General features: G+C 38.0%; 1 protein-coding gene and 1 pseudogene across 3 annotated transcripts; one reads left to right on the plus strand and one right to left on the minus strand.

Annotated features, from left to right (window-relative positions):
- Nucleotides 1-9,014: 9,014 nt before the first annotated feature.
- On the minus strand, nucleotides 9,015-91,815 carry LOC139181710 (sodium/hydrogen exchanger 2-like). Of its 3 annotated transcripts, none has more exons than XM_070785351.1 (10): nucleotides 91,693-91,815; nucleotides 73,785-74,238; nucleotides 70,193-70,656; nucleotides 69,420-69,670; nucleotides 49,887-50,104; nucleotides 45,089-45,285; nucleotides 28,676-28,765; nucleotides 22,705-22,775; nucleotides 11,510-11,621; nucleotides 9,015-9,814 (listed from the first exon to the last, which is right to left on the minus strand). In XM_070785351.1, exons 2-10 carry the CDS (start codon nucleotides 74,038-74,040, stop codon nucleotides 9,680-9,682), a joined length of 1,794 nt encoding a protein of 597 aa, XP_070641452.1. In that variant the 5' UTR covers nucleotides 74,041-74,238; nucleotides 91,693-91,815; the 3' UTR covers nucleotides 9,015-9,679. The 3 variants fall into 3 exon arrangements, with proteins under 3 accessions (XP_070641452.1, XP_070641449.1, XP_070641450.1); XM_070785348.1 differs by having other exon boundaries at nucleotides 73,785-82,079; nucleotides 91,693-91,813; XM_070785349.1 differs by having other exon boundaries at nucleotides 73,785-75,733; nucleotides 91,693-91,807.
- A 22,356-nt stretch (nucleotides 91,816-114,171) lies between these two features.
- LOC139181534 (zinc finger and BTB domain-containing protein 14 pseudogene) lies at nucleotides 114,172-115,508 on the plus strand (annotated as a pseudogene).
- Nucleotides 115,509-144,179: the final 28,671 nt, after the last annotated feature.

A 144,179-nucleotide genomic window follows, 5' to 3' on the forward strand; every position in this document is an offset into this window, starting at 1 on the left:
AAGAGAAACTGAAGTGGACTTTGAACTTTGTTAATTTTGAGGGAAATGCCTCAGAGGCCCATTTCTGTTCATGCAGAACACTGGAGGATTTAGCACAGGTAGACTACGGAGAAGGCAATGGCACCCCACTCCAGTACTCTTGCCTGGAAAATTCATGGACGAAGAAGCCTGGTAGGCTGCAGTCCATGGGGTCGCTAAGAGTAGGATACAACTGAGCGACTTTACTTTCACTTTTAATTTTCATGCATTGGAGAAGGAAATGGCAACCCACTCCAGTGTTCTTGCCTGGAGAATCCTAGGGACGGAGAAGTCTGGTGGGCTGCTGTCTATGGGGTCGCACAGAGTCGGACACGTCTGAAGCGACTTAGCAGCAGCAGCAGACTACTTGGAGACACCTAGAAAAAAAGTAAAACAGGGCAGGGGAATCTCAGCAGGAAAAAAAATGCACATATCTGAAAAGTCATTCTGCAGTCTCTGACAGCTATATGGCAAGATGACAGCTGCTAACAGCCACCTCATCTAACCACAGAACAGTGCCACCCAGATCTGCCCAAAAGAAGTTTCCAGTAGCTTAGCCCAACAATCGAGTACCACCTGCAGCCTTATACAACATTGTCCCTATAGGCTGACCCATTAAACTGCAGTCAATCCAGTCTGCTGCACATAAATTTGGAACTAAGCCAACCACCCCTGCCTGACCATGGAACACTAAGTGTGGCATCAGCAAAGCCCAGAGCCTGCCAGTTGACCCAGTGCAACTCTAGAGCCCAACTAGCCCCTTTTGGGTACAGAGCCCAGTCAGTAGGCTCTGCCTATCCACAGTGCTTACCCATTCATGGAGCTCTGCCAGTGGCCACACCTGATCAGGCAACTCATCTAGCTAACTCACCTAACCTTGAAGTCCTGCCTTCAGCCCCTGACTGATGGTATAATCCTATCAACAACTCTGACATATCATGAAGTGCTGTTAGGAGTCAACATCTGAGCACAGATTCTAGCAACAGGCCCATCAGATCCACAGAAACTGACAGCAATTCTCAGCTACTAGCAGACCCCGAAAGAAGACATTGCCTGTTTATGGACATAGTCAGTTGACATTCCCAGAATCCAAGTCTCTACTGATTAATGACTGTGTTGTTCTCTTGAAGTCAGCCTGTAAACTAGACGAGGGGATCATATCTTCAAATGTACAAAAGGCAACTCAAGGATCACAAAGAATCAGGGAAACATGATATTACCAAAGGAAACTAATAAGGCTCCAACAAATAACCCTACAGAAATGGATGTCAATGAACTACCTGACAAAGTTCAGTGAACTAAAAGAACACAGGAAAAACAACACATGAACAGTTCTAAATGAAAATTTCTGTAAAGAAAAGAAACCATGGCAAGGTGAGAGAGTCATTTCCTAGGCAGGTTGATAAGAAGTCTAGGAGTCCCCAAGGAGAGAGGGGTCTGGACTTCTCAACAAGGAAGAAAGGACAAACTTTTTTTTTCTCTGTCTACTTTCCTTAGGATTATATAACAATAATGTATCCTGCTTGAGAACAGTCTTTGGGGAAAAAACCTTCTGGCTAATCCTGTTATCTTAAAATGTAAATTATGGGAGTAGGTCTACTGAGGTCTTTACAACCTCCAGACATTCTTTGGATTCACTGTAATAACTAATTAGACAGTATATAATTCCATTGCTAACACTAGCAAAGGGGTACTCTTTCTGCCCTCTTCTGATGCCTATGTCAGAAGCTTTCTCTATCTCCTTTATACTTTAATAAAACTTTATTCCACAAAAGCTCTGAGTGATCAAGCCTCGTCTCTGGCCCTGGATTGAATTCCTCTCCTCTGGGGGCCAAGAATCCCAGCATCTTTGCATGGTTCAACAACAACCTTTCATCTTGTGGGCTCATCCGGGATTCTTCAGGACAAGGTAAGGATGCTTGGAACTCTAATTCTTTGTTCTGCTTGCGAACACATTTTCTGCTGTACTTTAATAACTCTGTGGTGTGCTTGCATGAATGAATGAAATGCCCTGCACGAAGCAAGTGAGGAACCCTGCTCTGTAGTTCCGCGGTGACCTCATACAGCTTATGGAAGAAACCTGTCAGGGGTTTATACCGGCCTGTCAATGTCAAGAGACACATTAAGTCTCCTTTGGGGACCGACCAGAAATGGGCAAAGCATGTGGACCAAACTCTCCTTTCTCAGTCAAACTTTTCAGTTTCTTTTACCATTTCATAACTCCTTGGGAAATAGAAGTACTAACCTTATCTGTCAGATTAGTAGACTTGCAAGGGACTTGTGATTTATGCTGTTACTGTGTACTATGACTTAGGTCCCAAATTTGGATTGGTAATCAGGAAGCGCTTAGCCTCACTAGGCATAGAAAGTTTGGAAGACAGATTGAGCTCTAGCTCCAAGAGCATCTCTGAGGTTAAAGGTTACTCAGATTGGAACTACAATGATTTTTTCCCCCCTTTGGTAACACTGGCTCTTAGTGGACCAGAGGAGACTCTTATACTGGTGTGGTGATGCTTGGAAGGAACATCTCGGTTTTATGTTCATATTGATCTTATTGTGGTCAGGCATATACTTAGGGTTGTGCATTCAGGTGATGAAAATGTTTCCCCCAGCAGTCTTGTCTTGGGAGGCATTCCGGAAAGTTACTCTGATTGCACCCAGGGTGGCATCAGAGGCAAGCAAGGTTTTAATGGTGAGGAGCTGGACGTCAGTCAGGGATGCCATCAGGTCTACCCCTGGTGCATCCCCACCCCCTCTCAGTGGTAGTACCAGGAGGGACATGTATGTCGCCTGCGTCGGTAAGGGACAGACTAAGTCCGACCAGGAAAGAAAAGCTTTGGTGTAAAGTCTGTCTACACCCCCATCTAGAGCAGGGAGTGACACCTTCAGTAGAAAGAGGGCGCTGGTCACTTTTTTTCTCTCTTACAGATGGGAGCTAACAACTCCAGCCTCACTCCTTTGAACTGTATCCTGAAAAACTGGGATAGATTTGATCTCCAGAGCTTAAAGAAGACACGCTTGGTCTTCCTATGTGATACTACACTGCCGCGGGTGGCCGGTTGGTGGGTCTCTTAAGTATAACTGTTTTACAATTAGACTGGTTCTGTAGAAAACAAGGGAAATGGGTAGAAGTAGCATATGTGTTGTCCTTTTTCTCTCTGCGAAGTGTGCCAGACTTATGTCCTAAGGATATAGATTTGGGTGTGACTCCTTCAGCTCCCTCCTGTCCTCCTACTTTGCTAGATGAGATGAAGGACAGGAGACAGATAAAGAAAAGCAGGTTTCTCCAATCTATCCCTGGGGTCATATGCGCAGAGCAGCCAGAGAGACTGAGGAACAGCCACACAAGCTGTTGCCTCTTCATGAAGCACCCACAAGGAGAAATAATCAGTCTATGAGAATTAATAAGCCTTTTTCTTATCAAGAAATACAAAGAATCAAGGAGGATCTGAGAGACTATTTAGAGGACCAAGAAAAATATATTAGAGCTTATATTTAGAGCTCTAAATATTAGAGCTGGGTCCTCACCTCTAAAGGTGTTACTTTGCTTTATGACCTTACTTGGAAAGATGTGATCTATATCTTGGGACAAACACTGACTCCCAACTCAAAGACTCAAGTTCTGGGAAAAGTAGTTGCTTATGGAGATAAATGGCTTGGTAATGAATCAGTAGGGAAGAGGGAGGATAAGATAGCCACCCTCCCCACTGGGAATCAGGCAGTCCCAACTACAGAACCAAACTGGGACTACAGCACAGCTAAAGGAAGATGGGATCAGAGTCATTGTGCAGATGTATTCTTGAAGGACTCAGGCAAGTGTGTGCTAAGTCTTTAAACTATGGCAAATTGGCAGACATAGAACAGGAGGAGAAGGAAGTTCCTGATAAATTCCTAGATAGACTGAGAGAAGCCCTTCGCTGATTCACTGAGATTGATCCTGAAAGTGAAGAGGGAAAAGTGATCTTAAAGGTTAGATTTCTCACTCAGTTGGCTCCAGATATCCACCATAAGCTATTAAAATGGGCGTATGGACCAAATCAGTCTTTAGATAATCTGTTACAACTGGCTCAGACAGTCTATTGTGGTAGGGAATATGAGGAAAAGAAAGAAAGGCAGAAAAAGACAAAGGAACAGGCGGAAGCCCTTGCAAAGGCTATGAAAACCGTTCTTAAACAGCCTGAGAAAAATGCCCAGAGGGACTCAGGTGAAAAGGGATGGGCTTGCTATTACTGTGGAAAGGAGGGTCACCTCAAGTGAGATTGTCCTCAGGCATCCAAGCTTCCCCGGCTCCATGTCTGGTCTCCAAGGGACCACACTGGAGGAGACTGACCCCAGAGGCATAGGTTTCAGGGGTCGGACTCTCAAGACAATCAGGACTGAAGGTGCCTGGGCTTCCTAACACAAGCTCCCATCCCAATTACACCTGAGGAACCCTGCATATTAATAACTGTAGGGGGCCAATCTGTCGATTTCCTTTTAGACACTGGGGCAGCTTACTCCATCCTTACTGAAGCCCCTGGCCCACTTTCTTTCGGATCTGCTTATGTAATGGGACTGTCTGGACAAGCCAAGAGTTATTATTTCCGTTCTTCTGTAAGTTGTGACTTACTCTGTGCTATTTTAACATGAGTGTTTGATCGTGTCAGAGTCTTGTCACCCCTTTTGGGGAGAGATATACTGAGTAAGGTCCATGCCTCTGTTTTCATGAATATGGAGCCTTCCCTTTCTCTCTCTTTAATTGAACAAAATGTAAATCCTAGAGTGTGGGCTGATAGAAAAACTGTGGGTTGAGCAGAAAATGCTATTCCTGTAGTTGCCACACTCAAAGACACACACTTATTTCCACATAAGAAGCAGTATCCACTGAAACCTGAGGTTAAGGAAGGGTTAAAACCCAACATCGAAAATTTAAAGGAGCAGGGACTATTAATTCCCTATAACAGTCCATATAACACTTCTATTTTGGATATAAAAAATAATCAAATGTTAAATGGAGACTGGTCCAAGATTTACAAATAATAAATGAGGCTGTAGCTCCTTTACACCCTATGGTGCCTAATCCTTACACTCTATTGTCTGAAGTTCCTGAATGAGCCAAATATTTCTCAATAATTGATTTAAAAGATGCCTTCTATTCAGTGCCTTTGGTGGATGAAAGTCAGTTTCTATTTGCCTTTGAGGACCCTACACAGCCAGCTTCTCAGTAAACCTGGACACTTTTGCCCCAGGGATTTCGTGACAGTCCTCACTTATTTGGATAAAGTTTGTCATGGGATCTACAAAATTTCATAGCTCCAAAGCAGTGGTGTTACAATATGTAGATGATATTTTGCTCTGTGCTGAGACAGAGGAAGCTTGTTCATGAGCCTCAGAAGACTTCTTAAATTTTCTGGCAGGCTGCAGTTACAAGGCATCAAGAGAAAAGGCTCAGCTTTGTCAACAATCTGTTAGATATCTGGGCCTAATCATATCAGAAGGGAGTAGGGCCCCAGGCCCCAGAGAATTAAACCTATACTAAATCATCCCCTACCTATGACTTTAAGACAACTGAGAGGATTTTGGGGAATCATAGGTTACTGTTGCATTTGGATTCCGGGTTATGTGGAACTTGCCTGGCCTTTATATAAACTTATAGTTGAAACTTAGCAGGCCCAAACCGACAAACTGGTTTGGCCTCCAGATACTCAAAAGGATTTTAAGGTTCTTCAGACTGCTCCGCTGCGAGCTTCTGCTCTGAGCTGTCCACAGGGTCAGAATTTAATTTGTCACTGAAAGAAAAGGTGTGGCCTTGGGAGTTTTGACACAGCCCCGAGAGCCTCACCAGCAACCTATTGCTTATCTAAGCAGAGAATTGGATGCAATTTCACTTGGGTGGCCCCATTGTCTAAGAGTAATTGGGGAAGCAGTTTTATTAGCACCTGAAGCTTTAAAAATAATTAATGGATGAAACCTTACTGTACTGACTTCTCATGATGTGAGTGGAATCTTAAATTCTAAGGTTAATATTTGGATGACAGACAGTAGGCTTCTTAAATATCAGTCATTGTTGTTAGAAGGACGAGTAACTAAGCTTAAACTTTGTGGGAATTTAAATCCTGCCACTTTCCTTTCTGAGAAGGAAAATGAAACACCTGATCACGATTGTTCCCAATTCCTAACTTTAAACCATGCAGCTCGGGAAGATCTAATGGATACCCCATTAGACAATCCTGACATGAAAATATTTACAGATGACAGTTCTTTTGTTTGGGATGGAAAGCGTAAAGCAGGTTACATCGTGGTGACTGCTGAGCAGGTTTAAGAAGCAAAATCTCTCCCCAGGGAACCAGTGCTCAGTTAGCAGAGCTTGTGTCTCTGACCCAAGCTCTAGAGTTAAGCAAAGGGCAGTGGGTAAATATCTACACTGATTCTAAGTATGCTTATTTGACTTTACATGTTCATGCTGCAATATGGAAAGAAAGACAGTTTAAAACAACAACAGGAGAACCTATTAAACATTTCAGAGAGATCGAGAGACTTTTAACTGCTATATATTGTCCTAAAGAAATAGCTGTTATGCATTGCAAAGGACACAACTGAGATGGGAGTAAAGTAGCCAAAGGTAATCAGCTGGTTGACTGTCAAGCCAGAAAAGCAGCACTTTTCAAAACCCCTTCACTACAGACACCTTTGATCTGGACAGGTCCTGTGGAACAGGAAAAACCACAATATACTGACGGAGAATCAGAAAGATATGAGAAAAGAGGAGCAACGATGACTGATAAAGGATGGTTACAGTCCAAGGATGGATGATTAATAATTCCTGAAAATGCTCAATGGAAAATTCTTAAGGGTTTACACCAGAGTTTTCATTTGGGTGCAGTGAGTACTTACCAGATGGCTTCTCATTTGTTTGAAGGTAAAAATATAATAATACTTTAAAGAACATTATCAAAAAGTGTGAGGTTTGTCAGAAAAATAACCCAAGGACTGAAAAGCTAGCAAAATCTGGATTACAACAAAGTGGAAAATATCCTGAAGAGGACTGTGAAATTGATTTTACTCATATGCCAAAACCTAATGGATATTCTTGCTTACAAGTTTGGGTGGATACTTTTACTGGATGGATTGAGGCTTTTTCCCTGTAGTAGTGAACAGGCTAAGGAGGTTATAAAGATTTTAATCCATGAAGTTATCCCCAGGTTTGAGCTGCCACAGAGCCTTCAGAATGACAAAAGCTCTGCCTTTAAAGCTGGTCTAACTCAGGGGGTGTCTAAAGCTCTAGGAATAAAATATCACTTACCGTGTTCCTGGAGACCCCAATCCTCAAAAAAGATTGAAAAAGCTAATGACATTATCAAAAGACATCTGCACAAATTAATTAAATAGATGCAAGACATTTGGATTAAAGTCCTACCCATAGCTTTAATGAGGGCTCGAACTGTCCCCCTTTGAATGTATTTATGGAAGGCCATTCTTATGCATAAACATGGTTATAGACCCTGAAGCCTTGGAATTAACTAGTTATGTCACTCAGCTCTCAGCTTTACAACAGGCATTAACAGAACTCTGGGAGATGACTCCTGACCCAGCCTCTGAGTCACGCAAGCCTCTATTTGAGCAAGGAACCGAGTTCCTCATAAAATCATTGGGGTCTGGGGGCCTGTCGTTTGAGCCCCTCTGGGAAGGCCCTTAGCAGGTTATTCTTTCTTCTCCCACAGCTGTCAAAGTGCCAGGAATTGATTCTTGGGTACATCACACTCGAGTTAAGAGGTGGCACCCTGACCAGAACTAAGTAACTTCATTTTATGTCTTTACTTTCTGTGCTCTGACTTTGTACTTTTCAGATGGGCCTGATAATCTATGTGAGCCTACTTCTGCTGACTCCAAAAATCCTGAGTCTGCCATTTGATCCTTAAGAAAATGCCTTCTTGTCCTGGGCTCACTCCTACACTGCATTCCACAATCGGTCTAACTGCTGGGTCTGTGGAGCACTCCCCTCTTCATCAGTGGAAGGCTTCCTGTGGTGGACATCTCCACTTCAAGGAAAAGACTTTCTCCAAGTCTGCAAATATCTTCGACAACAATCACATGTGATGCCTTTTCTTAAACTGATGACATCTAACAACCTTAAGATGGACTGATGTAACTATGGACATAATGTGACTTTTCATTTTGATTTTAACTTGGTTTAATGACTATTTTGCCTTACATCTGTAACTGTATAATGGAGTTTTCTAACCGTCTAAAAACTTTTAAGTTACAAATGGTTGTCCAAGCTCCTATGAGTGCCACACCCTCCTCCAACTATTACTTGGGGCCCCTGGATGAGAGACCCTCAATATGAGGGTTAGGAGAATATGTTGCCTCACCAATTTAGGGACAATGCCCCTTATCAGCTCAGAAGCAGTTATGGAATGAGAATGACCCCCCTTTCCCTTGGCAACATAATTCTCCTAAAAGAGAAGGGAGTATGAGAGAGTTATTTCTTAGGTAGGTTGATAAGAAGTCTAGGGGTCCCCAAGGAGAGAGGGGTCTGGACTTCTCAACGAAGAAGAAAGGACAAACTTTTTTTTTTTCCCCTCTACATTCCTTAGGACTGTATAACAATAATGTATCCTGCTTGAGGACAGTCTCTGGAAAACAACCTTCTGGCTAATCCTGTTATCTTAAAATGTAAATTATGGGAGTAGAGAGTATATAATTCCATTGCTAACACTAGCAAGGGGTACTCTTTCTGCCCCCTTCTGATGCCTATGTCAGCTTTCTCTATCTCATTTATACTTTAATAAAACTTTCTTCCACAAAAGCTCTGAGCGATCAAGCCTCGTTTCTGGCCCTGGATTGAATTCCTCTCCTCCGGAAACCAAGAATACCAGCGTCTCTGCGTGGTTCAATAATAGCCTTCCGGGGGGGGGGGGGGGAGGGGGGGGTTGGATACAGAAATCCAAGAGCTGAATAATTACTGAAGAGAAAATTTCAATACCAAGCTTCATATATCAATTTCATTCAAGCAAAAAAAAAAAAAAAAAATCGTGAACTTGAACCCAATTCATTTCAAATTACATAATCAGAGGAACAAGAGGAAAAATAATGAAGAAAGCCTATGAGACTTTCAGAAACCATCAAGTAAATCAATATATGCACAATAGGAGTACCAGAAGTAAATAAGAAAAGGGATAAAAGCTTAATAAAATAAGCTATTGTAAGATAAAATAATGGCTGAAATATATAAATATTGAGAGATAATGGACATTCATATTCAGATGAACCCCCAAATATGTTAAACCTGAAAAGGTCTATATAAGAAACATTATTATTAAATTGTCAAAGACAAAGAGAGAATTTTTAAAATAACATGAGAAAAATGACACATCACAAATTTAGGAAAGCCACTAATAGTATATATACATTTTTCTCTGCAAAAATCTTGCAGGCCAGGAGAAAGTGGAATAATAAATCAAAGTATTGAAAGGAAAATAACCACAAAATACATATACTGTAAATGACAAAACTGTTCTTCAAAAAGAGGAGAGATAAATATCTTTCTAAAATAAACAAAAATTGGAGTTTGTCACCATCAGACCTGGTCTATAAGAAGTGCTAATGGGAGTCCTTCAAATGGAAATGAATGGTTCTTCAAACTGAAATGAGTACTTCAAAATGAAATGAACATCTGTAGTCAAATATTGACTCCTAGTAGTGCTCCACGGTATGTCAGAATTGACGACAGGATTCTGCTGTCAGTCAGGGAGTGAAGGTAGGACTTCAGCACTGAGTGAGTTAGCTGGATGAGTTGCCTGATCAGACGTGGGCACTGGAAGAAATTTTCATATTTAGCAAAATGAAAGGATATAAAGGTATAAATATACCATTGTAACAAAAATAATATAATACCTAGGAATAAGCCTATCTAAGGAGACAAAAGAGTTGCATATAGAAAACTATAAGATATTAATCAAAGAAATCAAAGACAACAAAACAGATGGAGGGATATTTCATGGTCCTGGGTTGGAAGGATCCATACTGTGAAAATGACTATACTACCAAATAAAATCTACAGATTCAATGCAATCCCTATCAAATTACCAATGGCATTTTTCACAGAACTAGAACAAAACAATTTCACAATTTGAATGGAAACACAAAAGACCTCGAATATCTTGAGAAAGAGGAATGGAGCTGGAGGAATCAACTTAGTTGATTTCAGACTATACTACAAAGAAACAGTCATCAAGACAGTATGGTACTGGCACAAAAACATAAGTATAGATCAATGGATCAAGATAGAAAACCCAGAGATAAATCCACACACCTATGGGAACTTTATCTTTGACAAAGGAGGCAATAATATACAAAGATAATGTGCCCGTAGGTGTATGGGTTTGTCTCTGTGTTTTCCATCTTGTTCCATTGGTCTATAATTCTGTTTTTGTGCCAGTGTCTTGATGACTGTAGCACTGTAGTGTTGTATGAAATCAGGTAAGTAATGGCAAACCACTCCAGTATTCTTTCCTGGAGAATTCCATGGATAGAGGAGCCTGGTGGACTACAGTTTGTGTGATCGCAAAGAGTCAGACACAAATGATCAACTAACACTTCTTTGCTTTCAATAAGTGGTGCTGGGAGAACCAGATAACTATGTGTAAACGACTGAAATTAGAACATTTTCTTACACCATACACAAGGATAAACTCAAAATGGATTAAATAACTAAATGTAAGACCAGAAACTATAAAACCCTTAGAAGAAAATATAGGCAGAACACTGTATGACATAAAGCATAGCAAGATCTTTTATGACACACCTCCTAGATAAATGGAAATAAAAACAAAAATAAACAAGTGGGACCTAATTAAATTTAAAAACTTTTGCACAGCAAAAGAAACTATAAACAAGGTGAAATGACAACCCTCAGAATGGGGGAAAATAATAGCAAATGAAACAACTGATGAAAGATTAATTTACAAAATACACACACAGCTCATACAACTGAATATGAGAAAAACAAACAACCCAATCAAGAAGTGGGCAAAAGACCTAAACAGATTTCTCCAAAAAAGACACACAGATGGCTAATAAACACATGAAGAGATGCTCAATATCACTCATTATTAGAGAAATGCAAATCAAAATTACAATGAGGTAACAGTTCACACTGGTCTGAATGGCCATCCTCAAAAAAATCCACAAACAACAAGTGCTGGAGTCAGTGTGGAGAAAAGGGAACCTTCTTGCACTGCTGATGGGACTGTAAGTTGATACAGCCACTATGGAAGAAGTATGGAGTTTCCTTAAAAAAACTGGCAATTAAATAGAAAATGTTACAGGACTTTCCTATGAGTAACAAGTTTGAGTGACTGAAACACTGATTTGTCATTTTATTTACCCTGCTAACATTTCTGTGACATATATGGGGGGAAAGTTCATTTGAAATTATAAAACAAAGTGTATATAGATTTATTCCGTTTCTGTGATGAATAAAGTAGTATATACCGAATAACAATCTTACCATTCTCCTGATCCTATAAAGGTTTGTAGCCAGTAGATCTTGAATATTGTCCATAATGTCTTGATCCTGAGGTGCTGGGGATGGGACTGACTTGGCTGTTCCATGACGGCGGCTGAAAAAAGATACCTGGATTCATTATAGGCAATCACCATATAAATACATTTTCATAAATGCATTCATAAAAGCTAAAATACCAATACATGCATTACAAAGATGGTCTGAAAGACTAATTGAGGCTGGGATGGAGAGGGAGACTCACTGAAAAGAAGAAATCTGAACTTTAAGGGTAGCAAATTCAGACATTCAGGGACTTTCTACTTCTAAGTCAGTTTATCTCAATATCAGGCTAAAAATATTTCAAAGGACAGTTCTGTTTGTGAGTACTAAAATTTTTATAATCCATACCCATGTTCACTCTATACACAACCAAACAAGTATGTATAAATTGCTGACAGTGATTCTTCAAAATGACTTTAATAAAGTGCTTATTCACTCATTATTCAAGGAAAACTGCAGATCAATTTAATTATGATAACTGAGGCTAGCCATTAGAATTATGCCGTTTCACAGTAGCATTTCAAATGGCTTTGAGGCTTTTTTTTAATTTCCATTTTAAGTAGTTCAGTAGCATTAAATATATTCACAGCTCTTACAACAATCACCACCATTTATCATTTGAACTTTTTCATCTTTCCCAGCTGACAGTCTGTACCCATTAAACAATAACTCCTGATTCCCACCTTTCTCTAGCTCTTGGAACCACCATTCTACTTTCTGTCTATGAATTTGCCTATTTTAGGTACCCATGATGGTGTAGAGGGATGTGCGCTCATCTTCTGTGAGAACTCCAGAATCACTACTGAATAATTATGGACAGGAGATTGTTGGACCACACCAAAAAAAGATACCCCATGTCCAAGAGCAAAGGAGAAGCCCCAACAAGACTGTAGAAGGGACAAAATTGCATTTAGAATAGAACCCCATATTTGCCAGAAACACTTGGAGGGCACAAACAAAACCTTGTGCACATCAGGAACTGTAGACCCCATAGAGACTGAGCCAGACCTGCCTTTGAGTGTGTCAGTGTCTCCTGCAGGGACATGGATCAGCAGTGGCCTGTCACAAGGGTGGAATCTCTGGCTGCAGCAGGCCTGGGAGGCATAGCATATGGAATAAGTCCTCTGGAGAAGGTCGCCATTAGCCTCACCATAGAACCATTGAGCAGATGGCCCACAAACTGGAAAACAATTATATCAAAGAAGCTCTCTCACTGTTATAAAAGTACTAGGACACACAACAGATTTCCCAACCTGGGGATCTGACAAAGGGATGAGAAGTCACAGGGAATTTGTCTTTGAAGGCCAGTGGGATTTGATACAGAACTTCTACAGCACTGGGGAAACAGACTCTTGGAGGACACAAACAAAACCTTGTTCACACCAGGGCCCAGGAGAAAGAAGCAGTGACCTCAGAGATTGAGTGTGGCTTGCCTATGAGTGTGCAGGAGTCTCCAGTGGTGGCATGGGTCAACAGAGGCCTGCCATGGGGTCAGGGGCACTGAATATAACAATGATGGCATAAGTTCTTTGAAGGATATCGCTATTACCCCTACCACAGTTTTGCCTCAGGCCAAACAATAGGAGGGAACACAGCCCTGTCCATCAACAGAAAATTGAATTAAAGATTTACTGAGCATGGTCTCGCCCATCAGAACAAGACCCAGATTTCCCCACATCAGTCCATCCCATCTGGAAGCTTCTACAAGCCTCTTATTCTTATCCATTCAGAGGACAGATAGAATGAAAATCACAATCACAAAAAAATAACCAAACTGATCACATGGATCACAGCCTTGTCTAACTCAATGAAATATGAGCCATATCGTGTAGAGCCACCCAAGACAGACAGGTCATGGTGGAGAATTCTTACAAAATGTGGTCCACTGGAGAAGGGAATGGCAAAGCACTTCGATATTCTTACCTTGGGAACCCCATGAACAGTATGAAAAGCCAAAAATATATGACACTAAAAGATGAACTCCCCAAGTGGGTAGGTGGCCAATTTACTACTGGAAAGCTATGGTTTGTCAAGTAGTCATGTATGGATGTGAGAGCTGGACTATAAAAAAAAGCTGAGTACTGAAAAATTGATGCTTTTGGACTGTGGTGTTGGAGAAGACTCTTGAGAGTCCCTTGGACTACAAGGAGATCAAACCAGTCAATCCTAAAGGAAATCAATCCTGAATATTCATTGGAAGCACTGATGCTGAGGCTGAAACTTCAGTACTTTGGATATCTGATGTGAAGAACTGACTCACTGGAAAAGATCCTGATACTGGGAAAGATTGAAGGGGGAGTGAAGGGGACAACAGAGGATGAAATGGGTGGATGGTATGACCGACTCGATGGACATGATTTTGAGCAAGCTCTGGGAGTTGGTAATGGACAAGGAAGCCTGACATGCTGCAGTCCATGGGGTTGCAAAGAGTGAGACACGACTGAATGAATGAACTGAACTGAAGAGTGGAGAAATAACTCCAGGAAGAATGAAAACATGGGACCAAAGCAAAAACCATCCCAGTTGTGAAGGTGACTGGTGATGGAAGTAAAGTTCTATGATGTAAAGAACAATATCGCATAGGAACCTGCAATGTTAGGTCATGAATAAAGATAAATTGGAAGTGGTCAAACAGGAGATGGCAAGACTGAACACTGATATTTTAGGAATCAGTGAATTACAGTGGACCAGAATGGGCAAATTTAATTCAGATGACCATTATATATACTATTGTGGGCAAGAATCCCTTAGAGGAAATGGAGTAGCCTTCATAGTCAACAAAAGATTCTGAGATGCAGTACTTGGTTGCAATCTCAAGAATGACAGAATGATCCCTGTTCATTTCCAGGCAAACCATTCAATATCACCATAATCCAAGACTATGCCCCAAACACTAATGTTAAAAAAGCTAACAGCCCTATGATGACCTACAAGACCTTCTAGAACCAACACCAAAAAAGGTGTCCTTTTCATCATAGTGGACTGGAATGCAAAAGTAGGATGTCAAGAGATACCTGGAGTAACAGGAAAGTTTGGCCTGGAATACAAAATGAAACAGGTCAAAGGCTAAAAGGATTTTGCCAAGAGAACACACTGGTCATAGAAAATACTCTCTTCCAACAACACAAGAGAAAACTTGGACATCACCAAATGGTTAATGCTGAAATCCTATTGATTATATTCTAACCTCAGATATGCAGATGACACCAACCTTATAGCAGAAATGAAGAAATATTAAGAACAGATGGCAAGAATACACAGAACTACACAAAAAAGTTCTTAATGACACAGATAACCACGATGGTGAAATCACTCACCTAGAGCCAGACATCCTGGAGCACAAAGTCAAGTGGGCCTCAGGAAGTGTCACTACGAACAAAGCTAGTGGAGGTGATGGAATTCCAGTTGAGCTATTTCAAATCCTAAAAGATGATGCTTTTAAACTGCTGCACTCAATATGCCAGCACATTTGGAAAACTCAGCAGTGGCCATAGGACTGGAAAAGGTCAGTTTTCACTTCAATCCCAAAGAAAGGCAATGTCAAAGTTTGTTCAAGCTACCACACAATTGTGCTCATCTCACACTCTAGCAAAATAATACTCAAAATTCTCCAAGCTAGTCTTCAACAGTACATGAACCAAAAACTTCCAGATGTTCAAGCTGGATTTAAGAAAGGCAGAGGAACCAGAGATCAAGTTGTCAACATCCAATGGATCATAGAAAAAGCAAGATAATTCCATAAAAACATCTATTTCTGCTTTATTTGACTATGCCAAATCCTTTCATTGTACTGATAAAAACAAACTGTGGAAAATTCTTAAATAGATGGGAATAGCAGACCACCTTACCTGCCTCATGAGAAATCTATATGGAGGTCAAGGATCAACTTTTATAACCGGACATGGGACAACAGACTGGTTCCAAATTGGGAAAGGAGTACATGAAGGCTCTATTGTCACCTTGCTTATTTAACTTACATGAAGAATATATCGTGTGAAATGCCAGGCTTGGATGAAGCACAAGCTGGAATCAAGATCACTGGGAGGAATATAAATAGCCTCAGATATGCAAATGACACCATTCTTAAGCCAGAAAGTGAAGAGGAACTTAAGAGACTCTTGAAGAAGGTGAAAGAGGAGAGTGAAAATGCTGGCATAAAACTTAACATTCAAAAAACTAAACTTATGGCATCCAGTCCCATCACTTCCTGGCAAATAGATGGGGAAACAATGGAAACAGTGACAGACTTTATTTTCTTGGGCTCCATAATTACTGCAGATTGTGACTGCAGTCACGAAACTAAAAAAGATTGCTGCTTGGAAGAAAATCTATGACAAACTTAGAGTATTAAAAAGCAGAGATGTTACCTTGCTGACAAAGGTTTGTCTAGTCAAAGCTGTTTTTTTTTCCAGTAGTCATGTATGGATGTGAGAGTTGGAACATATAGAGAGCTGAGCACTGAAGAATTGATGCTTTTGAACTGTGGTGTTGGAGAAGACTCTTGAGAGTCCCTTGGTCTGCAAGGATATCCAACTAGAAAATCCTAAAGGAAATCAGTCCTGAATATTCATTGGAAGGACTGAATGCTGAAGCTAAAGCTCCAATACTTTGGCCACCTGATGGGAAGAACTGACTTATTGGAAAAGACTCTGGTGCTGGGAAAGACTGAAGGCAGAAGGGGAAGGGATGGACAGAGGATGAGATGGTTGGATGGTGTCACTGACTCGATGCATATGAGTTTGAGTAAGCTCTGGGAATTGGTGATGGACAGGGAAGCCTGGCGTGCTGCAGTCCATGGGGTCACAGTGTCAGACACGACTGAGTGACTGAATTCAACTGAACTGAGCTGAAAATGGAGAAGCTCTTCATGTCAGCAAACCAAGACTGGGAGCTGACTGTGGCTCAGATCATTAACTATTGCCAAATTCAGACTGAAATTGTAGGAAGTAAGGAAAACCACTAGATCATTCAGGTAGGACCTAAATCAAATCCCTTATGATTATACAGTGGAAGTGACAAATAGATTCAAGAGATTAGATCTGATAGACAGAGTACCTGAAGAATTATGGACAGAGGTTAATGACATTGTACAGGAGGCAGTGATCAAAACCTTCCCCAAGACAAAGAAATGCAAAAAGACAAAATGGGTGTCTGAGGAGGCAAGCCCTACAAATAGCTGAGAAAAGAAGAGAAGCTAAAGGCAAAGGAGAAAAGAAAATATATACCCATCTGAATGCAGAGTTCCAAAGAATAGCAAGGAGAGATAAGAAAGCCTTCCTTAAGTGATCAATGTAAAGCAATAGAGGAAAACGATAGAATGGGTAAAACAGAGTTCTTTTTAAGAAAATTAGAGATACCAAGGTAATATTTCATGCAAAGATGGGCTCGATAAAGGACAGAAATGGTATGGACCTAACAGAAGCAGAAGATATTAAGAAGAGATGGTGAGAATATACAGAAGAACTATACAAAAAAGATCTGAATGACACAGATAACCATGATGGTGTGATCACTCACCTAGAGTCAGACATCCTGGAGTGCAAAGTCAAATGGCCCTTAGGACGTATTACTATGAACAAAACTAGTGAAGGTGATGGAATTATAGTTGAGCTAGTTCAAATACTAAAAGATGTGTGTGTGTGTGTGTGTATAATATATTTACCACAATTTGTGTATTCATTCATCAACGGCCACTTAGGTCACTTCCACATTCTGCCTATTGTAAGTAATGCTGTTATGAACAAAGGTGTACAAATATCTGTTCAAGTCTCTGCTTTCACTTCTTTTGGGTAAATACCCAGAAGTGGAATTGCTAGATCATATGGTAATTCTATGTTTAAATTTCTTGAAAGAATCACTGTATCATCTTCCACAGAGGCTGCACCCATTTATATCCCCAACAGGGTGCCAATCCCAGGACAATCTGGCCAACACATGTTGTTTTCTGTCCAATACTTGATATTTTCTGTTTTTTTTTTTTTTTTTTTTTAACAGCCATTCTAATGGGTATGAAGTGGCTTGAAATTTTAAAGTATGCTACCATCTAACAGTAACTGAGTTGACTTCTCCTATATAAACAAACATAATATTTTTATAACAATTATGCAATTGAAGCTTTAGTCTCCATTCAAATTCTGAAATATATTTATTAAAGACTTATAAATTACTAGTTTGCATACTTCTTATCCTAATATTAATGCCAGATTTATATTTCTATTTCAAAGGGAAATGTCAGTATTTCTGAGGTCATTTCAGACAATGATGTGAGTCTATTTGTGAGATTTACATAAAGTAGAATTCACACTTAGAGTCCTAAATTAATCAGAATTGCTATGTATACTATTCAAATACATCAAATTTATGTTTAGCTCTTAATTGTATTTTGGTTATTTGTACCTGGCTTAAAAGAAAAATGTTAATATTCCTAAATACGTCCAAAGCCTGATCTATTCAAGAGTTTATGGCATAAAAATTATTATCCATCTACCTTTCCCTCCCTGTAGCCAGCCACCTCTACTTAATATAGAAGATTCAGCTGAGACAATATCAGTAATACTTTATAGCAGAAAATACTTCAGTAGGTCATCTGGTGCTGTTCACTTCAAAAAGTCAAGTCATAAAGTCAACAATAAAAAAAATTGTTATATTCTAATTAATAATCTCTTAACACAAAAATTATTTTGTACTATATTTTGATATCCTATTCCAGTGTTTATTTGCTAACTTATTGTTGAGAAAAACATTGCTTAACTTTGGTCAACTGCTTGGAACCAAGAGGACTCCCATTCTTACACTGTGGAGTTTGGGATCTTTTTTTTTCCCTTAAGTTCTGTTTTGCTTTTGATTTTGTCTATTTCCTTTCCTCAATGGATTTAAGGTTTTTTTTCCCTAAAATTAATGTATGCATAACCAAAAATATACAACAATATAAAGAATAACACAAAAATTAAACAATTTCATTACTTAGGGAAAACTACAATTAACTCTTGGTGTACACATTTTTAGACTATTTATGCACACATACAGATACAGGTATATAAATTATATTTTCTATAAAAGTAATCATGCTACACTTTTATTTCTCAGTATTCTAATTCTAATCAATATTATGTCCTGGATATAGTTCCATGTCAGTACATACCATGTATATCTAAGGGCTATAATAGTGTTCTAGCCAATTACTATTAAACAATGGCTAAATATTGAGGCCTCAACTTCTGAATGTAAAATAGAGAAGTGAGCTATCCACTGATGAAATACATTCCTGTCAAATCTGCACTTGCTGATTATGAATGATGGGCCTTAGGGTAAGGTAGTTAATCCTTTTGTCTTAGACTAAATATACAACTACAGTTGCCTCATACCTGTTAAAACAAATTATTCTTGAAGGATCTTAAAGATCTATAAAAAATTAATAAAAGAACCTCCTCCATCCTCAAAATTTCATGATGCAGGAAAACATCAATTCCTATTCAAACACCAAATACAGTTAATAATTATTCATAGTAACATAGTTTTCTTTCCTTATTTCTTTTCCTATGTTTTATTTTCCCTTTTCAAGATCTATCTATTCTCTCCTAACAATTGCCTAAAGACCTACAGCAAATAAATCTCCAAATTATATTTTTCTCTATTTATTCTCTTCAGCAAAGTAAAAAAGAAAAATTAAATACCTTTTAACACTCAGTTCAGTCCTTAATCAACAAAAGCTAATGGTAAATTTTACCCAACATGAGTCTTTAAATGAAATAAAAATGCAAACATGTATTTCTTAAAGATAGACAACATTTCTAAACTCTTAGAAGCTGAAGTTTCATAGACAATTTATTCCATTAAGCTTTATTCACCACTGTTTGCTAAACAATGCAGCCTATGCTACTCAAACATCCTCAGTTTCATCTAAGTTCTTCTTCATATTTCCCAGGAAGTGATGCAAGGAAAGAAGATTGTACTTTAAAAGGATAGAACTTTAAATAATTCTGTAATTTTTGTGTGATATTTCACTAAACTAATGAAAACACAGACACCACATGCATAAATACAGGCATGCACTGCACACATGCATAAACACATGCATGCACTGCACACATGAACACACTTACAGCAAAGATGTACTAGATGGTGTGTGTACTAACTGGCCTGCTTCTGCTAGCTCAATGGCATGTTTTCTTTCAAGCTTTTCATAAAGAAGCACAATGCTTGATCTGGCCTGATCATATTCTCTGAGCAAAATCTTCTGCAGATACTTGCTGTTCAAATACTCCAATCTGTCCAAGAATTAAATAAAATAAAAATTCCAGGAAATTAGTGCCTTTTTTTTTTTCAGGAATTTTTATACTATAGTTAGAAGGTCCCAGAACTGGTTGACCCCCCTGCCTATTTCATATGTAACTTGTTTAAATGGAAAAACCATTCTATGATGTAAAGAGAAGACCAAAAAAAAAAAAAAAAAAACTTATAAGAAATTCTAATTTCAAATGTCTTTATTAGTAAATTGCAGCTTTAGATTTATCCCACTAACATCAATCAAGCCAAGGGAAATATAGACTTATGATGAAAAAATATTTACACCAAAGACAGAAGTATTGGCAACATAGGGTCTATATTTCAGAGAAGGCGGCTGAAATACAGTTTATTTCAATGAATGGGAAAAGGAATTGAACACCAGAGTTAAATATTTGCTTAAGGAACCTGAATTTAAACTCACAAAATGAAAAATAAACCATGTTAGACTACAGTTTCACAACACCTGAGTGAAAATACCAGCTAAATATAGATTTATAGGCAATAAGTTCATATTAAAAAAAAAAATTCACTGCAATCTTGAATACTTTTCTGAGGTCTACTTTTTTAATTTTATTTTTTAATTTTTTATTATTATTATTATTTTCTACTTCTTTTTTAAAATGTTTACATACGTTAAAGTCACTTTCTGATGCTCCAGGAATTTAAAGCCACCTTGACTCTAGGCTCAAGCCATCAACACGAAATTTGCTCAGGGAGACAGTAGATGGCAATATCAGAAAAACAAAACTTTAGAATGTTAAATAGCAATTTTTGCCAATGAAAAAATTGGACCCAGAAATTTATGGTGCATGGTAGAGATTCTACTTTAGAGGAGGAGGATATTTATGTACAACAGGTGAAAGCAAAGGGAGAAGGAAAGGAGATGACCCCAATTATAAAGTCTTCGAAGTGTGTGTGTAGCTCTTCTGCCAACAAAAGTCACTGTATAAAACCACACGGAACATAATTAAACAGAGAGCCAGGTAATTAGCTCTAACTGTTTATTGTAAAAAAAAAAAAATGTTCTAGGCTGTTTGAATTATTAGAAAGGGCAAGACAGTAAGTGTAGGGGCTTCCCTGGTGGCTCATATGGTAAAGAATCTACCTCCAGTGCGGGAGATCCAGATTTGATCCCTGGGTCAGGAAGATCCCCTGGAAAAGGGAACAGCAATCCACTTCAGTATTCTTGCCTGGAGAATTCCCATGAACAGAGGAGCCTGGTGGGCTACAGTCCATGGGGTCGCAAGGAGACAGACATGACTGAGGGACTAACACACACAAACAAGTCCCAGTCATGGTTTATCATGGTTTACATCCTTTCTCTATGATCAAAAACATTCATCCAAATCAAACATGGAAAAAATGATTTTTGTTAGATCCGTTGCATTTATAAGAAGGGTAAATTAATATTTCCTTATCAGTTTAAAATGACTTTCTTTGAGGATGAACACTAGCAAAATTTCTCTTGGTTCTCTGATCTTAACTTCACTATAGAAACCATCTCTCCTGTAATGTGGCATAAAAGGATATCGACAAAGTATTGACCCTACTGCTTGTGTCAAGTGTTGGCTGCTAAAACTGTATTTCGTTTTTTAACACAGCTCCTGCAAGAAATCTAAGCTGAATCAGCAAATTTTAATATGTGTTGCTACCAGGGTATTACGAATAGGTCTTAATTTAGAATAGTTTAAACATTTGGATTTAAAATCTCAGACTAGATTTAATATCAGCATTAAAAGTATCCCTTTTATAATTCACTCAGTCATTCACTTCTTTATTTTAAAATATTTATCTGGTACCTATTATGCAGTGTTTCCCAGGTGGCACTAGAAGTAAAGAACCTGCCTGCCAATGCAGGAAACATAAGAGATATGGGTTTGACCCCATGGGTCAGGAAGATACCCTGGCGGAGGGCACAACAGCCCACTCCAGTATTCTTTCCTGAAGAATCCCATGGACAGAGGAGCCTGGCGGGCTACAGTCCATAGGGTCGCAAAGAGTTGGACAGGACTGAAGCGACTTAACATGCACACATGCACACCTATTATGTAGAAGGAACTTTTTTAAGTGCTGCAGTTACAGAACTTAACAATGCAAACAAGGTCTCTGTCCTGTTGCCACTTATATTTTAGTTTGAGAGAAACATATAAGAATGATATATTTTATATGAATTATATTTTTAAGATTAAAATAAAATATTTAATAAAGGAAAAAACATTAAAATATCAGATAATTATGATATAATAGAGAATGAATATTAAGGGAATAACTCTTTGAGGAAATGAAATTTTAGCCAAGGCTTAAATGACAGGAAGTTACTAGGCATGCAAAGATCAAGTAGAAGAGAATTTCAGGCAACAGGAACATTACACAAAGGCTTTAAGGTAACAATATACTGAACTTACTGTGTTAGTAAAGACATGACTACAGTATGATATATGGCAGAGAGAATAGAATGAGATGTGGAAGGAAGCTAACAGTAGTTATAATTGTAAACTGAGGTAAAAAATTTGGATAAGTTTCAAGTGACAAGATATTAGAGACTTTATTTAGGATAGTAACATGATTTGATGTAAAATCACTTTCTCTGGAACTGTGCATAATACCCCCCCACCCCAGGAAGGTCTAAGAATTTTATGGCACACTATTTAGTTTTAGGGTCTGAACTTAGGGTTGGTCATATCCTTCATGATAAGAAAAAGAAAGATCTTTGTTTCTTTAGCTGTCATCATTTTTTAAACATGTGAATGAGTAAATCTCAACTATTCCCAACAGAAACATACAGAAAGATATACAGGTTCATTTGCATTTTTCTTTGCATGTATACAAGCATACTTTTGGCAAATCCTCACTTGTCTTTCCAGTAATATTGTCCCCAGTGTCCTGATATATCTTCTACGCCAGCCAGCAAATGATCAAAGAACTGAAATAAAACAAAATATATGTCTAAATATATAGTATACATGAGGAACTTGGTTAGTTAATGCTAAATAAAAGGATCTCTCAAAACCATCTTCAAAATTGTTGATTTCATCCGAGTTGCTTGATTTTTTAATCCTAAACTCTTTTCAGGGTAAGCATAAAAAGGAGCATCTATATTTATAAATAAGAATGCTTGCAATAATTCTAGCATAAGCATTAGAGACATTCCATTTAAAATTGAAAATGCACATATTAATCAGTATTATATGATAAATTCATTAAATTACCAAAGTCTAGGTCTGGTAAAGTGAAAGAAATAAAAGATGTAAAAGGCATATTTCTTGCTTCTGAAGGATATAGAGCAAAACTGGAGAGGAAAGATAAAAGCACATGCATGATAATTCAGTTTAAACTTGGTATGTGTATATGTATAAATGCAGCAAGAAAAGGAATATTTAGGAAAGAAATAGAAAAAGATGAATTTAGAGAAGACTTATATGAAAATGTGCAGTGTGAGCTTGCCCTAGAAGACATGGGGTTACATATGGAAAAAGTAAATCATTCTTTGTAATGGGAATATCATGAGTAACATATATGGGAGAAAATAAGGAACTTTATAAGAGATTTATGAAAAAAGAAGGTTGGATAGATGTAGATCAAGGGTGGGGAAAGAAAGTAGTTAACAAAGGACTTTAAGTGCTAAGATTAAAAGTTTAGTTTGACATAACTTCACAAAAAATAAACTGAATATATTTATGAAGAAATAATAAACCCAACTTGAGTGATATTCTATTGATACAAAATATCTTCACGAACTTTTCAAAAATGCCAGTGTCATGAAAAGTAACAAAAAGTTGAAAAACAGTGTTAGATTAAAGGTAACTGAAAGGATATGACAACTAAATGCAATGCGTTATCCTAGATGAGGAGAAAAATACTATAAAATATTGGGACATTTGGAAAAATTGTGAATATGGAATTAAATTAGGTAACGCTATTGCTAAACTTTCTGAATTTGATAAACAGTTGTGATTTTGTACTAGAATGTCCTTTTATTTAAAAATGTTAATACATGCTAAAACATTTAGAAGTGAATAATCAGGACTTCTGCAACCTAATTTCAAATCATTCAGCAAATGACAGTAATAATAGGTACCAATATAAATAGAGAGTGGTAAAACAAATGTGGCAAATGCAACAGAGTCAAGGTAAAGGGTAAATACATATTCATTGAACAGTGTTTGAAATCTGTACACTTGACATCTTTAAAATAAAAAGTTGAAAAAGGAAATAAAATTTGCCTTGGTCCTATAAATTGGCTATATTATGTTTTATCAATATAACATATATTACACAGTCATTAAAACTCATCCATATGGTAAGAATAACACAGGAAAAATATGATTTTCCCTAAAAAAACCTAAAACGTCTTTCAATTATAATAAAATTATCAACAAATGCTTATTTTACAACTTGGGCAATTACCTATTAAAATTTGAAAGAAGAATGCAATCAGTTGAGCTATTCATGCCTATCGGTACACTTTCTTAGGCACATGCATGCATGCTAAGTCGCTTCAGTCGTGTCCAACTCTTTGCAACACTATGGACCATAGTTCATCAGGCTCCTCTGTCAATTGGAATCTCCAGGCAAGAATACTGTAGTGGCCTGTCATTCCCTTCTTCAGAGGATCTTCCCACCCCAGGGATTGAACCTATGTCTCTTTTGACTCCTGCATTGGCAGGTGGTTTATTTACAACTAGGGCCACTGGGAAGTCCTCTTAGGCACATAATTATTGATAAAACAAGTATTTTACATATACAAAGTTATTATATGTGCAGAAAATGTATCCCAGAAAATTACAGTCTGTGCCATACTGAAGTTAAAGGTAAGGTAGACAAACTAGCCCTTCCCTTTGACTAAAGTTCCCAAAATTTTTCCATATTAATAAAAATAAGAATATTTTGATAGCATTCTTAACATTCTCTATATTTCAATATTCCTATTGCTACATTCTATAAAATCCCACCAAAGATAAGCAAAAAAAACAAATTCTATTTCTATAAGAAGACAAAACCAAGTGATAGAGTTCACATCTTTAAATTTCTCTGATCGTCTCCTTACTTCTAATGTAGAAATTAAGCATTTATGTCTAAATTCTGGGTAATTTTGAAACTGTATGTCAAAGAGTATATTTTTCAATCTGAATATGGAAATTTTTAACTTTCTCAATCTTTGGTGGTATATAAAAAACTCCACCAAAGGCCAAAATACCCCAAGAAAAATTTCCCAACTACATAAGGATTACACAGGTCAGTTTGTAAACAATTGCTTTATAATATCAAACAAAAAATCAACTCAGCTCCTGGATAATTTAGTCTAATATTAAGAATTAATATGTCAAACAAACTCAAAACACTTAAAATTATAATTTACAGTAAAAAAATATTCATAATTCATAGGTTATTCAACCTGGATAGGCATTCACAGATCATGTAAACAGCCATTCAAATTTACTGATTAGGAAACTAAGTGTACAAAATGTTAAAATACTTTGCTAAGATAATGTGGGAAGCTGGACAGTAACAGAGTGAAAGGTTGCTGCAGCAATCTTTGTGTTACATCAGGTTTCGTGACCTCCAGAGGAGAGGATTTCTATCAGGGGTCAGATGAGGCTTGAGTACTTGGAGCCATTTGTGCAGCAAAGTTTTATTAAAGCATAACCGAGATGGGGAAAGCTTCTGACATAGAGACCAGAAAGGAACAGAACAGTTCAGTTTCTCAGTCATGTCCAACTCTTTTGGACCCCATGAATTCAGCATGCCAGGCCTCCCTGTCCATCACCAACCCCCAGAGTTCATTGAAACTCATATCCATCGAGTCGATGATGCCATCCAGCCATCTCTTCCTCTGTCGTCCCCTTCTCCTCCTGCCCCCAATCCCTCCCAGCATCAGAGTCTTTTCCAGTGAGTCAACTCTTTGCATGAGGTGGCCAAAGTATTGGAGTTTCAGCTTCAGCATAAGTCCTTCCAAAGAACACCCAGGACTGATATCCTTTAGAATGGGCTGGTTGGATCTCCTTGCAGTCCAAGGGACTCTCAAGAGACTTCTCCAACACCACAGTTCAAAAGCATCAATTCTTCGGTGCTCAACTTTCTTCACAGTACAGCTCTCACATCCATACATAACTACTGGAAAAACCATGGCCTTGACTAGATGGACCTTTGTTGGTAAAGTAATGTCTCGGTTTTGAATATGCTATTTAGGTTGGTCATAAATTTTCTTCAAAGGAGTAAACGTCTTTTAATTTCATGGCTGCAGTCACCATCTGCAGTGATTTTGGAGCCCAAAAAAATAAGGTCAGACACTGTTTCCACTGTTTCCCCATCTATTTCCCATGAAGTGATGAGACCAGATGCCATGATCTTTGTTTTCTGAATGTTGAGCTTTAAGCCAACTTTTTCACGCTCCTCTTTCACTTTCATCAAGAGGCTTTTTAGTTCCTCTTCACTTTCTGCCATAAGGGTGGTGTCATTTGCATATCTGAGGTTATTGAGATTTCTCCCGGCAATCTCGATTCCAGCTTGTGCTTCTTCCAGCCCAGCGTTTCTCATGATGTACTCTGCATATGAGTTAAATAAGCAGGGTGACAATATACAGCCTTGAGAGTCTGTTGTTCCATGTCCAGTTCTAACTGTTTCTTCCTGACCTGCATACAGGTTTCTCAAGAGGCAGGTCAGGTGGTCTGGTATTCCCATCTCTTTCAGAATTTTCCACAGTTTATTGTGATCCACACAGTCAAAGGCTTTGGCATAGTCAAAAAGCAGAAATAGATGTTTTTCTGGAACTCTCTTGCTTTTTCCATGATCCAGAAGATGTTGGCAATTTGATCTCTGGTTCCTCTGCTTTTTCTAAAACCAGCTTGAACATCTGGAAGTTCAGGGTTCACATATTGCTGAAGTCTGGCTTGGAGAATTTTGAGCATTACTTTACTAGTGTGTGAGATGAGTGCAATTGTGCGGTAGTTTGAGCATTATTTGGCATTGCCTTTCTTTGAGATTGGAATGAAAACTGACCTTTTCCAGCCCTGTGGCCACAACTGAGTTTTCCAAATTTGCTGGCATATTGAGTGCAGCACTTTCACAGCATCATCTTTCAGGATTTGAAATACCTCAACTGGAATTCCATCACTTCCACTGGCTTTGTTCATAGTGATGCTTTCTAAGGCCCACCTGACTTCACCTTCCAGGATGTGTGGCTCTAGGTGAGTATGAGTGATCACACCATCATGATTATCTGAGTCATGAAGATCTTTTTTGTACAGTACTTCTGTGTATTCTTGCCACCTCTTCTTAATATCTTCTCCTTATGTTAGGTACATAGCATTTCTGTCCTTTATCGATCCTATCTTTGCATGAAATGTTCCCTTGGTATCTCTAATTTTCTTGAAGAGATCTCTAGTCTTTCCTGTTCTGTTGTTTTCCTCTATTTGCATTAATCGCTGAGGAAGGCTTTCTTATCTCTCCTTGCTATTCTTTGGAACTCTGCATTCAGTTGCTTATATCTTTCCTTTTCTCCTTTGCTTTTCACTTCTCTTCTTTCACAGCTATTTGTAAGGCCTCCCCAGACAGCCATTTTGCTTTTTTTGCATTTCTTTTCCATGGGGATGTTCTTGATCCCTGTCTCCTGTACAATGTCATGAACCTCTGTCCATAGTTTATAGGCACTCTATCTATCAGATCTAGTCCCTTAAATCTATTTCTCACTTCCACTGTATAATCATAAGGGATTTGATTTAGGTCATAGAAAGCTATTAATCAGATAGCAGAGACGCCTCAAGGCTGAGGGAGTTTCACCAGGCCCCTCCCCCACAATATGCATTTTTGAGATAGGAGGTACTATGTCATCCCCTGACCATAAAACAATTGACATGAATACTGGTTTGTTGAGTCATTATCAGCCTAAGGTTTCAGAAAAGAAAAGGTCTTAGGCAGAACCATTTTGAAGAAAGGCAGATTCCAAAGCAAATGCAGTTTCATTAACATAGCATAAGAAAAGCATTTCCATAAGAAAAATACATTGGTTATTGCTAAAGACAGAATCAGGTGTCTTCAACACAGAATTAAAAGAAGCCTCTTTTAATTTTGTGTAGAGAAGGAAGAAATGTCTGCCACTGGCCTTCTTTGGTGGCTCAGCTGGTGGCTCCCTGCAATGCGGGAGACTTTGGTTCGATATCTGGGTTGGGAAGATCTCCTAAAGAAGGGAATAGGCTAACTACTCCAGTATTCTGGCCTGGAGAATTCCATAAACTGTATAGTCTATGGGGTCACAAAGAGTTGGACATGACTGAGTGACTTTCACTTTCACTTGCAGTTTATTTCCTCCTGCTACTTGGGGATCTATAGCTTTCCTACCTGTTACTCTCTCAAGAGCAAATGCTAACATTTAGACCTTCATTGTTCTTATCACTTACCAAAAGAACTGATTGATTGATTTTCAAATTACAGATTGTTACAATATAACAAATGAGTGCATGCATGTGTGCTCAGTCACTTCAGTCATGTCCGACTCCTTGTAACCCTATGAACTGCAGCCCACCAAGCTTCTCAGTCCATAGAATTCTCCAGGCAAGAATACTTGAGTGGGTTGTCATGCCCTCCTCCAGGGGAATTTCCCAACCCAGGGGCTGAACACACATCTTCTGCATCTCCTGCATTGCAGGCAGATTCTTTACCCACTGAGCCACCTAGGAAGCCCAATATAACAAATACCTATTCAGAAAATCACATCTCCTTTTATTAGAGAAATTCAAGTATAAAAAGATCTATCATGTAAAGACCTGATATACAAGGGTTAGTTCCAGTCAACAAGATGATATACATGATATATAGACATCTTACCCGAATGAGAATTTGTTCACTCACAGTTGGAGAGGTCTCTCCTCTTTTCGTTACATCTAATAAGTCAACAAGAGGACGAATAGTCATTCCCTACAAAATGAAAAACAAAGAGCTGAATTTCTTTCATATGAAATTAGTGCTTGAAGCCAGAAAGAAAAACACCAATACAGTATACTAATGCATATATATAGAATTTAGAAAGATGGTAACAATAACCCTGTATGTGAGACAGCAAAAGAGACACAGATGTATAGAACAGTCTTTTGGACTCTGTGGGAGAGGGAGAGGGTGGGATGATTTGGGAGAATGGCAAGGAAACATGTATAGTATCATATAAGTAACGAATCGCCAGCCCAGGTTTGATATAGGATCCTTGGGGCTGGTGCACTGGGATGACCTGGAGGGATGATACGGGGAGGGAGGTGGGAGGGGGGTTCAGGATGGGGAACACGTGTACACCCGTGGCAGATTCATGTTGATGTATGGCAGAACCAATACAATATTGTAAAGTAATTAGCCTCCAGTTAAAATAAATAAATTTAAATTAAAAAAAATGAAATTAGTGCTTGAATATTTCCCTGGTGTGTCTCTGTGTGTGTCTATGTATGGGTGCATATGCACAGGTGTCTTAATCTGGCCACAATAAAAATTTAGAACATTTTCTTAAAATTCAGAACTATCATTGGTCTAACATGAGAGGGAAGTGCTGTGATTTTCCTTTATAAGGATCAATCATGACATATATTGTTGACAAAAATGTGGGTCATTAAAAAAAAAAAAAAAAAAAAACCTGAAAAAAATCTACCACTGTATTTCAAAATCAGAAAGTGCTTAAATCACAGAGCCAAAATGCTGCAAGAGATTTTCATTTAAATTACCTCTGGTGTATAATTTTGTCTTTGTTATTCATCATCCCTGGATAAAAGAATGGCAACCCACTCCAGTATTCTTGCCTGGAGAATCTCCATGGACAGAGGAGCCCAGTGGGCTACAGTCCATGGAGTCACAAAGAGTCGGACATAACTGAGTGAATAAACACACAATGATAATAAGCTTATAAAAGAGACAGAGAAAGAGAAACCAGAGAAGTAAGAGGAAAATCAGAAAGTCAGTTGTCACAAAATACAAAAAGAATATTTCAAGAACGTGGGAGTTTGACTTGTGGAATCCCTGGGAAAGCTCAAGTGAAATGAGAATGGCAAATGACCATTAGTAACCTTAATAAAAGAGATGGGAGCAACAAAGTTTTATGTGGTCAAGAGAGAACATTACTTTAGTGTAGTTGTAGTGTGTTTTAAGTAGGAGTTGCTTGAGCCTGTTTAAAGTTGATGGGAAGAATCTAGCTGAGAAGAGTGTAAATATACATGAGAGAACATAAATGATTGAAAACACAAGACAAAAAAGGAATAGATTACAAAGGAGAGCTTGAGATAGGAGACCCCCAGTTCTGTTATAAGAAAAAGAAAGAAGAGGTTAGGAACAGATACAGTTATGTTGGGAAGTTAAAGGCTCTTCTGTGGATGACTACTGTAAGCCAAGTTGCTCTTTGCAGAGTTCTCTTTCTTTAGTTTTGTTTTGTCTTTTTAAACCAAAGTATGGTTGAATGTAAAGTAAGAGAAGAAGATGAGATTTGCCCTGGCATCTACATTTGGAAACAAGGACTTTAAGAAAGAGTTATGAACTAAAGTAAGAAATATGAAGTGGAATATAGAAAAACCTGGCTGCAAATAAACAACAAAATCTCCTGCTTTCAAATGAACTTCCACACTACTTAGTCACTTTCAAAATATTTTGTAAAAGCATTCCCATGAGGGTTCTATTTTTACCTTATTTCAAAATGTGGAAAGAAGCAGGTAATAATTTTCATTAATGTTAAGGTTGAAACTTAAAAGAATCTCAAGGGTGTCCTAGTTCTTCATCAACTCTTCAGCACTTCTGAATGACAAAAATGCCTTACTGTGGGCCTGATTGCTTTAACACACCAAATAAGCATGCCATCCCAAAAGCTTCCTTTCCAATTTGGAGCTATGCAATTTTTTGTAAATGCATGTGAATTGGCCAAAGTCAGGTGATCATCTTATTCACAAGGTTTTCATAAATAATTGTACATAATTCCTGCTTTTTAGGTGATGTTTCAGTTATACAATTCCACTAAATTCATTCTGACATTTAAAACATCACCATACAATGCTTTCATGGGATATAACTGCATCCTTTAACGGAGTTTATCACAGGCAAAAACTTTCCACCATGAGCAGATCTGTCTAATGACCTGTCTTTGAAAGGCTGACTCCATGTTTGCATTTTTAAACCCTTTTACATGACTCTCCATCTTCATTTAACTTAATTCATTCTATTCAGTCTACCATGGATAGATCAAAATTAATGCTTTAAAATAAAGGTGTCAAACCAACCTGACTCAGTGGCATCTCTTATAACCCATTCTATATATTTTGTACTATTATTCTTTGGCCTTATAACTTCCCAACATAACTTTAAAAAGATGTAGAATAGTTGAGAGACAAAATTTTATTCTTTATGTTTGAATCTCTGTAGTAAATCATATATATGGTTAAGTGAAGCTTGAGTAAATCAATAAAAATCATGGTTTAAAAAAATAGTCTTGATTTCAAACCTCTACTACAAATGTTCATAATTTATATTCATACTCCAAATTAACTTTTATTTACTATTTATTCATTTATTTCCTTGCTTCAGAAATTTATTGCACATTTCATTGGAGCCACACTAATAGACTGAGTATATAGTGGTGAATAATTTATATTTATTTCCTGCATTCATGGAATTCAGTTTAGCAAGGAGACAGACATCACCCAAGTGGAGAAAAGAATGACTAAAGATCCCCAGAGGATCTTCCCAACCCAGGAATCAAACTCATATCCCCTTCATTGGCAGATGGATTCTTTACCACTGAGCCTCTTGGAGAAGGAAATGGCAACCCACTACAGTATTCTTGCCTGGGAAATCCCATGGACAGAGGAGCCTGACAAGCTACAGTCCATGGAGTGGCAAAAGAGTTGGACACAAATTAGCAAGCCCCCCTCCCAAAAAAAAAGAAAAAAGAAAAACAACAGGTAGATGATATATATAGTGATACATTCTATGAAAGTGTTCAAAACAATAAGCCCAGAATGGAGATGTTTATACTAAGCCCCACACCATCAAACCAAGGCTTAATTTAATTACAGTGTCTGCTCTCCCAGAAATAAAAACAAACATACTTGCATAGAGTGGTCTGGGAATTCTTCTGTGAGGAGGCTCTACATAGCTGAGGATTAAAGGATAAAAGGAAGATGGACATGCAAGGAACTTAGGAGATAGTGTTTTGGGGAGAGTGAATGACATGTTGGAAGAAGAAAAAGTTTGTCAAGGTTGATGCAGTTCAAGAGGCTTAAATCACAGTGAACAAGATGGAGAATGGCCACAAAACATGGGGTTTCAAAGGTAGACATAAGAGGGGAGGAGCCAAGATGGCGGAGGAGTAGGACGGGGAGAACGCTTTCTCCCCCACAAATTCATCAAAAGAGCATTTAAACGTCGAGTAAATTCCACAAAACAACTTCTGAATGCCGGCAGAGGACCTCAGGCACCTAGAAAAGCAACCCAACTCTTCGAAAGGAGGTAGGAAAAAATATAAAAGACAAAAAAAAAAAAGAGACAAAAGAGAGAGGGACGGAGTTCCGTCCCGGGAAGGGAGTCTTAAAAACAGAGAAGTTTCCAAACACCAGGAAACCTTCTCACTGCTGAATCTGTGCCGAGCTTTGGAAGCACAGAGAGCAACATAACAGGGAGAAAAAATAAATAAATAATTAAAACTCACAGATTGCGAGCCCTACGGTAACTCCCCTAGTGGAGAAGCAGCGCAGACGCCTGCACACGCCATTAGCAAGCGGGGGCTGGGCAGGGAGGCGCGGCGCGGGCTGCATCGCTTAGAGTAAGAATCTGGCCTGAATACCCTGAGCACTATCTGAGCGAAATAATTTGGGCTAGCAAGCCAGACTGTGGGATATCTACCACGCGAAAAGCCAGCCCCAACCTAAGACACCGCCAGGCCCGCGCACGGAACAAAGGACTGAACAGAGATAGCCGGCTGCAGACCTTCCCCCTCCGGTAACAGGCAGCCAGAGCCAGAAGGGGACAATCGCAGCCCCAGAGAGACATTATCTATAAAACTGTAAGCAGGCTTCTTTGCTAACTAAAACTTCCTGGGGGTCTGGACAGTCAACATCTGCCTGAGAAGGTGCGCCGGTTTTACACCCAGATAACTGAGTGGCGGGGAGGCGATAAGTCGCAGCATTGGCGTTTGCCAAACACCTCATCACCTGAGCTGCGCGGACCTGGGAAGAGCACAAAATGCAAGCCCAACTGAGTCTGCGCCTCTGAGGACTACCCGAGTGCCTGAACCTGAGCGGCTTGGACCTGGGAGGTACATGCAGCCCAGGGCCGGCCTCGGATTGTTCTCGGCGGAACAACCTAGAGCCCGAGCAGTGTGGGCAGGGTGGCCACACGCGCCGTGAGTGGGGGCAGACCCAGTGTGGCTGAGGCACTGCGAGCGCACGCCAGTGTTATTTGTTTGCAGCATCCCTCCCTCCCTCCCCACAGTGCGACTGAACAAGTGAGCCTAAAAAAAAAAAAAAGTTTCCCCCACCATCCACTTTGTGTCAGGGCGGAAGCCAGACACTGAAGAGACCAGCAAACAGAAGAAGTTATAACAGAGGGAAACACCTTGGAAGCTACGGGCAATAGATTAAAACCCCGTGGTTACTACGGACTACATAGGAAGGGGCCTATAGATCTTGAGAAATATAAGTTGGACCAAGGAACTAGCCAAAAATGAACTGAACCCACCATATAACAAAACCAGAGAAAGTCCTAGATATATTTTTACGATCATTCATTCTTTCTTTTTTTTTAATTAAAAAAAAATTTTTAAGTCCTCTATTGTTCCTTTAATTTTCACTTTTATAACCTATTACTTTGCAAAAAAAAAAAAAAAAAAAGACCCCATTTTTTTCTTCTTCAGCAAATTTCATATATATATATTTTATAATTTTTTGAACTTTTTTTTTTCTTCTTCTTTTCTTTAACATTGTATTTTTGAAATTCCAAACTCTACTCTAGTTTTTTAATTTTAGCTTTTTGGTATATGTTAGCAATTTTGTACCTACAGTTTTTTTTTTATAATTTCTGTGACTTTTTTTTTTTTTCTGTTTCATTCTCTTCTTCTTTTATATAACATTGTATATCTGAAATTACAAACTCTACTCTAGATTTTTAATTTATGCTTTTTGGCATTTGATATCAAATTTGTACCTGTATTTTCTTTATAATTTTTGCGACATTGTTTTTGTTTGTTTGTCTTCTCTCTTTATGTTTTTTCTTCCTTTTTTTTAACATTGTATTTTTGAAATTCCAAACTCTACTCTGGATTTTAATTTTTGCTTTTTGGTATTAGTTATCAATTTTGTACCTGTATTTTCTTTATAATTTTTGTGACCTTATTTGTTTTTCTTTGTTCGTTTTTTCTCTTTCTTTTCCTTCTTCTTTTCTTTAACATCGTATTTTTGAAATTCCAAACTCTACTCTAGATTTTTAATTTTTGCTTTTATGTATTTGTTACCAATTTTGTACCTTTAAGAACCCAATTGTTCAGGACCCATCTTTCACTACGGAGTGAGATTACTGGCTTGACTGCTCTCTCTCCCTTTGGACTCTCCTTTTTCTCCACCAGGTCGCCTGTGTCTCCTCCCTAACCCCTCTCTACTCTACCCAACTCTGTGAGTTTATGTGTGTTCCAGATGGTGGAGAACACCTAGGGAACTGATTAGTGGCTGGATCTGTCTCCCTCCTTTTCATTCCCCCCTTTTATCCCTCTGGCCACCTCTGTCTCCTTCCTCCTTCTTCTCTTCTCTGTATAACTCCGTGAACATCTCTGAGTGGTCCAGTTGTGGAGTGCACATAAGGAAGTAACTACTGGCTACCCCACTCTCTCCACTATTGATTCCACCTCATCTCATTTGGGTCACCTCTAACTCCCTCCTCCCTCTTCTCTTCTCCATGTAACGCTGTGAACCTCTCTGAGTGACCCTCACAGTAGAGAAACTTTTCATCTTTAACGTAGAAGTTTTATCAATGGTGCTGTATAGAAGGAGAAGTTTTGAAACTACTGTAAAAATAAGACTGATAACTGGAAGCAGGAGGCTTAAGTCCAAACCCTGACTCCAGGGAACTCCTGACTCCAAGGAACATTAATTGACAGGAGCTCATCAAACGCCTCCAAACCGACACTGAAACCAAGCACCACACAAGGGCTAACAAGTTCCAGGGCAAGACATACCAAGCAAATTCTCCAGCAACAAAGGAGCACAGCCCTGAGCTTCAAGATTCAGGCTGCCCAAAGTCACCCCAAAACCATAGACATCTCATAACTCATTACTGGACACCCACCAGAACACCGACACAAGCTTCCCTAACCAGGAAACCTTGACAAGCCACCGGTACAAACCCACACACAGCGAGGAAAAGCCACAATAAAGAGAACTCCACAAACTGCCAGAATATAGAAAGGACACCCCAAACTCAGCAATTTAAACAAGATGAAGAGACAGAGGAATACCCAGCAGATAAAGGAACAGGATAAAAGCCCACCAAACCAAACAAAAGAGGAAGAGATAGGGAGTCTACCTGATAAAGAATTCCGAATAATGATAGTGAAATTGATCCAAAATCTTGAAATCAAAAGGGAATCACAGATAAATAGCTTGGAGACTAAGATTGAGAAGATGCAAGAAAGGTTTAACAAGGACCTAGAAGAAATAAAAGAGAGTCAATATAAAATGAATAATGCAATAAATGAAATTAAAAACTCTCTGGAAGCAACAAATAGTAGAATAACAGAGGCAGAAGATAGGATTAGTGAATTAGAAGATAGAATGGTAGAAATAAATGAATCAGAGAGGATAAAATAAAAACGAATTAAAAGAAATGAGGACAATCTCAGAGACCTCCAGGACAATATTAAATGCTACAACATTCGAATCATAGGGGTCCCAGAAGAAGAAGACAAAAAGAAAGACCATGAGAAAATACTTGAGGAGATAATAGTTGAAAACTTCCCTAAAATGGGGAAGGAAATAATCACCCAAGTCCAAGAAACCCAGAGAGTCCCAAACAGGATAAACACAAGGCGAAACACCCCAAGACACATATTAATCAAATTAACAAAGATCAAACACAAAGAACAAATATTAAAAGCAGCAAGGGAAAAACAACAAATAACACACAAGGGAATTCCCATAAGGATAACAGCTGATCTTTCAATAGAAACTCTTCAAGCCAGGAGGGAATGGCAAGACATACTTAAAATGATGAAAGAAAATAACCTACAGCCCAGATTATTGCACCCAGCAAGGATTTCATTCAAATATGAAGGAGAAATCAAAAGCTTTTCAGACAAGCAAAAGCTGAGAGAATTCTGCACCACCAAACCAGCTCTCCAACAAATACTAAAGGATATTCTCTAGACAGGAAACACAAAAACAATGTATAAGTTCAAACCCAAAACAATAAAGTAAATGGCAACGGGATCATACTTATCAGTAATTACCTTAAACGTAAATGGGTTGAATGCCCCAACCGAAAGAAAAGACTGGCTGAATGGATACAAAAACAAGACCTCTACTACATATGTTGTCTACAAGAGACCCACCTCAAAACAGGGGACACATACAGACTGAAAGTGAAGGGCTGGAAAAAGATTTTCCATGCAAATAGGGACCAAAAGAAAGCAGGAGTAGCAATACTCATATCAGATAAAATAGACTTTAAAACAAAGGCTGTGAAGAGAGACAAAGAAGGTCACTACATAATGATCAAAGGATCAATCCAATAAGAAGATATAACAATTATAAATATATATGCACCCAACACGGGAGCACCACAGTATGTAAGACAAATGCTAACAAGTATGAAAGGAGAAATTAACAATAACACAATAATAGTGGGAGACTTTAATACCCCACTCACACCTATGGATAGATCAACTAAACAGAAAATTAACAAGGAAACACAAACTTTAAATGATACAATAGATCAGTTAGACCTAATTGATATCTATAGGACATTTCATCCCAAAACAATGAATTTCACCTTTTTCTCAAGCGCACATGGAACCTTCTCCAGGACAGATCACATCCTGGGCCATAAAGCTAGCCTTGGTAAATTCAAAAAAATAGAAATCATTCCAAGCATCTTTTCTGACCACAGTGCAGTAAGATTAGATCTCAATTACAGGAGAAAAACGATTAAAAATTCCAACATATGGAGGCTGAACAACACGCTGCTGAATAACCAACACATCACAGAAGAAATCAAAAAAGAAATCAAAGTTTGCATAGAAACGAATGAAAATGAAAACACAACAACCCAAAACCTGTGGGACACGGTAAAAGCAGTCCTAAGGGGAAAGTTCATAGCAATACAGGCACACCTCAAGAAACAAGAAAAAAGTCAAATAAATAACCTAACTCTACACCTAAAGCAACTAGAAAAGGAAGAAATGAAGAACCCCAGGGTTAGTAGAAGGAAAGAAATCTTAAAAATTAGGGCAGAAATAAATGCAAAAGAAACAAAAGAGACCATAGCAAAAATCAACAAAACCAAAAGCTGGTTATTTGAAAGGATAAATAAAATTGACAAACCATTAGCCTGACTCATCAAGAAACAAAGGGAGAAAAATCAAATCAATAAAATTAGAAATGAAAATGGAGAGATCACAACAGACAACACAGAAATACAAAGGATCATAAGAGACTACTATCAACAATTATATGCCAATAAAACGGACAACGTGGAAGAAATGGACAAATTCTTAGAAAAGTACAACTTTCCAAAACTGGACCAGGAAGAAATAGAAAATCTTAACAGACCCATCACAAGCACAGAAATTGAAACTGTAATCAAAAATCTTCCAGCAAACAAAAGCCCAGGTCCAGATGGCTTCACAGCTGAATTCTACCAAAAATTCAGAGAAGAGCTAACACCTATCCTGCTCAAACTCTTTCAGAAAATTGCAGAGGAAGGTAAACTTCCAAACTCATTCTATGAGGCCACCATCACCCTAATACCAAAACCTGACAAAGATGCCACAAAAAAAGAAAACTACAGGCCAATATCACTGATGAACATAGATGCAAAAATCCTTAACAAAATTCTAGCAACCAGAATCCAACAACACATTAAAAAGATCATACACCATGACCAAGTGGGCTCTATCCCAGGGATGCAAGGATTCTTCAATATCCACAAATCAATCAATGTAATACACCACATTAACAAATTGAAAAATAAAAACCATATGATTATCTCAATAGATGCAGAGAAAGCCTTTGACAAAATTCAACACCCATTTATGATAAAAACTCTCCAGAAAGCAGGAATAGAAGGAACATACCTCAACATAATAAAAGCTATATATGACAAACCCACAGCAAACATTATCCTCAATGGTGAAAAATTGAAAGCATTTCCTCTAAAGTCAGGAACAAGACAAGGGTGTCCACTTTCACCATTACTATTCAACATAGTTTTGGAAGTTTTGGCCACAGCAATCAGAGCAGAAAAAGAAATAAAAGGAATCCAAATTGGAAAAGAAGAAGTAAAACTCTCACTATTTGCAGATGACATGATCCTCTACATAGAAAACCCTAAAGACTCCACCAGAAAATTACTAGAACTAATCAATGACTACAGTAAAGTTGCAGGATATAAAATCAACACACAGAAATCCCTTGCATTCCTATACACTAATAATGAGAAAACAGAAAGAGAAATTAAGGAAACAATCCCATTCACCATTGCAACAGAAAGAATAAAATACTTAGGAATATATCTACCTAAAAAACTAAAGACCCATATATAGAAAACTATAAAACACTGGTGAAAGAAATCAAAGAGGACACAAATAGATGGAGAAATATACCATGTTCATGGATTGGAAGAATCAATATAGTGAAAATGAGTATACTACCCAAAGCAATTTATAGATTCAATGCAATCCCTATCAAGCTACCAACGGTATTCTTCACAGAGCTACAACAAATAATTGCACAATTTGTATCGAAATGCAAAAAGCCTCGAATAGCCAAAGCGATCTTGAGAAAGAAGAATGGAACTGGAGGAATCAACCTACCTGACTTCAGGCTCTACTACAAAGCCACAGTTATCAAGACAGTATGGTACTGGCACAAAGACAGAAATATAGATCAATGGAACAAAATAGAAAGCCCAGAGACAAATCCACGCACATATGGACACCTTATCTTTGACAAAGGAGGCAAGAATATACAATGGATTAAAGATAATCTCTTTAACAAGTGGTGCTGGGAAAACTGGTCAACCACTTGTAAAAGAATGAAACTAGAACACTTTCTAACACCATACACAAAAATAAACCCAAAATGGATTAAAGATCTAAACATAAGACCAGAAACTATAAAACTCCTAGAGGAGAACATAGGCAAAACACTCTCTGACATACATCACAGCAGGATCCTCTATGACCCACCTCCCAGAATATTGGAAATAAAAGCAAAAATAAACAAATGGGACCTAATTAACCTTAAAAGCTTCTGCACATCAAAGGAAACTATCAGCAAGGTGAAAAGGCAGCCTTCAGAATGGGAGAAAATAATAGCAAATGAAGCAACTGACAAACAACTAATCTCAAAAATATACAAGCAACTCCTACAGCTCAACTCCAGAAAAATAAATGACCCAATCAAAAAATGGGCCAAAGAGCTAAATAAACATTTCTCCAAAGAAGACATACAGATGGCTAACAAACACATGAAAAGATGCTCAACATCACTCATTATCAGAGAAATGCAAATCAAGACCACTATGAGGTACCATTTCACACCAGTCAGAATGGCTGCGATCCAAAAGTCTACAAATAATAAATGTTGGAGAGGGTGTGGAGGAAAGGGAACCCCTCTTACACTGTTGGTGGGAATGCAAACTAGTACAGCCACTATGGAGAACAGTGTGGAGATTCCTTAAAAAACTGGAAATAGAACTGCCTTATGATCCAGCAATCCCACTGCTGGGCATACACACTGAGGAAACCAGAAAGGAAAGAGACACTTGTACCCCGATGTTCATCGCAGCACTGTTTATAATAGCCAGGACATGGAAGCAACCTAGATGTCCATCAGCAGATGAATGGATAAGAAAGCTGTGGTACATATACACAATGGAGTATTACTCAGACATTAAAAAGAATACATTTGAATCAGTTCTAATGAGGCGGATGAAACTGGAGCCTATTATACAGAGTGAAGTAAGCCAGAAGGAAAAACACCAATACAGTATACTAACGCATATATATGGAATTTAGAAAGATGATAACAATAACCCTGTGTACGAGACAGCAAAAGTGACGCTGATGTATGGAACAGTCTTATGGACTCTGTGGGAGAGGGAGAGGGTGGGAAGATTTGGGAGAATGGCATTGAAACATGTAAAATATCATGTATGAAACGAGATGCCAGTCCAGGTTCAATGCACGATACTGGATGCTTGGGGATGGTGCACTGGGACGACCCAGAGGGATGGTGTGGGGAGGGAGGAGGGAGGGGGGTTCGGGATGGGGAGCACATGTATACCTGTGATGGATTCATTTTGATATTTGCAAAACTAATACAATTATGTAAAGTTTAAAAATAAAATAAAATTAAAAAAAAAAAAAAAAGGTAGACATAAGCCATATTTGTAATGGAAAGCTCATAGTCATGCTAAGTGTTTTGGAATTTATTAAAAGTTAAAAAAGAACCAATAAAAGAATTTTGGAAGGTATGTAATACAATTTGTGTTTTAAAAATATTGCTCTTGATTCTGTGGTAATAATAGATTGAAATAGGAAAGGAAAATGGAAAATTTTAAGGCAGTTCAGGAAATGTGATGGCAACTTGGACTAAGATGATGGCAATGGTAATAGAGAATAGCACAGAGATTCCACAAAAAGACAGATATGAAAATACTCATGAAAATACCATTTTTAAAATTAAAAAAGAAAAGCTTTTCAACTGAAAGGACAATTAATAAATAAATTGGTATATAATCATAAAATGTAGTATTGTAGACCACTGAAAATTAATGAGCTACAGCTACTCACAACTATATAAATAAATATTAGTAACAAAATGTTAATAGACCAAAAAATTCCAGAAGGCTATATGCAAAACATGGTTGGATGAGATGGAGAGAGGATGAGATGGTTGGATGGCATCACCAACATGATGGATATGAGTTTGAGTAGGCTACGGGAGCTGATGATGGACAGGGAAGCCTGGTATGCCACAGTCCGTGGGGTTGCAAATAGTCGGACATGACTGAGCTAAACTGAACTGAACATGCAAAACATATATATACACACCCACAATAGATACTTTTTATAAAGTTAAAAAATAATTTAAACTGATCAATATATTATTTATGTGTGTGTCTATGTGTATAATATGTGATTTCAAAAAGCATTTTTTAAAAGACAAGAGAATAATAAATGATTTATTCAGGATATCAGTCACCTGTAAAGACAGAGAGAGAGATATGAAAGAAAATAGGATAGTGCATTGCATAGATTATTATTAACTTTCTCAGGTTTAGTGCTGGGCTCACAGCTGTTAGAAGTATCGAGTGAATGAATGAATAAATGAATGTCAAGAGTTGGACACAACTGAGTGACTAACACTTTCACTTTCTTTCAACAGGCTTCCCAGGTGGCTCAGACCATAAAGAACCTGCCTATAATGCAGGAGACCCTGGTTCAATCCCTGGGTTTGGAAGTTCCCCTGGAGAAGGAAATGGCAACCCACTCCAGTATTCTTGCCTGAAGAATTCCATGGACATAGGCGTCTGGCAGGCTACAGTCCATGGGGTCACAAAGAGTCAGGTATGACTGAGCAACTAACACTTTCTCTTTCTTTCATTGGGTCAATGATTCAAATTGGTGTTGGCGTCGTGAATCAAAATATATTATTAATACAACTTTGTATATCTAGAAATATTTTTAAAATCAAGTACATATATTGAAGATATATTTTGGAATTAAAAACCACAGGGCTTGATGTGAGGGATAAGTAAAAGGAAATTATAAAATATGTAGTCTACATTTCTGTAGAATGTCTTTGTAAATGGGTAGATGTCAGTGTCATTTACTAAGATAGAAGAAAAACAGATAAGGATCAGATTTATCCTTTGTAGATGTATTGGCTATGTGGATAAAAAATAAATACTACCTGCCATTCCCATAAACACTGAATGTTTCCTGCCATCATCCATTGCAGCCATCCTCAAAGTTATGCCCTTAGGGGAATTCAGAATGAAAAAAAAAAAAAAAAAACAGGACACTGCCCCTGGAAAGTTAAGATGCGTATCTAAGGAATAATTTCAAGGCATTCAGACTTTTTCATCTTCCCATATATAGAAAAGCACTGAAATCATTAACTTGAGATGTTTGTTTTTTGTAATTAGCAATGTTTTTATATTGGACAACATGCTTTTCTTTTTTTTTTTTTTTTTTCAGCCAAAGCTCCTATATATCCTGGCTCCTCTCTTACCACTTTTCAACACTTTCTCAGAGGTATCTGAGAGGCTTTTTCCCAGGCTTTGGTTCTCAGTAAGCTTCCTACATAAAACATAACTCACAATTTTTAGGCTTTTTTTTTTTTTTTTTTACAGTTCACAGCTGTGATGTTCTTGTGAGACATCCAAGTGGAAGTATGACATAATAGTTGAATGCAATTATCTAGACCTCAGAGTAGATAGCTGATCTGGAGACAAACATTTAGAAGTCATCAGAATTTATATTGTACTTGAAGCCATGAAAATGAATATAAACATCTAATGAAAAAGTATAGTGAGAATTGAATGTCCAGGACCTAATACTGGAGAACTCTCCTATTTAGAGACCCAACAGAAAAGGATCATCCAGCAAATTCCCAGAAAGACAGAAACACTAGGAGGGTATGATGTTAAGAAAAGCAAAAAAGAAAACATTTCAAGAAAGAAGTTTTAAACTGTATGAAACTCTGCTGACAAGTTTTATAATGTTAGGACAAAAGACGTCATAACTTGGGATTTTGATGGTCTCCTGCATGGCAGGAAGATTCTTTACTATCTGAACTACCAGGGAAGCCCTTTGGAAGCCAGCAGAGACCTTTTGGCAAAAATAATTTTGGTGGAACGGTGAGGGCAGAATCCAAATTGTAGGTAAGTGGAACTGATAAACTGACACAATGTGTGAAGATAACTTAAGTGTGCTCAGTCATAGTGATAATAACAATATCATCTTATAAATACAAAGACTTTTAAATTTATATTATTATTTAATCTTTATAACAAAACAGCCCTGAAAGATAAGTCCTGTATCCTCTTTCTACAAAAAAAAAAAAAAAAAAAGAATACTGAGTAATCATTTAAATGTCTGAGATTAGAAAGCTCATCTGGAATGAAGTTGTGATTAGCAACCAGGTCTTCGGATTTCAACTTTAGTACTCCTTTCCCCTCAAAAAGAATGGGGTAAAATTGGCCAAATCAGAATATTTCCATTATATCACAGACAGAAAACTACAAAGACATGTTCTATTGATAGTGTGCCAGGCACTCATTTACCTGAAGCATATCATGGCAATTTTATCAATATCTAAGGAAAAAAAAAAAAAAATATATATATATATATATATATATATATAGTACTTTTGCCCTTTTCTCCCCAATGGGTCTTCATTCTCAAACAAAATTTAAATTTCTGCAAGTATTTTCACCACTAGATGGTACTAGAATAACATGAGAAGTTCTCCATTGTACAATTTGTCTACAACTGCAATCATCCAACAATATCCCTTCAAAACATCTGCTGCTACTGCTGCTAAGTCACTTCAGTCGTGTCCGACTCTGTGCAACCCCATAGACGGCAGCCCATCAGGCTCCACCGTCCCTGAGATTCTCCAGGCAAGAACACTGGAGCGGGTTGCCATTTCCTTCTCCAATGCATGAAAGTGAAAAGTGAAAGTGAAGTCGCTCAGTCGTGTCCGGCTCTTAGCGACCCCATGGACTGCAGACTACCAGGCTCCTCCGTCCATGGGATTTTAAGTCCCCAGTTAGGGTCTTAAATAGATTATAGTACTAATCAATGGGAAAATGTAAATGTCAAATGATGAAGTCTCTAGGAGTAAGATGCATTTGAATACTTGGAGGAAATGTAAAATCAAAGGAGAATATTAGAGAGCTTCCCTGGTGACTCAGACAGTCAAGAGTCTGCCTACAGTGCAGGAGATCCAGGTTCAAATCCTGGATCGGGAAGATCTCCTGCAGAAGGGAATGGCAACCCACTCCAATATTCTTGCCTGGAGAATTCCATGGACAGAGGAGCCCAGTTAGCCCCAGGCCATGGGGTTGCAAACAGCCAAACATGACAGAGTGACTAACATTTCATTTCATTTCATGACGATTATTGATAAAGTATCAGAGATATTAAGTAATAATTCCAAAACATATAGGAATTGTCAGTTTATTCTTTAAAATGACTTTGTATTTTGAAGTAGCATTGTGCTACCTGACACATATCAAAGTGAAAATCAGTTAATCAAAAAAAGCACAATTTGATTAGGGACAGGTTTAATAAAATTCATTAAGTTTTCAATGAAATTTATAAATGCTCAATCTTAGTCATTTACAAACAAAATAAAACATTCAAAGCCTACAGAATTATCTCACCCATTCTAGAGATATAATTTTAAAGGGAAGCCTGCCAAATTCATATCTTCTGACTTGTCTTCTCCCACTACACACACACACACACACACACACACATCCACCATCATTATTCTAGTTAAAACATTTTAGCCAAAATTTGAAATACTATCTCATTAAGTTGCTTAATAGGTTTTTAGATATTTTTTTCCAATATTCTTTTGGCCAGCTGTATAAAATCAAACTGTAGTAAATTGGGAATTAAAGAGAATAATGATATGGACAGGATAAAGAGAAAATTCAAGAGAAAAGCTTCTTTAGAATTAAATTCTTAAAGCATTTCATTTATTTCCTCCTCTGCACCTTACCTTTTTAAGTAGCTAAAATGCAAGTTTTACTTGTTGTAAAACTATTGGTGTCAGCTACTTAAATAAATGGTACCTTCATCCATTCCCCTATTGCTTTAAAAAGAAATATCTCAGCTTCAGCAAATGTTCTGTTTAAGTTATGGTAAAGACTATTTCACATGCTGTAATTGTCTCTCCTAAATATAACGCAGTTCAAGACCTAGAAAGAGAATGCTGGACCATTCATATCCATGTAAGTGGAAGATTTCAAATTGTACTATTTTGTTTTGTTTACCTGAACAATAACAGTAAAGAGGATAACAACTGTGGTTGCTGCAATGAAGAGCTTCTTTCTGGAAAACTCTGGGAGCAGAAAAACAAGGGAGAAACAGATTGCTCCCCTCAGACCTCCATAGGCTATAATAAATTGGTCCTTTCTGGTGACTGTATTCACATGACATTTGTTCACGAAGAAAGTCAGCACAAGAACTCCTAAATTTTTCAATAAGAAGAATATTTGAGTAATTAATCAACAGAAGGAAATGCTACAAATATAATAGTGTTAAACTAGATTGAAATTCTAAGGATTTGTAATGAATAATTTAAAAGCCTAAATGAGCTAAACTATTAAAAGGTTTATTTCCTCAGAGAGATTTCTTTAAACAGCTACATTTTATATTGTTTATGTTTTGGTTTTTCCTTTGATTCTTTTCATTTTTTTAGAATGAAAGCAGTGCATTTCTCTTCTTTAGGCCTATGTGGACTAATCCGGGGCATTCTGCAAATGTAGTCTCTACAAACAGAATATAACATTTCTCTTCAGGCTTATAAATGCTAGTGAGTAGACCCAACTAGTGAACTAAATGTTAAGTAATGTGACCTGTGTTGGTTTTAATCTTTAGTGAGCCAGGATTCCATATTCCTCAAGGCTTCAAAAACAAGATTTGTTTTTCCCCTGTCACCCAGAATCTAGAGTTCTGAGATTCAAGTCTCAGCCAAAGATTTTTACTTCTCACATTTGTTGGTAGTCTCAAAAAGTAGCCTTAAGCACAAGAGAAGTATTTTCTCATGTACCAGTACTATTTGAAGGGCACCAGTTAAACTTTTGTCCCACGGATTTTACTCCCAGTGATTATGTTTTGAGTATCTTATTGTGAATGAGTTTAGCAGATAATTTACCTCAAGACCAAAAAGGCAAAATTCCTTGCCAAGTGGGCTGAAAGTAGGGATTCTTACACAAAATTTTAGCTGAAATAAGTTGGCCAGCAGAAAATTTAGCCAAAATTGATTTGTTTGGAAAAAATATCATATCCTCTTCATTGTAGTATGGTATCAGCAATTTGGAGAGCCATGGGAGTAGTCTTGCAGCCTCTGTATATGACTAAGAATCTTGGTTCATTTTTCTGTTTTTAAAAACATTTTAATTCAATCGATATATTTTAAACAGTTCCAGAAAATGAAAGCATAGTCAAATTATTAGAGGAGTCATAATTAAAATAAATGAGAACTAAGTCCAGTGAAAGTATAAGATCTTTTAATTATCTTTTAAAAACTGTCTCTTTAGCTCTTTTAATTTTCTTTCATATTACTATAAAAGTAAAGGTAGCTTTTAGAGAAAAATACAAATATGCAAATGCAGCATATAGCACCTATATTCCCACCCATCCAGAGAAAATAATTCCTAACACTTTGGATAAAACCTTCCAAAGCCACACATGACTGTTTACATTATTATTATTTCTAATAATAACTACTTTATTGACACTTGAACATTTAATATGTTCCAATGATGCCTAAATATATGTAATAAAATTTCTAATCACTCTTATTTTGTATAGTTACCAGAATTCAAGGCTAGTGACATTATATTTGAGGCCAAGTTATCATTTTGATTAAATAGAAATTCATCCAGCATATTTTGAGTCAAATTGCATTTTGGACAACTGAGGTGAATTGCTTCAGTCATATTGACATTGTCAGAATGCTAACTTTATAATTTTATTATTCATTCTATGTGGATTCCCAAACCAAAGGAATGAAAATATTCCACTGAAACCTTCCAATTTAACAGACTTACAAAAAATATACATCATTTAATATAGCTAAAGTCCAAAGGGGGGAAAAATATGGCCCCCTATGGCCTGTATTTAGCTCATCTTTCCTCTGTCTATTTAGGCACAAAATTAACCTAAATCATGATGGCTTAAAGGAAGTACAGATACTTCATTGATTTATGATAAAGATCTTTTCCTTTTCTCTTCTCATACCAGATGTAGCAATTTTCTACACATTATAATTTAGAAATAAAATGGTATTGGACAGAAGATTTGTTTCATCTCATGAATTTTCACACAAAGTTTCAAAAGGAAGGGGATATATGTATACCTATTGCTGATTCATGTTCAGGTTTGACAGAAAACAGCAAAATTCTGTAAAGCAATTATCCTTCAATAAGAAATTAATAAATTAAAAAAGATACATTTACAAACCTATAGAAATCCTGGTGTTCATCTTTAATGTTTGCTTTTACTAGGCCTTAAAATTTTACTACTCTTTTTTTTTTTCAATTGAAATATAGTTGATTTATAGTGTTGTGTTATTTTTTTTGCACAGCAAAGTGGTTCACTTATACATATATATATATTCTTTTTCATGTCCTTTTCCATTATGGTTTATTATAGGATATTGAATATAATTATCTGTACTATAAAGTAGGATGCTGTTGTTTATTTTATATATAGTAGTTTGTATCTGCTAATTCCAAACTCATGATTTATTCCTCTTCCCTCCCTTTTCCCCTTTGGTAACTATAGATCTCTTTCTATGTCTGTGAGTTTGTTTCATAAATAAGTTCATTTGTATCACATTTTAAATTCTACTTTTAAGTGATATCATATGACATAAATTTAGTATGATATAAACATACTAAACTTGGTATGATAACCTCTAAGTCCATCCATGTTACTGCAAATAGTATTCATTCTCTTCTATGGCTGAGCAGTATTCCATTGTATACATGTACCAAATCTTCTTTATCCATCCATCTGTCAATAGATATTTATGTTGCTTCTATGTCTTGGCTATTATAAATAGTGCTGCAATGAACATTGGGGTGCATGTACCTTTTTGAATTATGGTTTTCTCCAGATATATGCCCAGGAGTGGGATTGCTGGATCATATGATAGCTTTGTTTTTAGATTTCTGAGGAAACTCCATATCATTCTCCATAGTAGTTGTACCAATTTACATTCCCACCAAAAGTGACTGAGATTTCCCTTTTCTCAATCCCCTCTCCAGTATTTGTTATCTGTAGATTTTTAATGATGGTTATTTTCACCAATGTGAAATGCTATCTCATTGTAGTTTTGATTTGTATTTCTCTAATAATTAACATCCACTGACTCAATGGACATGAATTTGAGCAAACTCAGGAAGATAGTGGAGAACAGAGGAGCCTGGTGTGCTGCAGTCCATGGGGTGGCAAAGAGTTGGACATGACTCAGTGACTTAGCAATAATTAGCAATGTTGAGCATCTTTTCATGTGCCTATTGTCCATCTGTATGTCTTCTTTGGAGAAATGTCTGTTTAGGTCTTCTGCCCATTTTTTGATTGAGTTGTTTTTTGTCATTGAGTTATACATTTGTATATTTTGTATTTGTATATTTTGGAATTTGTATTTGTATATTTTAGAATTTGTATTTGTATTTGTATATTTTGGAATTTGTATTTGTATTTGTATATTTTGGAAATTAGTCCCTTGTCAGTCACACCATTTGCAAATATTTTATCCCATTCCATAGACTGTCTTTTTGTTTTGCTTATGGTTTCTTTTGCTGTGTAAAAGCTTCTAAATTTGATTCAGTCCCATTCATTTATTTCTGCTTTTATTTCTATTGCTTTGGGAGACTGTAGGTCTTAACATTTTATAGGAAAACATTTTCGGTTATTCTTGGCATTTTTGTTTCCATCAGCTATTTTTTATAGCACATGAGCACAAAGTAGACTTTTTGTTCAATTTTATTTAAAAAGACATTTAGATTAAAAATAATATTTTATAATTCTAGTGAGATTTTCCAGTGGGCTCAGAATAAATTAGAAATTGCCTTCTGTGAACTTGCATAACATTTAGCTTATAGTTTCACTGTTAATGCCAACCTAAATACATTTCAATAGACAATAAAGCATACCCTGGCCAGTCTTATTATTCATTCTTAAAATTACAAGCAAATTCCCTAATGTCCCCCTTAGTGTTGCTAGGGTAAGGTTCATAGTCTCCAAAGAAAGGTCTACAATGATTTTGTTCATGTGTTGAGGATGTGGAAAATAGAGATAGAAATGTCAAAAAATATGATAAACCATAAACTGCATTCCTATATACACTACAACGTGTAAGATTAAAGAGACAGCTCAGTTTAAGTAACAATTAAGCTGTGGAGTATATATATATTTTTAATGTAAACACTGGGTTAGAAGAGGGTTTGCAGGCCTGCGTGGGTACTCAGTCATTTCCAATTCCTTGTGACCCCATGGACTGCAGCCAGCCAGCCAGGTTCCTCCATCTATGGAATTTTCCAGACAAGAACACTGAAGGGGGTTGCCATTTCCTGCTCCAGGGATCTTCCCTATCTATGGATCAAATTCAGGTCTTTTGCATCTCCTGCATTGGAGGCAGATCCTTTACCACTGGTGTCACCTGGAAAGCCCAATAATAGTAGTATTAAAGTGTACCAGGCTGTATGCTAAACTCTTTGATTACATTGTATCATATAATTCTCACAATAGTTGGCAAAAGTTTATAGTGTCAACGATTCTCATTTTACAGTTAAGGACTGTTACTGCTAGCATGATTATATGATTTTTTTTTCAAAGTCAAAAGGCTATGTAGTGAAGCTAGAATTTGAACTCAGTCTGATTTTAGAGCCACTTTCTTAACCTTGCTATTATGGAGCCCCTGCATAAGTGAAGAATAGAAAACAGTCTACTTATGAGAAGTAAAGCAAATAAACATATTGGAATTTTAAATTTCTTGTTTCTAATGCAATCTCAAAACAAGCTGACACATTTTACATAAAAAAGCAATGTTCACCATACCTAATGCTCTCCAAATAAGACAGAAAATGACAGTGAAACAAATATAAGGCCAATTCCATTCGTGGTTATTTCCAATGGTAGAAACACCAAGGAAGATGAAGATAAGAGTGTCACTAACACTGCTCCACATCTTCATGAAGTACTTGATAGTGGTATGGGATTTCTGAGAAATGTTAGCTTCCACATAGCGTTTCATGCTCATAGCACAGGCAATAATTCTAAAGAAGAGGGGAAAAAATGTGTAAGAGTAAATATTTGCATTTAACTTTAAGAGAAAGTGATCACACAAATGTTGTTGAGGACTAAACTAGGGTCTCTGTTACTCTAGATGCCTTACTCCATTCCAGAACATAAAAAAAAAAAAAAAGCCATTTCCTCAGAATTTATACAATAACATTTCTAAGACAATCAAACGCTTAATTTTCAAAATAAATGACAGCTTCTGTGTCCTTTTGTGTGCTGAGAATAATGTATCTGCTTTATCATCTTTAACATTGTCTAATAAGTCAGTCATTCAGCGTTTAGTCACTCAGTTTTGTCCGACGCTTTGCAACGCCATGGACCCTAGCCTGCTAGTCTCCTCTGTCCATGGGATTCTCCAGGCAAGAATACTGGATGGGTATCCACTCCCTTATGCAGGGGATCTTCCTGTCCCAGGGCTCAGACCCAGGTCTCCATCATTGCAGGCAAATTCTTTGTAGTCTGAGCCACCAGGGAAGCCCACTGCCTAATCAGTCTTCTTTAAATAGGGTTGCACTGACAGGTTCTAATAATTAGTTGGCAGCAAATATGCTAAGAGGCAAGGGCTAATATGAGAAATAACACATACTTGTAGCCTCTAAAGCACTACTGTTATAAATAAAGCAATTTTTGATAGTCAGGGAGTGTTTTACTGTTTTATTCGATTCACTATGCTTTCAAGATTATGTTGTTATATTCCTGTTGAATAATCTTTTCCAAGCCTTACTCTAGAGTATTTCGTTGCACCTTTCAATCCACCAAAATGATTTATTGCCTTCCCACTGTTATTAATTTAAGGGTCAGATATTTAGATATTTTCTTAACAACTGGGGAGCGGGGAAGGGAGAAAAACATTGTATATGAGATGAGCAATAACCTATTGCCACCCCATGATAAATTATTTTTAAATTACTCTCTGCTGAAGACGTGGGGAGGAGTGATAGATATGCACACAATTGCATGAATTTTAGAGAAGAAACATGTTCTACTACCTCTAATACAGCCTTTCAAAATGCAAAACTCCCAGAAAATGGCTCACATTAAAAGCCTTAAGGGTAAGAATGCCAAACTAGGAATCTGAGACGCAGTCAGAGAAGAATATGGGTCAGCTTTGTAAATCTACATTTTTGCTCAGGACTAGTCCAGACTATACAAACAATAATAAATCTTGTGATACTCAAGGTATAAAAACCATGAGCTGCTAATCCTTAGTTTAAACCAATCTACACTGAAAATGGTCAAAGGATTACCATACGAATAACACAAAGTAGTAGGTAAAGCAGTGTTGAGCAAGGATCTAGATGTATAGATATACATTATTTTTCTATTTTATATGTATATATATATATATATATATACACATACACACACACACACACACACACATATATATATATATATATAACTGAATCACTTTGCAGTACACTTAAAACTAACATAATATTGTAAATGTACTATACTCCAATAAAGTTTTTAAACATTTCAGTTTTGGTTAAACCTGCACTCACAAAGGAGAGTTTAAAAGACTGATTCACCTTCAGCTCCCTTAATATCAGTAATAACTGATTGACATTTCTACTTATAGTTACCACAAGCCCTCTTGGATTGCTTCAGCCAGATTAAACCCAGGGAATTCAGTTAGAGGCACACTGATTTAAGATAGTTAATGATTTAAAATGCCAGTAAGTGTAGCTAACATATGTATGTGCTTATTTTGTGGCAACTATGTCTTACAGGTATTTTATCTATTTTATCTCAGTTAATTTTCACAATGATATTTATGAGATAGATAGTGTTACTATTGCTATGTCACAGGTGAATGAGGCCAGGAGAAATTAAATAACTTTCTTAAGATCATTTGGCTTGAAAGTAGCAGCTCTGGGATTGAATCTAATCAGTCTCTAGAGCCCATGTCCTTGACCACCTTGATATATATTTTAAATATACACAATATATTTCATTTGTGTGAATGATGATCAATGTTTTTTTAAGTGTGACATATTTAATCAACATGATGTTTTACTTTTCCATTTGTTTCAGAAGTTGGTTACCTTTCTTACTGACTTGCTTTTTATTTTTCTATCATTAATTGGGTATTGAAATACTCTGACATTCAGCATCAGCCCAATATAAACCCCTCTTTTTTTTTTTTAAGAAACAATATTAACTGTTTCACTTTGAAAGAAATAGAATAAGAAGCTTCTCTGACTTTTCATTTCTTTTCTCCTCACAACAGCTTACATAAAAACCAATACAATATTGTAAAGTTAAAAAATAAAATTAAAAAAAAGACTTTTTCAGTTCATAATTTCAATTTTTGAAGAGGTAATTTCAAATTATTTATTATACTTAAAATCAAGTATTATTACCAACATATGTTGGTTTTCTCTTTCAAGTTGCATTTTTCTTTCTAGTAAATTTAGTTCTAAAGAGATGTCTTTCCTGCCATTGTTACCTAGTGTTCCTTCCTTTGGATTTTTTTCCAGAAACTGGAAGAGTTCCATGATGAAGTTCAGTGTTCTAGGCCAACAGTTTTTAATGTTTTTAATTGCTCTATTTTCATTTTACTCTCAACTACTTTAGGTAAATAGGCTTGGTCAACTAGTAAATTACGAGCCTTTTAAAATGTAATAGACAACTATCTGCTCTCAATCTTTTGTAGAATTTTCCTTTCAGTTATAGTTCTTTGGGCAAATTTTGAAGGCAAAAACTGAGTTCCTGTATAAGTGTAGGTGTCTCATGAATGACCAGTTTTATTTGGCTATTGAAATTTTATTTTTTTAATATATTTTAAAACAATTCCTGGATAATGTTTGAAATATCTAAAATAATTGGGAATCAAAAGCTTTAAGTGAACTGTCAAGTGCTAATTAAACTCAATAGAATGTATTCCCTTAATACTTTCACTATGTTTAATAATTTTTTCTAAAAATAGCATTTGGTTACTTGATAAATATCATAAATTTCTTGTTTTCCAACCTGTTACATGCAGGTTTTATTCTCATATCCTATTCTGTTAAAAAAAAAAGAAAAGAAAGAAAGAAAAGAAAGCAGCTCAATAGCCACAAAGGTCCATTCTTGTGGGTCAATTTGTGATTCTTTGAGAGAAATGGAATAATGAAAATCTCAGAGTAAGATTTACATAGAGGATGAGCTGAAATCCCTGAAATACTACATGCTGCCTGGTGTCTTTTGGCACAAGAAAGTTCTTCATTTGCATCTTTGATTATCTTAGGTTTGGTAACTAATTAAAATATTACCCAGAATATATTATTGCCAACTTACACGCACTATGACCACATCTAAAGCAATTCACAGTTGATAAACTGCTTAATATTTACTGAGAGGTATGGTGCATTGTGTGATTTTCACCCCAAACAAGTCCCTACTCTGAATCACTTTATGATCTTAAGAAAAAAAAAAAAATGTCACTCTGACAGTACATATATTAAGTTAGAAATACAATTTGCATATAAATTAATTATTTTTAAAGATAAATTGTATTTTTCTTTCTTGTCTGTTTTCTACCATGTTATTGTTCAGTCACTCAGTCATGTCTGACTCTTTGTGACCCCATGGGCTGCAGCACAACAGCCTTCCCTGTCTTTCATCATCTCCTGGAGCTTGCTCAAACTCATGTCCATTGAGTTAGTGATGCCATTCAACCATCTCAACCTCTGTCGTCCCCTCTCCTCCTTCCTTTAATCTTTCCCAACATCAGGGTCTTTTCCAATGAGTCAGTTATTTGCATGAGGTGGCTAAAGTCATGGAGCTTCAGCTTCAGCATCAGTACCTCCAATGTATATTCAGGGTTTATTTTCTTTAGGATTGATTGGTTTGATCCCCTTGCAGTCCAAGGGACTCTCAAGAGTCTTCTCCAACACCACAGTTCAAAAGCATCAGTTCTTTGGTGCTCAGCCTTCCTTATGGTCCAACTCTCACATTCATACTTGACTACTGGAAAAGTCATGGCTTTGACTATATGGACCTTTGTCAGCAAAGTAACGGCTCTGCTTTCTAATGTGTTAAACAAGATGGCAGAGTAGAAGGATGTGTGCTAATCTTCTCCATTGAAGACTCCAAAATTGCAGCTCACTGCTGAACAACTTTTACAAAATGTTGGGTCCCACCAAAAAAAAAAAAAAGATAACCCATGTCCAAGGGCAAAGGAGAAGTGCCAAGAAGATGGTAGGAGGGGTGACATAGCATTTAGAATCAAACTCCATATCCACCAGAGATGCTCAGAGGGCTCAAACAAAACCTTGTGAACACCAGGATGCAAGGACCCCACAAGAGACTCATCCAGACATGCCCTTGAGAGGGTAAACAGGCAGGAAGGCCAGGGGTCTCCAAAAGGAGAAAATAGCCTGCAAGTGTCATATTTTTATCTCTCTTAAGCAGCAGGAGGAAACAAACTAGCGATATTTTTTCCTTCTCCATACAAATTTAAAAAGAGGTTTCTCTTAAAATACTCTGTTGCCATGACACCTGGTTTCACCTGAAGTTAACTATTCTCAAACCTAGAGATAATCAATGCATTTCTCTTATAGAAATGTTTACCTTAAACTATGCTAATATACTATGCATTTACCCCAAACTCTATCTTCAAGTCGGTTCTGCCTCTTGGCTCAGAACCTACTTGACAAACCAGTATGTTATATTCAGATATTGTTCCCCTAATCTATGTAAATTAAACTATTTGTATGGTGATCTGCCCTTCTTCAAGATTCAAGTTAATCATTTTATGGCCCAGATGAACCATTTGGTGCAAAGATAATCCCAAAATGCATCTTATGGGTAAGGGGTTTGGTGCCATTCTGAGTTTTAAGACATTCCTTTCTTTCATTAACAGACTGCTAATGACTGTACAACATCCAGCTGAAGACTAGCAGAGGGGTACTCTTTCTGCCCCCTTCTGATGCCTATGTCAGAAGCTTTCTCTATCTCCTTTATACTTTAATAAAACTTTATTCCATAAAAGCTCTGAGTGATCAAGCCTCGTCTCTGGCCCTGGATTGAATTCTTCTCCTCTGGGGGCCAAGAATCCTGGCATCTCTGCATGGTTCAACAACAACCTTTCACTCTTGAGTGTTTAAGTGTCTCTTGCAGAGGCATGGGTCAGCAGTGGCCTGGCACAGCGACAGGGGCACTGGCTGCAGCAGATCTAGAAGGCATGGTGTGTGAGCCCCACCATAGAGCCCCTGAGCAGACAACTCACAAACTGGAGAACAATTATACCACTTAAGTTTTGTTGTGAAATTTCTAGGGCCCACAGTAGATTTCCCAACCTGGGGATCTGGCAAAGGGACTGAGAAGCCCCGGGGAATTTGACTTTGAAGGCCAGTGGGATTTGATTACAGAATGTCCAGAGAACTGGGGAAACAGACTTAGAGGGCACAAACAAAACATTGTGCACACCAGGACCCAGGAGAAAGGAGCAGTGACCCCACAAGAGACTGAGCTTGGCTTGCCTATGAGTGTCCAGGAGTCTCCAGCTGTGGCATGGGTTGACAGAGGACTGCCGTGGGGTCAGGGGCACTGAATACAACAGTCCTGGCATAATACCTCTTGAAGGAGGTCACCATTACTGCCATTGCGCCTACCATAGTTTGGCCTCAGGCAAAACTACAGGAAGGGAACACAGCCCCACCCATCAACAGAAAATTGGATTAAAGATTTACTAATCATGGCCATGTCCATCAGACCCAGACACAGATTCACCCACAGCCAGTCCCTGCCATCAGGAAGCTTCCACAAGCATCTTATGTTTATCCATCAGAAGACAGACAGAATGGAAACAACAATTAAAAAAAAAACTAACTAAACTGATTGCTTTGATTATAGCCTTGTCTGATTTAATGAAACTATGAGCCATGCCATGTAGGGCCACCTAAGATAGATGGGTCATATGGAGAGTTCTGACAAAACATGGGCCACTGGAGAAGGGAACGGTAAACCACTTCAGTATTCTTGCCTTGAGGACCCCATGAACAGGATGAAAAGGCAAAAAGATATGTCACTGAAAGATGAACTCCTTAGGTCAGTAAGTGCCCAATATGCTACTGGAGAAGAGTGGAGAAATAACCCCAGAAAGAATGAAGGGATGGAGGCAAAGCGAAAACCACACCCAGTTGTGGATGTGACTGGTGATAGAAATAAAGTTCAATTCTATAAAGAACAATATTGCATAGGAACCTGGGATCTTAAGTCCATGAAGCACGGTAAATTGGAAGTGGTCAAACAGGAGATGGCAAAAGTGAACATCAACATTTTAGGATTCAGTGAATTAAAATGAACCAGAATGGGTGAATTTATCTAATGACACTATATCTATTACTGTGGGCAGGAATCCCTTAGAAGAAATGAGTAGCCCTCATAGTCAACAAAAGAGTCTGAAATGCAGTACTTGGGTCTAATCTCAAAAATGACAGAATTATATTTGTTCATTTCAAAGGCAAACCATTCAGTATCACAGCAATCCAAGTCTATGCCCCAACCACTAATGCCAAAAAAGGTGAAGTTGAATGGTTTTATGAAAATCTATGAGACTTTCTAGAACTAACAACAACAAAAGATGTCCTTTTCTTCATACAGGACTGGAAGGTAACAGTAGGAAGTCAAGAGGTACCTGGAGTAGCAGGCAAGTTTGGCCTTGGAGTACGAAATGAAGCAGGGCAAAGGCTAACAGAGTTTTGCCAAGAGAATGAACTGGTCATAGCAAACACTCTCTTCCAACAACACAAGAGAACACTCTACATATGGACATCAGCAGAAAGTCAAAACAATCAGATTGTTTATATTATTTGCAGCCGAAAATGGAGAATCTCTACACTGTCAGCCAAAACAAGACAGGGCGCTGACTACAGCTCAGATCATGAACTCCTTATTGCAAAATTCAGACTTAAATTGAAGAAAGTATGGGAAATGATTAGGCCATTCAGGTATGAACTAAATCAAATTCCTTCTGATTATACAGTGGAAGTGACAAACAGATTCAAGTGATTAGATCTGATAGACAGAGTGCCTGGAGAACTATGGACAGAGGTTCGTGACATTGTGCAGGATGTGGTGATCAAGACCATACCCCAAAAAAATAAATGCAAAAAGGCAAAATAGTTGTCTGAGGAGGCCTTACAAAGAGCTGAGTAAAGAAGAGAAGTGAAAGGCAAAGGAGAAAAGGAAAGATATACCCATATGAATGCAGATTTCCAAAGAATAACAAAGAGAAACATGAAAGCCTTTTTAAGTGAACAACACAAATAAATAGAGGAAAACAATAGAGATCTCTTCAAGAAAATTGGAGATACCAAGGGAACATTTCATGCAAAAGTGGGCACAATAAAGGACAGAAACAGTAAGGACATAACAGAAGCAGAAGATATTAAGAAGAGTGGACAAGAATACACAGAAAAATTCTTCAAAATTATCTCATTGACTCAGAAAACACAATGGTGTGATCACTCACCTAGCGTCAGACATCTTGGAGTATGAAGTCAAGTGGGCCTTAGGAAGCATCACTATGAGCAAAATTAGTGAAAATGATGGAATTTAAGCTGGGCTATTTCAAATCCTAAAAGATGATGCTGTGAAAGTGCTTCACTCAATATGCCAGAAAATTTGGAAAACTCAGCAGTGGCCACAGGACTGGGAATGGTCAATTGAAATCCCAACCCCAAAGAAAACCAATGCCAAAGAATATTCAAACTACCACACGATTGCTCTCATTTCACATGCTAGCAAGGCCACGCTCAAAATGCTTCAAGCTAAGCTTCAATAGTATGTGGAACGAGAACTTACAGATATACAATCTGGATTTAGAAAAGACAGAGGAACCAGAGATCAAATTGCCAACATTCGTTGGATCGTAGAAAAAGCAAGAGAATTCCAGAAAAACATCCATCTACTTCTGCTTCGTTGAGTACACTTACGCCTTTGACTGTGTAGCTCACAACTGTGGGAAATTCTTAAAGAGATGGGAATACCAGACCACGTTACCTGCCTCCTTCAAAACCTGTATGCAGGTCAAGAAGCAACAGTGAGAATCAGACATCAAATGTCAGACTGGTTTCAAATTGTGAAAAGAGTACATCAAGGCTGTATATTATCACCCTGCTTGTTTAACTTATATGCAGAGTACATCATGAGAAATGCCGAGCTGGATGAAGCACAAGTTGGAATCAAGATTTACAGGAAAAATATCAATAACCTCAGATACGCAGATGACAACATCCTAATGGCAGAAAATGAAGAGGAATTAAAGAGCCTCTTGAAGAATATTAAAGAGAAGAGTGAAAAAGTTGGCTTAAAATTCAACATTCAAAAAAATAAAGATCATGGCATCCAGTCCCATCACTTCACAACAAATAGACGAGGAAACAATGGAAACAGTGGCAGGCTTTATTTTCTTGGGCTCCAAAATCACTGTGGACAGTGATTAAAGCCATGAAATTAAAAGACACTTATTACTTGGAAAAATCTATGCACACCTAGACAGTATATTAAAAAACAGAGACATTACTTTGCCTACAAACGTCCATATAGTCAAGTGTTAGTTGCTCAGTCATGTCCGACTCTTTGCAATCCCACAGACTGTAGTTTCCCAGTGCACAAAAAAAGTTATGTTTACTTTGTACTGCAACCTATTACATATGCAACAGTATTATTTCTGAAAATCAATTGTACATACTTTAATTTTAAAAGCTGGTATTGCTAAAAATGCTAGCCATAAACTGAGCCTTCAGTGAGTTGTAATATTTCTGTTAGTGGAGAGCTCAAAATATTATAAGAATTACCAAAATGTGACACAGAGACATGAAGTGAGCAAATGCTATTAGATCAATGGTGCTGATAGACTTGCCCAATGCAGGATTGTCACAAGCCTTCAATTTGTAAAATATGCAATAACTGCAAAGTGCAATACAGTGAAGCACAATAAAATGAGATATGCCTTCACTAGACTCAAACAATTTCAGGTATGTTTTATTTCTTACACTCTGCATACCTTATGATTTCCCTTCACATAACAAACTCTATATGGGGCAATAGTAAATTGCTATAAAATTGTTATAACTATTCACCTCTCTATGTAATGACTAGGACTAGAATCTACAGTCTTAAACTTGTGTCAGAAAAGAACCGTGTCAAATCTTTACCGGTAATAATCAGATATGGTTCCTGTAGTTCTCCATGCAAAACAAATGAAGCCTGCCTACATAAACTACATTTCTGTTCTTGTAGTTTGGTACTCCTCAAAGGCTAATTTGGCAATGATTTGCATCTACTTTATAAAGTTTCCTATCCCTATTTCTTTGATTTATTTTCCCTTCACTATCAGCTGTCACCCAACAGACTTTTGGTCACCCCTTTTTACTCTTTATTTCTATTTTCACTATAAAACTCCAAAGTTTTCTTTCAGCAAAATATTTTAAAAAGAGAGAGGAATAGTATTTTTTGAAGTACAGCCACTTAGTAATAAAGTTCTAACAATAGTTTTAAAAAAATACTATGACAAGGATTTTAAAGAAAGAACAGTTTGGTTTTTTTTTTTTTTTTAGATCACTTATTAGACTATTAATTTCAATCACTTATCTGCTTTCACCCTTACTATATACAGTATTGAAGTATCAGCAAGCTCTAATAATTAAAAGGGAATTTTATCTTTGTACACAAATTGTGTATGTAGAACCCAGCACTGTAACTTGGGTTACTAGGCACTTAATTTAACTGTCAAATTGTAAGAAGCTCTTTGCAAAAAAAAAAAAAAAAACAGATTTTTGCAGGGAGTAGCTCTTTGCAAGAGTTCCTTTGTTTCATCACTTTAGTAGCTATATTTTAACTCAGCTTTTATACCAGGTGCCTCCCTACTTCATTAATCTCTGTCCCAAGCACATCTCCCAAATCTTTTGATCACATAATGCCTTAACTTATTTGTTGATTCTTTTCTTAGACTGAAAAATAAAATGAAGAATTAACTGATTAGTAGACCTTTTCCCCAGTTACTGTATGAATGAGATAGCATCTAAAGAAAGATCACACAGAGTCAGCAAGTCTGCACACAGTGAAAGGTGATGAAGGTTCTGATCCCATCCTGAAATGATTAACTGTGATTAGCTTCCCCTTTAAAAACTTTCATGACTAGAGCAGAATCTTTGGAATGGGTTCTGGGACACAAGTCTGCCTTCTCCCCAGGTTGCCAGCCTCCTGAATAGAGTGAACTTTCCTTTCCAACCAACACTTGTGTCCCCAGTACTGGCTTTCAAGATGTAAGCAGCTGAACCTGAGTTTGGTAACAAAAGATTTAATGAGTAGCTGGTTTAAAATTGTCTTCACTATTTAAGTAGTTAATATGAATCAGAAACTATGCTCAGTGTTATGTGGCAGCTTGGATGGGAGGGGAGTTTTGGGGAGAATGCATACATGTGGATGCATGGCTAGACCCCTTCACTGTTCACCTAAAACTGTTGCATTGTTAATTGGCTATACCACAATACAAAGTTTAAAAAAAGAAACTGCAATATCAAGTGGCATTAAAGATTAAAAGAAATTATTATGGAAAGCAAAACAAGGAAGCAGGCAGGGAATGCTACAGGCTCTAGGTCTTCAGTGCTGAGAGAGTCATGAAGCCAGCCTCCTCTTCTACCTTTTCTACCCTCCAGCACTGAGAATATAGGAGCTCATAAATACTTGTCTGCTTTTTTTTTTTTTTTTTTTAATTAAAGTGTATCTCGGGGACAATGAAAAAAGTTTGACTGGAATTCATTTTAACCTGAGAGAGCCCTCACTCGATGTGACTGTTTACACTCCAGTCCCAATGCAGTAGTCAGTAATGAAGTTAAATGAGATCATAGTATGCCTTTATGAAAAGTATTTGATATATTAATTGATTCAGCTATATCTAAAAGCATCTCTATGTATCAAGAACCAATCAAAACCAATAATTCTTTGTTTCCATAAGCTTCTATAATAAAACGTTGGGGAAATATCTTCTTGATGGTTTCATAATAATGCTAACATTTATAAAATATCTAGAAATTAAATTCAAATATGTTTTTTTTTTAATAGCTGAGTTAATATTCCATTGTGTATATGTGTCACAACTTTCTTATCCATTTATCTGCTGATGAACATCTAGGTTGCTTCCATGTCCTAGCTATTGTAAACAGTGCTGTGATGAATATTGGGATACATGTGTCTCTTTCAATTCTGGTTTCCTCAGTGTGTATGCCCAGCAGTGGGATTGCTGGGTCATATGGCAGTTCTATTCCAAATTTTTTAAGGTATCTCCACACTGTTCTCCATAGTGGCTATACAAGTTTGCATTCCCACCAACAGTTTAAGAAGGTTCCCTTTCCTCCACACCCTCTCCAGTATTTATTGTTTGTAGACTTTTGGATAGCAGCCATTCTGACCGGCGTGAAATGATACCTCATTGTGGTTTTGATTTGCATTTCTCTGATAATGAGTGATGTTGAGCATCATTTCATGTTTGTTAGCCATCTGTATGTCTTCTTCAGAGAAATGTCTGTTTAGTTCTTTGGCCTATTTTGTTATTGGGTTGTTTATTTTTCTGGTATTGAGCTGCATGAGCTGCTTGTATATTTTTAAGATTAATTCCTTGTCAGCTGCTTCATTTGCTATTATTTTCTCCCATTCTGAAAGCTGTCTTTTCACCTTGTTTACAGTTTCCTTCACTGTGCAAAAGCTTTTAAGTTTAATTATGTGGATTTCTTTATTTTTGCTTTTATTTCCATTATTCTTGGAGGTGAGTCATAGAGGATCTTGCTGTGTTTTATGTTACAGTGTTATGAGAGTGTTTTCCCTATGTTTTCCTCTGGAAGTTTTGTAGTTTCTGGTCTTACATTTAGATCTTTAATCCATTTTGAGGCTACAGTCCATGAGGTCGCAGAGTCAGACACCACTGAGCAACAAACACTTTCACTTTTTAAGGCATTGGGGTCTGCAATCAGACAGATGTGTGAGTGAATCCCTGCTCTTAGAGTTGCCAGGGGGCATAACCTTAGGCAAATTAGTTAATCCTTCTAAATTTGAGTTTTCTGGTCTGTAAAATGGGCAAAATAAATGCCTAACTGATGCAATTGCCATGAGAATTAAACAAGAAAAGGTATGTAAAGCAATAAGCATAATGTCTGACATACTGGAAATGCTCAATGAATGTTAGCTAATATTTGTGGGGGAGAAACATCTAAATGAGTAACCATGACACAAAACAGATGTGACTAGAGTTAAGACAAAGTTGCAAATAAATTTCTATGAGTGATAACGTCTTCATGAAGAAGTGATTCAGGTCTTTAAGGAATTAGTATAATTTGAGCAACTTGAGATTTTTTGGAGGGGGATACGTTGAGTAGGAACATTTATTTGATTGTACAAAACATTTTTTGATTATGTTTCTTTAGAAGAACTCATTAGTTTATGAGTACTTATTTTCTGAAAAAATCTTTTCCATAAAAAGTGTCACTCAAAAAGAATTTGCAATTTTGTAACTTTCATTTCTCTTGACTTAGGTGGTTGGTACTTTAGTTTTTTAGAGATTTATTGCTTAAATGTCACAGAGAATAAAAAAGTTTGATTTTTCAAAACAATTCTTTTTAATTGCTTTGGCTTTCTGGATTGCTATGCAGGATTATAATTCTTTAAAAGCAAATCTATTAGACTAATCACATGAATTTTTAAGGTTAAAGAATCACTATTAAAATTTAATTAAAGGGAAAATATTTAATTGACATCTTATATTTCTCAATTCACTTTAGATTTGTTTGATTTAAAGAGAAAAAGTGATATAGCTGGAGGAGATATAGTTCCTTGCTGACTTTGTCAGGAGAATCCCATGGACAGAGGAATCTAGCAGGTTACAGTCCATAGGATCACAAAGAAAAGGGAAAGTGAAAGTCACTCAGTCCTGTCCGACTCTTTGCGACGCCATGGACTATACAGTCTATGGAATTCTCCAGGCCAGAATACTGGAGTGGGGCCTTTCCTTTCATCAGGGGATCTTTCAGACCCAGGGATCGAGCCAGGTCTCCTGCTTTGCAGGTGGGTTCTTTACCAGCTGAGCCACAAGGGAAGTCCAAGAAAACTGGACTGGGTAGCCTATCACTTTTCCAGGGGATCTTGCAACCCAGGAATTGAACCGGGTCTCCTGCATTGTAGGTGGATTCTTTACCAACTGAGCTATCAGGGAAGCCCAGAGTCGTGAAGAGTCAGAAACAACTAAAACAACTTAGCACAGCACAGTACACAAGAGTTCGTGAACCACACTTTGAATATTTTAGGCCTATATTGGTTTCTTAGCAGGTAAAGACTCTTCCTACCAAAGCAGGAGACATAAGAGATGTACTTTCAACCCCTGGCTTGGGAAGGTCCCAAAGATCTCCCTGGGTCGGATGACTACTGCCATTCAAGGGAAGAAAGGAATGGCTACTTCCTCCAGTACATGGACAGAAGTGCCTATGGGGCTATAGTCTATGGGTGGTCACAAAAGTCAAACATGAATGGGTGACTAACACTCTCTTCACTTCATATCACTGTGAAGTATTTCACAACATGAAAACACATTTTCTTAGGCTATTTTAGTCCCTTTGTGCAGAAGTCACAGCAATGCATAAACTCTTGAAGTCATGCATGGGTAAAAATCTAACATATAAATAAGATGTAAAAATAAAAATCATAGATTATTTCCAAGTCTTTTCTCTCTTAATATAATTAGCCTTGTTGATGAACTCAATAAAATTTCTCAGTCTTTAAGACTAAACTCTGAATTTTAAAGGTTTGAATATTGATTGCCTTATGAGTAAAAGAGTTTCTTAGTAGGTAAATTCTAGAATAAAATGTCATGTCTGTCATCGACTCATTACAGATCTTTAGGGAATTAATTTTACCTTCCTCCTTAAGTATGAGATACTTAAAGCCATTTTCTCACTTCCTTGATCCATTTCTCTATAGGTCAGGTTGTTTATGAGTCATAAAAACATGATTAATACAAGTACTTTCTTTTACAGAAGTGGTTTCATGATGTCTCATCCAAAATTTCCCTAGTCATTTATGCATTCATGTGTGCATTCATTCAAAAAGAAACAATTGAGTCCCTACTGTGTGCAAGTCTCTCTACAGATCTTGCTTCTTATATCATTCTCAGCACAAAGACACTGGTTCTTTCCTGAGAACACTGTTGGGATTGAAATTTCAAAACTGAGTAAGCTAGGTAGGCCAGAGAAGTTTTGCTAAAGACAGCTAACAGAACCTATTCTATTTCAGTCTTGGAAATTTTGAATTAAAACAGTGGAACTGGTAAGCAGAAACATTTTCATGATTCCCAATTCAATTGTTTGCTCTAATATCAGTGGTTAAATGTGCAAGTATCCTGTCTGTTACTCCAAATGACAAAGGTGTATAGGCTTGATACATTTCAAAAGAAATAGAAAGAAATTTACATTTTAAAGAAACTCTATGATTCTATTAACATTTGATATTTTAAGGAATATTCTCAGATTAATAGTATCAACCACAAAAATATAACATGGACTGTAGCTATAATATTTTATTTTATTTATGTACATACTTTGAGCTAGGACTTCACTTTAAATTTAGGTTTAGTATTTAAAGTGTCCAACTAGGCTAGAAAGTAATTAGAAGGTACTTATCTGGAATCTATAGATAATGAAGATCACAGTAGAAAACTAAATCAATCTGCATGTCAGTTGGTTAGGAAAAAAAAAAAAAAACTCTTTCCAAAAGTGAAAGAGAACTACACTCCACAGCATAGAGTTTTAGCATTTGAGCAAACAAAAAGGAATTTCTATTAGATTTGAACAGTTTTGAAAGTGAAGGAAAGTTATAATACAATATATAAACTTCATTATATAGGGCATTCTTTGCTGATTGATGACACTTTCTTTGATAGAGCATTATTATATTGTGAAAACAATAAGTTATGGAATTACAAACTGGTACAGCTCAAACCCATTATAGAACTGGAGCCTTAAGCTAGAACATTCCTAAATTCTAACACCTTAGCTTTATAGTTCATATCAAATGCATGAAATAACTTTAATGTATTTCTGATCTCACAAAAATAGTATTTGTCATTGTGTGAAAACTTATTTCTAAATCTTCATGTTCTATAGTATCTCTTTTTACAAAATTTAGAGGATTTTTTTTCATGACAGGGTGAATAAAACAGTATATAAAAAGAACACCCTTTGAGTATTTTAGCTATAATTATTCATTTTTATTAGAATGTAAAATAATTTTGTACAAGCTCCTGAATAGAAATCACAAACAAGCTAATTGCACAAATAATTTTCTGTAGAGAACATAATCCTGCATTTAAACATGCTTTATCATCTAGGCCACCAGGGAAGCTCTACAATATAAGGGTGAAAGATGAGAAATTAATTGGTCTGCTATTTTCTACACTATAACCTTGTTATAATACTATCTATTATTTGTGATCCCGTGGACTATAAAATCCATAGAATTATCCAGGCCAGAGCACTGGAGTGGGTAGCCATTCCCTTCTCCAGGGAATCTTCCTAACTGAGGGATTGAAACTAGGTCTCCCGCATTGCAGGTGGATTCTTTACCGTCTGAACCACCAGGAAAGCAATACTATCTACAGGGCCAACAAATGGTTGTTAATTGTTTATAAAAATTATTTGTCTCCTATGCCAAACAGTGATGTCAATCTGACATATAAAACAATGCCAATATATTTTGGAGATTAATTTAAAAATAACAATGCCTACTTTTTCTGAGATTCTCAAAAACAATATTAGGCAGTCATAGCTGTCTGACCCAACCAAAGTTAATTAAAAACATTGTTCTCTTGCTGTATGCAAAAGAGACACTGATGTATAGAACAGTCTTTTGGACTCTGTGGGAGAGGGAGAGGGTGGGATGATTTGGGAGAATGGCATTGAAACCTGTATAATATCATATATGAAACGAGTTGCCAGTACAGGTTTGATGCACCATACTGGATGCTTGGGGCTGGTGCACTGGGACGACCCAGATGGATGGTACAGGGAGGGAGGTGGGAGGAGGGTTCAGCATGGGGAACACGTGTATACCTGTGGTGGATTCATGTTGATATATGGCAAAACCAATACAATATTGTAAAGTTAAAAAATAAAATAAAAAAATAAAAATAAAAACATTGTTCTCCACCTATGCTGATAGGCAACAATAGCAAACACTGTTTTGAATGAAATACAGAACAATTTGAAGCTCAGAGAAGCAAACTCACATTTGTTAAGTTTTTAAAAAATGTAACAAAATACAATGGTGATAAAAAACATATTATCAAGTGTCTAATAGAAATCTAGACTTGAATATTCTTCTCAAAGAATCATTAAATTATATTTAATTTTCTATAAATTTATATATAAAGATATAATAATTTAATATTTTATAAATAAATTGGAACTTTTATAAATAAATAAATAAATTTGGTAATTTATAAAATAAATTTATATAGCAATTGGTACTTCTGATGAGCAGATTTTCTTTTATGAAAAAATGTCTAAAGTAGGAGGCAACATAATATAACAAAACCTATTTTAAGATATCAGTAAATGAGTACTTATTGACTTCAGAAACAATGAATTGTTGAAAAGGAACAAAAATGAGTCCTATAATGGATGCAATATACCCCTGTTAAAAGCACCCATCATTAAGACTGATGCCTTATGCTTTTAGGCTAAGAATAGTCTTCAACCTCATAATTCTAATATATATTTTTTTATTTATTTTAATTAGAGGCTAATTACATTACAATGTTGTACACAGATGTATAGAATTCTAATATATTTTAATTACTTTTCTCACAGTAAAATTGTGTCCTCATTTCGATTTCAACAACAAGAAAAATTGATGATATTGACCATTCTAAGAATCAGTAATCCTTCAGGCAGAACTTGATTTATACATAGTTCATTTATGAAAAAAATGACTAATAATTGACTGAGTGTAAGTGTTTTGTGCTACATTTTCATATTGGATAATGCAACAAATTGAAAGGAAGGGAAAATCTTCCCAAAGTGACATTGTGACTATGATTATACTTTTGTTTCATGCTTAACACAGTGATTCAATCAATAAATAACTACATAATATCTAAAATTTGCTGTTTATATATTTAAATAGTCATTCAGTTAATATACTGTTTCATTTTATTACAATTATTCTGTAATGTAGATATTATCATCTACTTTTAACAGGTAGAGTAACTGAAACTCAGAAGGTTTTGGAGGAGGTTTTCTAAAAAAATAAATTAATTTTTCCAATGTATTTAATATTTAACATCTATGATTTGACAGTTAGTTGAATTATCATTCTGTTCATTTTATTACAAGTTTAAATACCATCATTATTTGGTCATTTATGTGACCTAAATTTTGGAGTTCCATTTCTTAATCCAGTGTTTTCAGCCTAATTAAGTTTCCAATTAATACAATATCTTAGGAAAAGATTTTCCCAAATACTTTAAATCATACTTGTGCCCTTCTTTTCCAACTACATTCAAAACAATTTCACTTTAAGTAAGACAAAGTTTTGCATATAACACAAAGTTTATAAAGATATATATATATATATATATTTAAAGGATATTTGCACAAATATCTTTTTTTTTTCTTTTTAAAAAAAGTCTTTATTTTTAATTGGGGAATAATTGCCTTGCAATGTTGTGTTGGTTTCTGCCACACGTCAACATGCATCAGCCATAGGCATTCATATGTCCCCTCCCTCCTAAATCTGCCTCCCACCTCCAACCTCTTTAGGTTTTCAAATACCTTTTAAGATAACAAAAATGCATATAAAGTGTTAGCCTAAGATGGTCTGAATTAATCATTTAATTATTTTGCTAAACTACCTCCATAAAAATAAAGGAAGGTCTTTTTCCCAATATCTTTAGCACTCAAAAGAAACAAGATTGTCAGATATAACCCTGAAAGATTCTCATATTCTTAATCCAAAATAACATATATTAGAGTTATAAGAAAGTTAAGAATCAGGAGAGTTTCAGAGGAAACAAGTAATTCTGACAACATTGTTTTCCCTGTTTCTTTCAGGACTCACCACATTGTCAAGTTCTTTAAAAGTGCAGGGTGCTCAAAAGAAGGAAGCCACTTAAATGATACTATATTAAAACTTTGGAAAATGTCCTAGATTAAAAGAATTTAAATTGCCCCATCCAATTCCTTTTTTGGCTTTTTTCTACATGTCTTTCATTAATAGTAATACAAACAATAAAAATCAAAGACAATTTAAAACACAAACTACATCTCTCAACAAATTAAAATGCAATCACCCAGACAGATGCTAGATAGAATCCTTGCTTTCAACCTAGAACATTTTTATTTAAAACAAACTAACTGTAATCACTATTTTATGACATTTCTCATGTACAGTAAGTCCTTTGAGAACTAAGAGTAACCTAAAGTCAAATGGCATTAGTTCTAAAGAACTTAATTTTGGCAAAAACCATCACAATATTGTAAAGTAATTAGCCTCCAATTAAAATAAATAATTTTTTTTTAAATCAATCTTTTCTTTTTTCTTTTTCTCTTTGAGCTTTCAGAAAACATGTGTAATTTGAAAAAGATAATGCATTCCATTTCTTTTAAAAACACAGAATGGAGTGATCTATCTAAACCCTAGCACAAAAGCATTTAGGTGTTAATACTTACCATATGGGCATTTAGCCTTATAAGCTAGATATGAGGTACTATCATCATTGGTTAAATGCCAGTGATAGAGAAGAGAAAAATGTAGCATATGCCATATGGTTTACAAAACAAATCATAAAGTTATTTGTTATGGCATAAAATCCATCTATATAAGAGCTAATGCCAAGTTTATTTATACAGTGTGCTATCTAATTACTTACCACTGGAATGTTACTGGGTTTAGATACACTAATCCATTAGGCGAATGATTCTCCCCTGCAAAGAGAGGAGGGCTCTAGGTAGCCTCATGCCAAATTCTCAGCATTTTTGTTATGCAATGAAAGTCATACTGACCCGCAATCGGAACACAGGCAAGGTAGTTGAGATGTAGCCATTTAATCTCTACAGGGAGTCCATGAGCTTGACAACAATAACACTTGCAGTCCTATGACTAAGTGACTATTAGAGGTAACAGGAAATCCTTGAAGAACATAAAGGAGAGTCACCTTCCATATTTAGGAAATGCAGTTTCCTAGATTTCTAGTGGAAAATAAGAAACAATTCCTAAAAGAAATTCAATAGATCAAAGACTTGTCCAGATACTTACGCCACAATACCTGAGAGATGGAACATTTCAGCTGTCAGGTAGGAGAGATAACTGTATAAGAAGACAAAGAGAGGTTCGATGACCCGGATGGTCTTGGTAAAGCGTGTGGTAAAGGCAGCAATCATGCCAAACAAGAGCCCAATGAAAATGCCTCCTATTCCAACCAAAAAAAACTTTCCTATCCCAGCCAAAATGTCCAATGATTTGATAGATGGCATTTCAGAGAAAGATTTGAACAGCTTATAGAGCACCTGTATTTAAAAAAAAAAAAAAAAAGATTAGAGTGAATTTACCAATCAGGAACGTCTCAATTCATGCCCTTCTAATTTGAAGTTTCTCAACTTTGAAGTTCTTCAACTCCCCTTTTCCTCCCCAATATGAGTTCCTAGAAAGCTTCCTTATATCAAAAGATATTTCTACAGATGAGTATTAAATTATGCATGATTCTGTTTGAAAATTGATGGGCTGTGAATATATCCTTTATGGCTAAAATATTCTTGTAACATGACTAGGAAGACTTTGACCTATAGAAGGCATACCCTAATTTTCTCTTAATAAACTGATAAAGGTTAGTATAGTATCAAAGAAGTATTTCTATTTTTGAAAACATATTAATCATGAGTAAATCATATTATCTAAATTCATAACCTTATTCCTAGGACTAAATTGTTCAATCATGGTCTAAACCAGAATTAAATTATTATTTAAATTTCAAGGGTGAGCATAAGGGAACCTAATTAATTACCATGAAAACTCGTGTGTGGGATACTTACAACAGTAACAGCATCATTAAGGAGGGATTCTCCAAACACCAAAATGTGAAGCTTTTCATTCACATGAATTTCTTCAAATACAGAGAGTACAGCCACAGGATCTACTGCAGCAATCAAACTACCAAACCAAAGGTTATGGAGCAATGACACATCTTTAAGGTTGAAGAGCTTCACCTGACATATGCCATAGAGGGAAAGGCCTATTCCAAATGCATTCCACATTGTTCCAACTACAGCATACAGCAGAATGGTTCCTATGTTTTCAAAAAATGGCCGACTGGGCATAAAATATCCTGCATCAAGGACTATTGGTGGAAGTAAATACAAGAAAAATATATCACTGTTCATGACTGGTGGAGATTTGTCATTTAAACTGTAAATTAGTCCTCCCATGATGAGACCTACAAATATCAAAAGGCAGCTTTCAGGTACAACTGTGGGTATCTTATTATAGAGATGAAATCCTAGAAAAGAGAAAAAAGATAGACTAGTAAACATCTTTATTATCAATCATCTCTATATGTCAGCCTTCTTGTCAAGTCTTATGATTTCAGGAAAATAACTTCTCAGTCATTTTACATTTTAATAATGACTTAATAAAGATGCAGAGGCATGAGTGAAGACACTTTCCTTTACAATGGAAAATATTTACTAATAGAATTAAAATATTCACAATTAACAGCAAGTTTATTCATATGCCCACTGAATCATTTTCAAATATGAGTATGTATTTTAAAATAGAAACAACACACTTATCAGCTTGCAGTGTTCTTCTGCTCTTCTCATGATCATAGTCAAAGACATCAGAAACTCAAAAATATAGAAATGATAACCATAATTCAAATGTCTGCTTTGAATAATAAGAGTTGAAAAGGGCTTTAGTAATCATAACTGATTCTTCATTCATAAGGAATTATAATTATTTATAAGGAAACTGAGGCCAAAGAAATGAAGCTACTTTTCATGGCTGAACAGTAAGTATGTGGTGGAGCTGGGATGACAACCCAGACAGGTATCTTGACTTTTAGCTCAATGTTCATATAATTACCCCAAACTGTCACTTAGTCTGATTGACATATATGGGCTTACATAAATGCATACTACTGAATTATCAAAATACAATCCCAATTATAAAGTTTGTTTTTCATAGAATGATATTACTCTTTCTTCCCATGAGGGAAATACAGCCATCTCTAGCAACCTACATGGCAGCAGTTCTCTGTTTTATCCTGTATTCTTTTTCCTCTGCCCACATTATATTCCACATCATCATGCTCTAGCTTACATGAAGCTTACAGAAAACTACTCTAATTATCATCGATCTTCTCTATTATAGAAAGGACCTTAATGACCATCTGAGCTAATCCATTCCTTCCTGTCTAATCCTGTCCTCACCAATACACTGCTGATATCCTTTTCTAATACATTTGTTAGTTAATTTGACTACAATTTTCTCAAGGATTGAGCATAGTTTTTACAATAATCCCTAGCACATTGATATCACATAGAAATAGCTCAACAGATACTTATCAGATAAATAATAAACACATTTTAGAAAAGAAAGCCAGTTGGTTCATATGCTAGAGTTTATTTCAAAATATTTTCAAAAGTGCTTTCACCTATATGCTTCTATTTGATTCTCTCATCAAACCAACAGCAAAGTGTTAGTCACTCAGTTGTGTCCAACTCTTTTAGACCTCATGGTCTGTAGCCCACCAGGTTCCTCTGTCCATGGAATTCTCCAGGCAAAACTACTGGAGTGGATTGTCATTCCCTTCTCCAGGGGATCTTCCTGACCCAGGGATCTAACCCAGATCTCCTGCATTGCAGGCAGACTCTTTATCATCTGAGCCACCAGGGAAGCCCATCATACCAGCATAACAATGTAAATACTGTTATTCTCATATTAAAAATGAAAAATATGAGACAAAGAAGTACTTTACTTATCTAACACATACTTATTGATTGCCTATGTGCCAGGCACTGGCTCCTAAATTGAGTAAATTTTAAATAGCTCATAGTAATTTTATCTTTCCACTAAACCATGATGTGTCCTTCTTTATCCTCTACAGAATCACTTATTTTCTCTAGGCATTGAAATAATTTGAAAACTTCTCATGGGAAGGATGGGGCCTTATTCATCACTTTAGCCCCTGGCCACAATATAATTCTTCACACATAAAATGTGTTTAAAAATATATGTGTTGAATGATTGCTTACAAGGAAGGCTTTTTTAATTAATTAATTAATTTATTTGGTTAGCTTTTTAAATTTACATTCTCTTACAAGGTCACAGAAAAAATTATCTGTCAGTGATGGTTCAATAAATTCCTACTTTAACAAATGGGAATGGAAGACTACTGGGAAGTCCCTTTGCCCTATCATCCTGAAATTAACATTTAATTAGAAGATTTAATATAATCAACATATCTAATAATACAAAAATAATTTAAAAGAACCTGCACCCTAATAACCTTAATTATTAACCCTAATAATTTAAAAGAATTCACAAATGTTCTTTATTATCACCCAAGACAGTATGTACTTCTAATCAAGGAGGTATGTAAATGAGCATTCTAGTTCCGTTTTGTTGAACTTCACAAAGCATCTTCTCTTCCTGGGCCTCAAATTTCCTATCTACAAAATAAAGTTGGATGAGAATGATTTCTAAGGGTTTTTCCAGCTCTGACAACCTATCATGCTATGAATCTATGGATTCTTTGTGTCATCATTAAATAATATATTTCATGAATGGTAAAGCTTTAGTATATAAAGTCACTTAAATAAAACTTTGAAATGCTGAACATGATTTATTTTAGAAGAAATTCATTTTAAAATAACAGAATTCTATAGACTTTGAAGTTTTCCTGACATTGCTTTTGTTCTGAACCTAGAAAAATGATAACGTTATCATAAATACTTTAACACCATCAAGGCAAAGGTCTGATAAATTATTAAAGAACGTAAAAGGAAAAACGGAATAAATCCCCTTAGGAGAATCATAAAGCTAGAAATTCAGGGTGTTCATAAAGTTGAAATAGTTAAAATATAACAGTTCTTTTCTTGCTGGATCTGGTCTTAGTTTGTGTTTTCTCTCAAATTCTGAGTAATGGTATAAAGGCTTATCTTTTAAAAAATAGAAAATGGACTTGTCCCACTTTGTTACTACCTGGCAACTATAGCAAGCATTCTGTGAGGAAAAAATGCTGTCTAAAGACTCAGATCAATTAGAATCATTCTATTTAGATTTCTCTGCTCTCCCTTTTAAAATTATGCCTTGTCTGCTCAACCCTTGAACAACTGGGACACTTTGCAGTCTAAGTCCCTTTGCTGGGCCTATTCCTGCCTCCTCCCACTGGGAGACCACCAACATTTGAACATGATCACTGCAAGAAGGTTTGAGCTATGAAGATAAAGATCATTTTGGCAGAGAACAGGAGGCAGATATTCCGGTTTGCCTTTCTCTGTTCTATTAGGAAAAGGGTGCCTTTCTTAACATCTGGAAAAACCCTGAGATCCCCCCACCCACTCCATGCCCCACTGTCCCTATTAGGCAACACCCTGGGAAAGCCTTGGGAAATTCCTCACTTACCTATCTTTGCCAGAGAGGCAAACATAATCCAGAGTGTGATCTCAAAAGGAGTCTGCACATGCTGGTAATCCAGGGAGAAGAGGAGTGTGTGAGCAGATGCCACCGAGGCATTATCCTGAATTCTTTTGGATCCCCAGCTGCCATTTTCTGCCTTCAGGTTCCAGTAGTGCAGCATGCTATTCCCAGAGGTTCCCAGAAGCTGGGAGCAGAGCTGACCCAGCAGCAGAGGCAACAAGAGGCCCAGCCTGTGAGCCATCACCAGCTCTGCCAGCTGTGCTTGCTTAAGTATTTAATCTCCTTTCCAGCTGCAGCTGCTGACAAATGCGGTTTGCTGTCCTTGACCCTTAGTCTTTCTGGCTAGTATTTAATGATCAATGAAAATTTCAGCAGCTCCGTGGAGTCCCAGAAGAGAAATGCTGGGTTGTGATGCCCTGGGATGAAATTAGAACCTGAGCTAGCAAAGGGAGGAAACAGGAACAAATTCATTGATTGACATAGAAAAGGATCTTACCCCCAGTCCTAAATTCCAGGGGAAGAAAACTACTGGAACTGTATTCTGGCCACTTAGGAATCTATTTTCTTACTATAAGATAACTCCAATTCATAAAGGATATGGAAAACTATTCAAGAAGAATCCCCAAATCTCCAAAGACTATCAAGGACTGTACATATGAGAATCCTAACTAGGATGTCAAATTCCAGCTGCCTCTTAGGTAAAACGGTAAACATTAGACCTCCTTGTTTCCACAGAGAGAGGTGAAGGGGTTGAAAAAATTAAATCATCTACTCCTAAAAATTCCAGGAGAAAAACCTTTTCTTTAGTGTGAATAAGGGCCCTAGTACTTAAGAGCAGGATAGTTCAGTTCAGTTCAGTCACTCAGTCGTGTCTGACTCTTTGCAACCCCATAAATCGCAGCATGCCACGCCTCCCTGTCCATCAAAAACTCCCGGAGTTTACCCAAACTCATGTCCATCCAGTCGATGATGCCATCCAGCCATCTCATCCTCTGTCGTCCCCTTCTCCACCTGCCCCCAATCCCTCCCAGCATCAGAGTCTTTTCCAATGAGTCAACTCTTCGCATGAGGTGGCCAAAGTACTGGAGTTTCAGCTTTAGCATCAGTCCTTCCAAAGAACACCCAGGACTGATCTCCTTTAGAATGGACTGGTTGGATATCCTTGCAGTCCAATGGACTTTCAAGAGTCTTCTCCATCACCACAGTTCTTCAGTGCTCAGCCTTCTTCACAGTCCAACTCTCACATCCATAAATGACCACTGGAAAAACCATAGCCTTGGCTAGACGGACCTTTGTTGGCAAAGTAATGCCTCTGTTTTGAATATGCTATCTAGGTTGGTCATAACTTTCCTTCCAAGGAGTAAGCGTCTTTTAATTTCATGGCTGCAATCACCATCTGCACTGATTTTGGAGCCCCCCAAAATAAAGTCTGACACTTTTTCCACTGTTTCCCCATCTATTTCCCATGAAGTGATGGGACCAGAGGCCATGATCTTCGTTTTCTGAGTATTGAGCTTTAAGCCAACTTTTTCACTCTCCTCTTTCACTTTCATCAAGAGGCTTTTTAGTTCCTCTTCACTTTCTGCCATAAGGGTGGTGTCATCTGCATATCTGAGGTTATTGATATTTCTCCCGGCAATCTTGATTCCAGCTTGTGCTTCTTCCAGCCCAGCGTTTCTCATGATGTACCCTGCATATCAGTTAATTAAGCAGGACGACAACATCCTGCCTTGACGTACTCCTTTTCCTATTTGGAACCAGTCTGTTGTTCCATGTCCAGTTCTAACTGTTGCTTCCTGACCTGCATATAGGTTTCTCAAGAGGCAGGTCAGGTGGTCTGATATTCCCATCTCTTTCAGAATGTTCCACAGTTTATTGTGATCCACACAGTCAAAGGCTTTGGCATAGTCAATAAAGCAGAAATAGTTGTTTTTCTGGAATAAAGATATGCAATTAAAAAAATTCATGGAGGATGTTGATGAGTCTATTTTAAAGTGATGTACATTTTGAGCATTATGGCAAATATAGATATTTATGATACCAAATAAAAGTATTTTTCTTTTTTTGTGTGTGTGCACAGAATACAGCAAAATTATACAGTAAATGTGGGAAAATGATTTCATAGTAAATTCTTGTTTTAATAATAGTCACACTTGCCTTTCTGATAGAAAGCAAAAGCTACATATAAATATGCATGCATAGGAAAGAGGAAGCAAGGAAGGGAAGAAAGAAAGAAGAAATGAAGGCTGAGATAAGTAAGTAAATATTTCACAAAACAGGATGTGGGACTGCTACCATAGTTAACTATTCACAGAGAACACAGGTAATTAAAATATGGTAGCCCGAGGGTATTAGTTAAATCAATGACCCATTTTTCCTTTGTTGCCTAACACCATCTAACCTAACAACTAATGATAAATCAGTGACCCATTTTTCAACAAAAAAGGAGTATTTTGAAGACACAGTCTCACCAATACATATGCTTTTAATATGTCAATGAGCAGTCGTCTTAAAAATAAATCTTTTTTTTTAAGTGGGGCATAAACTAAAAATCTTTAAAACTTAAAATTTAATTTCCTTGTAAAGTTTTCCATCTGCAATTTTATTTATCATCATTCTATACACAGTATTTAGCTATTTACTTTATTTTCAGATCAAAGATTGCAAATTTGACACTAACCATTACAGGTGTCTCAGTGGTTAAGGATCCACCTGTCAATACAAGAGACCCAGGAAACATGGGTTTGATCCCTGGGTGAGGAAGATCTCCTGGAGTAAGAAACTGCTACCTGCTGCAGTATTCTTTCCTGGAGAATTCCAGGGACAAAGGAGTCTGGCACACTATATATAGTCCATGAGATCACACAGAGTCAGATATGACTGAGCACAAACTCACACACTATTCTTAGTAATTATTTTCCAGGTTTCCACTAGATCAAGTTCTGGAGTAATCTTATGGACATGAGTTTGAGCAAGCCCCAGGAAATGGTGAAGGACAGGGAAGCCTGGTGTGCTGGAGTCCATGGGGTCGTAAAAAGTTGGACACGACTGAGCAACTGAACAACAACAACTTAATATTGGTGTCCCTCGTTATCAAGTCTAGCCTTTTCATTATCAAGTCTAGCCTTCTCATTATCAAGTCTATGCTATGCTATGCTAAGTCACTTCAGTCATGTCCGACTCTGTGTGACCCCATAGACGGGAGCCCACCAGGCTCCGTCGTCCCTGGGATTCTCCAGGCAAGAATACTGGAGTGGGTTGCCATTTCCTTCTCCAGTGCATGAAAAGAGAAAAGTGAAAGTGAAGTCGCTCAGTCGTGTCGGACTCTTAGTGACCCCATGGACTGCAGCCTACCAGGCTCCTCTGTCCATGGGATTTTCCAGGGAAGAGTACTGGAGTGAGGTGCCATTGCCTTCTCCTTCATTATCAAGTCTAGCCTTTTATAAAAGAGATACATAATGTGATTTTAGAATCAATGGAAGATTATTCCCAGAAAAGCACCTCTCCATTCTTTTCTCTTTTTATTGAAGTATAATTTATATTTAATAAAATGCACAGTTCTTAAATGTTCAGCTTCATGTTTTGGCAATTTACATACACCTTTATAACTACCACTCAAGGAAGATATTGAACCTTTGTCTCATGCTACATCTTAGCTTATCCTCACCTTAACACACAGACAAGTCCCATTCTTCTCTCAATATACATTCAGTTCAGTTCAGTCACTCAGTCGTGTCCGACTCTTTGCGACCCCATGAATCACAGCACGCCAGGCCTCCCTGTCCATCAACAACTACCGGAGTTCACCCAGACTCATGACCATCAAGTCAGTGATGTCATCCAGCCATCTCATCCTCTGTCGTCCCCTTCTCCTCCTGCCCCCAATCCCTCCCAGCATCAGAGTCTTTTCCAATGAGTCAACTCTTCACATGAGGTGGCCAAAGTACTGGAGTTTCAGCTTTAACATCATTCCTTCCAAAGAAATCCCAGGGCTGATCTCCTTCAGAATGGACTGGTTGGATCTCCTTGCAGTCCAAGGGACTCTCAAGAATCTTCTCCAACACCACAGTTCAAAAGCATCAATTCTTCGGTGCTCAGCCTTCACAGTCCAACTCTCACATCCATAAATGACCACTGGAAAAACCATAGCCTTGACTAGACGAACCTTTGTTTACAAAGTAATGTCTCTGCCTCTGAATGTGCTATCTAGTTTGGTAATAACTTTCCTTCTAAGGAGTAAGCGTCTTTTAATTTCACGGCTGCAGTTAATATCTGCAGTGATTTTGGAGCCCCCAAAAATCAAGTCTGACACTGCTTCCACTGTTTCCCCATCTATTTCCCATGAAGTGATGGGACCAGATGCCATGATCTTCGTTTTCTGAATGTTGAGCTTTAAGCCAACTCTTTCACTCTCCACTTTCACTTTCATCAAGAGGCTTTTGGGTTCCTCTTCACTTGCTGCCATAAGGGTGGTGTCATCTGCATATCTGAGGTTATTGATATTTCTCCCAGCAATCTTGATTCCAGCTTGTGCTTCTTCCAGTCCAGCATTTCTCATGACGTACTCTTCATATAAGTTAAATAAGCAGGGTAACAATATCCAGCCTTGACGTACTCCTTTTCCTTTTGGAACCAGTCTGTTGTTCCATGTCCAGTTCTAACTGTTGCTTGCTGACCTGCCTATAGGTTTCTCAAGAGGCAGGTCAGGTGGTCTGGTATTCCCATCTCTTTCAGAATGTTCCACAGTTTATTGTGATCCACACAGTCAAAGGCTTTGGCATAGTCAATAAAGCAGAAATAGGTGTTTTTATTACTTTTTGTCTATTCTTGAACTGTATATGAATTAAATCATACAGTATGTACTATCTTGTGTCTGGCTTCTTTCAATCAGCATGGTAATTAGTCATGTTGTTATACACATCAGTAGTTTAGTACTTTTTAATGCCAAGTGATGTTTCACTGTAAAATATATCACAATTTATCTATTCTTATGTTGATGGACATTTGGGTTGTTACTAGTTTTGGTTATTGTGGAAAAGGCTGCTATGAATATTGTTGAACAAGTTTTGGTTGATGCTTTTTTTTTAATTTTGGGGGGATAATTGTCTATGCATGTAATTGATAGATATTTCCTTCCTTTTAAAAACTAAAAGACAAATATTTAATTCTGTAGTCCATTGTTACTAAGACTTATATAGTATAAATCTATAAAGAAGGTAATTGTTAACTTAAATTCGTGGCATAGGATAAATCATTGAACTCAGAGGATTTGGTAAATATAAAAGATCAACAAACTATGAATTAGGAGACTGGAGTCTAGTCTCACCATTAGATCCTAATTGACCTTAGTTAGCTTACTTAACCTTTGTGAAGTTCTATTTACTCCTTTTCAAAAATAATGTTTAGTGTTCAAAATCATTTGTGTCTTGTATGTACTTTTTATACTATGTGGGTATAGAACTTCATGCTGTAGACATGAGGAATAACACTAATTCCTTGCAATCAAGAAACTTATGATTTAAAGGGGAAAATAAGCACATAAACAACTAAGATCATTAGAATAAAATAAGTGAGTTTCATTCAACAATACATATACAACCAATAGCTGTCTATTTAGTGTCCATTATGTATTTGATGCTAGGTACTAGGCATATGATGCTAAATACTTTCAATATAAGTTTGGCCTTTGTGCTACAGACTAATGAGAGATACAAATTAAAAATGCAATCCTAATGCAATACAATTAGATACTGGGGAAGTACAAAACACATGAGAGCACAGAATCAAGGTTCTTAATCCAGACTAAAAGAAGAAAGAATACTGAGACAATGTCCTGGGGAAAAAATCTTAACTGAGACTCAAAGGAGGAAAAGTTGGAGATAGCTAAAAAAAAAAAAAAAAAAATCCTAAGATTCACTGGCAATGCAAAATAGAGACATAAGCAACCAGAGAAATATCATAGCAAATTCCAGGAAAGAAAAAAAAAAAAAAAAGGTGAATGCATCTTAAATAAGAGGTACTGTGGAATGAAAATATCTCCTGTCACATTAATAAAGAAGAAATGTCACAGCCATCAGCAATTTCCAGCCTCCAAATGTGAATGAGGTTTCCCAAACTGCTATCCAGGTGATGCTGCCACCCCCTGACAGTGATTGCTGAGGAGCTGAGTGAATGAAAGAGGTGAACAAGGAAACAGGACTGGCCCCAGGTAGCTGAAGTGCATATGAAAGGAATGAATTTGATGAGCCCAGAGGCTTACATTTTCCCATACATAGCATGCTAAATTCCTTGATACCTGATCTTTGATGCTCAGACTACCTACTCCTTTTGTTGGAAACTTGTATATAGTCTGACTTACCCCATGCCTCCTTGGAGCAGTTTCCTCAGAGCTACTGAGATGCTGTCTTCAGGCTCAGAGTCCTAAACATTGCCACCGAATAAAATAACTTTTTACTTTCAGGTTGTGTCTATAATTTTTTGGTTGACAGTATGAATAAAAACTGGAGAAGGGCATGACAACCCATTCAAGTATTCTTGCCTGGAAAATTCCATGGACAGAAGAGCCTGATGTGCCATAGGTTCTCTTAGAGTTGGACATGACTGATGCAACTTAGCACAGCACATAAATAAAGACATTGAGACCTAAAGAGAAATGGCAACAACATGAAATAGACATGACAATGAAAACATAAAGTTGACAGATTAGAAAGATTAACAATAATAAGAAGCTACTACTACCCCTAGGCTGAAGAGACAAAGAGAGAAGATGGAAACTTACCACTGTGGCCAGAATGATCTGACAGAAGCTAAAACATTAGCAGTCATGTTCACTTGTTGCAGAAACCAGTATTCAAGAAACCAACCACCACACTCGGAGAGTTGGAGAACTCAGGTTTTTTACACCAGGGGGCCCAGAGGAGTTAACACTCCAAGCTCTGAGCCCCAAACACAGGGGTTACAGAGTTTTTATATATGGACAGGCATGATTAAGCAGGTTTGCAGGGGCTGGACGATTGCAAAGAGCAGGACAACTGTGAGTGAGATAAGCTCCAGTTCCTAGTATTGTGAGTCCCCACTTTCTGAGACTATGTGACCTACGTGATCCAGACTTTGCAAGAAGCAAGCTGACTTACAGAGGCAGAAGGAGCAGGAGGTTATGTAAAATTTTAACTTTTCCTCTTCACACTAAAAGCTAGAGTCATGAACAGCTGCTATCAGAGACCTCCCCAAGGAAAATAAAGAGAGAGGAATACTCTGTACCTTCTTTTCTCTCTCTTCAAACACCCATCAGAACCTACAATTAATATGAGTCCACCAGGAAGCCTGCACACACAGGAGTCTCAGAAACACAAACAAGAGGAGTCTTCCCGCTGAAAAAAATGTCGAGGAATGAACCTGAGAGAATACAGGTCCAATTCTGACATACAGTTCTAACTCACTTCAGTTGCTCAGTCATGTTCTGCTCTTTGCTACCCCCATGGACTGCAGCAAGCCAGGCTTCCCTGTCTACCACCAATACCCAGAGCTTGCTCAAACTCACGTCCATCGAATCAGTGATGCCATCCAACCATCTCATCCTCTGTGGTCCCCTTCTCCTCCTGCCCTCAATCTTTCCCAGCATCAGGGCCTTTTTCCATGAGTCAGTTCATCATATCAAGTGGACAAAGTATTGGAGTTTCAGCTTCAGCATCAGTCCTTCCAATGAATTTTCAGGGCTGATTTCCTTTATGATCAACTGGTTTGATCTCCTTGCAGTCTAATGGACTCTCAAGAGTCGTCTCCAACACCACAGTTCAAAAACATCAATTCTTTGGCACTCAGCTTTCTTTATAGTCCAACTCTCACATCCATACAAGACCACTAGAAAAACCATAGCTTTGACTAGATGGACTTTTGTTGGCAAAGTAATGTCTCTGCTTTTTAATATGCTATCTAGGTTGGTCATAGCTTTTCTTCCAAGGAGCAAGCATCTTTTAATTTCATGGCTGCAGTCACCGTCTGCAGTGATTTGGAGCCCAAGAAAATAAAGTCAGTCACTGTTTCCACTGTTTCCCCATGTATTTGTTATGAAGTGATGGGACTGGATGCTATAATCTTAATTTCTGAGGTTGAGTTTTAAGCCAGCTTTTTCACTCTCCTCTTTCACTTTCATCAAGAGTTTCCTCTTCACTTTTTGCCATAGGGTTGTTTCAACTGCATATCTGAGGTTATTGATATTTTTCCTGGCAATCTTGATTCCAGCTTGTGCTTCATCCAGCCCGGCATTTCGCATGATGTTCTCTGCATATAAGTTAAATAACCACAGTGACAATATACAGCCTTGATGTATTCCTTTCCCAATTTGGAACCAGTTCTAACTACCATCAACTAATACTATCCCAGATGCATGAGAGAAAAGAAAAAAAAAGGAGAAACAAGAAGAGAAAACATCCAAAAAAGAGAGAACACACAAGTAAGTAGTAAAAGCTTTCAATGTCTTCACTTCTTTGAATAGGAGATGCCTGAGTATACCCATGTGCTAAGTCGCTTCAGTTGTGTCCAATTCTTTGCGACCCTATAGACCATAACCAACCAGGCTCCTCTGTCCATGGGATTCTCCAGGCAAGAATACTGGAGAGGGTTGCCATTTCCTCCTCCAGGGGATCTTCCTGATCCAGGGATCAAACCCATGTCTTTTAAGTCTCCTGCATTGGGTGGTGGGTTCTTTACCACTAGTAACACCTGGGAAGCCTGAGTACCCACACAAAGACTGAAATATTTATTTTTGCACACAGTTAGTTAAGAATATGACACATCCCACCAAAATATGTGGCTCGGCACAGCAGTGATTTGCAAACAAGGGAGTGGATATGGACATAATTAGGTATTTCAGAGGTTATGTGTAGTTTTGGACAGAAAAGAAGCCAGTTATGACTGACTGTTGGAAATTGTTCCTTTGATTTGTTTTTCATTGTTTTTGTTATTATAATCATTCAAAATGGCATGCTTAAAAGGACCCTGCCCCTCTGCCTGAGTATAAACTAAACTGCCATTGTTCAGCTCATAGAGAGATAATCTGACCCTACTCACCTGTGAATAGAAGAGATTAACACACTCATTCCAAAGACTGGTCATTCCTTTGGAGATGTTTTGCAAGACTGAAGACCCTTTCACTTTACTTCCCCACTGCCTCTCCCTCTCTATTCTGCCTTTTGACAGAATGTTTCTTTCACTGTTTGTTTCTTTCACTCTGACTCTACAAAAGAACGTGGCATCCAGACCACAACAAATGGTTATTTTGAGGTTACAGTAATAGTTTGGCTTAGCCAGCCAGGAGCCTTGCTGCTTGTGGCTCGCCAGCCCTAATCAAGGAATACTGGGGTACAAACCTAGCAGCTGCCAGGACCATTTGTCTTGAGGTTCTTTCCTTCAAAATTAACTGAAGCATCACTGGCTGACCCAGGGCTCACCAGTTGAGACAAGGAACTGACACACTTCTACGAGTTGACAGCCTCAATTTCATTTGTAAGGTAAATCTACCCAATTCGATAGCCAGTCCAGACTATTCACTTGTTTTATGAGACATTTGGTGTTATGAGCTGACAGGTTCAATTTTGGAGGGTAAGTCACTCCATTGTGCAGATCGGGAACACCCACCCCACCCCCAATTTGGGCTTTTCTTTTAAGAGAAATTTGATTAGGGTACCCTGTTGAGGAGGGGAAGTGTTGCTGAACCCTCCCATGAACCAGTTCATTGGGGAACTAGTTCTTGTGGGGCAAACCCACCTTTGTTGGAATTAGCTCATTTGTAGGGTAAATTCATTTACCTGATTTGGGAACTGATTCAGTTGGAACTGGTTTATTGGGAAGCTACTTCTTGTGGGGGTGGATAGTCTAGTTGGAATTAGTTCATTTGTTTTGTAGGGTAAATTTATTTACCTGATTTGAGAATTTATTTGTCTCTCCATTTATGCTGGAATTTGTGCTGCCTGTGTTAGAATTTCCCTACGTCTTTTCTTTTGTGTTTTGGTGTTATCAAACTTGTAATGGGGAATATTTCATCTATCCCAGAGGAAAGAACTTTGGGGCACATACTAGAGATGTTAACAATCATAAGAGCAGGGGGGCGGTCCTAAGATGGTGGAGAAATAGGATAGGGATATGAATTTATCTCCCAAAAATCCATCAAAAGATCATTTGAATGCTGAGCAACTTCCACAAAACAACTTCTGAACACTGGTGGAGGACACCAGGCACCCAGAAATGCAGCCCATTCTCTTCAAAAGGAGATAGGACAAAATATAAAAGACAAAAAGAGACACAAAATAATTAGGGATGGAGACCCATCCTGGGGAGGGAGTCATGAAGGAGGAGAAGTTTCCAAACACCAGGAAACCCTCTCACCAGGGAGGTCTGTGGGAAGTTTTGGAATCTCAGAAGGCAACATAACCAGGAAAACACACACACACACACACACACACACACACACAATACATGTCTAACTGCAACTCCCAGTGGACAAGTAGCCCAGACGCTTGCAGCCACCGCCAGAGAGGGGGGCCAAACAGGGAGGGAGGTGCAGGTTGCATGCTTAGGGTAAAGACCCGACCTGAATGCCCTGAGGACAATCTGAGGGAACTAACATGAGATAGCAACCCAAACTGGGATAGCCGGGGCGGGGGGGGGGGGGGGGGGGGGCGAGAGAGAGAGAGAATTTTCCCACAAAAAGCTCTAACCTAAGGCACAGCCTGACCTTCTCACAGAACAAAGGGTTGAGCGAATACCAAAAGAGAGCTAGCTGGCTCCTGACTGGCCACTGCCCCTGCCAGAGGCAGAGAGAGAGGCATGCGTGCAACAGCCACAGCCAAAAGGCAAGGGCAATCTCGGCCCCAGAGAGGGCATCTTCCACCAAACTGTGAGCAAGTTCCCGGTTGCTAACCAAGTCTTCCTAGGATCCTGGATGGTTGACATCTGCCAGGAGGATCACAGCCTGAGATCATCTACCCAAAGGAGACACACCTGAGATGGTGCTCTCACGGTACACCTGGGAAACCGATCAACTGGACTGGGGAGGTAATTAAGAGGCAGAGCACACCTGGGACAGTGCACTCGACAAGCCCTTAATTGCCTGAGCTGCTTGGACCTGGGAAGGGCACAAAACGCAAGCCCAACCGAGTCTGTGCTTTTGTGGAATAACCAAGAACCTGAACTGGAGCAGCTTAGACCTGGGAAGTGCACTAAATGCAGGTCGTGCTTTGGACAGTTGGACAGTACCCCTCCTGAGCAACCTGGAGCCTGAGCAGTGTAGACTGGGAAAGCACAATAGCCATAAGCTGGGGCAAACCCAGTGTGCTCAGTACACTGTGAGCACTCCCCACACTCACCAGTGATATTTGTTTACAATATTCCTCCCTCCCCACAACACAACTGAACAAGTGAGCCTAAATAAGTGACCACCTTCGTCCCCTTCTGTCAGGATGGAAATTAGGCATTGAAGAAACTCGCAAACACAGGAAGCCAAAATAAACAAAGAAGAAGGAACAGCTCTGGAATTGAAAGGTACAACAGATTAAAACCCTGCAGTTTACATTGACTAAGCATTCGAAGAGGCCTATAGACCTTGAGAAGAAGTATAAGCTGGAACAAGGAATTTCCTGAAATTGAACTGACCCCACACTGCCCACAACAGCTCCAGAAAAATACCTAAATATATTTTAACTATTATCATTTTTATTCTTTTTAATTTTAAGTTATTTATTACTCCTTTAATTTTCATTTTTATAACCTACTTTACCTTGCAATAAAGAGACCCTATTTTTAATGCAAATATCATATATATATATTAATATTTTTGTGATTGATTTTGTTTGTATTTTTTTTTTTTTTTTGCTGTAGGGGAACACAGAGTTAGGATTCAGACCCTGTGAAGTTAAATGTTAAGTGGATGGAAAATTTCCAAGTGATATCTTCTTTTTCCTCACTGGGCCTCTGTGTGGCCCCCAATATATTGTCTTTACCAACTGAGCTATCACGGAAGCTCAGTTGGTAAAGAAACAAAAGAAAAGTTTTTGGATTTTTTTGTTTGTTTGTTTGTATTTTTAATATTGCATTTTTGAGAGTTTAAGCTCTAGATTTTAAATCTTTGTTTTTTGGTATTTGTTATCAATTTTGTACCTTTAAGAATCTAATCTTCAGTATCCATTTTTATTTATGGATGTGATTTCTGGCTTGATTGCTCTCTCCCCTTTCGACTCTCCCTTTTCTCTCCCAGGTCACCTCTGTCTCTTCCCTTACCCTCCCTTTTCTACTTAAAGCTATGAATCTCTCTCTGTGTTCCAGGCTCTGGAGAACACTTAGGCAATTGATTACTGGCTAGATTTGTCTCTCCTTTATTGACTCCCCCTCTTCTCTTCCTGGCCACTTCTATTTCCTTCCTCCCTCGGCTCTTCTCTAAGTAACTCCATGAACCTGTGTGTTCGAGACTGTGGTGAGCACATAGGGAATTGATTACTGGCTATGCTGCTCTCTCTGCTTTTCAATCCCCCTCTTCTCCTCCTGGTCACCTCTATTTCCCTTCTCCCTGTTCTCTTCTCCATGGAAATCTGTGAACCTCTCTGGGTGTCCCTCGCTGTGGAGAAGCTTTTCACCATTAACCTCGATTTTTTATCAACTGCGCTGTATGGATGGAGAAGTCTTGAGGCTAATGTAAGAATAAGACTGAAAGCCAGAGACAGGAGGGTTAATCCAAAACTTAGGAACACCAGAAAACTCCTGAATCCTGAGAACATTAACTGACAAGAGCTCATTTGAAAGCCTGCAAACACTGAAACCAAGCTCCACCCAAGAACCAACAAGTTCCAAAGCAAGACATACCACTCTAATTCTTCAACAACGCAGGAACACAGCCCTGAAGATTAAAATAAAGGCGTCCTAAAGTCACACCAATGCCATGGAAAACTAATACTCACACTGGACACTTCATTGAACTCCAGAGAGAAGAGATCCAGCTTCATACACCACAACACAGACGTAAGCTTCCCTAACCAGGAAACCTTGAAAGCCACTAGTCCAACCTCACCCACAGGCAGCAACTTCTACAATAAAGAGGAACCACAAACTTCCAGCCTACAGAAAGGCCACCCCAAACACATCAATATAAGCAAAATGAAAAGGCAGAGAAATAGTCAGCAGGTTAAAGGAGCATGAAAAGAAGAGAAGTGAAAAGCAAAGGAGAAAAAGAAAGATATAAACATCTGAATGCAGAGTTCCAAAGAATAGCAAGGAGAGATAAGAAAGCCTTCCTCAATGATCAGTGCAAAGAAATAGAGGAAAACAATAGAATGGGAAAGACTTAAAGATCCCTTCAAGAAAATTAGAGATACCAAGGGAACATTTCATGCAAAGATGCACTCAATAAAGGACAGAAATTGTATGGATCTAACAGAAGCAAAATATATTAAGACGTGGTGAGAATACACAGAAAAACTGCACAAAAAAGATCTTCACGATCCAGATTATCATGATAGTGAGATCACTCACCTAGAGAGAGACAGCCTGGAATGTGAGGTCAAGTGGGCCTTAGGAAGCATCACTACAAACAAAGCTAGTGGAGGTGATGGAATTCCAGTTGACCTATTTCAAATCCTGAAAGATGACGCTGTGAAAGTGCTGTACTCAATATGCCAACAAATTTGGAAAACTCAGCTGTGGCCACAGGACTGGAAAACGTCAGTTTTCATTCCAATCCCAAAGAAAGGCAATGCCAAAGAATGCTCAAACCACTGCACAATTTCACTCATCTCACATGCTAATAAAATAATACTCAAAATTCTCCAAGCCAGGCTTCAGCAATACATGAACCATGAACTTCCAGATGTTCAAGCTGGTTTTAGAAAAGGCAGAGGAACCAGAGATCAAATTTCCAACATCTGCTGAATCATTGAAAAAGCAAGAGAGTTCCAAAAAAAACATCTATTTCTGCTTTATTGACTATGCCAAAGCCGTTGACTCTATGGAGTCAATAAATTGTGTAAAATTCTTTAAGAGATGGGAATACCAGACTACCTAACCTGCCTCTTGAGAAATCTGTATGCAGGTCAGGAAGCAATAGTTAGAACTTGGAAATGGAACAATAAACCAGTTCCAAATAGGAAAAGGAGTATGTCAAGGCTGTATCTTGTCACCCTGCTCATTTAACTTATATGCAGAGTATATCATGAGAAATGCTGGACTGGATGAAGCACAAGCTTTAATCAAGATTGCTGGAAGAAATATCAATAATCTCAGATATGCAGATAACACCACCTTTATGGCAGAAAGTGAAAAAGAACTAAAGAGCCTCTTGATGAAAGTGAAAGAGGAGAGTGAAAAAGTTGGTTTAATTCAATATTCAGAAAATGAAGATCATGGCATCCAGTCCCATTACTTCATGGCAAATAGATGGGGAAACATCAGAAATAGTGCCTGACTTTACTTGGAGAGGGGTGGGGTGAGCTCCAAAATCACTGTGGACGGTGACTGCAGCTGTGAAATCAAAAGACACTTACCCCTTGGAATGAAAGTTATGACCAACCTAGATAGCATATTCAAAAGCAGAGACATTACTTTGCCAACAAAGGTCTGTCTAGTCAAGCCTATGTTTTTTCCAGTAGTCATGTACGGGTATGTGAGTTAGACTATAAGGAAAGCTGAGTGCCAAAGAATTGATGCTTTTGAACTATGGTGTTGGAGAAGACTCGTGAGAGTCCCTTGGACTGCAAGGAGATCCAACCAGTCCATCATAAAGGAGATCAGTACTGAGTGTACATTGGAAGGACTGACGTTGAAGCTGAAACTCCAATACTTTGGCCACCTGGTGCGAAGTGTTGACTCATTTGAAAAGACCCTGATGCTGGAAAAGATTGAAGGCAACAGAGAAGGGGATGACAGAAGATGAAATGGTTGGATGGCATCACTGGCTCAATGATTGGTAAACTCTAGGAGTTGGAGTTGGACAAGAAGGCCTGGCATGCTGTAGGGCATGGGGTCAAAGAGTTGGACACAAATGAGCAGCTGAACTGAACTGAACTGAAAGGAACATGATAAATGCCCTCCAAACCAAACAAAAGAGGAGATAGGGAGTCTACCTGGAAAACAATTCAGAATAATGATAGTAAAGATGATCAAAAATCTTGAAAACAAAATGGAGTGACAGATAGACTAGAGAAAAGGATTGAGAAGATGCAAGAAGTGTTTCACAAGGACCTAGAAGAAATAAAAACAGAGTCAATCAATAATGAATAATGTAATAACTGAGATCAAAAGCATTCTGCAGGTAACCAAGGGTAGAATAACTGAGGCGAAAGATAGGATACGTTAGGAGGAAGATGAATTGTGGAAATAAATGAAGCAGAGAGGAAAAAAGGAAAAATAATTAAAATAAATTAGGACAACCTCAGAGACCTCTGGGACACTGTTAAACACACCAACATTGGAATCTTAGGAGAGTCCCAGAAGAAGAAGAAAAAAGAAAGGGCATGGGAAAATACTTGAGGAGATAATAGTTGGAAAATTCCCTAAAATGGGCAAGGAAATACCCACCCAAGTTCAAGAAATGCAGAGTCCCAAACAGGATAAACCCAAGGCAAAACACCCCAAGACACATAATAATCAAATTCACTAAGATCAAACACAAAGAGCAAATATTAAAAGCAGAAAGAGAAAAGCAACTAATAACACACAAGAGGATTCCAATAAGGATAACAGCTGATCTTTTAATAGAAGCTCTTCAGGCTAAAAGGGAATGGCAGGCCATATGTAAAGTGATGAAATTAAAACAACAACAACAACAACAACAAAAAACCTACAACCCAGATTACTATACCCAGCAAGGATCTCATTCAAATATGAAAGAGAAATGAAAACCCTTACATACAAGCAAAAGCTGAGAGAATTCAGCACCACCAAACCAGCTTTTCAACAAATGCTAAAGGATCTTCTCTAGACAAGAAACACAGAAAAAGGTTTATAAATTCAAACCCAAAACAACAAAGTAAATGGCAAGAAGATCATACTTGTCAATAATTACCTTAAATGTAAATTGTTTGAATGCCCCAACCAAAAGACAAAGCCTGGCTGAATAGATAAAAAAAAAAAAAAAAAAAAAAACCTCTATATATGCTCTCTACAAGATACCCACCTCAAACCAAGGGACACATACAGACTGAAAGTGAAAAGCTGGAAAAGGTATTTCACGAAAATGGAGACCAAAAGAAACTAGAAGTAGCAATACTCATATCAGAGAAAATAGACTTTGAAATAAAGGCCATGAAAAGAGACAAAGAAGGGCACTACATAATGATCAAAGGATAAATCCAAGAAGAAGATATAATAATTATAAATATATATGCACCCAACATAGGAGCACCACAATATGTAAGGCAAATGCTAACAAGTATGAAAGGAGAAATTAACAGTAAAACAACAATAGTGAGAGACTTTAATGCCCCACTCACACCTATGGATAGGTCAACCAAACAGAAAATTAACAAGGAAACACAAACTTTAAGAGATACAGTGGGCCAGTCAGACATAATTGATATCTGTAGGACATTTCACCCCAAAACAATGAATTTCACCTTCTCCTAAAGTGCACAGAGAACATTCTCCAGGATAGATCATATCCTGGGCCATAAATCTAAAGTTGGTAAATTCAAAAAAATTAAAATAATTTCAAGCATCTTTTCTGATCACAATATGGTAAGATTAGATGTCAATTACATTAAAAAAAAAAACTATTAAAAATACAAATATATGGAAACTAAACAACATGCTTCTGAATAATCAACAAATCATGGAAGAAATCAAAAAAGAAATGAAAATATGCATAGAAACAAATAAAAATGATAGCACAACAAGCCAAAACCTATGTGATTCAGCAAAAGCAGTGTTAAGGGGAAGGTTCATAGCAATACAAGCTTACATCTAGAAACAAGAGAGAAATTAAATAAATAACCTAACTTTACACCTAAAGCAAATAGAAAAAAAAAGAAAAGAAGAGCCCCAGGATTAGTAGAAGGAAAGAAATCATAAAAATTACAGCAGAAATAAATGAAAAAGAAACAAAGGAGACTATAGCAAAAATCAACAATACTAAAATCTGATTCTTTGAGAAGATAAATAAAAGAGACAAACATTAGCCAGACTCATGAAGAACAAAAGGGAGAAGAATCAAATCAACACAATTAGAAATGAAAATGGAGAAATCACAGCAGACAACACAGAAATACAAAGGTTCATAACAGACTACCATCAGAAACTATATGACAATAAAATAGATGACTGGGAAGAAATGGATGAATTATTAGAAAAGTATAACCTTCCAAAACTGAACCAGAAAGAAATAGAAAATTTTAACAGACCCATCACAAGCACAGAAATATATACTGTAATAAAAAACATCCAACAAACAAAAGCCAGGACCAGATGTCTTCACAGGTGAATTCTACCAAAAATTTAGAGAAGAGCTAACACCTATCATACACAAATTCTTTCAGAAAATTGCAGTGAAAGGTAAACTGCCAAACTCCTTCTATGAGGCCACCATCACCCTAATATCAAAACCAAAGATTCCACAAAAAAAGAAAACTACAGGCCCATATCACTGATGAACATAAATGCAAAAATCCTCAAAAAATTCTAGCAAACAGAATCCGAAAACGTATTAAAAAAATCATACATCATGACCAAGTGGGCTTTATCCCAGGGTTGCAAGGATTTTTCAGTATTCACAAATCAATCATATGATAAACTACATTAACAAATTGAACGATAAAAAACATGTGATTATCTCAATAGATGCAGAGAAAGCCTTGACAAAATTCAACACCCATTTATGATAAAAACCCTCCAGAAAGCAGGCATAGAAGGAACATACCTAAACATAATAAAAGCCATACGTGATAAATGCACAGCAAATATTATCTTCAATGGTGAAAAATTGAAAGCATTTTCCCTAAAGTCCGGAACAAAACAAAGGTGCCCACTCTCACCACTAGTATTCAACATAGTTTTGAAATTTTTAGCCACAGCAATCAGAGAAGAAAAAGAAGTGAAAGCAATCCAGATGGGAAAAAAGAAGTAAAACTCACTGTTTACAGATGTCATAATCCTCTACATAGAACACCCTAAAGACACCACCAGAAAATTATTAGAGCTAATTAATGAATATAGTAAAGTTGTAGGTTATAAAATTAATACACAGAAATCCCTTGCATTCCTATACACTAATAATGAGAAAAAAGAGTAATTAAGGAGCAATTTCATTCGCCATTGCAATGAAAAGAATAAAATACTTAGGAACAAATCTACCTAAAGAAACAAAAGACCTATATATATAAAACTATAAAACACTGATGAAAGAAATCAAAGATGACACAATAGATGGAGAAATATACCATGTTTATTGATTGGAAGAATCAATATAGTGAAAATGAGTATGCTACTGAAGCAATCTATAGATTCAATGCAATCCCTATCAAGCTACCAATGGTATTTTCCACAGAACTTGAACAAATAATTTCACAATTTGTATGGAAATACAAATGCCTCCTCTTCAAGAAGATTTATAAAAAGTACTTTCAGATATATGCAAGTTTCTGACTTTTAAAACATAATATTGAACTGAGAAAAAAATTGAAGAATCCTAATGAGAAAACTGATGACTTCATAAAGCTGTTAACAAAAAGGATTAGTTACAGAGAACTGAGTAAACTGGTAAATATTTTATGGTTTCTATCTAAAAGGAATACTGGTTTAAATCTATATTTTCCAGCTGTAAGAAAGACCTTCTCCTTCAATTAAATATGACTTTCAATGGTTTTGTAGATTGTATATTTTGGAACATTTATATATTTTTTTCTCTACCTGGTTGATCCTGCCAGCAACATATGCTTCTCTCAAAGATTAAGCCATGCATAAGTATGTATGGCAGTACAACGAAACTGCAGATAGATCATTAAGTCAACTTTGGCTCCTTTGGTCATTCATTTACTGCAACTGGATTACAACTAGTTATACTAGTCATTGTTTAAATTTGTTCTTTGTTTTCAAATTGTGCTCTGTATCCCCTTGCTGAACTATGCATTACTTATATCCTGTTTAATTTATAAGATTGTTGTCTCTTGAAGTAACTAATGTGTAATTAGGCCTCCAACAAACTTCTAAGATAAACACTTTAAGGAAATCACATTTGTAACATAAAATAATTGCAGTAGTGTGATTCTAGATATGAGAAAAAGAAACAGGGAAAATGTCTCCTGCACTGTAGTTAGAGTCCAGAGAATTTTTAATTATTGATGGGGCCTGGTCTAAACCTTAACACCTGGAGTGGCCTATCAAGAATGTTTGCTTGAATGAGGATGAGCCTCTCAGTGCTGTGGGACAAAACTTGGTCATATTTGAGAAATGCCTCCCAAATATTGGTCAAATGTATGACCAAGAGGGGAAGACCTGAGGAATGGAATCAGCAATTGCAGCCCTTCAACATGAGCCAGTGAACCCTGAGGAAGGGGAATGCCTGCTACCTGGAAGTCATTGGACTGCAGCCACCCTGAGCAAACTCTGAGAATGCAGCATTACAGGCCTCAGATGGCTGAGGTACACACCAAGGAAATAATTTTAATGAGCCCTGACTCTTGCATCTTCCCATACATAGAAAAGTGCTAAATTTCTTAACTTGAGATACTGACTCATGGATTTGAAGTTCAATATTTCTAAGTCTACAGGTGTAAAATAGACACTTACCAAAAGAGGAACAAAATGAAGACAAATGTCAACATTTGAAAAACTGGCAGTGATGGTGGAAACTCCCAGAAAGATCCATCTGACTAAGCAGAACTGTCTTCACCCTTTGATCTACAAGATCGTGGAATGGACTTTGACAGTGGGGAATTGTTGCAGGGAAGAAGCCAGTTCTGACCCTGCTGCAGAGAAGAAGCCAATTCTGACTCCATGTTGGAAACTGTTTTTCTGACTTTTTTGTTGTTGTTGTTGCTTTTGCTATTATAATCATACATAATGGTGTGCTTCAAAGGAACTCTGCTCCTCTGCCTGACTGAATTAAAGTGCCTTTGTTCAGCTCATAGAGAGATAATCTGAGGCTACCCACCTGTGAAAAGAAGAGATTAACACACTCATTTGAAAGACTGGCCATTCCTTTGGAGATGTTTTGCAAGACTGAAGACACTTTCTCTTTACTTCCTCATTGCCTCTCCCTCTCTATTCTGCCTTTTGACTTTAGTTCCTCATTGCTTCTTTCACTCTGACTCTACAAAGGAACGTGGCATCCAGACCCCAACAAGATGGTTATTTTGAGGCACTAGCCTGCCATCTTCTCAGTCAGCTGATTTTCCAAATAAAGTAGTATTCCTTGCCTCAACACCTCATCTCGCAGATTCATTGGCCTGTCATGCAATGAGCAGAGCAAGCTTGAACTCAGTTTGAAGTGGTTCCCCAGCTTTGACACATGTTCTTACACACACACACATCCACACACCTACACACTCAGAATCACTACACTTTTTTATTGATACCATCCATCTTATCAAAGTGATCAGTATCAGAAAACCCCTGCCTGTACTTTTCAGAATCCTTTTGTTACACCAAGAGATAGTCCTGCATGGATAAATTACTCTCTCCTAAGAAAATAGGATGGAACAATTCATTACTTCCAGAAATAGAAAAGGAGAGGAAATTGATAAGCAGTCAGCTATAAGGGCATATCCCAGACATGGGAATGGACAGGCACTGGAATATTCCTAAAGCAATAGGCTTTCTCAAGAATTCACAAAGAGGAATAACCATGGAGAGTATATGTGAATTTGGGCACTTGACACATCATGAGAGCATTCAGTGCTCAATTACTAATACAATGGATCAGTCTGGTAAGATATATTTTCTTCTTCTCTCCTCCCCTTTAAACACCAATCATCTTGCATGAGCTAGAGGCAGCCAAGTAAGCCGGTGTCAACTACAAATTGGCACTTACCAAGAGCATTGCCCTGGTGGCTCAGATGGTAAAGCATCTGCCTACAGTGTGGGAGATCTGGGTTCTATCCCTGGGTCAGGAAGATACTCTGGAGAAGGAAATGGCAGCCCACTCCAGTACTGTTGCCTAGAAAACCCCATGGATGGAGGAGCCTGGTAAGCTACAGTCCATGGGGTCGCAAAGAGTCGGACACGACTGAGCAACTTTACTTTAAGAGCATTGTCAATGACTGAACAACAAAGGAATTTGCCATCTGCCTCTATGGAGATTGAACCCCATGCTGCTATAGCTATTGACCTTCAACTATCCTTGAGGGAGTTCAGGGTGGAGTGAGGCACTCTGTGCTCCAGGGAATCTGGTGGGACAGGTCTTTAGATAGTTGGATATTTTTAGGAACAGATTTTATGATCTCAATCCTTGTATTTCCTCGTATCTAGAGAAGCAATAAATCCCTTTATGGTGACATCAGATCCTCATGACTAACAAAAACCATTTTGTAAAATGAGTGCTCATAGTATTGTACTTCCCCTTCACCAAAACCTTACATATTGACTTTCCCCCAAGGCTGCTTTGGAGTGAAGGAGGAAACAGACAGAGCTGGACTCCATCTTAGGCCTGTTCATGCTGATCATGCTCGGCCACCTCTCCAGTGGACTCTGAACTCTGCTTAGTGCCTATGGAAACTACAATAGAAGGAGAAGACCCCTCTGGACAGGGGAATCTTGAAGATCACCTCCAGGATACTCATCGCCTAAGAGAAAACATACTCTAATCACCCCTGCCTCCAGACAGGTCATAAATTCTTTCTGTATCTATTGGGATGTAACCACAGGCTTATTTATTATTAACTGTTTGAACACCTAACACATGAATGATGGGGGTATTGTGATTGTATTTACCCTTCCTTTGTTTTATGTAAGTATCAAGGAAATTGGGGTGGTGGGTTCGGACATGTACACATGAGGTATAAAATATTTTCACAAATGCTGGTCAGAGTCCTTGGCTAAGAGGAGACTCTGCTTTGGGCGCACTGGTGTAATAAACTGCACTCCATTATCTGCATTGTCCTTCTGAGTGAGTTTGTTTCCCGGAATGCACGGCTATAACATTTGTCACATGGGCCGGAAAACACCTCACTTTGAGGAGACAGGTTTCATTTGAGGCCACCCCGAGGCTTTGGGCTTGAATCTCCTAGAGGGGAGAAGGTACCTTGCCCCGCTGGAAGAATTCAGCCTTTCAACTCCCGGTTTCTTCACTTTTGCAGGTAGTGAACTGCAGCAAGGGAACTGAGCGCTCAGGTGAGGAGGAACCCACCCGGTAGGGTGGAAGAGGGGGCCTGATTACCCCCCTGGGAGGGGCTAGAAGGGGCACGGAGCTGCAGGAGCCTGGAATAGGCAGGCAGCAGTGATTGCTTGGTACACAGGTCGACGAGTGTGCTAGGGTTTAGGAAGGAAATTTGTGGTCATTTAGAAGGTGTGTCCACACCGTCTCAGGGAAAATTATTACCAGCTATCACCAGAGGATTTTTAGGATAGGAAACTGATCCTTGTATGCTCATATTCTGCCCTCCCCCAGGAGGTGTCCGATATGCTATGAAATTCTTGACCCCCTCGGCTTTGTTAGGCTAGAAGGAGGGGGATACATAAGTGAGTATGAATTGGCTTTTCCAGAGATGGCCTGGGATATGAGATATTTAACCCATCTGTGTTTTCATCTGCATCTGATCAAGCCCACCAAAGCAGAGTGGACTTTAAGGGACAAACAGTCTTGGACCACCTGGTGTTCTGGTTCAGCTGTGCTGACAGGCAGGTGAAGGCCCAGTGATCCCCCTTCTCCTTCTGGGATCTGTCAGGTAAGGCTCTTCTCAACCTAATTAGGAAGGAGGCAGAATGGCAATTTAAGTGTCATTGAGTGGAAATATCAGAAGTACATAGGGTACTGAGAACTTTGTAGACAGAACAAAAAGGAAAAGTAGAAGAAGGTCTGAGAAGGTAAGCAAAATGGAAGGAAGTTAATCTAAGGCAACTGTATTGGAGTGCATGATTAAAATTTTTAAGAAGGGATTAGGAGGAGACTACGGGGTGAAGATGAAGCCTAACCAGCTCCACGTACTCTGTGAGGTTGAATGGCCCCCTATGGGAGTAGGATGGCCACCAGAGAACACCATGAACTTAAAAATAGTGGAAGCAGTCTATTCAGTAGTCACAGGAGAGCCAAGACACCTGGATCAATATCCATATATTGACTCATGGCTAGGGTTAGCTCAAGACCCTCCTACTTGGACAAGGTTCTGTATCCAGAAGGGAAAGGGAAAAATATTAATGGCCCCAAAATTGACTGATGATAAAAAAAAGAAGTTTTACAGGATTTGGACGGAGACCACCTGACCCCTCCCCCATACTGGATAATGACGCACCTGACTCCCAATGCTCCTCCAGGACTGGAGGCCGCCTTAATGTCCAATCTAGGGCCAGGTGAAGTCCTGGCCCTATCCCGATGACAGAAGCCTCTGGCCAACACTTCCAGGATCCAGCTCCAGCCAAACCGCCCAAGCTATACCCACCTCTCCCGGTGAGTACTGACAAGAAGGAGAGGGAGATGTTGGAAGTAAGCAGAGACTGCACTCTGCCAGAGAGCCAGAGGGAATAAAAGAGAACAGACAGGAGATTTACAATGCTAGCTGCTGCTCTGGAAAAGTCTATCTCGGGCCCTCCGAAAAACTTCATCTGCCCCAGGGACAGAACAGTCCTTCAACCGGTCCCAATAGAGGCTCCGGGCCCCATTACAGCCAAACAGGTGTGCCTGGTGCCAAGCTTTTGGCCACTGGAAGAATAAATGCCCTAAGGCATGGAAGGAAGAGGAAACTCCTGCAGTTGTGGGGTTTGCTGACTTGGAAATTAAATAGGGCTGCCGGGGCTCAGAGATATCAGGTCCTGAGAGCCCATGGTAACCTTAAAAGTGGGGGATCAAAACATTGACTTCATGGTGGATACAGGAGCAGAACTGTTGGTAGTAACAAAACCTGTGGCACCACTGTCCAAAAAGCCTACCGCTGTAACTGGGGCATCGGAAGAAGAGATGATTAAATCGTTTTGCCAGCCCAGAAAATGTCAGATGGCAGTGCACTAAGTGATTCATGAATTCCTTTACATTCCTGAGTGCCCAGTACCCCTGTTGAGAAGAGGCTTGCTCTCCAAACTAGGAGTACAAGTGACTTTCTCCCCTGAGGAGAGGCCCAATTTCCAGATGGACACTATGATTTATTTGCTCTCTCTCTCAATACCATCCCAAGATGAGTAGAGGTTGCATGAGCCTCCGAAGGAAGAACCGGGTGGGCTGGAAGAGCCTGAGAGAGAGCTAACTCAATTATTCCATGAGGTCTGGGTGGAAGACAAACCCCCTCCCCCCAGGCTGGCTAAACAGCAAGCCCCGGTGATAATAGAACTCAAACAAGGCACCATCCCGGTTAGAAAGCACCAGTACCCACTACCGATAGAGGCCTGGGCCGGCATACTGCCCCACATCAATAGATTGAAACAAGAGGACATTCTAGTAGAGTGACGGTCAGCTTGGAATACGCCAATACTGCCAGTCAAAAAGGAAGGAGGACAGGACTACAGGCCTGTACAGGGTCTCTGGCTAGTCAACCAGGCTACTTGACTTTACACTCCACTTTTCCAAACCCCTATACCTTAATTAGCCTCCTCCAGCCAAGAACTAAAGTTTATACTCACCTAGACCTCAAGGATGCCTTCTTCTGCATGTGGCTCGCCCCAGTGTCACAGCCCGTCTTTGCCTTTGAATGGGAAGATCTAGTCGGGGGCACCAAACAACAGCTCATCTGGACTCCCCCACAAGTGTTTAAGAACTCCCCAGCAATCTTTGGGGAAGCCTTGGCTTCTGACCTGAACTCATTCTATCTGGAAGAGTATGGATATTGGCTCCTACAATATGGGGATGACCTGCTGCTGGCTGCCAAGACCAAGGAAAAATGCTGGAAAGGGACAAAAGCACTGCTCCAGCTGCTGATGGAAGCAGGTTACTGGGTGTCAAAGAAGAAGACACAGATCTGCAAGGAGGAGGTAAGGTATCTGGGGTTTGTTTTAAAGAAGGACGCAAGGTTCCAGACCCTAGTTGGGTCCTATATACTGATGGCACTAGCCTTATAAAACAAGGACAATGGCTGTCAGGTTAGCCAAAGTGGAAGGGACCATTTAGATTGAAAAGGGATGGTGGGAATTGCCAAGTGGCAAATTTATTGTTACTGGAGGAGCTGGCACACAATCTGGTAAGCCAAACACACCAAGTAACCCACCTAGGCCATGCTGCCTGCTCACAGGTTAATGCTGCCTCTCGGGTATTCAGACAAAAACTTCTGGGTATTTAGCTGAAAGACATGCTGCCCTTTGAACATCTGGGAGTGGACTTCACTGAAATGAAACCTCACCAACACTACCATTACCTGCTGGTTATGGTATGTACATTCTCAGGATGGGTAGAAGCTTTTACTACCTGGACTGAAAGAGCATCAGAAGTAGCCCGGTGCCTGCTTAGGGAAATAGTTCCCAGATTTGGACTGCCTACCAGCATTGGTTCAGACAATGACCCAGTTTTGTAGCTGATTTAGTACAACAAGTAAGCAAAACTTTAAACATCAAATGGAAATTGCTCACTGCATATAGGCCCAGAGTTCTGAGATGGTGGAATGAACCAACCGGACATTAAAGAGACCCTCCAAGTGGATCATAGAGACTGACTGTTCCTGGGTGGACTTGCTTCCGATGGCTCTGCTCAGACTCAGGATGACCCCACAGTCCCAAGGCTATTCTCCATATGAAATTGTGTATGGGAGGCCCCCTCTCATAATAAAACATGTGTCAACAAATTTGCCTCAGGTAAGGGGGGATAGGATTTCACAGCAGATGGAACTGGGTAAGATAATAAATCGGGTAACTAAGTTTGTACAAGAAAGAGTGTCATCCCCCCTTGGGGAACAGATTCATGAGTTTACGCTTGGTTACCAAGTATGGGTCAAAGATTGGAAACATGATTTGCTAGCCCCTTGATGAAAGGGCCCTTATGTTATTCTAACTACCCCTACTGCAGTTAAAGTTGCAGGTATTGTCCCTTGGATCCATCATACGAGGGTGAAGAGAACATACCACACAGACCCATAAAATGCTGAATGGACTGCACAGAGGGACCCCGCTGACCCTCAGGAGACTAAGACTGCCTTTAAGAAGAAGGAAAGGAAGATCCTGGAAGAGCCTCTTCAGGATTAAGCCGCACAATCAACTCCTGCTGCTTGGCCTCATCAACATGATCCCACCCCACCCCCCCATATTTTCTTTTTTTATTTTATTTTATTTTTTGTTTTACTTTACAATATTGTATTGGCTTTGCCGTACATCAACACGAATCCATCACATGATTTTGAATTTAACTTCCTTTTCAACTCAGGACAACGTTTTCATCTCATGGGCACATTCCTACGCAGGCTTCCACAACACTTCCAACTGCTGGATATGTAGAGCTATGCCTGTCAGTGATGGATGGACTTTCTTGGTGGGTGTCACCACTCTGCCAAGGAGATTTTAAAACACTCTGCTCTTTTCTGGGATGACAAAAAGAGACTTTCCTCTCTCTTTTCCATCATAACCTCTCCTTGCTTTCTTGGTATAAGACCTACCATCAATAGATTCGAGTCATGGGGTTATATTTGATATAAATGCCAGTGTAACAAAAGCCTAACCTATAACAAGCCCTAGTAAATCTACTTTATTTACATGCTAGGTGGACAAGATCCGTGTTACAATGGTATGAGTATATTGCTGCCTTATTCGTACCCTCTATAGGGACAACAGGTATCATGATTAAAGTAGAGGCCTTAACTAATTTCACAAAACAGGCCCTCCTAGATAGAACAAAAGCCATCCAAGCCTTAAATGAAGAGCAAATCCAAATGAGAAAAGTGGTAATTCATAATAACATGGCTTTGGACATACTCACAGCTGCTCAAGGAGGGACCAGTGCTATAATTAAGGTTGAATGTTGTGTATACATTCCTGACTTATCTGGAAATGTATCAACTGATTTAGATGACATGAAAAACCAGGTAAAAGCAATTTCAAATGAAAACATTCCTTTATGGATTTCAGTCCTATCTTGGGTGAAGGGTGATTGGTGGAAAACCATATTTACCACTGTTATAGTTGCCTTGATAGTTCTGCTTTGTGGACCCTGAATTTTACAATGTGTTATGAACTTTGTAACCCAAAGGTTGATGTCATTCTCCTAAATTGGCGGTTGGAGAGCCAGGGTGCAATATATCCCTATGAATGATGCTCATAATATGAGTTAAGAGCATCAAGGGGGGGAACGAAGGAGGAAACAGACAGAGCTGGACTCCATCTTAGGCTTGTTCATGCTGATCATGCTCGGCCACCTCTCCAATGGACTCTGAACTCTGCTTAGTGCCTATGGAAACTACAATAGAAGGAGAAGACCCCTCTGGACAGGGGAATCTTGAAGATCATATCCAGGTTACTCATCACCTAAGAGAAAACATACTCTAATCACCCCTGCCTCTAGACAGGTCATAAATTCTTTCTGTATCTATTGGGATGTAACCACAGGCTTATAGATTATTAACTGTTTGAACACCTAACACATGAATGATGGGGTTATTGTGATTGAACACCTAACACATGATTGATGGGGGTATTGTGATTGTATTTACCCTTCCTTTGTTTTATGTAAGTATCAAGGAAATTGGGGTGGTGGGTTCAGACATATACACATAGGGTATAAAAGATTTTCATAAATGCTGGTCGGGGTCTTTAGCTAAGAGGAGACTCTGCCTTGGGCCCACCTGTGTAATAAAATGCACTTCACTATCTGCATTGTCCTTCTGAGTGAGTTTGTTTCCCAGAACGCATGGCTATAACAGTAGCAGTCTCAGAGCTATCTGAGATGCTGCCTCCAGGGCTGCAGTCCTCATTTTGCTCCAGATAAAATTGGGGCAAGTTGTATATCTTTTTTTTAGTCAACACAGGGACTAAAGGCATAAAAAGGATGTTAAAGAAATAGGAAAGAATCCATCCACACATAACCTCCTCTCTATGATTACTTCTCACTGCAGGCTTCCAACCATGAGTCAGATCCAACTATAAGCAGAGTGAGAGATTAAAAATGCAGTAATAGACTAGATTTCTGTTTGTAATACTTAAAATTAGACTGTTGATCCCTGAAAGTGACCAGAAAAACAATGAGATATGCCCAAGATATAAACCATAAGCACAATATGAATGTTCTACAGAGCTCAGGTAAAGCTTAGGTTAGGGTTAGGCTTAGGGTTTCATTATTTGTTAGTAATAATGAGCATAAAATAGAAGAAAAATAGAGCAAAAAAGAAACCTCAGTCAATCTAACAAGGATTGTCAACAACGATTAAAAAAAAAAAAATGGGAAAAAAACTCTAGAAACTGGCAAAAAGAAAAACACCAAATAAGATACAGAAATAGGTCTAAATATAATCATCATAATAGGTAATGTCAGTGAGGTAAATTCATTATTAAATGGCAGATGCTCTCAGACTGGGGTTGCTAAATCCAGCTATATTTTAACAAGAGATAAAACTCAAATGAAAGTTGCAAAAATTACATAGAAAAAATATACATGCAAACAGATTTAAAAATGAAAAGATACGTGCATGTGAAAAATCCCAGCCCAACTCAGTGGAGAGCTCTGGATGGATCAAAACTTCCACTATTGATGGCATCCCACACTGAGTAGAAGTTGCCAGGGCCTCGTGCTTCTGCCACCTCAGCTCAGTTATTCACTAGGGGCTGCCTGATCCCAACACTGAGCCCCAGCAGCTCACCAGCTACTTATGGCTGAGCTGCTAAATTCCTCCTGTACAATATCTGAGTGTGCATGTGGGGGCTGCAGCAGACCACGGAGAGGTACCCAGAGTAAAGCCACTGTCATCAGAACAAGATGTTTGTGTCATAATGAAGTCAAAGTCAGTGGAACAGAATAAAGAACAACAAACAACATCAGTACTGGACTAGACCATCGATACTGTCTCTTTTGTTGTCTTGCATATAGGGTCATCATTAACATCTTGCTAAATTATATATATATAATAATATCAAAAGATATTTTGATAGCAACCACACTGACCAGGGTGATATGGTACTTCACTGTGGTTTTGATTTGCATTTCTCTGATAATGAGTGATGTTGAGCATCTTTTCATGTGTTTGTTAGCCAACAGTACATATTGTTTGGAGAAATGTCTGCTTAGTTCTTTGCCCCATTTTTTTGATTGCATCGTTTACTTTTTTTTTATATTGAGCTACATAAGCTCCTTGTATATTTTTGAGATTAACTCTTTGTTAATTGTTTCATTTGCTATTATTTTCTCCCATTCCGAAGGCTGTCTTTTCACCTTTCTTGTAGCTTCCTTCATTGTGCAAAAGCTTTTAAGTTTAATTATGTCCCATTTGTTTATGTTTTTTTTTTAAAGAAAAAAATAATATTTATTTGCAATATAAATAAAGTCCCGTTGGGGAATATATGTGTGTGTGTGTGTGTGTGTGTGTGTGTGTGTGTGTGTGTGTATGTAGGGTCACAAATTTTCCTTCATAAGATCATAAAGCAAAACTGGCCACCCTTGTTGGCATACTCTCATGTACACAAATCTGATGCATTTTTCTGGGTTTTTCTTTTCAAAGGTAAAAAAGAGAGAAAGAGAACCATGTACACAACATGGAAGCTTCTTGTCAATTTCTCAACTGTGGCAAGATTTTCGCCTGCTGCCTTGAAGAATCCCTGAAAACCAGCCCTGTGAGGTAAGATGCACTGGGGCAGGGTTTCCATGGCCTTGCTCACACGCCGAGTGCTGGCTCGCTCAGGGACCCCGGCCCTCCCTAGGACCCATGCAGCTCCACCACCCGGAAAAATGGAGCTTGGAGAAGGAACGGAACCGGAAGATACCAGAACCCGTGGCTCTGCTCTGTAGACAGTGGGCTTGGGTGGCGGGATGGACAGGCCTCACACCCCTTTCCCTGTCCGCCCTTGCTGCCCCATCCCCCCACCCCCCGGGACTGAAATGGATGAGTTTCTTAATCCAAGGCATGGGCAAGGTGCGCACAGGGCCGGCTTCCACTGGTTGAGGGGCTGGGAGTGGCAGCTGGAACCCAAGCAACAGCCAGGGTGGGGGAGGAGACCTGGGAGGCAGGGCTGTGGCCTCCACCTAAACTTCCCCAGCCACTGGGCCTGCTCCCTCAGCCACAGAGAGAGAGAGAGAGAGAGAGAGAGAGAGAGAGACAGAAGTAGTGGATAAAAAGGGCCTGGGGCCCTCCTTGGGGCTGAGCCCAGAGGGTTAATGCTACTGCTTGGCAGTCCCCTGTGGCCTCCTCTTCTGCCTGGGGTGGTCTGCAGGGACTACCAGAGGACAAGCGCGTGGGCAGAGAAGGCAAAGGTCACCCGTCCAGCCCACCACTCACAGCGGGCATCACAGGCAAATGCAGCGCCAGGTGGGCTTGGCCGAGGCGGGAGATACGGGCAGGCCTGGGAGACCCCTGATGGGAGCAGCGAACCACCCCTTTAAGGGCCGCTGCAGAAACGGAGGCTTCACACATGTGCAAAACGCATTTGGTCAAGATCAACGTGGGGTTTGTCTTTTTCATTAAAACAGAAACAAAAACTCAAGAATTGCTTTTTGAAATAGGAAGAAAAACAAACTGATAACACCTCTCTCTCTCTCTCTCACTGGATCAAGAAAGGGATGAAATACTGGTTTATACAGTCCACTGTTGCATGTAGCCTGAAAAATAACACTTTCCATTACAGAAAAGAGCAATCAAGCAGAGCTTCAACACGCTCTCTGCTCCAGGGAGCTTGGGTTTACCTGCCAAAAGTAAAAAGTAAACTCAGCTTCCTTCATTGTGCAAAAGCTTTTAAGTTTAATTATGTCCCATTTGTTTATGTTTTTATTTCCAGTATTATCAGAGGAGGGTCATAGAGGATCTTGCTGTGATTTATGGCAGATAATGTTTTGCCTATATTTTCCTCTAGGAGTTTATAGTTTCTGGTCTTACATTTAGATCTTTAATTCATTTTGAGTTTATCTTTGTGTGTGGTGTTACAAAGTGTTCTAGTTTCATTATTTTACAAGTGGTTGACCAGTTTTCCCAGCACCACTTGATAAAGAGACTTTCTTTTCTCTATCGTATATCCTCGCCTCTTTTGACAAAGATAAGGTGTCCATAGGTGTGTGGATTTAACTCTGGGCTTTCTATTTTGTTCCATTGATCTATATTTCTGTCTTTGTGCAAGTACAATACTATCTTAATGACTGTAGCTTTGTTGTATACTCTGAAGTTAGGCAGGTGGATTCTTCCAGTTTCATTCTTCTTAATGATTGCTTTGGCTATTTGAGGTTTTTTGTATTTCCATACAAATTGTGAAATTATTTGTTGTAGTTCTGTGAAAAATACCATTAGTAGCTTTGTAGGGATTGCATTGAACCTGTAGATTGCTTTGAGTAGTATACTTATTTTCACTATATTGATTCTTCAGATCCGTGAACATGGTATATTTCTCCATCTATTTGTGTCAACTTTGATTTATTTCATCAGTATTTTACAGTTTTCTATATATAGATCTTTTGTTTCTTTAGATGGATTTATTTCTAAGTATTTTATTCTATTCATCGCAATGGTGATTGGGATTGTTTCTTTAATTTCTCTTTCTGTTTTCTCATTGTTATTGTATAGAAATTCAAGGGATTTCTCTGTGTTAATTTTGTATCCTACAACTTTACTACATTCATTGATCAGCTCTAGTAATTTTCTGGTGGTGTCTTTAGCATTTTCTATGTAGAGGATCATGTTATTTGTAAATAGTGAGAGTTTTACTTTTTTTCCAATCTGGATTACATTTATTTCTTTTCCTTCTCTGATTGCTTTGTCTAAAACCTTCAAAATTATTTTGAATAATAATGGTGAGAGTGGGAACCATTGTCTTATTTCTGACTTTAAGGAAAATTATTTCAATTTTTCACCATTAAGAATGATGTTTGCTGTGGGTTTGTCATATATGGCTTTTATTATGTTGAGGTATGTTCCTTATATGACTACTTCCCTGAGAGTTTTGGTCATAAATTGGTGTTGAATTTTGTCAAAGGCTTTCTTGGCATCTATTGAAATAATCATATGGTTTTTATCTTTAAATTTGTTAATGTGGTGTATCACATTGATTTGTGAATACTTAATCATTCTTGTATCCATAGAATAAAGCCCATTGATCAGGATATATGATCTTTTTAATATGTTGTTGGATTCTGTTTGTTAGAAATTTGTTGAGGATTTTTATATCTATGCTCATCAGTGATGTGGGCCTGTGGTTTTCTTTCTTTGTGGCATCTTTGTCTCGTTTTTGTATTAGGGTGATGGTGGCCTCATAGAATAGATTTGGCAGTTTTCCTTCCTCTGTAATTTTCTGGAAGAGTTTGAGTAGGATAGGTGTTAACTCTTCTCTAAATTTTTGGTAGAATTCATCTGTGAAGACATCTGGTCCTGGGCTTTTGTTTGTTGGAAGAGTTTTGTTTACAGTTTCTATTTCCATGCTTGTGAGAGCCTGTTAAGTTTTTCTATTTATCCCTGGCTCAGTTATGGAAGGTTATATTTTTCTAAGAATTCATCCATTTCTTCCAAGTTGACCATTTCATTGGCATATACTTGCTGATAGTAGTCTCTTATAATCCTTTGTATTTCTTTGTTGTCTGTTGTGATTTCCCCATTTTCATTTCTAATTTTGTTGATTTGATTCTTCTCCCTTTTGTTCTTGATGAGTATAGCTAATGGTTTGTCTAATTTATTTATCTTCTTGAGGAAACAGCTTTCAGCATTGTTGATTTTTGCTGTAGTCTTCTATGTTTCCTTTTCATTTATTTCTGCCATAATTTTTTTTATTTCTTTCCTTCTACTAACCCTGGGGCTCTTCATTTCTTCTTTTGCTAGTTGCTTTAGGTGTAATGTTAGATTATTTATTTGCTTTTCCTCTTGTTTCTTGACATAAGCTTATATGGCTATGAACCTGCCCCTTAGCACTGCTTTTATTGAATCCCATAGGTTTTGGGTTGCTGTGTTTTCATTATCATTTGTTTCTATGCATATCACATTTTTATTTCCTTTTTGATTTTTTCCATGATTTTCTGGGTATTCAGAAGCGTGTTGTTTAGCCTCCATATGTTTGTATTTTTAATAGCTTTATTCTTGTAGTTGACATCTTATCTTACAACATTGTGATCAGAAAAGATGATTGAAATAATTTCATTTTTTGTTTAATTTGCCAAGGTAGATTTATGGTGCAGGATGTGATCTATCCTTGAAAATGTTCTATGTGCACTTGAGAAAATGGTGAAATCCATCGTTTGAGGGTGAAATGTCCTATAGATATAAATTAGGGCCAACTGGTCCATTGAATCATTTGAAGTATGTGTTTCCTTGCTACTTTTCTGTTTGGTTGATCTATGTATAGGTGTGAGTGGGGTATTAAAGACTCCCACTATTATTATGTTACTGTTAATTTCCCTTTTCATACTTGTTGGCATCTGTCTTATGTATTGAGGTGCTTCTACATTGGGTGCATATGTATTTATAATTGTTATATCTTCTTGGATTGATCCTTTGATCATTAAGTGGTATTCTTCTTTGTCTTTTTTGCTCAATAAAGGACAGAAATTGTATGGACCTAACAGAAGCAGAAGACATTAAGAAGAGATGGCAAGAATACACAAAAGTACTGTACAAAAAAGATCTTCATGACCCAGATAATCACAATGGTGTGTTCACTGACCTACAGCCAGACATCCTGGAATGTGAAGTCAAGTGGGCCTTACAAAGCATCACTATGAACAAAGCTAGTGGAGGTGATAGAATTCCAGTGGAGCTATTCCAAATCCTGAAAGATGATGTTGTGAAAGTGCTGCACTCAATATGCCAGGAAATTTGGAAAACTCAGCAGTGGCCACAGGACTGGAAAATGTCAGTTTTCATTCCAATCCCAAAGAAAGGTAATTCCAAAGAATGCTAAAACTACTGCACAATTGCACTCATCTCACACGCTAGTAAAGTAATGCTCAAAATTCTCCAAGCCAGGCTTCAGCAATATGTGAACCATGAACTTCCTGATGTTCAAGCTGGTTTTAGAAAAGGCAGATTAACCAGAGATCAAATTGCCAACATCTGCTGGATCATGTAAAAAACAAGAGAGTTCCAGAAAAACATCTATTTCTGCTTTATTGACTATGCCAAAGCCTTTGACTATGTGGATCACAATAAACTGTGGAGAATTCTGAAAGAGAAGGGAATACCAGACCACGTGATCTGCCTCTTGAGAAATTTGTATGCAGGTCAGGAAGCAACAGTTAGAACTGGACATGGAACAACAGGCTGGTTCCAAATAGCAAAAGGAGTACGTCAAGGCTGTATATTGTCACCGTGCCTATTTAACTTATATGCAGAGTGCATCATGAGAAACGCGGGACTGGAAGAAACACAAGCTGGAATCAAGATTGCTGGGAGAAATATCAATAACCTCAGATATGCAGATGACACCACCCTTATGGCAGAAAGTGAAGAGGAACTCAAAAGCCTCTTGATGAAAGTGAAAGTGGAGAGTGAAAAAGTTGGCTTAAAGTTCAACATTCAGAAAACGAGGATCATGGCATCCGACCCCATCACTTCATGGGAAATAGATGGGGAAACAGTAGAAACAGTGTCAGACTTTATTTTTCTGGGCTCCAAAACCACTGCAGATGGTGACTGCAGCCATGAAATTAAAAGACGCATTACTCCTTGGAAGGAAAGTTATGACCAACGTAGATAGCATATTGAAAAGCAGAGACATTACTTTGCCAACAAAGGTCTGTCTAGTCAAGGCTATGGTTTTTCCTGTGGTCATGTATGGATGTGAGAGTTAGACTGTGAAGAAGGCTGAGTGCCGAAGAATTGATGCTTTGGAACTGTGGTGTTGGAGAAGACTCTTGAGAGTCCCTTGGACTGCAAGGAGATCCAACCAGTCCATTCTGAAGGAGATCAGCCCTGGGATTTCTTTGGAAGGAATGATGCTAAAGCTGAAACTCCAGTACTTTGGCCACCTCATGCGAAGAGTTGGCTCATTGGAAAAGAGTCTGATGCTGGGAGGGATAGAGGGCAAGAAGAGAAGGGGACGACAGAGGATGAGATGGCTGGATGGCATCACTGACTCGATGGACGTGAGTCTGAGTGAACTCCAGGAGTTGGTGATGGACAGGGAGGCCTTGCGTGCTGCAATTCATGGGGTCGCAAAGAGTCGGACACGACTGAGCGACTGATCTGATCTGATCTGATGGCCTTTATTTCAAAGTCTTTTTTCTCTGATATGAGTATTGCTACTCCTGCTTTCTTTTGGTCTCCATTTGCATGAAATATCATTCTCCAACCTGTCACTTTCAGTCTGTTTGTGTCCCTTGGTTTGAGGTGGGTATCTTGTAGACAGCATATATAGGAGTTTTGTTTTTGTATCAATTCAGGCAGTCTTTGTCTTTTGGTTGGGACATTCAACCCATTTACATTTAAGGTAATTATTAGTAAGTATGATCCTGTTGCCATTTATTTTGTTGTTTTGCTTTTGAGTTTACAAACCTTCTCTGTTTCCTGTCTAGAGAAGATCCTTTAGCATTTGTTGAAGAGCTTGTTCAGTGGTGCTAAATTCTTTCAGCTTTTGCTTGTCTGTAAAGCTTTTGATTTATCCTTCATATTGGAATGAGATCCTTCCTGGATATAGTAATCTGGGCCGTAGGTTGTGTGTTTTTTGTTTTTTTAAACTTCAATTGGAGCCTGATTACTTTACAATATTGTGGTTGTTTTTGCCATACATTCACATGAATCAGCCATGGGTGTACATGTGTTCCCCATCCTGACCTTCCTTCCTACCTCCCTCCCCACCCCATCCCTCAGGGTCATCCCAGTGCAACAGCCTTGAGCACCCTGCCTCATGCATCAAACCTAGACTGGCAATCTATTTCACATATGATAATATACATGTTTCAATGCTATGCTTTCAAAGCATTCCACCCTTGCCTTCTCCCACAGAGTCCAACAGTCTGTTCTGTACATCTGTGTCTCTTTTGCTGTCTTGCATATAGGGTCACTGTTACCATCTTTCTAAATTTGATATGTATATGCGTTAATATAATCTATTGGTGTATCTTTTTCTGACTTACTTCACTCTGTATAATAGGCTCCAGCTTCATCCACCTCAATAGAACTGATTCAAATGTGCTTTTTTAACAGCTGAGTAATATTCGTTTTTAATATGTATTTTCTCTTTCATCACTTTAGGTATGGCCTGCCATTCCCTTATGGCCTGAAGAGTTTCTATTGAAAGATCAGCTGTCATCCTTATGGGAATCCCCTTGGGTATTATTTGTTGCTTTTCCCTTGCTGCTTTTAATATTTGCTCTTTGTATTTTATCTTAGTGGATTTGATTAATATGTGTCTTGGCGTATTTTGGCTTAGGTTTATCCTGTTTCGGACTCTCTGAGTTTCTTGGACTTGGGTGACTATTCCCTTCCCCATTTTAGTGAGGTTTTCAACTATTATCTCCTCAAGTATTTTCCCATGCCCTTTCTTTGTTCTTCTTCTTCTGGAACTCCTATGATTCAAATATTGGTGTGTTTAACATTGTCCCAGAAGTCTCTGAAGTTTTCCTAATTTCTTTTAATTCTTTTTTTTTTTTTTTCCTCTCTGCTTCATTTATTTCTACCATCCTATCTTCCACCTCACATATCCTATCTTCTGCCTCAGTTATTCTGCTCTTGGTTACCTGCAGAGTGCTTTTGATCTCAGTTATTGCATTATTCATTATTGATTGACATTTTTATTTATTCTAGGTCCTTGTGAAACATTTCTTGCATCTTCTCAATCCTTGTCTCTAGTCTATTTATCTGTCACTCCATTTTGTTTTAAAGATTTTTGATCACTTTTACTATCATTATTCTGAATTATTTTTCAGGTAGACTCCCTATCTCCTCTTTTGTTTGGTTTGGTGGGCATTTATCATGCCTCTTTGCCTGCTGAATATTTCTCTGATTTTTCTTTTTGTTTAGATTGCTGTGCTTGGGGTGGCCTTTCTGTAGGCTGGAAGTTTGTGTTTCCTCTTTATTGTGGTGGTTCCTCCCTGTGAGTGGGGTTGGACTAGTGGCTTGTCAAGGTTTCCTAGCTAGGGAAGCTTGCATCTGTTTTCTGGTGGGTGAAGCTGGATCTCTTCTCCCAGGAGTGCAGTGTAGTGACCAGTAGTGAGTGTTGGTTTGCTATGGGTTTGGTGTGACTTCAGGAAGCCTATATTTTAATGCTCAGGTCTCTGTTTTTGTGTTGCTGGCGAATTAGCATGGTATTTCTTGCTCTGGAACTTGTTGGCTCTTGGGTGGAGCTTGGTTTCTGTGTAGGTATGGAGGCTTTTAGATGAGCTGTTGTTGATTAATGTTCGTGGGAGTCAGGAGTTCTCTGATGTTTTCAAGTTTTGGATTTAAACCTCCTTCCTCTGGCTTTCAGTTTTATTCTAACATTAGGCTCAATACTTCTCCATCCATACAGCACAGATGATAAAACATCTAGGTTATTGTTGAAACAATTCTCCACAGCGAGGGACACTCAGAGAGTTTCACAGAGTTACATGGAGAAGAGAATAGGGAAGAGGGAGATAGAGGTGACCAGGAGGAGAAGAGGGGAAGTCAAAAGGGGAGAGACCAGACTAGCCAGTAATCATTTCCCTAGGTGCTCTCCACAATCTGGAATACCCATAGAGATTCACAGAGTTAAGTAGAGGAAAGTAGGATGAGGGAGAAGATAGAGGTAACCTGGGGGAGAAAAGGGAGAGTCAAAAGTGAAGAGAGCAACCAAGCAGTTAATCACACCCCTAAGTGAAAATTGGTACTGAAGATTAGATTCTTAAAGGTAAAAAATTGATAATACCAAAAAGCAAAGATTAAAAATCTCAAGTAGAAATAGACTCTCAAAGACACTATATTAAAAATAGAAAACAGAATCAATCACAAAAATTATAAAAAAAATATGAAGTCAACTGTAAAAAAAGATCTCTTTTTGCGAGATTATAGTAGGTTTAAAAATGAAAATTAAGAGACTAATAAAGAGCTTAATTTTAAAAAAAATATATTAAAAAGTGATTACAGTAAAAATATATCTCGGAATTTCTCTGGAGATGTTTTGGGCAGTGTGGCCTCAGTACAGTTTCAGATAGTTCCTTTTTCCAGCTTGTACTTGTTTTCGGAGGGGGTCTATAGTCCCCCTCTGATGTTTAGTCAATGTTAACTACAGGGTTTTAATCTGTTGCACCTGTCACTTCCAGAGCCGTTCCCTCTTCTTTGTTTATTTTAACTTCCTCTGTTTGCAAGTCTCTTCAGAGTCTAATTTCCTCCCTGACACAAGGGGCCACAGGTGGTCACTTATTTAGGTTCACTTGTTCAGTTGTGTTGTGGGGAGGGAGGGACACTTCAAAAAATATTGCTGGTGTGTGGGGGGTGTGTTCTCAGTGTATGGACCACACTGGGTTTGCCCCAGTTCGTGGCATGTGCTTTCTGGCTCTATACTGCTCAAGCTCCAGGGTACTCTGCATGGCCACTGTCCAATGCATTTAGTGCATTTCCCAGGTCTAGGCTGCTTAGGTTCAGGTTTTTTGGTACTCCACAAGGGTACATACTAAGTTGGGCATTTGTTTTGTGCCCTTCCCAGGTCCAAGCAGCTCAGTAGGTCAGGTGCTTGGTGGCCACACTGTCCCAGGTGGGCCATGCATCTTAATCACCTCCCCTGTCCCAGCTTCTAGGTTTCCCCCATGTGCCATGAGAGCACTGTCTCAGGTATGCCATGTGTCTCCTCTGAGGAGCTGATCTCAGGCTGTGACCCTGCTGGCAGATGCTAACCATCCAGGATCCCAGGAAGACGTGGTTAGCAACTGGGAGCCTGCTCAGAATGTGGTGAAGGATGCGGGTCTCTGGGGCCGAGATTGCCCCTCGCCTTTTGGCTCTGGCTGTCCTACACCTGAGTCTCTGCTTTCAGCCGGGGGAAAGGGCCCTATTAGCAGCCAGCTAGCTCTCCTTTGGTATTCACTCAATCCTTTCTTCTTTGAGCAGCCTGGCTGCTTGTTAGCACCTTTCAAGGGAAAGTTCTCTTTCCCCCAACCCCCCACCTCTGGCAATGCCACAGTTTGGGTTGCTATCTCACTTTAGCTCCCTCAGATTGTCTTCAGGGCATTCAGACCTGGTCCTTACCCTAAGCACCAATGATGCAGTCCATGCCTCCCTGTCCAGCCCCTGCTCACTGGTGGCAGAGGCGAGCATCTGGGCTTCTTCTCCTCTGGGAGTTGCGGTTAGTCACATATTCTGTAGTGCTTTTCCCTCCCAGTTATGTTGCCCTCTAAGATTCCGAAACTACCCCCAGACCTGCCTGTGAGAGGGTTTCTTACTGTTTGGAAACTTCTTCATGACTCCCTCCCCAGGATGGGTCTCCATCCCTAATTCTTTTGTCTCTCTTTTTTTAATGTTTTATATTTTGTCCTACCTCATTTTTTTTTTTTTGGCTTTTAATTTTCTTTTATTTTTAAACTTTACATAATTGTATTAGTTTTGCCAAATATCAAAATGATTCCGCCACAGGTATACATGTGTTCCCCATCCTGAACCCTCCTCCCTCCTCCCTCCCCATACCATTCCTCTGGGTCATCCCAGTGCACTAGCCCCAAGCATCCAGTATCATGCATCGAACCTGGACTGGCATCTCGTTTCATACATGATATTTTACCTGTTTCAATGCCATTCTCCCAAATCTTCCCACCCTCTCCCTCTCCCACAGAGTCCATAAGACTGTTCTATACATCAGTGTCTCTTGCTGTCTCGTACACAGGGTTATTGTTACCATCTTTCTAAATTCCATATATATGCGTTAGTATACTGTATTGGTGTTTTTCCTTCTGGCTTACTTCACTCTGTATAATAGGCTCCAGTTTCATCCACCTCATTAGGACTGATTCAAATGTATTCTTTTTAATGGCTGAGTAATACTCCATTGTGTATGTGTACCACAGCTTTCTTATCCATTCATCTGCTGCAGGGCGGAAACCAGACACTGAAGTGTCCTACCTCATTTTGAAGAGAATAGGCTGCCTTTCTGGGTGTCTGGTGTCCTCTGCCAGCATTCAAAAGTTGTTTTGTGAAAGTTGCTCAGCATTCAAATTCTTTTGATGAATTTGTGGGGAAGAAAGTGGTCTCCTCGTACTATTCCTCCACCGTCTTGGGCGTTCATGGAATTTTCAATCAGTATGTTTGAAACCATCCATTAAATATGATGAAGATCATAAAACTCTGTCTCTGAAGACACTACATGAGCAAAACCTGGAAGGAGAATTTTTCAATATTGCAATTGTGGCTGATGATGTAAAGTTCAGAGCACACAGATATACCATTGCCCCCTGTGGTACCTATTTTAGAAAGCTTTTTGATAAGCTTGAGGTTGATATCTCTTCAGTAATAGGAACAGATTTTTTTCCATTCTGATATATTTGAAGAGGTCTTGAATTATATGTAAATGGTTAAAGGTTTCTGTTGGGGAAAAAAATGTTAACTTAATGATGTCATCGGGTCAGATTCTTGGTATCTGATTTTTTGATAAACTGTTCTCAGAAGTTGGATGTGTCCAGTCCAGGCAAAAATAATGATCAATCCAAAAGCAAGTACTACCTCAAGATCAATTACCCCATTGGAGATGCTGCTGACACTCAGAATGAAGACATGGAGGAACTCGGAAAGCGGACAACAGTCCCTCCAGTGACACACTAGAGGCATTTCTCCCCCTTCCCCTGCAAGTCAGAAGGACAGTAAGTCACCCAAGATGATGTTCAGAGTCCAGGAAACAGTCTTGAAAGAGCTGGGGATCGAGGAGTAGGGCAAGTTAACAGCTACCGCCAGGAATTCAAATCCATGGAGACCCCCAAGTCCAAGGATCTGGGATCCCAGACCCCTCAATGCCTTAACATTTAATGATGAGATGGGAAAAGTGAAGGATGAACAGACTCCAGGCTGGACCACAGCTGCCAGCAACATGAAGTTTGAGTACCTATTGGATGACCATCACCAGGAACAGATCACCTGCCAGGCCTGTGGGAAGACGCTTTCAGATGAGGGCTGGCTGAGGAAGCACAAAAAGTTGTACATGGCTGACCGGCCCTTTGTCTACAAGATGTTCACCAAAGGCTTCACCACCCAGGCACACATGAAGAAGAACCTGAAGACCCATGGAGGCTACAAGCCCTACAGCTGCAAGGTGTGCAGCAAGTTATTCATCCATGCTCCAGACTTAAAGAAGCATGTGAGGGTTCACAGCAAGGAGAGGTGCCTCCTCTGTTACATATACAACAAAGCCTTCAAGAACAAGTCCCACCTCAAGGACCACGAGCAAAGGCAAAATGGCAAGAAGCCCTTCATGTGTGGCTCCTGCACCAAGGCTTTTACCAAGGTGTTTGATCTGAAGCAGCAGGAGAACAATGTGCCCAATGAGTGGAAGAAGGTAATCCCCAGTGCCATGCAGTGTGCCATGGCCATAGAGGGCAAGCAGCAGCTGGAGGCCATCACCTTCAGCTAGAATCAGGGGACTGGGGTGTTTGTGGCAGGAATGCTCAGCCTGCATCCTCATCCATAAATGCCAGCCACTGCATTGTGGTGGAATCTTCCAGAGCATTGTACTTGCTGGACTTAAGGCAGTGCTTGGTTGAGTGTTTTGAAAACTTCGCAAGGAAATACAGTTCACTGTCCAGTCTGGTGTCTAGTATTCATGTTGCCAGTAAGCACCTGCTCCCTCTTTTTATGATTTCTGGTTTTAATTTGAGAACTCCTGTGTCCAGTTCAAGAAGTGAGAGACTTCTTTCCCTTTTTTAAATTCATCTCTCCATCTTCTGCACCAAGGAGTGCATTGTATAGAATGATAATTGAGTGAATGGATTTCCTGATCATCACCATTCTATGTGACATAGGGCCACAAAGGCATTTTTTAGAACTTTAGCAAAAGTACTTCATGTAGATGCAGAAAATATGGGTGAGTCATTGACCAAGACCACTGTGTGCACAGATACAAAAACAAGTTCTGAAAATGCAAAGAATGAAATAAAAATTTAAAAAATTAAAAGGAATATAGCAATATTAATATCTGACAAAAGATATTCAAGGAAAAAACTCTTTGATATAAAGTTGGAGATGACATTGATCTTAAAGGACCTGACATATTAGGTAAGATGGGAGTTTAAGGAGGCCGGGATGATACATGGAATTCTGGCCTAAATCAATCTGACAGTGGAGCCAGAGATTCTATGGACCCATGTCATTGTTATTTCTGCAGTCCACGGGTAATAACTGGGTTGGAGTATTCAACATCTGGCAGAAATCTTATATTGGATCCCCTTCCAATGTAAAAGCAATCCAGTGATTGGCAGTCATCATTGAACTTTGGATGTAGTGGTATATTACACTTGGAAATAGTGTTCTTACCCATTTATCAAGACTTTTAAAAGGCTCAGTTTTGAGTAAGGCTATGAGCAGTAAGAAAGGTTATTTTAATTGCTTCCCATTCATCCCCATTGGTGAGGAACACCCTAGAATTATGGCATTGGTCAAACACACAACCAACACTGGACAGATGAAATTAACAGCAGTTTGAGAGTCATATATACTCACAGCCCAAGGAAGGAGGACACCATATGTCACATAATACTACCTGTGTGTTGCAACCTGAAATAGAGTTAACAAGAAAGGGCTGCAGAAGGCAGGCTTTATAATGTCAAGAGAGTAGGATGCTGCCTAGTTTTTGTCAGAACATGAAATTGGCTTGTTTGGATAATTATGGCTAGCAGACAGTCCAGGTTTGATGCATGAGACAGGGTGCTTGGTGCTGGTGCACTGGGATGACCCAGAGGATGGGATGTGGAGGGAAGTGGGAGGGGGGTTCAGGATGGGGAACATATATACACCCGTGGCAGATTCATGTCAATGTATGGCAAAACCACTACAATATTGTAAAGTAATTAGCCTCCAATTAAAATAAATAATTTATATTAAATAAATAAATATGGCTGGCAGAGAACTGAAACCCACTATCCAGGGATAAGCAGGAACTGTGCCTGGCACCCTTGATAGGGATGGTGGTCTGACGAGGAGACATTATCCACAAAGGGAAACTTTGCTTTAAGCCACTTGGGGCATTACTGGTTTCAGGTATCAAGGGAGCATATAATATTGGGCCTTAATTTTAGACCTATAACAGATGGTCTGGAAAAGATGAAGGTGAATGCTGCCTGGTTTTAGGTCATATGACCAGGCAGATTTGATGCTGTTAAAGATATAGTGGATGGGGATGTTGTGTGGATTTTATGACCCCAATTAGAGAGTTATAACACAGACTCAAAGGGTAGTGGAACAAGGCCATGCCTTCTGCAGCAGATAACTACTTGATGTTTGAAAAGAAGACCTATATATGCTACTAGACCCTAGTAGGGGATTCCCCAGTGGCTCAACTGGTAAAGAATCTGCCTGTGATGTGGGAGACCTGAGTTCAATCCTTGGGTCAGTAAGATCCACTGGAGAAAGGAATGGCTACCCACTCCAGTATTTTTGCCTTGAGAGTCCCATTGGCGGGGGAGCCTGGAGGGCTACAGTCCCTGGTGTTGCAAAGAGTTGTACATGACTGAACAACTAACACTAGACCCTAAGTAGAGACTAAACGCATGACTAAGGGACATCAGTGACTACTACTAGAGCTGACCATCATGAACTGGTTATTATCAGATCCACTATGTCAATAGCAATCCATAATACAATAGACTGGTCCTAAAGTCTCAAGTAAGTTGCACAAACAGAAGGCCTAGATCTCATGTCACTTACCTCTGTTGCTTTGATGCCTCTCCCTCTCCTAGTGTACCATATGATCAACTGTAAAAAGAGAGAGGTCCTTGTTCATATATAGTAGGTTCAATATGCTGTTGTAAATGTTTCTACCAGCCATATATATAGATGTCCCTAAAAGACAGAAATAAGTGAAAATTTTCCCACTTGGAAAAGTTTTACATAGTACACCTGGTTATCAATTTGCTGTATATAATAAATTATTTAGAAAAAATGACCACAATTCCTTAACCTGTTCTTTCTAATTTTTCAACTCCTCCCATTAAGAGGTAGAGTCTATTTCTCCACCCCTTTAATCCTTGGGCTGGCCTTATGATTTATTTGGCCTATTGGATGTAGTACTAAGTACCAGTTCATGGCCTAGTACTCAAGAGGTTTTCTATGTTTTTCCTCTCTCTCAGAACCCTGAGATGATCATATGAATAAGTCCAGGATAGTTTGCTGGATGATGAGATGCATGTAGCCTTGCCCCAGTTTATCCTAAGCAATAGGCAACAAATTACCATACATGTGAGAAAAGTCTCCCTAGACCAACCTGTCTCTCAGCTGATGCACTAGTTGGCCACAGATGCATGAATAAGACCAACTGAGATCAACCAAGCATAGTCTAGAAAAACAGAATCATTTAGCTGATCAAAATCTCATGAGTAAAAATATGTATTTACTGTTTTAAACAGCTGAATTTTGGAGTGATTTATTATATAGCAATAGCTAACTGATAAAATGTAGGAGAAATGGCTGAAAGTATGTGTATCCATGGACTTTTGGGCAATGATAAATGGCTTGGCTGGCTGATAAGAGTCCTGGAAATAAAAATATTAAAATACTGGAGACAAAGAAATTTAGGGTAGAGGCATGTAAATGACACATAAGAATGGGTAAAACATGACAAAGTTTGTAACACACATTAATGTTCAGGAAGCTCTCAACATTTAAGTGAATAGGGCAATTAACTCTATAGATTCAGTCAACCTCTTTCCTAGGCTATCCCAGTGCTTTTTTTTTTAATGGAACTATGAATAAAGTGGCTACGATGACAGCACTGAGAGCTAGACAAAGGGTTTCTCTAACCAAGGCTGATATAACTACTTTACTGCTAAATGCCCAATCTACCAGCAGCAGAGACTGTTATTGAGGTCTCAATAGAGTATGATCCTTCAAACAAAAACATCCAGCTATTGTGGCTGGTTAATGACATAATTCCTCTTTCATCTGAGATCCACTAGTTCTACTATATATCACATCATCTGAGATCAGTCAAATGAAATAGCCTAGTAGATGTTGAATGAACGTTCCATTTGTGATTATCCCCTACAGGGTTGAGGCAAAATCTTTCTGTTATAAAGCATGTTCATTGCACATATGGCTGATCAGTTCAGTTCAGTTGCTCAGTCATGTCCGACTCTTTGCAACTCCATGGACTGCATCACGACAGGCTTGCCTGTCCATCACCAACTCCCAGAGCTTACTCAAACTCATGTCCATAGAGTCAATGATGCCATCCAACCATCTCATCCTGTTTTCCCTTTTTTCTCCCACCTTCAATCTTTCCCAGCATCAGGGTCATTTCAAATGAGTCAGTTCTTTGCATCAGGTGGCTAAAGTATTGGAGTTTCAGCTTCAACATCAGTCCTTCCAATGAATATTCAGGACTGATTTTCTTTGGATGGACTGGTTGGATCTCCTTGCAGTCCAAGTGACTCCTAAGAGTCTTCTACAACACCACAGTTCAAAAGCATCAATTCTTCGGCACTCAGCTTTCTTTATAGTCCAACTCTCACATCCATACATGACTACTGGAAAAATCATAGCCTTGACTAGATGGACCTTTGTTGCCAAAGTAATGTCTCTGCTTTTTAATATGCTGTCTAGGTTGGTCATAACTTTTCTTCAAAGAAGCAAGCATCTTTTAAATTCATGGTTGCAGTCACCATCTGTAGTGATATTGGTGCCCCCAAAAATAAAGTCTGACACTGTTTCCATTGTTTACCCATCTATTTGCCATGAAGTGATCTGACTGGATGCCATGATCTTAGTTTTCTGAATGTTGAGTTTTAAGCCAACTATCCTCTTTCACTTTCCTCAAGAGACTTTGTTCTTCACTTTTTGCCATAAGTGTGGTGTCATTTGCATATCTGAGGTTATTGATATTTCTCCCAGAAATTTTGATTCCAGCTTGTGCTTCATCCAGCTCAGCATTTCTCATGATGTACACTGCATGTAAGTTAAATAAGCAGAGTGACAATATACAGCCTTGATGCACTGCTTTCTTGATTTCAAACCAGTCTGTTATTCCATGTCCAGTTCTAATCATTGCTTCTTGACCTGCATACAGTTTTCTCAGGAGGGAGGTAAGGTGGTATGCTATTCCCATCACTTTAAAAATTTTCCACGTTTGTTGTGATCCACACAATCAAAGGCTTTAGCATAGTCAATACAGCAGAAATAGATGTTTTTCTGGGGCTCTCTTGCTTTTTCAATGACCCAACAGATGTTGGCAATTTGATCTCTGGTTCCTCTGCCTTTTCTAAAACCAGCTTGAACACCTGGAAGTTCACAGTTCACATACTGTTCAAGCCTGGCTTGGAGAATTTTGAACATTACTTTACTAGCCTGTGAGATGAGTGCAATTGTGTGGTAATTTGATCATTCTTTGGCATTGCCTTTCTTTGGGATTGGAGTGAAAACTGACCATATCCAGTCCTGTGGCCACTGCTGAGCTTTCCAAATTGTTGGCATATTGAGTGCAGCACTTTCACAGCATCACCTTTCAGGATTTTAAAGAGCTCAACTGCAGTTCCATCACTTCCAATAGCTTTGTTCGTAGTGGTGCTTTCCAAGGGCCACTTGCCTTCCCATTCTGGGATGTCTGGCTCTAGATTAGTGACAATACCATCGTGATTATCTGGATCATGAAGATCTTTTTTTTTTTTTTTTTGATAATTCTTTTGTGTATTCTTGTCACCTCTTTTTAATATCATCTCTTTCTCTTATATCCATACCATTTCTGTCCTTTATTGTACTCATCTTTGCTTGAAATGTTCCCTTCATATCTCTAATTTTCTTCAAAAGGTCTCTAGTCTTTTCCATTCTATTCTTTTCCTCTATTTCTTTGCATTGATCACTGAGGAAGGCTTTCTTATCTCTTCTTGCTATTCTTTGGAACTCTGCATTAAAATGGGTATATCTTTCCTTCTCTCCTTTGCCCTTTGTGTCTTTTCTTTTCTCAGCTCTTTGTAGGGCCTCCTCAGACAGTCATTTTGCCTTTTTTGCATTTCTTTTTCTTGGAGATGGTCTTGATCACTGCCCCCAGTACAATGTCATGAACCTCCATTCATAGTTCTTCAGGCACTCTGTCTATCAGTTCTAATCACTTGAATACATTTGTCACTTCCACTGTATAATCATAAGGGATTTGATTTAGGTCATACATGAATGGCCTAGTGGTTTTCCCTACTTTCTTCAAATATAGCTAATATATGGTTCTTATCCTCAATACTTAGAATAAATTGGTCCAGTGAATATTGGGATTGGCTCCTGTCTCCAACACTTGTGGGCTATGACTTTCTATTCCTAAATTCTTAGGCTCTTCCAGGTTCAAAGCCCTGGTTTTTGTTAGGGGACAATGCTTCTAAAAAAGGGGAGTGTATAGGGTGCCATTGAACATGGAACAACTCTTACCTAGCCAGTTATGAATTCTCATAAAAGTAAACTAGTAAACAAAGAAAGAAGTTGATTTTATGGTATGAATTGACCCTATTACTGAAAGGTTGTTGCTGACACACGAAAAGATGCAGGGATTCTTGGCCTCTGGAGGAGAAGAATTCAATCTGGGGCCAGAGATGAGGCTTAATTGCTCAGAGCTTCGTGTAATAAATTTTTATTAAAGTATACAGGAGACAGAGAAAGCTTCTGACATAGGTATCAGAAAGAGGCAGAAAGAGCACCCCCTTGCTAGTGTTAGCAATGGAGTTACATACCCTCTAATTAGTTATTACAGTGAATCAAAAGAATGTCTGGAGGTTGTAAAAACCTCACTAGACCTACTCCTATAATTTACATTTTAAGATAACAGGATTAGCCAGGTTTTTCTCAGAGACTGTCCCCAACCAGGATACATTATTGTTATATAATCCTAAGGAATGTAGAGGGGAAAAAAAAGTTTGTCCTTTCTTCCTCTTGAGAATTCCAGACCCCTCTCTCCTTGGGAACCCCTAGACTTCTTATCAACCTGCCTAGGAAATGACTCTCTAATTACTATGAAAGCTTAAAGTTACTCCTATATAATTGAAATAAGGAGACATTTCTAGAACTCATGGAATTTTACTAGCATGTCTTTTTGGGTTTCCACACCTCATAATGATGATTGATAGATTATTATAATTACTGTACCCAGGCAAGGGCAAGTCAACTAAGGACTCAGACCTCTTAAGGTTGAAAGTTTAGATAATCCCACCAGACAAACAATCTATACCAACTAAAATACTGGTTGTTAGTGAGGGAAAAGTAAACTGCAGGTGGAGGTGTGAGACAGTAAATATCAATACAGACTTGGGACCAGTTGAAATGGTAGGAATAGTAGTAGCATGTCCCATTAATCTTCCCCATGTGTTGTCATTTTTAGAGAAAGAAGTTGATCTCAGCTTAATGGAAAAATACTTAATGGAGAAAATGAGAAACAGTGAATGCAAAGGGTGGACTCTATAGGACACATCTTGAATACTACTTTACAGCATCTCACCCTCAGGTTTGATTTCAGCCATATAATGAAAAAAAGTTGTCTTCAAGCTTTAATCCCACTTCATGCTGACAGTACCTCCTCTCAGTAAAATCATCCTCAACTAAATTAGGGCCAGGAGTCAATGGAAAGACAACACCTGTTAAATCGGTGGTCATTTTGAGGTGCACCCTATATATCTCCTCAAAATGGTCTATCTAGAGTGATATCAACTATCTACAGCAGTAGCTAACTTAATCACACATAATTGGATTTTTCTCCTTCCCTGTTTTTCTCTCTCTAGTTCCTTATTCCCATTGTCTAAGATCAATTCCCAAATAAACTGTCTGGATTAAAAAGATTTTGAATCAGCCTCAGCTTTGAAGATAATCCAGGAAAAGACATATGTATTTCACTCTTGCTGTATTTTTCCCTTCCTTTGTGTTTCTCATCTCAGGGGAGGGTTGAAACTGCCCTCGATGTTAAATGCTGAATTTGTTTTCAGAAAATATAATATTCTTACTTTTTGTTTTCCAGGAGCCTAAGTAACCTGAGGTCAATACACTTGGAAACAAAGAATAAAATGTATAAATTTGAGGAGAGAGAAGCATAAGCAATGAAAGAGAATAATTCCCCAAGACCAGAAAATGATTATGGCTTGGTGTTCCACAAACAGCAGAGGACCTATGCCCTAAATTGGATGCCTTAGAAAGATGCCATGATCTTCTGAGAGTGTGGTTGTGATATAGCAATCCAGGGAAGCTGGACCATAGACAGGACAGCTTCCAAACTTGACAAATATCATGCCAAACCTTGACACAAGTGCAATGGGTCTTTAAGGTATCATGTAGATTCAGATAATGAACAAGTCAATAACATTGATGTTGCAGCAAAGACAAGATTTCTAGAAACCATACATAACCTCCAGATTTCTGTGAGATTCTAAAGAGGGGAATACACACACACACACACGCACACACACAGGTGTATTCATGCAGCATACAGTGACTGAGATTGAAATACCAGTTGATTACTATGGGGCCTCAAAATTAACTTTAATTTGATTTTTTAAAGTAAGTAATATGGTATTTATGGCATGTCCAAGACTGTATTTTCAACTTCACACCACTATATACCTCTCCTAGATCAATGCAGGGCTTAGGTTTTTTTTTAATATATGCTGATTCTGCAAGCATGTGAACCTGCTTCTGTACACACACACATACACACTGTCCCAATCTTCCATCTGGACCAAAAAGAAGCCTGTGTTGTGCTGTGCTTAGTTGCTCAATTGTGTCCAACTCTTTGCAACACCATGGACTATAGCCCGCCAGGCTCCTCTATCCATGGAGATTCTCCAGGCAAGAATACTGGAGTGGGTTGCCATCCCCTCCCCCCCCCCAGGGGTCTTCCCAACCCAAGGATAGAACCCAGGTCTCCTTCATTGCTGGTGGATTCTTTACCTTCTGAGCCACCAGGGTCTAAATGCACTCACATGTTCCCCTTAAAAGTATCAAGACTAAAATGGAAACATTTATAGCCAGAGAGCTATATCATTAAAAATATATTCATTTCTTAAAACATATACAATGTTTATAAACTCTATTGTCCTACTCAACTTGTTCAGAATTGTATATATTACTCTTATTTTCTTACTTTAATCCTGATTTTCTAACATTACAACCATTTCACACATGCTAGAAACCTGGGAGTTATTCCTGACATTTCTCCCTTACATTGTATATCTAACATATTACCAAATCCAAATAATTTCATTTCCTATCATTTTCTCATATGTTTCTCTTCTCTGCTTTCACTGTATCAGTTTGTGGCCTCAGCATCTCTCCCTGGTAATCACCTCCTAACAGTTCTTCCTATACCTGTTCTCATCATCATCCAAAACATTCAATATAGTGCCTGCTAAAGTTATCTTCCTAAAATATCAACTAGAAAATGTCAATCCCTGTATAAAATACATTGACTCTCAACTATGAAGAGAATAAAATTCAAACATGAAAAACTCTGATCATTACTTCAATCATATGTACCTATCCACTCTCTTTTTCACTTTCTTCCTCTAATTTCATGCTTTAATAGCACCAAAATATTTGTGATTGCTTTCATAAAATATGCTATTCCTCACCTCTGTGCTATGACCATAGTTCTAGTTGTTTCCAGAAAGCCATGCTTACATTTCTGCTCTAGATAATTTTTATTCATCCTTCAAGTTGCAATTCAGATGTCATTTTCTCCAGGATATTAAATTGTACTAAGAACCCCGCCTCAATGTCCCATATCACACCATGTCTCTATCACTGTATTTTATTTGATATATTGAAATTATTTTTAGTCTTTACTGTCTTTCACACTATTAAGTGAGCCTCTTCAGGGGAATACCTTATTAATTTAAAGATCCTTTGTTCTTAGCATTGTGGCTTGAAAATAGCAATTTTTATCAATGTTTATTGAACTAAATAGTTAAATGACTCCTTTCTCCAGACTTACACTCTACCATCACCTTCAGTATACACTATATTCTACTCTTCATTAACTACGATCTCTTTTCTAGACTTGGAATATAAAGTATCACAAGCTTCTGGAGCAAAAATTCACAAGGAGAAAACTTTCCTGGGGCAAGTACCAGGGTATGAAAACTTAAATTTCAATTGACAAATTTCTTGAGGATCAGTGTGGACATGTCTAAACTTTTAAAACTCTGGAAGGTCAGTTACAAAGGGTTCCCATGGTTTAATTCTAGAAGGTCTACCAGGTTCTCACAGTGAATATAGAAGAAGAGAGCAATTTATTTTGTGCTTCTTACAGTGGGAAAGGGAACAATAATCATTTTGAAATACATCAGAGCATTCTGTTCTTTTAAACAAAACCTGCCCTCAGGATAAACTATTCTACCAAAGCCTAAGCTATTAGGAGCCCAACTGACCTGGGGGTGGGGGTGGGGGGGCTTAAGTCCTATCTAGCTTTACACACATACTCACACACTCACAAACACACACAAAGCCTTCAACTTCTGTCCATGTTAGTTATCCTGTCCCACCTAAGAAGCTGAAGAAACTGATAAGTATTTGTGAGATGCATAGCCCAGAGACACATGCTCCCTGAAAGACCTAATCATAGAGTTAAAGACTGCTTCCCCCGCCCTATACCCTACCACTCTACCACCAAAAACCCATTTGCCACAATGTTGTAACCCTAGTATATCATATCTGGCTTTCCAAAAATTTAAAGACATACTAAAAGGCCACAAACACGGTTTGAAAAGAGAGAACAAGCATCAGAACCAAGCTCAGATGTGGCAGGGATGTTAGAATTATCAGACTGAGAACTGAAAACTATTACCATTATTTTGATAAGGAAGCTAAAGAAAAACAGTAGACAACATGCAAATACAGATAAACAGTATAAGCAGAAGGATCAAAATTCAAAGAAACATTCAAAACTAAAGAGACAAAAAATAGAAATGAAATATGCTTTTAGTGGGCTAATTAATAATGGGCCCAGTTGAGGAAAAAAAATCTCTGAATTTGGCAGACATTTTTGCAGCAGAAACTTCAAAAATTAAAAAACAAAAGCCCAAAGACTATAAAAAAATGGAATACAGTGTCCAGGAAATGTAAGACAGACAAAAATATATCACATATGTAACAGGAATAAAAGAAGGATAATATAGATAATAACAGGCTTTTAAAACAATAATGAAGAATGAATAAATAAGAATAGTGCATGAGTATTAATGTCACACATTAATTCAAAAATCCATGAAGCCCAGAGAAAACCAAGGAGGATACATGCTAAAAAAAAAAACCTACAACCAGGCATAGACTATTCAAACTTCAGAAAATCAAATATAAAGAAAAATCTAGAAAGAAACTAGAGGAATAAAACATCTTACCTATATAGGATCATTTTTTTTTAAAGAGTAGAGAAAAATACCTAAAGTGTTGAGAGGAAACACACACATGCACCTAAAATTCTGTATTTTGCAACATTATTCTTGAAAAGTGAAGAAATAATTTCTTGCACAAGTAAAAATTGAGAGAATCTATTGTCTGTACACATGTTTTACAAGAAATCTTCTTTTTCTTTTTTTTATAATATATATGTGTTTATTTTAATTGGAGGCTAATTACTTCAGAGAGAATAAAATGATATGTATTAGAAACTCAGGTTTATATAAAGAAAGAAAGGGAACTGGAGAAGGAATAGAAGAAAACCTTTTTTTTTTTTTAATTCTTAATCGATCTAATGGATAATAGCTTGTGCAAAATAATAATAATAACAATATATTCAGTTTTCTATGCTTATGAATATTTATATACTTATATATGTTTATGTATAAATAAACGAGTAATAACAATGATGCAGAAAATGGGAAGGCAGAATTAGGGATATTTTTTAAGTGATGAAAGTATAACTGATATGTTAAGAAAAGACATTAAATGGAGTTACACAAAATTTTCAATTAAAACTCACAAAAAGCAGAGAAAGCATGAAAAATAAAAACAAAGAACAAAGGGAACAAACAGAAAACAATATTAAACATGGTAAATATTGATAAAGATATAGGAATAATCATTTTAATGTTAAAGGTCTAACAATAATTAAAAGACAGACTGTGAGAGTGGGCCCCAAAGAAGACCCAGATATATGCATCTAAAAACAGAGCATCAAAATATGCAAGAAAAAAGATGATAAAACTGCAAAGAGAAATAGAAAAATTCACTGTTGTAGTTAAAGACTTCAACTGTCCTCTAACAGAAATGAACTGATCCAGAAAGCTGAAAATCAGTAGGGACATAGTTGAATTGCACAGTACCATCAATCAACTGAATAAAATTATCATCTATAGACTATTACACAGAACAACAGCAGAATAAACATTCATCTCAAACTCACATGGGATAATTGCTAGAGGAACTTTTCTAGGTGATAAACAGTAGAGGAGAAAACAAGAGGAAGGGAAGAAAAAACGCCTGTAAAGACAAATTAAGAAAATGACAGAGGCGGTCCTAAGATGGTGGAGGAATAGTACAGGGAGGCCACTTTATCCCCCACAAATTCATCAAAAGAACATTTAAACGCTGAGTAAAATCCACAAAACAACTTCCGAATGCTGGCAGAGGACATCAGGCACCCAGAAAAGCAGCCCATTGTCTTTGAAAGGAGGTATGAAAAATATAAAATACAAAAAAAGAGACAAAAGAGGTAGGGATGGAGCTCCATCCTGGGAGGGAGTCTTAAAAAGAGAGGTTTCCAAACAGCAGGAAACACTCTCACTGCGGAGTCTGTGCCGAGCCTTGGAAGCACAGAGGGCAACATAATAGGGAGAAAAAATAAGTAAAGAATTAAAACCCACAGATTAGGAGCCCAACGGTAACTCCCCCAGCAGAGAAGCAGTGCAGACGCCTGTGCCTGCCACTAGCAAGTGGGGGCTGGCCAGTGAGGCGCGGGCTGCATTGCTTAGAGTAAGGATTGTGGCTGAATGCCCCCAAGGATAATCAGAGCAAACTAATTTGGGCTAGCAAACCAGACTGTGGGATAACTACCATGCGAAAAGCCCTAAGACACCGCCAGGCCCCGTGCACAGAACAAAGGGTGGAACAGAACTAGCCGGCTGCAGACCATCCCCCTCTGATGACAGGCAGCCACAGCCTGAAGGGGTCAATCGCAGCCCCAGAGAGACATTATCTACCAAACTACAAGCAGGCTTCTTTGCTTACTAAGACTTCTTGGGGTTCTGGACAGTCATCCGCCTGAGAAGGTGCGCCGGTTGTACACCCAGAAAACCAAGTGGCAGGGACGGGAGAGGCAATAAGTCGCAGTGACCTCGCTTGCCAAACACCTCATCACCTGAGCTGCTTGGAGCTGGGAAGGGCACCAAACACAGGCCCAACAGAGTCTGAGCCTCTGAGGACTACCCGAGTGCCTGAACCTGAGCGGCTTAGACCTGGGAGGTGCCTGCAGCCCAGGGCTGGCCTGGGATGGTTCCTGGTGGAGCAACCTAGAGCCTGAGCTGTGTGGGCAGGGAGGGTGCACACGCTGTGAGCAGGGGCAGGCCCAGTGTTGCTGAGACACTACGAGCACATGCCAGTGTTATTTGTTTGCAAGGTCCCTCCCTCCCCACAGTGCGACTGAACAAGTGAGCCTAAAAAAGTGTCCACCACCGCCCCCTTGTGTCAGGGTGGAAATCAGACACTGAAGAGATCAGCAAACAGAAGCTAAAACAGAGGGAACCGCCTTGGAAGTGACAGGTGCAATAGATTAAAACCCTGTAATTAGTACTGGCTACATAGGAAGGGGCCTATAGATCTTGAGAAATATAAGCCGGACCAAGAAACTATCCGAAAATGAACTGACCCCACACTGCCCACAACACCACCAGAGAAAGTCCTAGATATATTTTTCCTATTTTTAAGATCATTCTTTTTCTTCTTCTTCTTTTTTTCTTTTTTCTTTTTTTTAACTTTTTTTTAATTTTAAGTCCTCTATTACTCTTTTAATTTTCATTTTTATAACCTACTATTACTTTTAAAAAAAAGACTATTTTTAAAAGCAAACTTCATATATATATATATACATATATATAGTTTTAATAACTTCTGTAACTTTTTTTTTTCTTCTTCTTCTCCTTTTCTTTAATATTGTATTTTTGAAAATCCAACCTCTACTCTAGAATAATAATCTTTGCTTTTTGGTATTTGTTATCAATTTTGTACCTTTAAGAACCCAGTCTTCAGTACCTATTTTTACTTGGGAGTGAGATTACTGGCTTGACTTCTCTCTCCCTCCTTGGAATCTCCTTTCTCTCCACTAGGTCACCTCTGTCTCCGCCCTCCACCTCTGTCTCCTTCCTCCCTCTTCTCTTCTCTGTATAACTCCATGAACATCTCTGAGCGGTCCAGACTGTGGAGCACACATAAGGAAGTGATTACTGGCTAGCTTGCTCTCTCCTCTTTTGATTCCACCTCATCTCATTCAGGTCACTTCTAACTCCCTCCACCCTCTTCTCTTCTCCATGTAACTCTGTAAACTTCTCTGGGTGTCCCTCACTGTGGAGAAACTTTTCATCTTTGATGTTTTATCAACAGTGCTGTATAGAAGGAAAAGTCTTGAGACTACTGTAAAAATAAGACTGAAAACCAGAAGCAGGAGGCTTAAGTCCAAATCCTGAGAACACCAGAGAACTCTTGACTCCAGGGAACATTAATTGACAGGAGCTCATCAAATGCCTCCATACCTACACTGAAACCAAGCACCACCCAAGGGCCAACAAGTTACAGAGTAAGACATACCACACAAATTTTCCAGCAACACAGGAACACAGCCCTGAGCTCCAATATACAGGCTGCCCAAGGTCACTCCAAATCCACTGACTTCTCATAACTTGTTACTAGACACTTCATTGCACTCCAGAGAGAAGAAATCCAGCTCCACCCACCAGAACACTGACACAAGCTTCCCTAACCAAGAAACCTTGACAAGCCACCTATACAACCCCATCGACAGTGAGGAAACTCCACAATAAAGAGAACTCCACAAACTGCCAGAATACAGAAAGGCCATCCCAAACTCAGCAGTATAAACAAGATGAAGAAACAGAGGAATACCGAGCAGGTAAAGGAACAGGATAAATGCCCACCAAACAAAAGAGGAAGAGATAGGGAATCTACCTGATAAAGAATTGCAAATAATGATAGTGAATATGATCCAAAATCTTGAAATAAAAATGGAATCACAGATAAATAGCCTGGAGGCAAGGACTGAGAAAATGCAAGAAAGGTTTAACAAGGACCTAGCAGAAATAAAAAAGAGTCAATATATAATGAATAATGCAATGAATGAAATAAAAAACACTCTGGAGACAACAAATAGTGGAGGCAGAAGATAGGATTAGTGAAATAGAAGATAGAATGGTAGAAATAAATGAATCAGAGAGGAAAAAAGAAAAATGAATTAAAAGAAATGAGGACAATCTTAGAGACCTCCAGGACAATATTAAATGCCACAACATTTGAATCATAGGAGTCCCAGAAGAAGAAGACAAAAAGAAAGATCATGAGAAAACATTTGAGGAGATAAGAGTTAAAAACGTCCCTAAAATGGGGAAGGAAATAATCACCCAAGTCCAAGAAACCCAGAGAATCCCAAACAGGATAAACCCAAAGCAAAACACCCCAAGACACATATTAATCAAATTAACAAAGATCAAACACAAAGAACAAATATTAAAAGCAACAAGGGAAAAACAAAAAATAACACACAAGGGGATTCCCGTAAAGATAACAGCTGATCTTTCAATAGAAACTCTTCAGGCCAGGAGGGAATGGCAAGACATACTTAAAGTGATGAAAGAAAGAAAATAACCTACAGCCCAGATTACTGTACCCAGCAAGGATCTCATTCAAATATGAAGGAGAAATCAAAAGCTTTCCAGACCAGCAAAAGCTGAGAGAATTCAGCACCACTAAACCAGCTCTCCAACAAATGCTAAAGGATATTCTCTAGAGAGGAGACACGAAAACGGTATATAAACTCGAACCCAAAACAATAAAGTAAATGGAAACAGGATGACACTTATCAATAATTACCTTAAATGTAAATGGGTTGAATGCCCCAACCAAAAGACAAAGACTGGCTGAATGGATACAAAAACAAGACCACTATATATGTTGTCTACAAGAGACCCACCTCAAAACAGGGGACACATACAGACTGAAAGTGAAGGACTGGAAAAAGATATTCCATGCAAATAGAGATCAAAAGAAAGCAAGAGCAGCAATACTCATATCAGATAAAATAGACTTTAAAACAAAGGCTGTAAAAAGAGACAAAGAAGGACACTACATAATGATCAAAGGATCAATCCAAGAAGAAGATATAACAATTATAAATATATATGCACCCAACATAAGAACACCACAATATGTAAGACAAATGCTAACAAGTATAAAAGGGGAAATTAACAATAACACAATAATAGTGGGAGATTTAATACCCCACTCACAGCTATGGATAGATCAACTAAACAGAAAATTAACGAAGAAACACACACTTTAAATGATAGAATAGACCAGTTAGACCTAACTGATATCTATAGGACATTTCATCCCAAACCAATGAATTTCACCTTTTTCTCAAGTGCACATGGAACCTTATCCAGGATAGATCACATCCTGGGCCATAAATGTAGCCTTGGTAAATTCAAAAAAATTGAAATCATTCCAAGCAACTTTTCTGACCACAGTGCATTAAGATTAGATCTCAAATACAAGAGAAAAAATATTGAAAATTCCAACATATGGAGGCTGAACAACACACTGCTGAATAACCAACAAATCACAGAAGAAATCAAAAAGGAAATTAAAATATGCATAGAAATGAATGAAAATGAAAACAAAACAATCCAAAACCTATGGGACACTGTAAAAGCAGTGCTAAGGGGAAAGTTCATAGCAATACAGGCACACCTCAAGAAACAAGAAAAAAGTCAAATAAATAACCTAACTCTACACCTAAAGCAACTAGAAAAGGAAGAAATGAAGAACCCCAAGGTTAGTAGAAGGAAAGAAATCTTAAAAATTAGGGCAGAAATAAATGCAAAAGAAACAAAGGAGACCATAGCAAAAATTAACAAAGCCAAAAGCTCATTCTTTGAAAGGATAAATAAAATAGACAAGCCATTAGCCAGACTCATCAGGAAACAAAGGGATAAAAATCAAATCAATAAAATCAGAAATATAAATGGAGAGATCGCAACAGACAACACAGAAATACAAAGGATCATAAGAGACTACTATCAGCAATTATATGGCAATAAAATGGACAACGTGGAAGAAATGGACAAATACTTAGAAAAGGACAACTTTCCAAAACTGGACCAGGAAGAAATAGAAAATCTTGACAGACCCATAACAAGCACGGAAATTGAAACTGTAATCAGAAATCTTCCAGCAAACAAAAGCCCAGGTCCAGATGGCTTCACAGCTGAATTCTACCAAAAATTTAGAGAAGAGCTAACACCTATCCTGCTCAAACTCTTCCAGAAAATTGCAGAGGAAGGTAAACATCCAAACTCATTGTATGAGGTCACCATCACCTTAATACCAAAACCTGACAAAGATCCCACAAAAAAAGAAAACTACAGGCCAGTATCACTGATGAACATAGATGTAAAAATCCTTAATAAAATTCTAGCAATCAGAATCCAAAAACACATTAAAAATATCATACACCATGACCAAGTGGGCTTTATCCCAGGGATGCAAGGATTCTTCAATACCCGCAAATCAATCAATGTAATACACCACTTTAACAAATTGAAAAATAAAAGCCATATGATTATCGCAATAGATGCAGAGAAAGCCTTTGATAAAATTCAACATCTATTTATGATAAAAACTCTCCAGAAATCAGGAATAGAAGGAACGTACCTCAACATAATAAAAGCTATATATGACAAACCCACAGCAAACATTATCCTCAATGGTGAAAAACTGGAAGCATTTCCCCTAAAGTCAGAAACAAGACAAGGCAGCCCACTCTCATCACTACTATTCAATATAGTTTTTGAAGTTTTGGCCACAGCAATCAGAACAGAAAAGGAAATAAAAGGAATATAAATTGGAAAAGAAGAAGTAAAACTCTCAGTGTTTGCAAATGACATGATCCTTTACCTAGAAAACCCTAGAGACTCCACCAGAAAATTACTAGAGCTAATCAATGTCTATAGTAAAGTTGCAGGATATAAAATCAACACACAGAAATCCTTTGCATTCCTATACACTAATAATGAGAAAATAGAAAGATAATTTAAGGAAACAATTCCATTCACCATTGCAACTAAAATAATAAAATACTTAGGAATATATCTACCTAAAGAAACTAAAGACCTATATATCAATTCAGTTCAGTTCAGTCGCTCAGTCATGTCTGACTTCTTGTGACCCCATGAATCGCAGCATGCAGGCCTCCCTGTCCATCACCAACTCCCGAAGTTCACTCAGACTCACATCCATCGAGTCAGTGATGCCATCCAGCCATCTCATCCTCTGTCGTCCCCTTCTCCTCCTGCCCCCAATCCCTCCCAGCATCAGAGTCTTTTCCAATGAGTCAAGTCTTCACATGAGGTGGCCAAAGTACTGGAGTTTCAGCTTTAACATCATTCCTTCCAAAGAAATCCCAGGGCTGATCTCCTTCAGAATGGACTGGTTGGATCTCTTTGCAGTCCAAGGGACTCTCAAGAGTCTTCTCCAACACCACAGTTCAAAAGCATCAATTCTTCAGCACTCAGCCTACTTCACAGTCCAACTCTCACACCCATACATGACCACAACCATAGCCTTGACTAGCCGGACCTTTGTTGGCAAAGTAATGTCACTGATTTGAATATGCTATCTAGGTGGTCATAAGTTTCCTTCCAAGGAATAAGTGTCTTTTAATTTCATGGCTGCAGTCACCATCTGTAGTGATTTTGGAGCCCCAAAAAATAAAGTCTGACACTCTTTCCACTGTTTCCCCATCTATTTCCCATAAAGTGATGGGACCAGATGCCATGATCTTCGTTTTCTGAATGTTGAGCTTTAAGCCAACTTTTTCACTCTCCACTTTCACTTTCATCAAGAGGCTTTTTGTTTCTCTTCACTTTCTGCCATAAGGGTGGTGTCATCTGCATATCTGAGGTTATTGATATTTCTCCCAGGAATCTTGATTTCAGCTTGTGTTTCTTCTAGTCCCGTGCTTCTCATGATGTACTCTGCATATGTCTGGGGAGGCCTTACAAATAGCTGTGAAAAGAACAGAAGCGAAAAGCAAAGACCTATATATATAGAAAACTATAAAACAATGATGAAAGAAATCAAAGAGGACACTAATAGGTGGAAAATATACCGTGTTCATGGATCGGAAGAATCAATATAGTGAAAATGAGTATACTACCCAAAGCAATTTATAGATTCAATGCAATCCCTATCAGGCTACCAATGGTATTTTTCACAGAGGTAGAACAAAACATTTCACAATTTGTATGGAAATACAAAAAACCTAGAATATCCAAAGCAATCTTGAGAAAGAAGAATGGAACTGGAAGAATCACCCTGCCTGACTTTGGGCTCTACTACAAAGCCACAGTCATCAAGACAGTATGGTACTGGCACAAAGACAGAAATATAGATCAATGGAACAAAATAGAAAGCCCAAAGACAAATCCACGCACCTGTGGACACCTTATCTTTGACAAAGGAGGCAAGAATATACAACGGAGAAAAGACAATCTCTTTAACAAGTGGTGCTGGGAAAACTGGTCAACCACTTGTAAAAAATAAACTAGAACACTTTCTAACACCATACACAAAAATAAACTCAAAATGGATTAAAGATCTAAACATAAGACCAGAAACTATAAAACTCTTAGAGGAGAACATAGGCAAAACAATTTCTGACATACATCACAGCAGGATCCTCTATGACCCACCTCCCAGAATATTGGAAATAAAAGCAAAAATAAACAAATGGGACCTAATTAAAATTAAAAGCTTCTGCACAACAAAAGAAACTATAATCAAGGTGAAAAGACAGCCTTCAGAATGGGAGAAAATAATAACAAATGAAGCAACTGACAAATAACTAATCTCAAAAATATACAAGAAACTCCTGCAGCTCAATTCCAGAAAAATAAACGACCCAATCAAAAAATGGGCCAAATAACTAAATAGACATTTCTCCATATAAGACATACAGATGGCTAACAAACACATCAAAAAAATGCTCAACATCACTCATTATCAGAGAAATGCAAATCAAAACCACTATGAGGTACCATTTCACGCCAGTCAGAATCACTGCAATCCAAAAGTCTATAAGCAATAAATGTTGGAGAGGATGTGGAGAAAAGGGAACCCTCTTACATTGTTGGTGGGAATGCAAACTAGTACAGCCACTATGGAGAACAGTGTGGAGATTCCTTAAAAAACTGGAAATAGTTCTGCCATACGACCCCAGAACCCCACTGCTGGGCATACACACTGAGGAAATCAGAATTAAAAGAGACACGTGTACCCCAATTGTTCATTGCAGCACTGTTTATAATAGCCAGGACATGGAAGCAACCTAGATGTCCATCAGCAGATGAATGGATAAGAAAGCTGTGGTACATATACACAATGGAGTGTTACTCAGCCATTAAAAAGAATACATTTGAATCAGTTCTAATGAGGTGGATGAAACTGGAGTCTATTATACAGAGTGAAGTAAGCCAGAAAGAAAAACACCAATACAGTATACTAACACATATATATGGAATTTAGAAAGATGGTAATGACAACCCTGTATGCGAAACAGCAAAAGAGACCCAGATGTATGGAACAGTCTTCTGGACTCTGTGGGAGAGGGAAGGGAGGCATGATTTGGGACAATGGCATTAAAACGTGTATAATATCATATAAGAAACAAATCGCCTGTCCAGGTTCAATGCAGGATACAGGAAGCTTGGGGCTGTTGCACTGGGATGACCCAGAGGGATGGTACACGGAGGGAGGTGGGAGGCGGGGTTCAGGATGGGGAACACATGTACACCCGTGGCAGATGCATGTTGATGTATGGTAAAACCAATACAAAATTGTAAAGTAAAAATAATAATAGTAATAATTTAAAAAAAGAGAAGAAAATCCCAGAAAGAAAAGGAAAGTGACAATAGTAATGTACATATCAATATTTACCTTAAATATGAATGGACTAAATGCTCCAATGGAAAAACACAGACTGCTTGAATGGGTACAAAAGCAAGACTCATATATAATCTGTCTACATGAGAACCACTTTAGACCTAGGGATGCATACAGACAAAAAGAGAGGGGAAGAAAAAGAGACCATACAAATGGAAATTAAAAAAAAGTTGGAGTAGCAATACTCATATCAAACAAAATAGACATGAAAACAAACACTTTCATGCGAGAATAGGAAGGACACTACATAATGATCGAAGTGTCAATCCAAGAAGATATAACAACAATTATTAATAAAAATACACAACTATTTTTACAAATACAAATTGTTTATATTTCATTTTTATTCATACTTTTACAAATAGAAAATCATTTTTATGCAACAAAAATAATTAATAAAAATTTAAAAAACATAGGAGCACTTCAATATGTAAAGCAAATATCAACAGCCATAAACATAGAAATCAATAGTAATGCAATGACAATAGGGGATTTTAACACCCCACTTTCATCAATGGATGCATCATCCGACAGAAAATAAATAAGGAAACACAAGCTTTAAATGACACGTTAGATTATATAGGCAATTGATATAAGACATTCCATTTGAAAGCAACTGAATACATGTTTTTTCAAGTGCACATGGAACATTCTCCCAGACAGATAACATTTGAGTCACAAATCAAGCTTAAATAAATTTAGAAAATTGAAATTATATCAAGCATCTTTTCCAAACACAACACTATGAGATTAGAAATCAATCACAGGAAAAAAAAAAAGTTGTAAAAAGCACAAACACATGGAGCTTAAACAATATCCTGCTAAAGAACCAATGGATCACTAAAGAAATCAAAGAGGAAGTAAAAAATACCTAGTAACAAATGACAACAAAAACAAGACGATGTAAAATGCACAAGATGTGGCAAAAGCAGTTCTAAGAGGGAAGTTTATAGCAATACAATCCTACTTCAAGAAAGAAGAAAAATCTAAAATACACAACCTAACCTTACAACTAAAAGCACTTAGAGAAAGAACAACAACAGGTGAATTCTGAAAAACATTTAGAGAGAGCTAACACCTATCACCCTGAGCTACTGCAAAAATTTCAAATGAAGGCAAACTTAATGCATTCTGTCATTATTTCCTTGTTACCAAAACCAGACAATGACATCATAAAAAAGAAAAGTACAGGGCAATATCACTGATGAACATAGATGCAAAAATCCTCAACAAAATACTGGCAAACAGAATCCAACAGCACATTAAAACCATCATACACCATGATCAAGTGAGATTTATCCCAAGGATGCAAGGATTCTTCAATATATACAAATCAATCAATGTGGTACACCACATTGACAAATTGAAGAATAAAAATCATATGATCATCTCAATAGATACAGAAATCTTTTGACAAAATTCAGCACAATTTATGACAAAAACTCCAAAAAGTAGGCATAGATGGAACCTACCTTAACATAATAAAGGCCATATACAACAAATGTACAGCAAACATCATTCTCAGTGGTGCAAAACTGAAAATATTTCCTTTAAAATAAGGAACAAAATAAAGATGTGCACTCTCGCTACTATTGTTCAGCATGGTTTTGGAAATCCTAGGCATGACCAAGAAGAAAAAGAAATGAAAGGAACTCAAACTGGAAAAGAAGAAGCAAAACTCTCATTGTTCACAGATGACACGGTATACATAGAAAATTGTAGAAGTCACCAGAAAACTACTAAAGGTTATCAATGAATTTGATAAAGTTTTAGGATACAAGATTAGTACACAGAAATCTCTTGCATTCCTATACACTAACAATGAAAAATCAGAGAGAGTAATTAAAGACACAATCCCATTTACCATCGCAACAATAATAATAAAATAGCTCAGAATAAACCTATCTAAGGAGACAAAAGACTTATACTCACTTTCACTTTCAAGGAGACAAAAGACCTGTACTCAGAAAACTATAAGATACTGATGAAAGAAATCAATGATGATACAAACAGATGGAAAGACATACCACGTTCTTTTATTGGAAGAAACAATATTGTGAAAAATGACTATACTACATAGTCATGTGAAAATGACTATACTGTAGTCACTATACTAATATTCATAAGGAGGACTGATGCTAAAGCTGAAACTCCAAAACTTTGGCTACCTGATGCAAAGAACTGCCTCATTGGAAAAGACCCTGATGCTGGGAAAGATTAAAGGCAGGAGAAGGGGACAACAGAGGGCAAGATGGCTGAATGGCATCACCGATGTGATGGACATGAGTTTGAGTAGGCTCTGGGAGTTGGTGATGGACAGGGAAGCCTGGTGTACTGCAGTCATGGGGTCACAAAGAGTCGGACACGACTTAGCAACTGAACTAAGCTGAATCTACAGATACAATGCAACCCCTATCAAATTACCAACATCATTTGTCACAGAATTAGAGCAAAATATTTTACAACTTGTATGAAAACACAAAAGTCCCCAAATAGCCATAGCAATCTTGAAAAAGAAAAATGGAACTGGATGAATCAGACTCCCTGACTTCTGACCATGCTGCAAAGCTAAAGTAATTAAGACAGTATGATACTGGCACAAATACAGAAAAATAGATCAATGGAACAGGATGGAAAGTCCAGAGACATGTCTGCACACCAGTGATCATTTAAACTATGACAAAAGAGGTAATACTATACAATGGAGAGCAAAATGTCTCTTCAATAAGTGGTACTTGGAGAACTGGATAGCTGCTTGCAAAAGAATAAAATTTGAGCACTCTATAACATCATAGACAAAAGTAAACTCAAAATAGACTATAAATATAAATAAAAGGCCAGACTCTATAAAACTCATAGAGGAAAACAGGCAAAACACTCTTTGACATAAATTTCAGAAATATATTTTTTGACCCACTTCCTAGAGAGATGAAAATAAAAGCAAACCCAAGCAAATGGGACCTATACTTAAAACCTTTTAAACAGCAAAAGAAACCATAAACAATATAAAAAGACAACCCTCAGAATGGGAGAAAATATTTGCAAATGATGTGATCAGTAAGTGATTAATCTCCAAAATCTACAGTTTATTCAGCTCAATATCAATAAAAGAACCAACCCAATCAAAAAATGAGAAGAATATCTAAATAGATATTTCTCCAAAGAAGGCATACAGATGGCCAAGAGGAACACGAAAACAGACTCAATCTCTTTTCAATAATACATCTCTAGCTATTAGAGAGACACAAATCAAAACTACAATGAGGTATCACCCCATCCCAGTCACAATTACCAACTTCAGAAAATCTATGAACAGTAAATAATGGAGAGGATGTAGAGAAAAGGGAACCCTCCTACACTGTTGGTGGGAATGTAAATTGAGCTGCTTGTAAAAGTCACTGTGGAGAACAGCATGGAGGTTCCTTTGTAAACTAAAATTAGAATTACAATATGACCTAGTAATCCCACTCCTAGAAAAATAGCCAGAGAAAATCATATTTAAAATGATATATGCACCCCAATATTCATTGCAGAAATATTTACAATAGCCAAAACATGGAAGCAACCTAAATGTCAATCAACGGAGGAATGAATAAAGAAAATATGATACATATATATGCAATGGGATATTATTCAGCCACAAAAAGAAATGAAATAGTGCCATTTGCAGGATGTGGATAGATGTAGAGACTGTCATATAAAGTGAAGTAAGTGAGGTGAGTGATAAAGGGAAAAACAAATGTGCATTAACACATATATACATGGAATCTAGAAGAATAGTACAGATGAACTTCCAGAAAGAGAAACACAGATGTAGAGAACAAACTTATGGATACCAAGGGGGAAAGGAGGGATGGGATGAATTGGAAGATTGAGACTGACATATATACATATTATAAAATAGATAACTGATGAAAACACTGTATATTAACCTTGTATCCTGTACTCAACTCATAATAAGTACTGTGCTCTTCTTGTGTCTTGTAACTCTACTCAGTGTTCTGTTGTGACCTAAATGGGAAGGAAATCTAAAAAAAGAGGGCAATGTATGTATATATATATAACTGATTCACTTTACTGTACAACAGTACATGATATTATAAAGCAACTATACTCCAATAAAAGTTAATTTAAAAGATAAACATCAAGGCAAGTTCCTCCACCAGCAAAAAAGATTGACTCACTATAAGTTCATATGATGATTAACTTTTTTATTAATAAGTTTTAATTGATATGTACATCGTTTTTAGGCATAATGCAATTGCACACTTAATAGACTACAGTATAGTATGAGCATAATTTTATAGGTAGTGGGAAATCAAAAAAATTCATGTGACTCACTTTATTACAATATTCACTTTATTGTGCTGTTCTGGAACTAAACCTATGATATCTCCAAGGTATGCTTGTAATCCATCACATCAACAGGTAATAGAAGAAATATCAAATAATCACATAATTTGGTAAAATGCAGATGCAGAGAACACACTTGACAAAATCCAATCCCCATTCGTGCTAAAAACTCTCAGAAATCTAGGAATAGAAGGTAACTTTTTTTATTTTTGTAAAGAATATCTACCAAAAAAACACAGACAGTGAACATCTTACTTTAGCATAAGAAACTCAAATCTTTCCCACTAAGATCAAGAGCAAGACAAGGATGTTACTTTCATCACTTTTGCCAACACTGTATTGGAACATCTATCCAATGCAATATGGAAAGGAGAAGAAATAAAAGATACACAGATTGGGAAGGAAGAAATAAAACTGTTTCAGTTCACAGATGACATAATTGTCTTTGTAAAAAATCTAAAAGAACTGGGGAAAAATCTCCTGGAAGTAAGAAATGATCATGGCAATATTTCAAGATACAAGGTTAATATACAAAAATCAATTTATTTTCATACTCTAGCAATGAATTAGTGGAATTTGAAATTAAAAACACAATGCAGGTATAAATATAACAAAATATGCACAAGATTTATATGAGGAAAACTATAAAAGTCTGTTGAAAGAAATCATACGATAACTAAATAAATCGAGAGATAGTTAATGTTCATGGATAGGGAAGACTCAACATAGTCAAACTGGAAGTTCTTCCCAATCTAATTTGTAGATTCAATGCAATTCCAATCAAAATTTCAGCGAGTTATTTTATATCAAAAATTGATTCCATAGTTTATATAGAGACAAAAGATACAGAGCAGTTAATGTTATATTGAAGAATAAAGTTGGGAGGCTGACATTGCTTAATTTCTAGACTTAATATAAAGTTATGGCAAACAAGGCAGTCTTGTTTTTGGTGAAAGAACAGACAAATAGATCAATGGAACAGAACAGAGAGCCCAGAAACAGATCCCCATAAATATAGTTGACTGGTCTTTTGATGATAAAGGAGCAAAGGCAACACAGTGGGAGAAAGACAACTTTTCCAACAAATAGCGCTGGGATAACTGGACATTCATACGCAAAAAATATCCAGACACAGACCTTAAACTCTTCACAAAAATTAACTCAAGATATATCATAGATTTAAATGTAAAATGAAAAAGTACAAAATATCTAGAAGTTAACATGGGATAAAGTCTAGGTAATTTTAGTTATGGTGATGACTTTTTAGATATAATACTAAAGACACAGTCCATGAAAGAAAAATATTTATAGACTGAACTTAAGTAAAATTAAGAATATCTGCCCTGTGAAAGACCTTGTCAAGAGAATGAGAAAACACGCTATAGACTGGAAATATTTGTGAAAGACATCTCTCATGAGAGGTTGTTATCCAAAACATAAAAAGAACACTTAAAAATGAGATTGCAGGACTTCTCTGGTGGTCCAGAGGTTGAGAATTCGCCTTCCAATGGAGGGGACATGGGTTCAATCCCTGTTTGGGGAACTAGGATCCCACATGTCACACGGCAACTAAGTCTGCATGCCACAGCTACTGAGCCTGGGCACCTCAGCTAGAGAGCCCACATGCCACAACTAGAGGCAATTCTGTGTGCCACAGCAAAGATCCTGCATGCTGCAACTAAGACCAATGTAGACAGAAACAAAGAAATAAATAATTTTTAAAAATGAGATTGAAAGTCTTGATTTGGGGCCAAACATCTCCATTAAAACAAATGACAATTCTAATATCATTTTTCAATCTACTACCTCACTCTCATAAAGACTGATATTTCCTTCTATTCTGTTTCCCTAACCTTACACCTACAAAAAGAAATGAACATAGCACATTGGTTAAGAATCTGTTTTGGAGCCAGGAAGATTGAGATTCAAATGTTTGAACAGCAACTTCCTACCTTAGAGCTTTGATTTCATGTGGTATTATTACCTTACAAGATTAAATAAAATGATATATTATAAATAATAATTGAAGCCATTATGGAATATAGTGTATTACCCTTGTCTACTCATAAGGTCAAAGAGAGAATTTCATTATGAAGAGAACACTATAAATCATGAAATGCAGTTTCAGTTTAATGGTTGATGAAAATTCTAATGGAAACAAAACTGGTGTAAATAGGTCACATATTAATCTTTATACACATTCTCCAGTTTGGTTTATTTCTCTCTTTTTAAAAAGTAATATGTACATTTATCATGAATAATTTACAAAGAAGATAAAAAGATTAGTCACTAGCTTCTAAACATTTTAGTACAAACACACAATTCTCATTTTTTCCACTAGATGACACTAGAGGGTAAAATAGAATGGTGATTTTGTCAATATTTCAATATTTCCTAAATTGAGAAGCATCCAGATTATTTTTTGTTATTGGATCAACTCTCAGAAGCACAAAGAGAGAGAGAATATTCCCTGAAAGGTTGCAATTTTGAGATGTAATCACTGCACGGAATAGGGGTTGGGAAGAAGTACAAATAAAAGACAGATATAACTGAAGCCATCTCAGCAGATTCCAGCATAGAGGGGAAATATTAATCAAGGGTGAGGTGTCTATGCTTTAGTGTATGCTAGTATGGACAGACACTAAGTGCCTCTCTCAGATGCCATGATACTATTTGAGCAACTGGAAATGTGTATGTCACCCCACAGGGAGATGGATGTGATGAAAAAAAATTCTGGATAAAGTGAATTGAACCATAAATTAATTGAGAAAACTTGAAACTAGCTTGAACTTAACTGCCAATAGGTAGAATCTAGGCTCACTGTTGAAGGGACATTTGGTTATATAAAACTAATGATTTTTTGAACACATGAATTAATGGTGTATGAAAGTTACACTTGCTGCATAAAGTGCCCTAATATGATATGATAGAAAAAATAAACAAAAGAGGCTTTATTAAATGTAAATGTATAATCAGACATATTTCCTCCTTCCATAATGATTTTCCTACCCCTTATGTAATTTTTATTTCTAAATAACAGAACCTAAACTTGAATAAGACTTCAGAAATGGTTATTCCATTCCCCTCTTCTTAACTCTACCTAGGTTCTCCTGGAATATCCCCAGTGACTTAGAAATTAATAATTTACAGTAAATCCTATTCTGTTTTTGACATTCTAATTTATAGAATATTTTTTAATGATCCAAAATCTACTTCTAAAGTCTGAAAATTAGTCTTAATTCTGGTCTTATTAATGTATTTATTTACTTAATAAATATGTGATGGACACCATGTTAGGCACTGGCGTTGCAACAAGAAACAAGACAAGAATAGTATAATGGATAAGGCAGACATTAAACATGGATCAAGCACCTTGATTTTTCCTAGTTTATATGAAGCCATTGGTTTATATAGATATGTAGGATAAAGCAGATACAACGGATAAGCTTTTTATATGCAGTGTCTTTGATAAGATAGCTAAATAGGAGGAAGTTACTTAGATAAGAGCAAGTTACTTAGACAGGAGAAAGTTAGAGATACCAATGGACCAGAAGTT

This window comes from Bos indicus, chromosome X (genome assembly GCF_029378745.1).
Source record: "Bos indicus isolate NIAB-ARS_2022 breed Sahiwal x Tharparkar chromosome X, NIAB-ARS_B.indTharparkar_mat_pri_1.0, whole genome shotgun sequence".
NCBI classification, from domain to species: domain Eukaryota; kingdom Metazoa; phylum Chordata; class Mammalia; order Artiodactyla; family Bovidae; genus Bos; species Bos indicus.

Excerpts from the sequence above, each read along its gene's own strand:
- LOC139181710 (XM_070785351.1), bottom strand. The coding sequence starts at position 74,040 with ATGGCTCACAGGCTGGGCCTCTTGTTGCCTCTGCTGCTGGGTCAGCTC. Across the intron at positions 45,286-49,886 it reads TCTTATTTGGAGAGCATTAG|GAGTTCTTGTGCTGACTTTC; the intron begins GTATGGTGAACA and ends TGAAAAATTTAG. Across the intron at positions 22,776-28,675 it reads GTGAACAAATTCTCATTCGG|TTCTTTGATCATTTGCTGGC; the intron begins GTAAGATGTCTA and ends GTTTTATTTCAG.